The sequence below is a fragment of the Thamnophis elegans genome, chromosome 1, assembly GCF_009769535.1.
Source record: "Thamnophis elegans isolate rThaEle1 chromosome 1, rThaEle1.pri, whole genome shotgun sequence".
In the NCBI taxonomy this organism is placed as follows: Eukaryota; Metazoa; Chordata; class Lepidosauria; order Squamata; family Colubridae; genus Thamnophis; species Thamnophis elegans.
This window is the reverse complement of record NC_045541.1, coordinates 146,325,755-146,469,933: the sequence shown is the minus strand read 5'-3', so window position 1 is coordinate 146,469,933 and position 144,179 is coordinate 146,325,755. Positions and strand designations below refer to the sequence as shown.

Sequence of the window (144,179 nt, the reverse complement as noted above, 5' to 3'; positions counted from 1 at the left end):
AAAATTAAATAGCATAGATCATTCCACATATTCAAATAATACTTTCAACAAGAATCAGTTTACCTTCCGTTTTAAAATTATGTCATCCAGCTTTCCCTTCTAACAGAATTTAAACAACATAAATCATTCTGCATTCATTTTACATATATACATTCAGTATCACCCCACCAATATACGTAAATCATTCCGCATGCATTTTACCCTCATCCCTTACTTCTCTAATATTTGCCACTATCAAATTTATACAAACATTAGTTTAAAATCTAGCTCAAAATAATTTCACCAAGCTTTCCCTTCTAATAAAAATTAAATAGCATAGATCATTCCACATATTCAAATAATAGTTTCAACAAGAATCAGTTTACCTTCTATTTTAAAATAATCTCTTCAAACTTTCCCTTCTAACAAAATTTAAACAACGTAAATCATTCTGCATGCCTTTTGCATATATACATTCAGTATCACCCCACCAATACATTCCGCTTTTTCTGCCGGAGAGAGGTCGCAAACCCCCATTCAATCCACAACTTTGGTGAATATTTTAGAATGTCTAAATCCTCAAACTCCGCTTTTCTGCTTCTCCGAGGGAGGGGGAGCTACCCCCTCCATCTTGCAGCCATGTGGTCTGTTGCTTGCCTTCTCCTTCGGCTTGTCTCTCCTCTTTTCCAAGTGAATCAGGAAGTCCCGCCTTCAAAGTCTTGTAATAGAAATCTCGAGCCTCCGAAACAGAATTGAGACGAAGTCTTTGATTCTCAAATGTGACCGTAATGCCGGCTGGGGCCTCCCATTTATATTGAATCTGATGATTTCTAAGCTTTTTAGTTAAAAAGGTATAGTCCCTTCTTGCCTTTAACATCTGGAAAGGTATTTCTTTGAAGACAGTCAAGTCCTGGCCATCAACTCTCAATCTATTATTGTAAAATTTTTGCATGATCGCGTTTCTGGATTCTTTTGTGGAGAAATATATGATTATGTCCCTCGGGAGCTGTCGCTGTTCCGCTACCAACGAATTCTGGCGATAGATTTTCCGAATCTGCCAATCAAAGTTAAGTCCCGGGCTTCCCACCGCATGGCTGAGGGCTTCAACAAAGGTCTGTTTCAGATTCTCTCGCTCCTTTTCGCGGAATCCTCTGACTCTTATTGCAAATGCCTTCTTATTAAAGTTTATCATAACAAGCTGTTCTTGGGTGTCTCTAATTTTTTGTTGTAATATTTGAATATTAGTAGTCAAATTAGAATTAGCCTCCTCCAAACTTTCCAATTTATTCTCTATTTCAGCGGTATAATCTGACAGGGCAGACACGGCTGCAAACGTATTCGCCTTCATTTGGTCAATTTTAGACTTTAAATCACCATATAGCTCCAATACAAATTCCTTAATTTCTTGTTTAAAATCATTAAACATTTGAAAAAAAAATTCCTGTGTTAAGAATTCTCCAGTAGAGGGCGTAGGAGACAAGGGCTGCGATTCCAGTGTAAATTCTTTAAGCTCATTCACAGATTCTTTAGGCACATTTGTAGAGAGACGCTTCGATTTTGACCTGGGTGCCATTATAAATAAACAAATAAACAGCGCTTTCGCTCCCCTCTGTTTCCAAAAAAAACAAAAAAAGTTATTTTGTTAAGGAGCGGTCTGCAGGAAGGTAAAACCGGCTACGTACATCCCCTATCAGTCACCAACGGAGAGAAATCGCCATTTTGAAGTCCGTTTAAACAAAGAAGCCTCTAAGACAAATGGTGCTGGTATTTAAGATAGTAATAAAAGCATAAATCTCACAGGAGTGGGACCCGCCCGTATTAATCCTAGCTTCAAACAACTTTGCTTTGTCCTGGGGGGGGGGATCGCCTGTCTAGGGCTGCAAAAAAAGGCAGCTGAGAAGAACTGGCTGGAGATAAAAGCTCCGCTCACGCTGGATCTAATCTCTATCCACAGCCAAAAAAAAAAGAGAAAGGCTGTGAATTACGAATAGACCCTAACCACAGAGCTACTCCCTGCCCCTTTATAGCCAAAAAGGGGTAATATCTATGATCTTATTTAGATATACAGACCAGATCTCTGAGAGAGCTCGGTTGAGCCCTCCTCGGCGACAGCCTCCGCCCCCACGGAAGTCCCGCCGGCTGCATGCATTTTTGCTGACAGAGGGTTGCAGGAGGCCTTCCCAGCCAAAAATGGAGCTTGGGATCTCGCTTTCACTGGCAGAGCACTCAGGCCACCACAGATGCTCCTGACATGAGTGAAATCAAGCTGGCCACACCCATCCCAGCCCTCCCCCGAGGTTAAACACAACCCTGATGCGACCTTCAGTGAAATTGAGTTTGACACCCCTGAGCTAGCTATATGCATAAATACAAAACATCTAATCTTGACGCCAAACCATTCTTTGATATACAAAGTTATTTTCCTACTTACATTATATAGTATACCCAAACTGTTTATTTCATGCAGCTTTTACATATACCATCCAAAGTAAGTTACATTGAAGTATCTTGGCTACTTTCTGATTCACGTTACCCCATATTTTGCTTCATCCTGACAAAGCTGTTTTAATTACATTATATAATATTATATAACGGTCCCGAGGAAGGAATGAGAAATATGCCAATTCCTACTTGGATTATCTCTCTTTCAGGTTCTAATTCAGCTAACTTTCAGGTCAATAGGGAGTTGATATGTCATTTTAAAAAGGTTAATAATATAAAGCTAAATTCATCCTATATAACTCTGTGAGCCACTTGGCAAGATGACAATGAGGATGTTTAATATCCTCAAAATAGGCTGAACAAAGCAGATGAGCCATTCTGGTTAGAACATTGTTGATCTAGTAGAGCATTGACTTCCTCTAGCATTCAGCTAGTTACAATTGCAGCCTTTTACTTGTGTTTCCTTGCAAATTGTATTCAAGCAAGATCTACCCCCCGTGTCTTATTCTGGCATTCAGATGAGCTGCAAAGGAAAAACAGAGACTTGAGTGTTACCAGAGGCATATTCATTCCTCTGCTCGTCATAAATGCTTTACTGCATTTTGCTTGGAATTTCATAAGGCTATGGTAAGGGTGTTTTGTATCTTGCCTCACATATAACCATGACTGAGAATCATCCAATAGATGTGTTTGAAGTTTTGCACAGTCTAGTAAATCCATAATCTCTTATTTGCCAAGCAGAGCCATCTGTACAATGCTGTGTAAAGTGTGATGTGTTTTTTCCTTCTAAAATCAGTCAGCTTAAAGCCCTTCAACTTGGTTTACAGATTTATTCTTGGTTGAGTGCCTCCTTTGGATTGGGTCAAGCATGTTTCATTGGCAAAACTGGAAGGGTTCTGCCTTTCTGAAGTTAATCCCTTGTGTGTTAACCGATCTTGGCTACTTTAACCTGCTGGGAGATGATTATTTCACACTTTAAAGCAAACAGGGCCTCACTGATTTTAAAGTTGCTAGTGGGTAGCTCCCGCTCAAATATCTTTATTCCTCTGTTCCTTCTAATTACTAGACAAATTGTAATTTCCTATTTTTAGGGAAGTTAATTGAGAAAGAAGTGCTTGAGCAGATCTGGGAATCAGTATCAAGCTGAGTTTATGCCTGAGTACAATATGGAGAATGCACTCACCACTGTTTGTGATTATCTCCTTTTGGTTGTTCAACAGTGGGCCTTTCCATCCATCCTGCTTCTGTTGTTATATCTACCAGTGGGTCCCAAAGGTGCTTTGTCCAGAAGCAATTGGGCTTTATTTTTTTTCTTGAAGATTTTTCACTTTTGATCCAAGAAGCTTCTTCAGTTCGGATCCAGGAAGATTCAGATCTTCATCCAGGAAGCTTCTTGGATGAGAAGTGAAATGTATTCAAGGAAAAATAAAGTCCAATTGTTTCTTGACAAAGCACCTTAGGGATAATCATGACCTGGATGACAGAATCTCCATAGACATCTATCAGTGGGGTTCAATTCTGTTCATTGATAGTGTTGATGCAGAGGCTCTTGTCTTTGGCATGATCCCAGTTCAGTTTGAATCTTCAGACCACTTAATAGCAATGGATAATGTTTCCCTAGTTCTGGAATCCTGTATTTCCAAAAAGAGCTCACCTCCAGTTTCATGTTCAAGTGTACCTGCACCTATTATGAGAAATGTTTAAATGCAGTGGGTTACAGTAGCATATACATGCAGTTAGTGCCAAGGTATATATCTTACTTGGTTTAAATTGGGTAAAGCTTGGACTAGGTCTGGTTAATATTGAGTTGTCTAAAAATTGATTCTGATAAGATTAAAACGTTGTAATATTAGACAAAGGGATGCAGTGGCTCAGTGGCTAAGATGCTGAGCTTGTCGATCAGAAAGGTCAGCAGTTCGGCGGTTTGAATCCCTAGTGCCACATAACGGAATGAGCTCCTGTTACTTGTCCCAGCTTCTGCCAGCCTAGAAGTTCGAAAGCATGTAAAAATGCAAGTAGAAAAATAGGGACCACCTTTGGTGGGAAGGTAACAGTGTTCCGTGTGCCTTCGGCATTTAGTCATGCCAGCCACATGACCATGGAGATGTCTTCGGACAGTGCTGGCTTTTTGGCTTTGAAAGCACTCCCCCCCTCCTAGAGTTGGGAATGACTAGCACATATGTGCGAGGGGAACCTTTACCTTAATATTAGACAAGGGAAAGGATCTGGGAGAATAGACTAAGAGATTCTCAAGAATCCAGCCGAAAATCATTTCAAAGGGCAAGACCTGAGTGCCATTGTAGGCCTCTTATTCTGTCATCTCAAATAAGTGCTACAGTTTGGAACTGCTTTTCACAGCTGAAGAGGTTTTGTCAGATCTGCTTTTCTGCCCCTCAGTTGCTCATCTTACTATGGCAGTGCATGCTCTCTCTTGTAGTTTCCATGTTGGACTATTGTGATCTGCTCTGTTGGGGCATCCTTGATGCAAATTCAAGCACTGGAAAACCAAGCAGTGCAGTGCTTTAGGAAATAGCACATCTCTGTTCTCGCTACATTATGTTTCAGGAGCTTTATTGACTATCACTGGCCTGAAAAGTTTACTTCAAAGTGTCTATGGAGATTCTCAGTCATCCAGGTCATGGTTGTCCCAAAGGTGCTTTTTCAAGAGGCAACTGGACTTCATGGCTGAAGAAGCTTCTTGGGTGAGAAGCGAAATGTCTTGAAAGAAAAACCAGAAAGTCCAGTTGCTTCTTTAAAAAGTACCTTTGGATATACTTCAAGGCTTTACTTTCATTTTTTTTTTCATTTTCCCTTTATTTGTATGCCGCCCTTTTCCCTGGGGGACTCAGGGCGGCTCACAGTTCAAAAAGGAGGACAAAACAATTTCCAACATAAGGACAATACAACATATTAAAAGAAACACAACAGTCACACAATTCGAGTGGGGTCAGAATCTTAACCCCAGGCCAGCCGGGACAGCCAGATCTTTAGGGCGGCGCGGAAGGACTGGAGGGTGGTGAGGGTCCGAATCTCCATGGGGAGTTCATTCCAGAGGGTTGGAGCAGCCACCGAGAAGGCTCTCCTCCGGGTAGTTGCCAGTCTACACTGGCTGGATGATGGAATTCGGAGGAGGCCTAATCTATGCGATCGTATCGGTCTAGTGGAGGTAATTGGCAGTAGGCGGTCTCTCAAGTACCCAGGTCCAGTACCATGAAGGGCTTTATAGGTGATAAGTAGCACCTTGAATCGCACCCGGAGATTAACAGGCAGCCAGTGCAGCTCGCGGAGGATAGGTGTTACGTGGGTGAAACGAGGTGCACCCACAATCGCTCGCGCGGCTGCATTCTGGACTAGCTGAAGTCGCCGAATGCTCTTCAAGGGCAGCCCCATGTAGAGCACATTGCAGTATTCCAGCCTAGAGGTCACAAGGGCACGAGTGACTGTTGTGAGGGCCTCCCGGTTCAGGTAGGGACGCAACTGGTGCACCAGGCGAACCTGGGCAAATGCCCCCCTGGTCACAGCTGACAAATGATGTTCGAGAGTCAGCTGTGGATCCAGGAGGACTCCCAAGTTGCGAACCCTGTCTGAGGGGGGTAGAATTTGACCCCCCAGCCTGAGAGATGGAACACTTGGCCAATTCACGGGAGGGAAACACAGCAGCCACTCGGTCTTTTCTGGATTGAGTACAAGCTTGTTGACCCCCATCCAGTCTTTAACAGCCTCAAGACCCTGGCTCATCACATCCATCGCTTCGTTGAGTTGGCACGGGGCGGACAGATACAACTGGGTATCGTCTGCATACTGGTGGTATTTTATCCCGTGCCGTCGAATGATCTCACCCAGCGGTTTCATGTAGATGTTGAAAAGAAGGGGGGACAGGACCGAATCCTGCGGCACCCCATACGTTAGGGGCCTAGGGGTCGATCTCTGCCCCCCGACTAACACCGACTTCGACCTGTCCGAGAGGTAGGAGGAGAACCACTGTAAAACAGCGCCTCCCACCCCCACCTCCCGCAGTCGTCGCAGAAGGATACCATGGTCGATGGTATCGAAAGCCGCCGAGAGGTCAAGGAGCACCAGGATGGAGGCATGGCCTCCATCCCTGGCTCTCCAGAGATCATCGGTCAATGCGACCAAAGCGGTTTCTGTGCTGCAGCCAGGTCTGAAGCCTGACTGGAATGGATCGAGATAACTGGCTTCCTCCAAGGACCGCTGGAGCTGAAAGGCCACCACCTTCTCAACAACCTTCCCCACAAAGGGGAGGTTGGAGACCGGACGATAGTTATTTAAAACGGCTGGATCCAAGGATGGTTTCTTCAGGAGGGGTCTCACCACCGCCACCTTTAAAGCGGGGGGAAAGACCCCCTCCCGTAGAGAGGCGGTAACAACTGCCTGGATCCAGCCTCGTGTCACCTCTCTGCTGTTTACAACCAGCCAGGAGGGGCACGGGTCCAGCACACATGTGGAGGCACCTACAGCTCTCATCGCCTTGTCCACATCCTCAGGGGTAACAGCCTGAAACTCAATCCAGCGATGGCTTACCAGATTATCCCTTAGTGCCTCGGCTGGTTCTGCAGAATTGGAGTCCAGGTCCGCCCGGAACCGAGCAACCTTGTCTGCGAGGAATTGGACGTAATCCTCAGCCCTGCCCTGCAGCGGATCGCCCATATCCCTCCTATTTAGGAGGGAACGGGTTATCCTAAACAGGGCGGCTGGGCGCGACTCAGCAGACGCAACCAGAGAGGCAATATGTGTTCTCTTAGCCGTCCTAATTGCTCAAATGTACTCTCTGGTGCAGGTTGTTAACAGTGCTCGGCTCGATTCGGATTTACTGGACCTCCATAAGTGCTCTAGGCGTCTCCTTTGGCGCTTCCTCTCCCGGAGTTCTTCAGTAAACCAAGGAGCCTTCCGGGATCCACTGCCTCGGAGCGGCCATAGAGGCGCAATCCGGTTAAGAGACTTCGTCGCTGCCAAGTTCCAGGCAGCAACCAGAGTCTCCGCCGAACTGCGGGCGAGAGTATCAGGAATAACCCCAAGCTCTGTCTGGAACCCCAAAGGGTCCATAAGTCGCCTGGGGCGGAACCACCTGGTCGGCTCCTCCTCCCTACAGTGGGGGTTTGGTCTCCGAAAGTCAAGCCTCAATAGGTAGTGGTCTGACCATGACAGGGGCAAGATCTCGCTACCCCTCAGACCAAGATCACAATTCCACTGCTCCGAGAGGAATACGAGGTCAAGCGTGTGACCCGCTGAGTGGGTTGGTCCTTGGATTACTTGGGTCAAGCCCATGGTTGTCACGGAAGCCATGAACTCCTGCGCTCCATCAGAGTGTTCACCGAGCGAAGGCAAATTGAAGTCCCCCAGAACCATAAGTCTGGGGAACTCAACTGCCAGCTCGGCTATCGACTCGAGGAGCGAGGGGAGGGCTGCTGCAACGCAGTTAGGAGGCAGGTACGTTAGCAGCAGACCCACTTGACCCTTGAGGTCCAACTTCACCAGCAGGGACTCACACCCGACAAGCTCCGGAGCAGGGATCCTACGAGGTGCTAGGGACTCTCGGATAACAATGGCCACACCCCCACCCCTTCCCTGAGCTCTAGGCTGATGGAGCACCTGAAAACCCTCTGGGCACATCTCTACAAGGGGGACTCCTCCCTCCGGGCCCAGCCAGGTCTCAGTAATACATGCCAGGTCTGCCCTCTCGTCTAAAATTAAGTCCCGAACGAGAGGAGCTTTATGAACTACAGACCTGGCATTTAGCGCCAGCAGCCTGAGGCCAGGGTCCTGATTACTCACACCACCTGGCCTTGGAGTGGGACTCATAGGGCCGGAAGGAGGGATCTCTGTGACGTAGTGAGCCCTCCTTCCCCGGTAATGGCCTGCCCTAAAGTCCCCGCCATATCTGCCCCTCCCTGTTAAGACCGTAATGCTCCGGCCCACTCCCGTGTCCGTGGTCCCCCTATCCACCCCCATAACCCCTGCGTGCTCCGGCAGGCCCTTCGAAACAAGCATTCTGCGGCTGGGATTGACCCAGGCCCCTCTAATACTTCTGCAGAGCACTCAGTATAGAGGGTGCCTGGGTAAGGCCCCAGCCTATTCAGACATACACAATCACAGCACCATTCACTCCCCACTAACAATTTAAAAAACACAGAAAGAATACAACAATGATAGGAGTTAAAAGTGGGCACATACACCAACAGTCACATCATTCACACCTCACTCACAAAATACTCATTAAAAATTACGGAGCACTGCGATAGTGCACCATCAAACAATGGTGTAAAAATGAAGAGAGAGCTGCTCCGCTCTTCTCCCTCTTCTGTGTCCCAGAGAAAAGTCCACGGCTGGAAGACCAGAAGTCAATGGTGTACAAAGCAGTCGCACGTGGAGAAGGGCAAGGCAAAAATGCCTGATGTTTATAGCTAGAAAACGTTCAGTCTTACTCCCCTTAAAGTCCCAGAGGAGATCAGCTTACCACGTGGAAGGAAGTCTCTTTCCTGGAATTATATAAGGTCCATAATCCGGTGGGCCAGAGTCTGAAGCTGGCCCCAGCTGCTCAAGAAGGAGGGGGAGAGAGCACCGATTTTCCTGATACCAAGTCCTCGTCCCTACAGCTGCCATCATCTATTGTTCCTTTACCAATTGTATGTATAATGCTCTAAGTGGCTTGGGTGACTAGCATATTTTATTGTTTACTTAAACCCCATTTTTTTCCTGTGCAGCCTTAGTTATCATAGTCATCTTCATTTTGTCTTATGGTAACAAACACCACAACTCAATTATGTGTTTTGTGAAGTGTTCCAAAATTGGCCCATATATAGCTATTTGGAATATTCCAAAGTTCCTTCTTATCTATTTTCTATATACATAATTTAATATATTTCTAGTAATTTATAAACCATGTTTTATTGTTTACAAGTTTTACATAACCAGTCATTATGTTTTTTGTAGTAAACCATGTTTTAAAGACCCATAACATGAGATGTGCTGATAGAGTATGATTATCTTAAATCGCCTTGTACCTTAACATCACATGCTGGATGCTGAGCATCTGTATACAAATTCTTATAAAATTGTATCAGTGATTTTGATTATCCAAGTATGGGATCCATGAATATACCTTCAATTTGGAGATGCATGGTATCACCTTTAGATCTTTTGCCTGATTGCCATATTCTATCATTGTGCTTTTCTATCCTTAAGGAAGCTCAAAGCAGGCTTCACCTTTTAAAAAAATAAAAATTATAAAAAGAAGAATGAATGAATGTATGAATGAAATTTTGGATAAATAAAAAAGAGCAATGGCTTTTCTGCCTGTTCATCCTGTTCATGGACCTTTGATCTTACTGCACTTAAAGGTGTGAAGCAAATTGCTTGCTTGTATTGTGGCAATTCTAAGCAGGATACAGAATAATACAGCCCTGAATGTCTTAGAACTATTAAATAGCAACTCTTTAGCAAGAAAATGGTAACCTTAATATTAATCAAGTGAAATACAATAGCTTTTGGGAGTAGAATTACATTGTCTCAATGCCTGTCCTACTTTGGGACCAAATGACAAGTCTTTTCTTCTCTTCATTAACTTCTGAATGATAAGAGGCCAAAGCAGAATGGAAAGAAAGAACAATTTAGGTATTCAGTAGACTTTGTTTATGTATTAGCACAATGGAGAGAATAGTATTTGTCTAAAGATTGGAAAAAACTAGACAACTAATTGCTCCGAACTAGCCGAGTACATTAAGACTGTGAAGAAGTCGTTGCACTCCAAACTCTATGTAGCATAATAGTGAGTGAGATAATGGGAAATATAAGGATTGGAGAAATGGCATGTATTCCTAGAGGCAGACAGTTGCCATGTCTAAAATATTCTTGATGATATCTCCCATTAAACTGGAAATGGATATGGAGCAAGTAGATCCTAATTACTGTTGTCTCAGGTCATCACTTTTATAAAGAATACAAACCAAACACTGTTGATAAACAATCAGTAACTTCTTGAGATGGTTTAATTGATGGTGTGTTATTTAATTTCCAGAAACTGATCATACTGTTTTGAAATGCTGAATTGCAATCTAAAATTATTTTGAGAGCATTGGACAGATTAAGTGTTTGATTTTTCCCATGATCAAAAATTAGCTTAGAATCTGAGAACTATATATTAAAAATGAGAATGCAGAAGAACAACATTCAGGCCATTTTATATACACTCCATATACAGATCACAACTGAATCATCACTTTCTGAGTTGAGCAAATCTTTTGGATGTTTATTAGGGAAAATGCACACAAATGCTGATGTTTTAGCAAATGTGTTCCTCAAAACATTTCCATATATATGGAAATATGGAACACACACGCAAACACACACACACACACACACACAGATACACAGTTGGTAGGGATATAACTGAACAAATGCAGACTATCATTGTCCAGGAAAAGAATAATTTGTATATCTCTATGTATCTTTTTAAAAAGAATTGAATCGATTGACTTCATATCCTGGAAATATAATTAGATAAGTTTTTATATTGCTACTAGAAACAATTGGATTAGATTAGATTTCTGATATACGTACCATCTCAATCTTCACAGTCTCTAAGTGGTTTACACATGTTAAAATGGCAATAAAATTTTATTATAAAACTTCAATAACAAAATAATAATTATTCTCAAACAGCTTTTGTGTATGTGCGTATGTCAGAGTGTATATAGAAGGGGAGCTGCTTCTGACAATACTAGGCATTGGAGTGTCTCCTAACACACCTCCTAGAGATGGAGTCCCTTAAAAGTACTTTCTGACTATCTGATTGGATGGACATACACTGTTCAGCTTCTCAGATACTCAGACCCCAAGCCATATAGGTTTTAAATGTAATGACCAGCACCTTATCTTGTAGTCAGAAATATCCTGGTAGTCAAAATACAGTTCCTGTGGCAGAGGTGTAACATGGTAGTACCAGGATTGGCCAGTGAGTACTTACTAAGGGTCCCCTGTATTCTGGACCAGCTGAAGTTTCTAGGTGGTCTTGAAGGACAGCCACATGTAGAGCAAACTATAATAATCAAGTTGATAAATAACACAGGCATGAGTGTCTGTCATCAGAATATCAACATATATCAGAAGAACAGTGTCATGGCAATCATAATAGAAATGTTACCACAAGAAATGGAAGTGACCTGGGAAATTTCTTGTAGCCTATGATTCTGCCACCAACTCACCTAGCAGTTGCAGAATTAGTCTCAAAGAAAAAAGGACCATCCCTTCACATATGAAAGGATCTGAATGAGCTTCCATCACAACCGTCAAATGTGTTCTAAGAACAAAGCATATTTGGTCATCAAATCAGGTGGCTAGCTGGCCAAAGAACAAATTGGACCTTATTATTAGAAATAAATACAATAATATGACACAATTTGGGGAGTGTGGGTAGGAGTGGCAGCCCTATGTCAAGAGTTGTTTTGTGTGCTGACTGTTGAATCTGAATTTACATGAAGACAGATGGAAGCTCTGCTTATAGTTTCACCACTTTAATGATTCATTTCTTACAATGACAAATAATTGTTTCAAGTATAAGGAGTATGGATTGTTCTTTTGGGTGAGCAACAATATTTTCAACACTCTGGTCAAAAGATTTCAATATTGTAGAAATGGAAAATTTCACTGCACAAAGCATTTGTTTGGATTCCAGAAAAATGTTCAGACTTTGAATCTATTCACATCTAGCCAGAAACTATTTTTGCAATTATAACTGCATGCTTTCTAGCCTTTGCAATTATACAAATACCGGTAGTTATAGCTACCTCCAACATTTCTGAATGTCAGCAAAGGTATAAGCTTGCCTTAAATTTGCTGGCAACTAAAAATATAATTTATGTGAATTAGATCCAAAGAATATTAAGAGTATTGGAAGAAAAGAGTTCTAAAATCACTCAGATCTCCCATTACATATTCATTGAATGTTCTAAATTGAAATAAGGTTGCTCTCATAACTAAAATTGGAGTATACAACACAATTTTATAGTCTTCGTCCTCATCATAACACATATAAAGAGTCCTTTCTAAATGTAATTACTTGGAGGAAGGCATGCCTATTTTTGTATATCTAGCAAACATAAATCCAAGAGCAGATTTGTTTTTAAGGCAAACCTTCTGTAGAGGAATGCAGAGCTAAACTTAATCAAGGAATGCAAGAATTGTTAGCAGGATCATTAAGAGAAAGTAGAAGAGAAAGTGATATGATAGCATAATCCTAAAAAGAGTGTACCCTGAGAAATAAATTCAACATAAGCCACCTTGATTCCATATAGTGTAAGAAGAAGCAGAGAGAAACTCTGGTAGGTTTTCAAGATTCTGTGATTGATTGATTGATTGATTATGTGTCATCCAGTCAGTGTCAACTCTTAGCAATCACAGTGCTAGATTTTCTTCATGAGGATATGCCCCTATCCTGATCCTTTGGGTCTTCCAACAGTGTACCCATCTCTACTGTAACTGAGTCTCTCTTGTTGGTGAACTCCTTACTTCTATCTTTCCCAGCAACAAGCTCCTCATCAGAGAAATAGGTCTTTGCATAATATGTCCAACATAGGATAATTTGAGCCTGCTCATTTAAGATAATTCTGAGTTGATTTGATCCATTGGTTTGTTCTCTTGGCTGTCCATGGTATTCTCTGAAGTTTTTCACACCACCAAAATCTCAAAGCATCATTCAGTCCTGCTTTCATTCCCATAGAGCAGTGTTTCTCAACTTGGCAACTTTAAGAAGTATGGGCTTCAACTTCAATTCTGGGAGCTGAAATCCACATCTTTTAAAGTTGGCAAGATTGAGAAATAGTGCCACAGTGCATCATATGGAAATTCCATGGCTTGCATAATTCAGAACTTTGTAGGCATAGATAAATCACAGCATCTGAATATCTTATCCAAAGCCATTATGCCTACTCTATCAAGCACTAGCCTGCAGTTTATTTCTTGACTGCTTTTTCCTTGTCAATCATTTATCCTAAAAGGCAAAAGCTGTCTACCATTTCAGTATCTTGACAGGCAGCAAGAACAGGGAATTGGCAAAGTTGTCCTTTTGTTTATATCCCACCTTTATTATTTTTACAAATAATTAGGAAGAAAACATGTTCAATACTTCCTTCCTCATAACAATGACCCGTAAGATAGGTTGAGCTGAGAGAGAGTGACCGGTACACACACACACACACATACACACACACACACACACAAAATACATACATACAAACACATACACACACAATGCATACATACAAACACACACACATAATGCATACATACAAACACACACACATAATACATACATACAAGCACACACACACACACACACACACACACACACACAAACACACACACTGTATAGACACTCATTTCAAACTTATGGCTAGTTCTGTTGAGTTTGTTTTAAAATGATGCATTTTTATTAGTCTGTTGATCATCCAGTTTATTCACCTTATCAATCCAATCATTTTGGATCCTCACTTTTACTTAACCTCAAAGGGATAGTCTTGCTATTACCTACCTCCAATTAGGGGAGGTAATCAGCCATAGCTTCAGGTGTCTTCCTGAGATGCCATGATGGAGCAATAATGATAATCCTGGATTGCATTTTGTTCTGTTATTATTTATGAGGAAAGATGTCAGTGTAACTTGTAGTGCATTGTTTTTTCATGCCACAAGAGCACACCTTGAATAACTGTGAATAACTTTTTACTACCCTTCATTGTCCTGGTGAACTTTCTGCTCAGACAAGCACCCTTGCAAATCAGACATATCCGGAAATCGGGAAGTTTGCCAAGTGGCATATCAGCCCAACAAGTATTCTTCTTCCTCAGAAGGCAGCAATTGCAGTATGTTTAGGCACTTCTTTAAAATATTTGCCTACTTTTCACATTTTGTCTTTAAATATGTCAATATTTTAATTGTGTAATTGTTTGATTTTGTTTCACATTTTAAAGTTTGCCATATTTTGGGGGGGGAATTCTTGGGCTTCTGATCTTAGACACAGCTGATGATCCCTCCCCCTTTTTTAAAAAATTCAGCAAGCACAGCAACATAGTTTCCATTCCAGGAAGCATTTCTATACAGTTTGCTTCTTCATCCTAAAACAGATAAGAGCAGCGATAAAAAGCAATCAGTAGCAGCTTGAGTTACAGTAGAAGCAACTACTCAGACATTTTAAAGTGAACTCTTCCTCCACTGGCAAAGTAATGATTTCTGTTCCCGGTAAACTCTACCTGTTTTATGTGTTACCTAAATTCAAATATTGCTATTCCTATGTTCTGACCAGGGGTGGGTTTGAAAAATTGCAGCAATAGGTTCGCTGCCCTGTCGCTGGGTGGGCGTAGCCTAGTCGGCCTCCTGCACCACGGAGGGGGGAAAGCATTTTTCACCTCCCCAGGCTCTGGAGGCTTTCCTCGAGCCTGTGGGAGGGCGAAAACTGCTTCCCCTGGGCTCCAGAGGCCTTCCAGAGGCTGAAAACTTGCTCATTTCCGGACTTCCAGAACCTGCAGTAAGTCTGTATCCCCCCTCCTCCTTCAGCCTCCTAGCGAGTCCTGCACTTAGCTGGCATGATGAATGGGCCACATTGACACTTCTGGAAGGGGTGGGGTGGGAGAGGAAGGGTGGGGTGGGTGTGGCCAGCCAGGGGTGTCATTTGAGGGTTTGCCGAACTGGGCAGAATCCTAGCTAGAGGATTGCCCAAAACCGTTTGAACCCCCCAGCAGCCCATATAGAGATAAGTAGGGAGTAATTATAGGAGCTGGCATTCTCTCTCTGGTGCTTTTTTCTGGTTAGCAGGATGTAGTTTGTCTTCAGTTTCCCATGAAAGCTCTTTGCATGGAGTAGATTCGTCCCATTGCAGTCCTCTTCCTTCGGAGGGTCTTCAGACTTCTCCCAATCACAAATCTTTGAATTCTTGTCCTGGAGTTTTCGAAACAACAACTCTTTAACAGCCAATTCTTCCTAAACCCTCTTCAGAGGTGGTTTCAGAGGTGGGTTCCTACCAGTTCGCACCTATTTGGTAGAACCGGTTCGTCAAATCTACCGAACCGGTTAGAAGAGGTTCCACCAGTGGACCCGGAAAGCAGGCCACACCTACAGAAGAGGTTCCAAAATTTTTTGAAACCCACCACTGGTCCTTGGATATGATTATTCTGCACTATCATGCTCATATTTATAAAACTCAGTGCCTCTGTGAAAGGTAAGGTTGACTACTGCGTTTGTGGTGCAATCAGAACATTGCATGTGTTGAAGTTGTTTTAACGCAAACTGAAGATGCCTTTTAAAAAACAAGTTTACATCATATTTTTATGCATGCCAGTGCTGTGTGTGAGGTAATTTAAGGTGGTTCTGACAAGTGTCTTCGGCATCTTCATATCCGGTCACATGGGCGGCAAGCCACTCCCATCCGGTCACATGGATGGCAAGCTACTCCACAAAGGAGGCCACACCCACAGAGTAGGTTTGAACAATTTTTGAAACCCCCCACTGGGTGGTTTCCTACCTGTTCGCACCGGTTCAGTGGAACCGGTAGTGGAAATGCGACTGGGTCTTTGAACCGGTAGGGACGGCATGCTTGCCACGCCCCTGAACCAGCAGTAATGCCAGCACTTCTGACCCTCTTAGTGTGCTAATCCACCTCCATCTCCTTTTCCTTCTTGTTCCAGGACTTCTCCTTAAGTCTTCACCTTCTTCCTTCTTCTTGCCTAACCCTATGGGAAAGTTATGAGAACCTGTTAGATTGGACTCTAATCAGCTTCTTCTTATCAACTAAAGAAACGTCTATGGAATTTGAAACGAGGAAGCCTAGTTAGATAGACAGATCACTGGGTAGCAGGAACAGCACGGTGGTCTAACATAAATCAGAGTCAGAGACTTTTTGATTTGAAGATACAATGGAAGCTGACTGCCTGAAATATTATTTTGCTGCCTAACTGTGCAGATTCTTCTATCAACAATAGTAATAGCAAGATATATTTTTTCTAGTTTAGTTCTAGTTTAGTTCCAATTACCCAGGGTTTTCCAATATAATCCACAGTTCATTCATATCCTTCCATCCTCTACCTTGCAAATACATGCCCATAAATTCATTGCAATAAGGGGGACCATGATCTGTGCAATATTTTCAAATCTCCATTTGCTGGATCCTATGAGCAATAAAGTATCACTGCCCACATAACTTGTGGACCATTATCACATGATTCTTATCATGCTAACTAACATCTACCATTATCATACGATCAGCTCTTTGTAAGTCTCAATGAATCAATTCAACAAAGCAGCCTTATGTTTCTAACAATTTTCATGCTTTTTCATTTTCTCCTTTTTGTTATTTTTGTCATGCGATTGGTGGAATTCCCATAGCACACCAAACAGTATGGAAGCTTGCTTATTTATCTTTAAATAGTGATTGTAGTTTATAAAGCCAGATTTATGACACAAATGCTATTTAATGCCAGTGAATTCTATTCAATAAGCCCTAGCTATTGTCTGGCACAGTTAACACTGTGTTTGTGTCCAGAGTATACCCACCAAACTGTAATAGAAATTTTTTTTAAAAAAAACCACTGTGAGACTGGTGTTCTGGGGCTTATATTTTGTCTTCTCCTAATACGTCACATTCTTAGCAAGTGCACAGAGAGGCAGCAGGCATTGCCCTTGCCCATGCATTGCTCTGCTCATGTAATTTGCTGCTGCATTGCAGCAATTGTTTGGACAGTAAACAGCATGATGATCTGGGGACTATATGATTAGCCCATTCTTACCATTTATTCTTATTGGTTTGTCATTAGTGCAACTTTGCAATGCAGCACTGTGAACAAAGGCAGCCAAAGGTCAGCACACTGTAATCCCATTGATTCCAATGTACTAAGAGCTAAGTGCATGATTTAACTGGTCACTTTAAAAACAGCAGGTGTAAGTGTTCATTATTATCATTTGGCTGAAGCATGCATATGATACCAGAAGCAGTCTGAAGTAATAATCTTGGCAGTAGTTATGGATTAAGTGTTTCTTTTGTAAGGAATCCAGCTTTGCAGCAAGGAAATACAAAGCGTGGTATGGCTTGTAATAAAGGCAAACTTATTCTCAACCCTTATTGAGCCCAAACACCAAGAGGAAGGTAGCAACAGGTTTGATAAATCTGATAGTATACAGAACTAGAAACAGAAGTAGAAGGGGCTACTGGGATGAGACCATTTGTTAAGAACTCAATGGAGTTCAGTGAACATAATACGATGGTTAGAACTGATTAACACTGAAATCTGGTATGTGATGAGGAATGAAATGGTGACATTTTGACAAGCTGATCAAGTTGGAATATTAGACAGGAACACTCCACAATATTTTCATCCATTTTATTTGTTAAAGTATTCCAGCATTATAGGAACTTAAAATCTAAATGTGGACCTTGGAAGCCTTTTATTTAATTCCCCTGCCTCTGTCCAGCTCCTTCAGCTGCTCAGATTATGTTGCAGTGATTGGGTTTTAGGAAGGAGAGAAGAATAATGTGAGCATTTAAGGAAAATGGTTCTCACTCAATGTTGTATTTACCATGTGCTTCAGCCATGCATACATTTTTCCTTGCCCTGCAAATTCCATATGATTAATATGTAATATTTAGGGCAAGGCAAGATGGGCAAACAAGGCCAATCAATCCACCAATCAATATGGACTTTGCCCCTACCCATAAAGATTGTAGTCAGGATTTAAGCATGAAGGTGAATATAACAGCCATAAACCAAAGGCCCCTTTTGTTGAGTATCGTGTTTCTAATATGGGATGGCTGATTATTTTCAAGACATATATAATCAGAAGATGATGGAGGAGAATTAGCAAGAGGGGGGAGAAAGAGACAGGAATACTGTAGTCTTCCATGGAGAGATGAGACAGAAATTCTGATTAAGCCCTGAAAAGATGTCATTTGTTCCTCATTCTTCAAATTATAACCATTTTCTTGCAAATTCAGTTAGTTCAGCTTGGTGTTCTCTTCAATGTCTCTGTATGAAATCGACACTGTTCTAAAACACTTATCTAAGCTTCTCCCTGCTGGTTTCTTTAGTGCAGCTCCATCTATCTTTAATACACACAGCCCATTTAAGAAAGCTCCATGTATAGAGACAAGAACATAAATAAAGATCAGGTAATGAGCATTAGAGTTAAATGCAGTGGTGGGATTCAAATAATTTAACAACTGTTTCTCTGCCATAATGATTTCTTCCAACAACCAGTTCAGCAAACTGCTCAGAAAGTTAACAATCGGTTCTCCCGAAGTGGTGCGAACCGGCTGAATCCCACCACTGATTAAATGACTTTACTAATTATTCCAGTGTAAGAAGCTAACACTATTGTTTTAAAACTAAATACAGCTTTCCAATGTCCCATTGGAAGGGTTACGAAGTCAGAATTTTGGAATTGATTGCATTTCATGGAAATTTATCCAGTTAATCTACTCACTTTCCCTTTCCTTTTTTCCAAAAAACTTTTATAAGTTCATATGTTGCTGCATAATTGTTGGGGAGAGGAGGGTGTTGAGATATATGGTTTGTGTCTGTTTATTGTTTTATAAAGTAACTGGTTTTTTTTTTTGGATAGAGATCAACTTTGTGATTACTTAAAATGTTACAGTGAGTCATTACTTTTTGCTTTTTTATTGCAACCATCCATTTTCATTCACAAAACCATATATCTACATCTACATCTCTTCTTTTTGATTCTAATAAAGTTAAAGCCCCTGTTGTCAGATTAAATTGCTTTTCATTGATTTGGACCATTGATCTGTCAGGTCAAGTATTGTGTATGGCAACTGACAAGTGACATTTGCCAGAGAGAGTGAGAGATCTTAGGCTAAACCTTGTCCTGAGTTGCTGGAGGAAAGGCAGAATATAAATGGATGAGTGGTATGATTTTGAAAGGTTCTGAGCAACACAAACATTGAGCTGGAGGGTTAATGTAATTCATAGTCCATAGATTGTTTACCATTGTTTTAACAGTTGTTTGACGGTGATGTTCCATGGCACTGGATTATAGCATAAATTTCCAGTCTCTTTCATGAACTCAGCAATCCAGGTATACTTGGAAATTTTAAATTCAGTGTCTTATTAGTATGCATGGATTGATCTGTGAATGTTGACTTTGAATTGAAAACTGCACAATTGCATGGACTACAGAAAATGTGCCACTCTATGTGTGTATAAAAAGAGATTGTAGTCAAATTCAACTTCCAGAGGAACATATCTGTACCGAAGTACATTACATTAATTACTTAATTTTCAAGACTTAGAGAAATAATTAGTTGCACACCTGAGGTATTGTATATAAAGCTTTGCAAAGTATGTTGAACAATTGTTTGTCACTTACTCACAGCAACATTCAAAAAAAGCAGGTGAGAAGCAAGAAATTCTTGTTGTATGAAATGTTGTTAAATTAAACTTGTTCTGTTGAGCAACAGCTATCATTCTGCAGAAGGAGCCCTAGTCAAGTCTTTGAAAAGGAATTTCTGAAAAGCACTGTCAAGCCAAGTAATGATTTGAATAGAAAACCACTTGAGCATGGAAAACTGGTTTAGAAGGGATGTTTTTTTTATCTTTGTTTGGTTTTTTATACAAGAAAAGTTCTAGGGGAGAAAAAAAGAGGAATACATTTAAAAGTCTTCATGCCTATAAATGCTGGAAATGGGACCTTAAGTAATCTGCATGGTAGCAAATATGATATTCTAATTCTTGTAGAAATTGCCTATGCACCACTGAAAAAAAACCTCCCTAAATATTTCATCTTAAATTCTGACAGCCTGATAAAGAATATTATTGTAATATACTAAGTTTCTACTGTTTAGTTGATTTTCAGCAATAAAACATTAACATGATAAGGGAAGAACAATTAAAATATCATTTTCCAATATTCATCAAATAATACAATCAGATATTTCATTAAAATATATAACTAATCTAAAATTCAATGATTTAAAAGTTTATAGGCCTAATAGAACATAATGTATATTCCCAGTTTTTAATTTATCAAAGAAAATTTACTTGAGCAACATAAAATATTTTGCACCCATCATCTGAAGGAGAAAATGGAGAGTGATTCTCATTGTTATATGTTATACGAGGTTGTGCAGTGATTAGAGTGCAGTACTGCAGGCTACTTCAGCTGACTGCTAGCTGCAGTTCGGCAGTTCAAATCTCACCGGCTCAAGGTTGACTCAGCCTTCCATCCTTCTGAGGTGGGTAAAATGAGGATCCAGATTGTTGGGGGCAATATGCTGACTCTGTAAACCACTTAGAGAAGGCTGTAAAACAGAGGTGGTATTCAGCAGGTTCTGACCAGTTCTGGAGAACCGGTAGCAGAAATTTTGAGTAGTTCGGAGAACCGGTAAACACCACTTCTGACTGGCTCCACCCCTATCTATTCTCTGTCTCCCAAGTCCCAGCTATCGGTAGGGAATGGGAATTTAGCAGTAACATTCCCTTGGAGTGGAGAGGGAATAGGGATTTTACAGTATCCTTCCCTTGCCGTGCCCACCAAGCCACGCCCACAGAATCGGTAGTAAAAAAAATTGAATCCCACCTCCTGCTGTAAAAGCATTATGAAATGGTATATAATGTATTTTTTGGAGTATAAGATGCACCAGAGTATAAGATGCACCAAGAGTTTGAAGAGGCAAATTTTTTTAAAAAGTTTTTGCACTCTGCAGACTTCCCAAAATGGCCCATTTTTCACGAAAACAGGCCCATTTTTTGTCAAAAAAAGGGCATTAATAGCCTTTGGGAGGCTTATAGAGTGTTCCTTGAGGGGGAGGCAAAATTGAGCAAAAATGGCCTGTTTTTCATTCATTTCTGCCCTCCCCAGCCCCTATATTCAGTATATAAGGTGCACCCAGATTTTCAGCCTCTTTTTTGAGGGAAAAATGTGCATCTTATACTCCGAAACATACGGTAAGTCTAAGTTGCTATTGCTATTGTCTAAGAATTGAACTGCCAATGTTCGTTTTATAATTGCCATGAGCTATGTGCAATGTCAAGAATATTTTCCCCATGCCAATGAAAGTCCAAGTTCAATCTACTCAGTGAGTCTAAGGGTCAATTAACTGAACTGTGTATGACAAATAAGAACCTGATTCAATAGTAATGAGAAAGAAGGAACAGACTCTGCCGGCTTAAATGCCACAAAAACACTCTCATTTAAGAGTCAGAAGTGGGAGCTGTGGTATAAACAATCTCTGGGTGGTGCTGAGTAATGTTATGAATTGGAATGACCGTCTTTAACCCCGCTCATGTGGAAATTGCCAAGTTTATTTCATGCCCAGGAGAAGATGCTATCCTAAATATTGGTGCAGAGAAGAAGGCATATAGTTGCATAAAACAGCTCTGACCTGATTTAAAAGCCATTATTATTTGAAGTTGGTCACTAAAGAGTTTGTTTCCTAGAGTCTGAATTAGAAGAGGGACAGAAGATGAGAAAACTTTGGGTGGGGAAGAGGATATATTTGTCAGGCACCATAATCAAGGTTTCATCTCCAACATCTACCTGTAGAGATGGACAGATCCTTCTCTGAAATCCAGGAGTGCTGCATCCAATCACCATAGACAGACCTTTCTCAACAGGGCAATTCCAATTGTACCCAAGCTGTGAATTCTGAGAGTTTCAAGACAGCTGGAGAACACCAGGATGGAGAAGCTGGTGTCAATACTAATCTAGAAGGTCCATTAGGTCCAATATTGTGCGAGATATAACACAACATTTTACATTTTCCCAGGCAATATTTTAGAAAGGTACCAGAAGAGTTTTACTAGAAAAACAGATACTGATCCCCTATTTGTACTCAGGTAAACAATGTTACTCAGCACCACCCAGAGATTGTTTATACCACAGTTCCCACTTCTGACTCTTAAATGAGAGTGGTGTTTTTGTGGCATTTAAGCCGGCAGAGTCCACTCACCCCCATCTTCCAAAATTACCCAGAGCTGGTCATTGAATTTCAGGAAACTACCAGATTTTAACAGAATGATTTTTCTGCTTTAAAAAAGAGTGAGAGAGATACCTCATTCTTAAAAGAGGGGCAGAAGATCACTACAATTATTTTGGCTTATGGCAAATGGAAAAATACTTTCTGGCCGCGAAAAGAGTTAACTACACTATATTGCCAAAAGTATTCCCTCACCCATCCAAATAATCAGAATCAGGTGTTCCAATCACTTCCATGGCCACAGGTGTATAAAATCAAGTACCTAGGCATGCAGACTGTTTTTACAAACATTTGTGAAAGAATGGGTCACCCTCAGAAGCTCAGTGAATTCCAGCGTGGAACTGTGATAGGATGCCACCTGTGCAACAAATCCAGTCGTGAAATTTCCTCGCTCCTAAATATTCCACAGTCAACTGACAGCTGTATTATAAGAACGTGGAAGTGTTTGGGAATGACAGCAACTCAGCCACGAAGTGGTAGGCCACGTAAACTGACAGACTGGGGTCAGCGGATGCTGAGGCGCATAGTGCGAAGAGGTCGCCAACTTTCTGCAGAGTCAATCACTACAGACCTCCAAACGTCATGTGGCTTTCAGATTAGCTAAAGAACAGTGCGCAAAGAGCTTCATGGAATGGGTTTCCATGGCTGAGCAGCTGCATTGAAGCCATACATCACCAAGTGCAATGCAAAGCATTGGATGCAGTGGTGTAAAGCACGCTGCCACTGGACTCTAGAGCAGTGGAGTGCTCGTTCTCTGGAGTGACGAATCACGCTTCTCCATCTGGCAATCTGATGGAAGAGCCTGGGTTTGGTGGGTGCCAGGAGAACAGTACTTGTCTGACTGCATTGTGCCAAGTGTAAAGTTTGGTGGAGGGGGGATTATGGTGTGGGGTTGTTCTTCAGGAGCTGGGCTTGGCCCTTAGTTCCAGTGAAAGGAACTCTGAATGCCTCAGCATACGAAGACATTTTGGACAATTCCATGCTCCCAACTTTGTGGGAACAGTTTGGAGCTGACCCCTTCCTCTTCCAACATGACTGTGCACCAGTGCACAAAGGAAGGTCCATAAAGACATGGATGACAGAGTCTGGTGTGGATGATCTTGACTGGCCTGCACAGAGTCCTGACCTCAACCCGATAGACCACCTTTGGGATAAATTAGAGCGGAGTCTGAGAGCCAGGCCTTCTTGTCCAACATCAGTATGTGATCTCACAAATGCACTTCTGGAAGAATGGTCCAAAATTTCCTTAAACACACTCCTAAACCTTGTGGACAGTCTTCCCAGAAGAGTTGAAGCTGTTATAGCTGCAAAGGGTGGACGTCATATTGAACCTTTTGGATTAGGAATGGGATGTTACTTACAGTAAATTCATATGCGAGCAAAGGCAGGTGACCAAATACTTTTGGCAATATAGTGTACCTCTGGTCTTCAGGAATGATTGTGATGTAGAATTTAAGAGGACCTGCATTCAAATCCTGCATGAAAGGTAAAAGGTTCCCTCGGACATATGTGTTAGTCGTTCCTGACTCTAGGGGGTGGTGCTGATCTCTGTTTCAAAGCTGAAGAGCCAGCGCTGTCCGGAGATATCTCCGTGGTCATGTGTCTAGTATGACTAAATGCCGAAGATACACAGAACACTGTTACCTTCTCACCAAAGGTGGTCCCTATTTTTCTACTTGCATTTTTACCTGCTTTCGAACTGCTAAGTTGGAAGAAGCTGGGACAAGTAACGGGAGCTCTCTCTGTTATGCAGCACTAGGGATTCAAACTGCCGACCTTTCTGATCGACAAACATCTTAGCCACTGAGCCACCATGTCCCTCTTCATTAGCCAGACTTAATCAAAAGAGATTGAGGTTCAGAGATAACCTCAACATACTTTGCTGCAGACAGTGAGGCAGCAAGAAAATGTACTGGTTGAAATGTGAAGTCTGTATTTCTGACCATTTTTCTTTCTGTGCAAAACAGAATGTGAGTTCTGTTTGCAAGAGGAAGAGGGAGACGATGGGAGAAATCTCTTTTTTTTATGACCGTTCCAGCAGGTGGTCTCAAATGCCATTGAGAGAACCCTTGAAAAGATTAATAGAAGGACAATTCATTATTTAAAGAATTGTAAAGACATTGGTATTAGTTCTATGCAGTCTTGTTAACAGAAACCAACATTTTTGTAATTTCGGCATTGTGTTAAATCAGCCTTGTCCTGTGGCAAATGATATAGTTTCTGTTATTCATCTGCATTCATAGCCTATTCTCTGGAATAGGTATTTGAGCTTAGATCATTTAGTTTCTTTAGCCTTTACATGTTTCTAATACACTTAAGGGGCACGTTAGATAAGCGTAGATATTATATCTGTCTTGTCAGAAGCAGAGGACAATTTCCCTCAAGTGCTATGTATGTCTGCCAGCTATTAGGAAACAATGAAAAAGCTAAGAGCTATCTGCCGAACACCATGCAACCTTGGATTAGCCTCAGCATGTAGTTTAATCATGGTCTGCTAACAAAAGATGATTGATGATGTTTTGTAATGATCTTACATAGGGTGTGGATGCTCTTGGAGCTACATTTAATAAAAGCCTATGTATTTGTTCCTTTCTCTTTTTCCTTCTCCCTGATAAACTTTTTAGTATAATTCTTACTCATTGAAGAACCGCTAACTTTTCCACAGTATATTCATACAACCTGTATTAATTTGCCAAGGGAAAGATGGGTGGATTTTGGGCCATCAAGTGATGTCTGCTCACTCAGATAAATCTTCCCCAGAATGCTCTATCTACAGCCTGGCCCTTCAGACCTTCTAACACTGCCATTGTAATTAAATCAATCCACCTTGATGCTGATTCTTTTGTTCTTCTCCTTTGTTCCATCTTCCCAGCATTATAGACTTATTGAGAGAGCCAGAATACATTCAAAAGTATGATAATTTGAGCCTGGTGAAATTTCAGCACTAAATTCAACATAGTCTATGCAGTGGAGACATTGGACAAAGAGAACCACCTTTGGCCTTTTGTGCACCGAGTTGCTTTCTGCTCATAAAAACCAGAAACTGCTGGTCACTTTACTAAAGCACAGAAGGAAATGTCTCTTCTGTTATCCTATATTTTATTGATGTTTTAATTTTATTTGATGGATGCACTCTTCTTAATGATTCTTCCCATTTAAAAGATAGAACGAATTAGCAGAATAACAAAGTTGGAAGACACCTTGGTGTTCTTCTAGTCCAACCCCTCCAATTATAACTGTTTACATTAATTTCATGCTTCTGCCCCATACAACAAGGTATTTTCTGCTTCTGTTTTCAGAAATTTTAAATGTGTGTGTGTGTGTGTGTGTGTGTGTGTGTGTGTAAAATCTTAATGGATTGACCTGTGTGTATCTACTGAGTATTAGCCATATTGACTGGAACTAATTCTCTTAAGATTCCCATTGGTGCTTTCCCAGGCCTATTTATAGATAGCAGGATAGTTTTTCTGCATTTCCAGCATGTGTCTATTTGGACAACCAAAAGTGGCTGAGGAAGGGGCAATAGAATGAGAGTGTCAATGGCATGGCATGGCTGGAAGAATGACAATTCCACATTGAAACCTTTTGTTTCAGGTCAACCTTGTTCTACATCTATCAGCATCACTCTGCAATGCTTTGTATATTTAGGAATTTAATGTTCATCCATTTAATTTGTCAGATCTGAATGAACAGGGGATAGGCAATTTCACTGCATAATTTTTCACCAAAGAAGTAAAGTCATCTGCTCATTGTTTACACTATCGGAACAATGCATCAGTCTGTTCTGAATCCTATGGGTTTACATCTTTCATTCCCACCAAGCTCTCTGAGAGGAAAAACATATGCTAAACTACAGAAAGCAACCTGATACCACCCGAGGAAGAATTTTGCAACACATTGGCTGCCTTTTTAAAAATATGTGTAAGAAAGAACCATAAACCAATATTAAGAGATAAAGGAAATACTTTTTGTTACCATTTTTTATTTTGTCCTCTATTTTGTTTGTCAAGATGATTTGGGCAGTGATTGAAGATGGTCATATCTTCCTACTTTAGAGGATAGTTCTCTCTTTGAAAGTCTGTTTTCTATAAAAATTGTAAGAATGGAGAAGAGAAACCTCAGGGTTGCCAGATGGCAGCTAGCAGTTATAAAACAGCAGCCATGTGACCACCCAAGTCCCAATTTTCCCCACTCCAGTGAGCTGCATGGAATTTCTATTATGGCAATTATTTCCAAATTGGAATTCTTTCATAACGTGCAAATACTGTGCAGATTAGTAATTTCTTTTGTCTTTTTTGTGGATGTAAAGTAAGTGATCAATCTAATAGAAATAGACATTAGGCAAACATCCTTTTCATTCATCGCATACTCTAACCCCAACCCCAAATTTAAGCACTGTACCGAAGTCCATTCTAAAGGGTCAGAGGAGTATCCTGAAGAAGGTGTATTATATTGGTGGGTTGTGATATTAGGTGTGGAAGCCATCTGAAAACAAAGAAATTTACAAGGGCAAATTTATTTCATGCAAGGAATAGACCAATTTTGCCTATATATCTTTGCCCTTAGCAAATTACCCATTATAATAAAGCTCTAATTGTGCATGCAATAAATGAATGTGCATGGAGAAAGTAGATTTACTCCCCTCCTCCCACTTATTTTTTCTTCTTCTGTTCAATGTTGTCCAATTCCCAGAGACTACCTAAACAAGTCCTTGCAGTTTTCTTGGAAAGATTTTTCAGAAGTGGTTTGCCATTCCTTCCTTTTTAGGGCTGAGGGGAAATAATTGGCTATTGTTATCCTGCTGACTTCTAGGCTGAGAAAAACTCATAATCTCCTGTTTTCTAGCTTGATGTCTGACCAATATGTTACAACAATAATAGCTTTTTTCTCTTATGAATAGGTCTAATATTTATAAGCTTCTATATCTATTTGTAACCAGTTGATCTGTGAAACATCTAATATACATACACAACACACAAACATGTATACAAGCCCCTCAGTGGTGCAGTGATTAGACTGCAGTACTGCAGACTACTTCTGCTGACTGCTGGCTGCCTGCAATTTGGCAGTTCAAATCCCACCAGGTTCAAGGTTGACTCAGCCTTCCATCCTTCCGAGGTGGGTAAAAAGAGGACCCAAATTGTTGAGAACAATATGCTGAATCTGTAAACCACTTAGAGAGGGCTGTAAAAGCATTATGAAGCAATATATAAGTCTAAGTGCTAGTGCTATATGTGTATGTATACACTTAACAGGTTAATCAATGAAGTTGAAATTCAGAGTTTGTGTGTGTGTGTGTGTGTGTGTGTGTACACTACAGCTCATTTCATCAGATTACTCAAAAAAGGTGCTACCATACTCCTGATATTTGTCTACTATAAACAGGGCTGTCCCTTGACAATGTTTGTTATTTTTAAGGAAGTATAATTTTATTCAGAACAGGGAAATCTATCACTCTCTGGAATCATAACCTGAACATGAGGCATATCTACCTCATCTCAATTCAGTTTTAATTTATTCATTACCAACTGCAAGCAGGCACACCATTTCCTGCAGATATTATAGATTTGGAAGTCATCAGTCTATTGCTAGCATATATAGCTTTAAATTTCCCAGCAATCCCCCGACATTTCATTTAGATACTGAAAACTAGGAGATAGAATGGTGCCTAAGGGATGCTATATAACACTGTGTAATAGCTCCCAATTCCAGGAGCAGCTGTCTCCAGCTGGCACCTTCAGATATCAATCTGACATAGGAATAACTGCATCATTCACACAGTCCAGAAGAAGAGCACACTTGATATAGAAAGTTGCTGAAGGGCCAAAAAGAAACAATACATTCAAAAATACAATTTCTTGTATTGAACCCTATGCAAAGATAATCCATCGTGCTAAGTAAGGTGATCTCAGCTTCATAATAGCCCATGCGGAAGCCAGTTTGAAATATCTTTTCTTTAATAAATGGATAAGCCATTGTTTCCTTTTCATGCAATCCTAAACTTCAGAACTGTCAACTTTTCTTCAGATTGCAGTGAACCAGCTCTTAATTGTTCCCATCTTTCAAAGAGGCTTCCTAGCACATGAGAAAAGATGGCCCATCCTTGTGTGACAGTTACATACAGTTAGATGTGAGTTTCACATTAAGGCAGTCATTTTAAAGTTTTTTTTTTTAAAAAAGATACAGACTAAAGCTTCTCTGCCCTCCAAATTTTAAATGCATTGAGACTTTCCCTCGTACTGCAGAGCTTTCTATAAGCTTGAAAAGAAAGAATCAATGAATGCATGATGAGAGCCACCCAGGTGGCATTAAGTCTCATCTGGGTATACAGATTTTTTTTTTAAAAAAAATGTGAAACTGAGACATGTTTGATAATAGTTTAAAGAAAGAGAGCAAAGGTAATTCAGGCATATTGGAATGGAGTAATTATACAGTGATTGCTCACACCTGGTACTTTTTAAACATTTATATTTTTAGTAATTAAAACAATAACTCTGAACACTGGTTAGTAATATTTAAATTCTAAAGCTTTCACCAGATTTATCTGCAAAATGTATTTTGATGTACTGATATATTCCATTTAATTTCGTCATAAGCCATTATTGCTATCAAGAATAAGACAATGTTACGTTCTGACCCAGGAATGTCAAACTCGCAGCCCATGGGCTGGCCACGCCCACACCCGCTTTAGCAAAGGGAAAAAGTCAGGATACATCATGTGATGATGCCATGATGATGTGAGTTTGACACCCCTGTTCTGACCAAATAATCTTTCCATTTGGGATCATTGTATTAATTTATTTGCTTGGGTCTTCAATTGTTGGGTACAATCAATCAGAATGTCCTTGACATAATCAGTTCAATTGTTTTTCTCTTGCAATATATTATCTAGAGGAGAGTAAGCAGTCCATGCCCATATTACAGTTATTCCCCAGGAATGATTTGGCAGCTCCTAAATATTGGATCTGAACCATCAACTTTGTATTGTTACCTACCTGCATTCCAGAAAATGTTGCAGGTACAGTAATTGCAAAAGGAATAATTAGTAATCACTGCACATAATTTCAACTCATGTTTTTGGGGGAGGATATTGTGGAACAAGTTATCTATTAACATTTAAAATTAAGCATCCGACATAGAAAAGAGAGTGTTGAATGCCTTTAAAGTATTACTGACGTCTGTTGAAATGTGAATTTATATGATACGCCTGTAGAAGAGCAATATATTTGGAATATCTCAAGTTATTTAGGCTGAGCTATAATTGCACTGCTTTATTATAAAATCCATCAAGTTTATTCATGTGATGTCAGCAATAATCCCCCCCACACCTTTTGATTGTTGTCTAATGGTTAAGTCAGTTCACAGCTGATTGGCGTATAACCACACTTTTTGCTAGTTGGGGTACTTAAAGAGACATTGGTGTAGGAAGCAGGTGAAGTATCTTATGTTTACAGAAGATGACAATGGGATCAGGGAGGGAATGTTTTCTAGAAATTTAGTCTGCCTTAGGAAGACAAAGGGATCTTATGTTAGCTATTTATTAGGCTAGTTAATTTGAGCGAAAAAATTTGAAATGTTTACTGTAAATTATTATTTTTATATCTCTGTGCAGACACCTGTGGTTCCTCTGTATCACCAAATTAAGTATCATCATCAACCCTGAGATATTAATACTCTTTTCTATTTCGAGCCCTAAATTATTTTAGAGATTTTTTTGCAACTAGTGTATATCAAAAACTCTTAACAGCAGAGATGTTAATTGCTTGAAAATTTTGTAACCCTGACTCTCTAACAGGCAAATGCTGATTTTCCTATGTTTGGTACGTAGGATCAAATTAGCTGCAAGTGGTTTGTAACATAGAGTAATGATAAATAAACCTCGGTGGTGGGAGAAGCAGTTAGGAAAAGGCGATTGTGATGTTTGGAGATACTAAAAGTACAGTCATAAAGAATTCCAGCGAGTAAAGTAAAGAAAGGTACAAGAGTCCAATGTGATTGTACAAATTGCACACTAAAAGTAATAAAGGCTGCAAATAGAAAACATAAGGTAACCCATAATTGCAAAGATGATGTCAGAAAACATAAAATTTAGAATAAGTTGGGATTAGTGAATGAAAATATATTTTTCAGATATGTTCAAAATAAAAGGCAGTAAAGAAATAGATGTGCCAGTTTCTCAAAGAATACATCAAAATCAGTGGTGGGTTCCGGATTCTGTTCCAACTGGTACAGTTGGAATGGCCCCGGCGTCAACCACATGGACACACACATGCTTCATACTTGCCTGCGATGCTTCCGCAACCTCCACGACACTCCAGCTCTTCAGCGGAGCATCGCACAGGTGCCATATGCACCGTGCGTGGAAGCGCCAAAGGATTAAAACACAGGTAAGGAGCTCGGATGGACGGTGGGCCCTCTGGAGCACCGTACCAGAACGATATCCAGTGCTCTGGGCAGTCTCCGGTACACTCGTACCGGGGAGTACTGCCTGTAGCCCACCACTGGTTAAAATGCTAAAAGGTAATAAAGGAACATCATATTTACTCAATACCTAATTGACTGAGTCTTCATTAAAACTTCTGAGCAATTGTAAGGATCAGGTGGGACTAGGACACTATCTTGAGCTATTGCTATTTCCAGGTCAGAAGCACTGAGGTTAACAAAATTCAAAATATCTACTGTATGTTATTTTCATGCTGCATTTCATTTGCATTTTTCCAGTCCATATCTGAGGTGCTTCCGTAATGAAAGGATTAGCTGGTGACATCTCCATTGCCCATAGTACACCCAGTTGGGGACTCCCTTCATGACCCAGTTAATTAGGCCACCAAAATGGTACCTATTTATCTACTCACGTTTGTATATTTTTGAACTGCTAGGTGAGCAGGAGCTGAAGCGAATGATGGGAGCTCACCCCGACAAGGTGGAAATGTGGGATTTGAATTCTTGCTAATCCAGCCTCCTAACTAGCTTAATATTCAATATATTGTTAATGAATATTTACTGAATTTAAATAAGTTTAAATCTCCAGGGCCAATTAATGCCTCATAGGGCACTGAAAGATCTTATTGATAGCTTGGCCAAATGTCAATCTTTCATCTTCAAGAAACCCTGGAGAATGAATGAAAGTCAGGTGACTGGAGATTAGACATTTTTATTTTTGGAGATGAGACATTTGCCCTATGTCTCATCTCCAAAAATAAAACAAAATAAAGAAGGATTCAGGGAGCTACAAATCTGATTAATCTCTCATTAATACCCAGGAAGATTCTAGAATAGATTGAAAAACAATCTGTTTGTTAGCACCTTGAAAACAGTATGTTCATCTGTCAGGGATCAGGATAGCTTGCCACCTAAATTTATCTCATTTTTTAATTGAATTAGCTACCTTATTAAATTATGGGAAAATTATAGATCTAATGTATCTTGATCTTAACAACCCTTTTGACAAAGTATGCCATGCATTCTCATTAGCAAGCTGCTATATCTCAGTGTCTGTCCCACCACCTATTGCCAGCTTCATTAAGGGATAAAGGATTACTGATTTTCTTACAAGATTATGCATGTGAAAGCTTTTGAACACTGAAAGCAAGATTCAAATATTAATTAATTGTTTATGTGCTCACTGTTATAATTCTTATTAGTGTAAGTGATAAAACTTGGTTGTCATAATTAGAAGCTTTTTTTTTCTGCTGATGAATATTTTCATCTCTCTCTTTGGATTTGTGAAAATAATATTTTAAACTAATAAAACATTAGATGAATTAGCATTTTTGAGTGAGATTAAAGCATGTTTAATGATGCCTTAGATTGCTTCAATTTCTTCTCATCTTCCAGAACTGCAGGAAGTTTGTGTTTAATTTGTTTTTATTATTTTGTGTGTGTCTGCCTTCAAGTCAGTGTTGACTTTTGGTGACGGCCGGGATAAGACCCTGTTATTTTCTTTGCAAGATTTCAGAAGTGGTTTGTCATTGCCTACTTGTTAGGGCTGAGAGCAAGTGACTGGCTCAAGGTCACCATCTAGTTAGAGGCCTAAAGTGGCACTAAAACAGAGAGTCTCCTTGTTTCTAGTTTGTTGCCCTAATTACTACACTTTGTTGTTGTTGAAGTGATTTAGGCAATGGAAGCAACTTGATTTCCTTTGCTGAAGTGAAGAGACCATCTGTCAGAATATTCATGAACTGGAATAGGACATAATAACAGTCTGGAATAGGACATTGGAAACAAGGTCAGCCAATATATAGACATGGCAACTGGGTCAGCCAATGGGAACTATTTGGTGACTGAGAGCCATGCTAGACACTCGGAGCCTGGGTGTGGCTTACCTCTGTAGCTCTCAGTCTGTGCAAAAGGAAACAGAAACTAGTCTGGACTTGTTTGCTCTGCTGAATTGAAACTTTTACACATTTACATTTACAAAGCAATCAAGGTGAACCAGAAGCACTTTGGGATTGAAGTGTGGGGAATGCTCCTCTCTCCCCAGTCTGTAAGGGGTTCAGTGCAAGACAGAAGCACCAGAATGGAAGGTTTTATAATGCACATGCTACAGACTGTCCCATTGTACCTACCAATGCTAACCAACCTGGAAACCTTTAGATGTATACTAAAGATATTCCTTCTTGGATTACTTCAATGAACACTGTAGGATTGTTTGATAGCAATCAAGCTACCCATAGTTACCAGGTCCTGGTTGTCCAAAGGTGCTTTTTCAAAAGGCAACTAGACTTTCTTGTTTTTCCTTGAAGATGTTTTGCTTTCTCATCCAAGAAGCTTCTTCAGTTTTGACTGAATGGTAGAGAATGGAAGGATTTAAATTCCGTGTAGTCATCTAATTGTTAGCACTCGTTGAGGCCACTTCTGTGCCCACAGGGTCACCTGAACTCAGTTATTTCAGTAATTCCAAAAAAGTTCCACACCCATTTGCACTCTGATTTGGATGACCTTGATGGCACAGATAAACCCTCAAGTGACCTCAATGACTCTCAAGAGAGAATGCTAACAACCAGATGACTGGAAGGAATATAAATCCTTCTGTTCTCCACCTTTCAGTCAGAACTGAAGAAGCTTCTTGGATGAGAAGCAAAATGTCTTCAAGGAAAAACAAAACAAAAAGTCCAGTTGCCTTTTGAAAAAGCACCTTTGGGACAACCAGGACCTGGATGACTGAGAATCCTCATAGACAAATAGAATTTCATCTATTCCTGCAGCCAAAGCATTTGGTCACTGGAAGATGAGCTGGTAACATTAGGTGACAAAAACAGTAAATCCTCTCCAGAAGTTCAACCCAATCTGAAACCATCCTACCTCCCCATATTTCCCCCCACTCCACATTCTTGGACTTTCACATCCTGGCTCCAATTTGTTATTATTAGATTCCAACTTCTTCCCAGGCCTGTTCAGGTAGTAAACGTTTGATTTTGTAAGGTATAGAGATCGGTAACTGAAATCCTTTCAGCCCAGGTAGAAGGACTCTTATGGCCTAAGGCAGTGAAGGTGAACCTTTTCGGCACCAGGTGCCAAACTGGAATATGGGTGCATGTGCATGCCTGTTCATGTGCCGGAGTGTCGGAAACCCAAAGGCCAGCTGGCCGGTGCATGCATGTCTATTTTTGGCTGTTTTGGGGGCCATTTTAGGCTGTTTTTTCAGGCTGCTTCAGACCGCTTTTGGGCCGTTTTCAGGCCATTGCTCAACCTGAAAACAGCCCCAAATGGCCCAAAAAATGGTCTGTTTTTTAAACCAGAACAGCAGTTGGTGACAGCGCACGTGCCCACAGAGAGGGCTCTGTGTGCCACCTCTAGCACACATGCCATAGGTTCGCCATCATGGGCCTAAGGCCTGATCTGTACCTTTAGCAGAACTGAGGGGTTGACAAGGGTTCATGCAGCTCTCAAACCTCCTTTGCTTTTACCAAGCACTGAGAAAATTCTAATCTGCACCACAGTATATATTTAAAAAGTCAGTAATGAAATATGAAAATAAAAAGCAAAATCAATTACATTATCAACCACAACACAATAAAAAGCTTCCTTATTTCTTTTCTTTAATATAGAATATTCAGCATTTGGCAGAGCTATCTATAGAAATAAACCATTTTTTGTTGTTCCTGGCAGGAAAGCTCACCAGACAAAGTAATAAAAATAATATTTTTTAAAAGAATAGATGCATATATTTAATCATTGTCTACATTTACAAAGGCACAGAAATGGGCTCATCAAAGTATAGCTACATTTCCTGTTGGTTTTTCAATGAAAACACTTTAATCAGATAAGAATTAATACAGGGATGTGTCAGAAACTTTCCTCCTTTTATCAAAGATAAAAAGGTTTCCACTATCATTTTGGAATGTCACTAGCTTCATTTTCATATTTCTAATATATGAGGCAAATAAATAAGTCATATAATTGCTCATTATCTCTCAACCTTACATTTCTGAATTGGATTAATGTAGGCACAGTGAACACTGATTATCTCTGACAGGAAGTTATTAAATCCCTTTGGGGATATTTTTATACATTTTTTTTCTACGCTGAGTTTTGCCACATTTATTACATCTCAATGCATTTCTCAACATTTCTTCAGTTGGGCCTTAGGAGAAATGTATGTCATAAAGCATATGAAGAGGAAACACAGGAAAAATATTAGTTATCAATCAAAACCAGGGCTTAAAATTATGCTAAACATTTAATTGGAGATTTTGAAGACTTAAAAAAAATTCATTGAGTCTGACAGCAGGATATGATTCATATTTTTAATTTATTATGTCAAAAGTAAGCAAGTATGTCACAGGAAAATCCTCAACAGTGGTATCACATGTGGGTATGTACCAAAATTGACAAGTTGGTAGTCAGCATGTTATGAAGCAAACCCTAACCCCAGGATCCCCAATCCCCGGACCCTGGCTCACTACCGGGCTGTGGGGCCCATTTGGAAGTAGATGGTGCATGCTCAACTCCACTTGCACAAGCAGTGGGCACTTGTGCTTGCCCATGAAGGTCAATTAATGTGAGCGGTAGGCGTGCGCACCCACTGCTTATGTAAATGGAGCTGCGTATACAAATGCCTGCCACTCAAATAAAACCATTCCTTCCCCCCCACCCCAAGCCAGAACGGCTGGGAACACTGTCTTAACCTTTTTGTCTATGTGTTGATGTCACCCGCATATAGAAAAGGGGCAAGGTTTAATCATAATGGTCCATTAGCCCTCTTGCTTATTTTGATTCCCCTCACCTTTATGGCACAGCTAGCATTTTTTCAATGATTTGTATAACTTTTATCTTTGTATTAGGAGATGTGGGTTAAGCATAAGGGCCAATTTAGGTGTCTTTAAGTCTGCAGGAGTTATAGACTTCTATTGCAAAATTAAAAATTCCTGTGCCCTCAAAGAATCAAGTCAATTTTTCTCATTGAAGTCAGTGGGCGAAACTTGGGTTATCTTAATTGTCTGCAATACTTCAGGCAACAATTTTGAAACCTTTCAATATACCCAAATGCAAAAAAAAAAATGGCAAAATGTGAATGCATGACATGCAGTTAAGAAGCAGGGATTAATTCTGGACTAGCAGATTTTTATTCTATAGTATACTGATAGTGTGGCATAGAAATAAAAGAATCAACTTAAAAGAGAATCAAGTTTTATGTAAAGAATAGTATTATTTCATTATGTCTTGTGCTGGTCTGTTAGCATAGCAAAGACTATTTGATATATTACAGATGGTAGGGAAATAATAGGGTTAGGTATGAAATAAAAATTAGACCAGCTGTTCAAACATGGTCTCTTCAGCCTACTTTTCTCTATCTGGGTCTCCATGTTCAGAAATAGAAACCCCCAAAATACCCTGTTTCCCTGAAAATAAGACTTCCCTGGACAATAAATTCAATCAGGCTTTTGAGCGTATGCACTAAAATAACCCCCCCCCCCTGAAAATAAACACTCCCAAAAAATATTGCAACACAGCAGCAGTCCTGAGGTGACCACGCTCACCACTTCTTGCACCTCAAAAATAATAAGACCTCCCTGAAAATAAGGCCGAGCACTTATTTCAGGGATCAAAAGACAATAAGATCCTGTCTTATTTTCAGGGAAACAAGGTAGAAGTTGTTAATTTGATTGCACATAGCACAATTCTCTGTTTAGTGGCTATTAGATGTTATCTGATGATGTCCATTATTTGAAGGTGCAGAAACATGAAAAATAGAATGACTGAGTGGGCATGTACTTACAGAATAATCCTTTATAACAGTGGTACCCAACCTTTATGACTTGGTGGGCTGGGAGGGGGGAGTGCAAGTGGTGGGTTGGTGCGTCCATGCGCCTGCTTGTGTAAGTCAAGCTGCATGTGCATGCCAGCCCACAGCTCATGCGAATAGAGCTATGTATGTTCCAGCCCACCACTCGCACAGTAGAGCTGCAGGAATATGCACATTGGCCTATTGCTCGCACGGCCCACTTCTGGAATGACCTGATAGTGGGCTGCAGCCTGGGGGTCGGAGACCCTGCTTTGAAATGTTCATCACGGACAGCACCTGTGTAACCTGTTTAAAAAGGCACTCAAGTCATCATAAAGAAACATACAAGTGCTGGGATTCATCTCCGGGGCAAGGGGGGGTGGTGAGTCTGCCTATTGAGATGAGGTGGACCAGTTGCTTTCGTTATGTTGAGAGAATAACTTGGTCCTTAACACCAATAAGACCAAGGCATTTATAGTGGACTACAGAAAGAATAGACCTCCAGCCCTTGGTTATCAACAAAGACCATGTGGAGCAAGTGGCCAGTTTTAAGTTTTTGGGTGTTACCATAAAAGAGGACCCGATCTGGGGCACTCACATTGCAGCACTGGTCAAAAGGACCCAGCAGAGATTATACTACCTGAGACTTCTCAGGAAACCACAACTGAATGAAAAATTGCTGGTGATCTTCTACCAACTATTTTAACTTACTTCACCTGTGGATGGTTTGCTAATTGCACAGTGGCAGATAGGACAGCACTCCAGAGGGTCAACGTAATTGCCCAGAGGATCATTGGTTGCCCTCTCCCCTCTTTGGAAGAGCTTTATTGCTCCTCCTGCCTTAAGAAAGTTCAAAACATTCTTAAAGATCCTTCTCATCCTAAGCACCCTTTTTTTGAACTATTACCATTTGGCAGATGGTACAGGATAATAAAAACAAGGAGAAATAGGCTGAAAGACAGGTTCTATCCCCGAGCAGTAACTATATTGAATTCTATGGTATAGTGTAATATTAATGCAGTATCAGGAGTTTTCAATTCAATTGTATAGAACAGTGATTGCTAAACTTTTTGTCAAAGTGTGCCAAAAGCAGGGGAATGGGGGGTGTTGTGCATGTGGCCACACCCATAATGCCCTCCACCGCACGCATGCACGCACAACCCCCCCTGCATGCAGGCAGGCCTCACTGAAGCCTCTTCCGTTGGGCCCCGTTGGGCCATTTTTCACCCTTCCCAGGCTTCAGGGAAGCCCCCTGAAGCCTGGAGAAGGCAAAAAACCACCCAATGTGCAAACCGCAAGTTCGGGAATGACTAAAAATCAAGGGCGAAAATCAGCGTGCGCATACACGCTGGAGCTGACAGGGCAACGTCTCACATGCCCTCAGAAATGACTCCGCATGCCACCTGTGGCACGCATGCCATAGGTTCACCATCACGGGTATAGAATGTGAAGGATATGTGTTTTTGTTTTATTTTTATAGTTTTCTTATGTATGATGTACACTGAAGATGGCATTTAATTTCGTTGTACAAGGTACAATGACAATAAAGTAAACTAACTAACTAACTAATATTCTGTTTAAAAACATTTTTTCAGTTCTGCTTACCTGTGTATTAATTAAAGCATGCCCATTCTTATTCACATTGTAATGCATTTCCTCTCCCTGTATGCAATATCCTTCTATTTTGGTCTCAAAGTAGAATCCTTTACTTGTCAGTAGAGCCGGAAGTAAGGTTGATTGACCCCCAAAGGCAGGAGCCAGTTCTAACCCTACCATTTCACAACATGAATCTTGGGCAGCAGATGCTACAAGATGGCAGCAGCAGTGAGTTTAAGGACCTATCCAAAATCACCTAATCTGTTTCTTCCATTGCTGGAGCTAAACTCACAATCTTACGGAGGTTTAACTTTCAGTTTAACATGTAAATGGCATTAAGGGAAGATACCATCTTGATTTTCACTTCCGGCAATAAAATGTCTTAAGCCAACCCAGTACCCTATTATAGGCCATTATAGCAAAGTCTTACTTAGATATGAACATGAGGAAATATCACTTTATTTCAGTAAACATTGGTAGTGTGGTTTGTAATTATACAGACCCTATTGTGCCTGGGAAATATACCAGTGGTTTTTACCTCTGTTGTAAGATAGTGCTGACAGGTTTATTCTGGCATGTGGTAATAGAAAGGTATTTGTTTTATGCATCATGCACAATATTGGGGGTGTGGGAAGGGCTGCAGAACCATGAAGAAAGATATAAAAGTCAAACAAAAAGAAATAGTATATATTAATCACTAAAAAAAATATTGGGCTCTATTACCTCCCAAAGACCCATTAGATCACACAGAGCAGGCCTCCTCCGGGTTCCGTCTACCAGCCAATGTCATCTGGCTACTACCTGGGGAAGGGCCTTCTCTGTGGCGGCTCCGGCCCTTTGGAACGAACTCCCTGCAAAGATTCGGACCCTCACCTCTCTCCAGGCCTTCCGAAAAGCCGTTAAAACCTGGCTGTGTCGGCAGGCCTGGGGTCAATGAGTTCCCTTCCCCTCTCGAATCGTGTGGCTGTTGGTTGTTTTTAAATGCCCTGTACTTTGTAGTTTTTGTGTTTTTCCCATCCCCTCCTTGGGTTTGTGCGCCGCCCTGAGTCCCGCCGGGAATAGGGCGGCATATAAATAAAATGAAACTCGAAACTCGAAACTATTTTCCTATTGCTGTGCAGATATTCTTTTGAGGGGTCCTTGATGCTCTCTGAGCTTGGTTGTTTTCTCGCAGGCATTTCATTCCTCAAACCAAGGAACATCATGAGTGCTACATATTCTTTGTTTTTTTTTTTAAAAAAAAGCCATCTGCTTATTTTAGCAGAAATACAAGAAATTGCACAAAATAGGTAGTTAAAATTTAAATTACTGCAAACTAGTGCTGCACAGCTGTGCCTTATTCTGTGGCAGTTCCTGTTGCTTAGCCTGCTTACCTGTCGTTCTTTTGTCAGGCACTCAATCTGCTTTAGCTGTGTGTTAATCATGGTCTGTATATCTGTATATTTGCTTCTTCAAGTTTAGTTCCAGTTGTGTTCACGCCAATAAATTTCCAATACCCAATTTATAAGAGCCAGATCCAGTTTAAACTAAGATGTCCTCATCCTTTCTTTGGAGCAGTGGTCTTGATCCACTCATGTCTCTATTTTGAAGCTCTCCTTACAAATTATTACAATTAGGAAGGGAGAAAAAAGGAATCCAAATATCATTTCCTTTCCCATATTAACCTATTGATGCACAGAATCCAATTAAGTTGCTTGATCTCTTGGGGAAAAAAACATAAACACTTGGTGTAAAAATGATAATACCTTTAGAATGTCCAACTTGCAATTTTAAGACAACCCTCTCCTTCTTAAGACCTCCCTTAATGACAAACTATTTATACAAATTGATATATTTTAATTTCACATGCAATATGTCTTAAGAGGGGATTCAAACTATTATGTTTCTTATCTGCTTAGTCATCATCTCTCCACTGATATTTAAAAACCCATATCAGGTGTTCAGTACTGTATGATATACACCACTCTTCTTCAATCTGATGCTTTCCATCTGCAGTGGAAAAGATGATCGATTATGGGCATTTTAATCAAACGTTTTCTGAAAGTGCAAAGCAGGGGGAAGGCAGATGTAGATAAATGGAGTGAACTGTCACATAGAAGAGGACAAATACTTGGTTGGCCTAGTGAGCAGACATAGACGTGCAGTTCAGTTAATGTTAGCCATGAGCATCTGCAGAAGGCCAAATGATACAAAGGTATAAAAGGAATAAAGCTTGCATCATGACATCAAAGCATATATTGAATTTCATTTTAATTCATTCAGTTTGCAAGGTCACTCAAATCAGAATGACTGTGAGTGGCCTTAAAAGTTGATAAAATAGCAACAAAGAACAAATAAGCAACACAGAAAATAGGGCTCACTCTATGCAGCAAGAGGACATTTCATGAACTCTTGACTTGTAGCATAATGCTCCTAGTTTCAGATGAACAATAAGAGAAAACATTCGAGGCATTGTTTGACAACAGAATTAACTAGCTAGATTGATGGTAGAATCCACTTTTGTGAGAAAGTCTTCAGTTAAAAGGTGGTAATTCATTAGTTCGCAGTTTTGTGCTTAGTTGAATTTCTTTCCACTTGTCTGCTTCTTGATCTATGAAGCGGTAGTTGTTTGGAGAGATTTGTTGAAGTGTCCATCATACACTGAATATTTTTCAGGGACCTAATTTTAACTAGCTCAAGACATATATTTATATACATTAGCTGCTTGTTTGCAGGATTTTTTGTTAGGTTATCACAGAGATGTTGTTTTGACGAATTCCTAGCCATGGTTTATCCTTTATTCATGCTGCAGGGTACGAAATTCCTGGGTGCCTACCTGCCTATGGCAGCCTAGAATACTCCAGGGCAGGCTCGCAAAATCTTCACCTAGCCTCTGGGACAGGTAATTAAAGAGTGATATTTTATCAAGTTAATGCTTATTTTATAACTTTCTGCTATTGCTTTTTTTTTCATTCCCTATCTCCCTTGCCAGTCATTTTCTTGATGCTTTGATAAAGGAGAAAATTTGAAAATAAGCCCAATTTGTTTACCTGCACCATCAGTTTCATGGCCATATAGTCGAACTATTGTTACAACTAAAGGATGGCAATCAAAATAGTTTTTTTAATAAAGGTTCTGTAATGACTTCTGAATTGGGTTGGCAACTTTTTGCTGGCCCCAAATCCTGTGTCTGAACCCTGCAGATAATGTTTCACTTCACATAAGATTTTTGAGTGCACAGAAGCAAGTTGGACAGAACATTTGTAACACTGAACAAGAATCTCTTAATATAATGGTTACTGGAATTTAGCCATTCTACTGTGAAGCTAGTTGATGGCTTTTTTTTGAAACTTGAATTATACTTACTGTGAAGCTCTAATTTCAATAGTTACGCTTTTGTGAAAAGAAATAAGAATTATGGTTGATTCTAAAATGACCAATTCTAGAATGCCTTTCCCTTTTGTGAACTGAACCTTTTTCAGGTGATTTCTCCATTTATCTTCATAATAGTCATTAGTATTCTTGAAAGCTGTAAATTTACCTCTTATTTTTATTGTGAAGCTTCTACAGCTCTTTGGAGGCATACTTTAGAATAGAAGAAGGCTTAGCATGGAGTAATTCAGTAATATACAGCCAGGAACACCAAAACTGGCTCAGGCAATAGGACTGCATAGAGATGGAGCCAGCTCTTCAAGCCCCAAAGATTACTAGGGAGTGAAAGGAGTATAGCGTTCCATAGGGCAGGTGTCTTTGCATCTTCTTGAGGTCTCATTAGATGGAGTTGTGTAATAAAGAGGCCAAGTATATCTCTCGTGGGAAGAGCAGAAATGTTTAGAGAAAGGTGATCCCATAAATAAACCTCTACCATGCTGGCCTTTATAGGCAATCACCTTGAATTGAATCGGGAAGGAAATTGAGCTGTGGTGGCACAGTAGTTAGGGTGCAGTACTGCAGGCTAGTTCTGCTGATCACCGGCTGCCAGCAGTTTGGCAGATCGAATCTCACCAGGCTCAAGGTTGACTCAGCCTTCCATCTTTCCAAGGTGGGTAAAATGAGGGCCCAGATTGCTGGGGGAAATAGGCAGACTATGTAAACCGCTTAGAGTGTTGTAAAGCACTGTGAAGCGGTTTATAAGTCTAAGTGCTATTTCTATTGCTAAAATGCAAGCCAGTGCAGCTATTGAAGGAGAGGTTTTACTTAGGTGTACAGAGCCACACCTTTAACTATCTCATTACTACATTCTGGACCAGCTACAGCTTTCCAAGTAATCTTTTAATTATTAATTATTTTATTGTATTATAAAATGTAAAGAATACACTATAGAATACCGATGATAACTAGATACAGTTGCATTTATACAACTAGAAATTGTTAACACTGTGATAAATTAGATAAATTAAATCTTTAAAGAAGAGGGTGGATAGTATACATCAGTATTAAATGTGATTTCTAAAATGTAATGAATGCAGGGTTGCTTAATTTGTACAGTTAATGCTAAATATGGCAGTGATAAATTAGAAAAAGCACTGAGTTATTTTATGAGAAAGGTTCCAGTCTTTGAAACTAATACATAATATTACATTCGTCTCTTCATTGTTATTTATAAATATAAGAAAAAAAGTGAAAAGAAAAAAAAGGAGTTGCTTGGAAAATGTAAATAGATATTTAACTTTTAACTTCACCCATCAATTTACAGTGTTTATAAATATTTAGACTCTCTTAAAACTATATTGTGCTTATATTTAGCTTGCTACATGATATACTGTGTATATGGAAACATCCTTGCTTGAATTTGGTTCAAACTTGAAGGTCATCTTGTATCCCACCTTTCTCTTCTAGCTCAGACAAGGTCGGAAATTGGCTCAGCTCTGCATGGGACAGCCCAAACCGAGGAAAATAGTTTAGGAAAAAAAGAAAAACTTTTTCCCCTCCTCCTGGCTGCTCTGTTGCCCCCCTCCCCTGTCCTGAATTTTAAACTGAATGCTAGGCTCAGCTCTGCAAGGGAGTGTCCAGACAGAGGGAAATAGCTTGGGAAAAGAATAGATACCTTGGCTGGGGCGTGGGAGGAGGTAGGTAGAATAGAAGCAAAGAAAGAGTCACCAGGCAGAGATCTGCTGGGCTGTGTGGTTGAGATAAGTGAGGAAACCAAGGAGGAGCAGCAGCATCTGTGCCTCTAGGTACGAAAAGGAGTGAATGGGAGGGGCGGGAGGTAAGGGCGAAGCCTGTCAGTGGTGCATTTTACTGGTTCTCTGAACTGCCCATAATTTGTCCTACCATTCAGGAGAACCGGTCAGAACCGGCTGAATTTCACTACTGCTGGAAGTGCACCACTGACTGGCGGCCAACAGAGCCCCAGGCAGAATTGCACTCTTCGAGGGGGCCACCTCCAGCACTCCTCTGCCACCTCTCTTGCCTCTTAGCACCCGCCTGCCACCATCCCCTTGCCTCTTAGTGCCCCCATGCCACCCCCCTTGCCTCTTAGCGCCCCCCTAAGTCATATTTGGGAACCACTGCCCTACATCTTCCAGACATTGCAAAACCAGCTTGGCGACATCCCTTCATCAGCATAGAGATCAGTGGTGGGTTGCAAATCCCATTCTAATCGGTATGGTTGGAACGGAGCCAATGGTGTCCTCATGGACGTGCGCAGCGCACACACTCAGCATGCGCATGCTTCTCAGCACCTCCGCAATACTCCAGCTGCTCCGCAGAGCATCGCACAAGGACTGTACATGCTATGCGCCTGCGCAGAAGCGCAGAAGCCTTTAAAGCACGGGTAAGGAGTGTGGGCGGGTGGGTTGGCTCTTCGGAACACCGTACCGGAACTGTATCCAATGCTCTTGGCTGGCTCCGGTACGCCCATACTGGGCGTATCGCCTGCAACCCACCACTGATAGAGATATCTAATTGGGTATCATCAATAAACCAGAGTCAACTTGCTTCGCAGAGTCAAGGTAGAAGACTTCTTCTCTTTCTAAGTGTTGTCCATTAAACCAGTTATCCAAGCCACCGCCCCCTGCTGTCTTCCAAGATCTTGTACCATGTCAAACTAAATTTGAATTGAAACACATGTTACAGAAGCTCACGAGGCTAAAATATGACAATTCAAGTCTTCCCTAAGTGTTCAGTCTACTTTAGATTCCCTTAGTTATCATTTAAATTGGCAGCAATCCTACTGTATTTTATAATCAAAACAATCATTTATTGTCCTCTGGCCTACTCTTTTACCTCTCTTAAATATATAACCAGAAAGTCTCTTTAGCAAAATCAGGTATCTTGTTAATAAAAATTAGCACAGTGTTTGAAAGATTCCAAATCAACTTAACAAGGAAATTTTCTCTGATTAAAGGAGTATCTTGGTATTTCAAGCTCTTTTTCCTGCTTCATTCACTTGCCTTGGGATTTATAAGTGATACATATATACACCACTAAAAGGTCATTGGAAATCTCAAACCAGGTGAGCGAAGTCAACCTTGTGGATCATTTTTCAGCACAATCTCAGGAGAGTGGCTAAAGTGGAATGGCTGGACATACACTTTACATGCAGAATGTCTAAATTGCAATATCCAGTATGTGCAAGGACAGATGAAAAAAAGTCTTCATGGCATCCTGAAGAAATTACACTAGTCAGAATCCATGTTTCCTGTGACGTAAGGTTGAAAATGGGCATGTAGACCAATGAAACCAACTCCCATCACAAGCAGGAATTCAAATTAAAGCAGCATCAATAGATAACCGCCCAACATTTGAACGCATTCAATAAAGATAAGTTCACCATCTGCCTTGGAATTAATTTCACCATCAAATTATTCTTATTCCTTGAAACTTTTTTTCTAATATTATATTGAAATCAGCCTTCCTCTCAATTAAAACCATAATTGTACCTCTTCATTCTGGTACCATAGAGAACGAGTCTTAATTTCTTTTGGGGACATCCCTTCACTCACTTTAAATGTCCATTGTATTCTCATTTTGTCATATTTTCTGAAAACTAATCATGCCAGTTTTCTAAATAAAACCTGGTTTCTAATCCCCTGCTTATTATGTTTGATCTTCTTAGCCTATGTTCTAATTTCTGTGAATCTTTCTGAATGTTGATAGCCCATTACTAGAGGCAGTATTCAAGCATGTATTGAACAATATAGAATGAAGTGAAATTCACCCCTTAAAATGGAAAGTATTCTTTTATTCATTTTCCTATCGTAACTAAGCTGTAAAAATCTAGATAACTATTAATTGACAGCAAAGAAATATAGAACTCTTCAACAGTTTCCTAGCACATAGGTCATCTGGCTTTCTGCAGCCTAAGTTAGATAATTTATTCAATCTAAAATTACATTTGCCTTTTCAGCAACAATGTCTTGCTAGTGATACATATTCACTTCAATTACAATATATTTTTCTCATATACTTAGTCTGGCATCCCCTGCTGTATCTCTCAAATTGATTTTCCCCCTAAGTGATTAACTTTGAATTTGTCTCTATTAATTTCATTGTGTTATTTTTCAAACCACGTCCTAAACTCTCAAGATTAGTTTAAACTTTATTTCTGCCTTTTAGAATATTAACTCTTTGCCCAGTTCTGCACCATCTGTAGATTTGATAAGCATTTCTTCCATTTCTTCATCAAAGTCATTAATTATGAAAATGTTGAAGAATACTTGGCCAGTAAATATGGCAAACATTTATTGCCATATATAATTAGGGAGTAGGGAGGTGTATAGTCATCCCAAATTTGATGAGGCAAGTAGATATGGTGTGAAATAAAAATGGCTGGTGAAAAACATGGAAGCGTTTGAAGATCAGCCATTTATATAGAACAGGGGTAGTCAACCTTTTTATACCTACCTCCCACTTTTGTATCTCTGTTAGTAGTAAAATTTTCTAACGGCCCACCAGTTCCACAGTAATGGTGATTTATAAAGTAGGGAAGTCAATTAAATTTTAAAAAGGAAAGTGCCTCAATATCGGACAAAACCCCGTACCGCCCATCATGAAAGCTGGAACGCCCACAAGTGGGTGGTAGGGACCAGGTTGACTACCACTGATATAGAGGGACTGCTTTGATGGCTGAATGTTAACCCTTTTTGAAAACCTAATCAGGACTTACCGTATCTTTCTTTATTCTTTTCCTGCTAAATTAGCCCATTTCTGCATCTTCATCCAGTTTCTCTTTGCACCTTTTTCTTTCCCTCATTCCCATCTTATGTATTTTTCCTCCTTTTCCATAGTTTCTGCTGGACTACAGGCTGTGTGCAAACTTATATATTTCTATATGGCAAACTGATTTCTATGGAAGAGAAATATTACTTTATTTATGTAAAAAGAGATTCATATGTGGGGTCATTTATTTTATAAGCAATTAATTTTAATCAGTATTTATTCAACCTATATCAATTTTTTTATCCTGCCCTTGCCCTTGTTTTTGAACTGGGCTTCAGACAGACAGACAGACATAAACACCTGCATGTATACAAATATACACATTTATGGTCAGGGAGATCTCCAAGATTGATTCCTCTGGAGTTGCTAAACCCAATTTGACAAAAGGAGGAAGCTAGGCATCATGCAAGATTTTCATCCATGTATTCATATTTATATTCCAATGTATATGTATCTGAAATATATATACAGGAATATAGGAATGCAGAAATGTCTATTCCTGTTTACTTTTTCTATACTGGGCGATTTCAGGGTCATATTCTGAGATGTTTGCTGAATTCTGGCCACTGGTATTGCTCCTGCCACAACCTTTTCCACCTCTCAACCAGAAATTTAAGCCTAGGGTCAAAAAGAGGAAAATGTCACTTCAATTAATTAAAAGATGAAAAGTCAAAGGCAGTTTAAGCCCAGCAGCTAGTAAACAATTTACATTGGCTGTCTGCAGAAAGCTACAAGATTAAAACAATCCCAAATGCTAATAAGAAGAGAAATATTTGTTTCAAAAAACATACCACAGCAAAATAAAAAATGGAGGACTGTAAATTTTAGAGAAAAGTAGTTGGATTCAGTGTATTAAAAAAGTATAGCCAGAGGAACAATCAGTAAACTCATCTAATCTGGTGGTTTAGCCTTATAGAAAACCCTGGTTGTTTAGTTACCCTGCATCCTTTCTTGATCCTGGAACATTCTGAAATGGGTCTCGTCTTCTTCTTTCCCTTTCTTGAGACTCTTAAGACAATAATCTTGTTTTTTTATGCTTCATAAAGGGAGGAGAGTTGTGTATAATTGAGAATTTACCAAAATGTCTTCCCTGGGTTTCATTAATAGAAATAAAGCTATTAGTTTAGGACAGTATAGTCAAAATGGGGCACGGGAGTGCTGCACGAGGCCCCAAAATGCAATGCGAGAGCCCCCTGCATGCGCACACACATCCCCACATGTGCCCTGCCCCCTCTGTGCATGCGCAGCAGAGACCCAAAGACCAGCTGGCTGGCAGGAGGCGCACACACAGTGGAGATGTGCTGGGGCAACCGCTGGCGTGCCTGTAGAGAGAGCTCTGCGTACCACTTGTGGCACACGTGCCATAGATTCGCCATCTCGGATTTAGGATCATTCATGTGTGTTTTCTTATTCAATGTGGTTTTAAAAATATTTTCTGCCTAAAGTCGCCTGTGAAAAGGTCTGTGCACTGTTGTTCAGGCCAAGATATGAAAACATCTTAGTACTCTTGTTACCTTCAAAATAATTTCCATGCATTCTTCTCTTTTCTCTCCCTCCTTTTATCTCACCGATCAAGGGTCTGGGCATTCCGTTGCCACTGGAAGCAATGGAAATTGACACATTCTGCCTAGAAGCAGAAGGTGACCTAATTATTATTTTTTCATAATATAAGCTCCAGGGATATCTGATGGTGAACTATTGCAAGAGGAGGAGAGCATGGCCAAGATATAAACACTCTTCATTTCCTTCCATTGAAAAGCGCTGTAAATCGGATTAATGTAATTTGAACAGAAGGCTGGCAAATATCTCTAACTATTTTCCATTTTTGCAGGTAAGATAAAGAATAAGGCCAGGCAATTACCCAGAATGAAACAGGAGCTATTAATGGGAGGGATATGTCAGCCTTCCCAGGTAGACCAGACAGGAAACATGACCAAATGAGATGCTTCTATTTTATTGTAAGGCTATATAAATAGAATCTTACAAATCTGAACATACACATCTCCTGCTATCTCATTTACAGCCTGAGAAACTAGGAAAGTCCCTTCTAAGCTTCTTTTCCTGTCCACTATCCTGCAGCAGACTGTCTCTCTCTTATCTAACCATTCCCTAAACAGTATCTCTTTGCCCCAAGTTTCTTCTCACATACCATTTCAGATCAGAGCTGGGTATGAATTACATGGGGCAATTCCCTTAAGCTGGTGTCAGGCCCAAAACCAGGTATGGCATATAGCAATTCTTCCATGCTGAGTTTTTTATTACTTTAAACCTATAGACAAAATCTTGCCAGGCAGAATTCTATTATCTGCATTTGCATTATACTCTATGAACTGTTAGGAAGGGGCTGTCTTTAACCTCTTTCTCTCACACTTAAATGGCCCCTTACTCCTCTGGAATGCACCCCCTCCCTTCTGGGACACCCCCCCCCTCACTGTATTCCATCCCAGCTGGCTTGCCATGTTTATTTGAACTGCCACAGGCTGATCCATATTGGGATTCCTCTAATGTAGGAAAATGGCCAAGGCATTCAGGCAACAAATGTCTTGGAACAGTCCTATTTATTGCTGATTTCCTCTGGGCAACAAGATGTATTATTTATGAATTGCTTTTTCTTCATTCCCTATCTATGTACTGTACGTGATAATCAACTAACAAAGATCAAGTGCAGCAGATATCACGATGAATATCTAATGCTCATTAATACCTACAGCATTTTTCTAAATTATCAACCTTTTGTTTTTTGATACCATCTAATGCTGCAGTAGCCATATTTATACATGAAAGATTTGCATCTACCATGACAGCAATTATTTTCAGGCATTTCCCCAAATTGAAAATGTCTTCTGCCAAGTGGCTCACTTAGTCTTTAACACATCACTGGAAATTCCTTTAGCTCTCCCTGGCCTTTTAACAAAGATTTTATGCTTTAAAAGCTTTAAATATTTAGGCTACTGCTGCTGCTATTGCTATAGATTAATCATATTTCCTGCTTCATAAAACGCAGTTCTCTTCCTGAAGAAGTCTTTGAAGATTTCAAGGCTAGTCTGGTCTAAATGTGGTTTAGAGATGGGGAAAAAAACCCCATACAAGAAAGGAAAGTAGGGACATTGTTCATCATCAGCAGGAATTTCATAGAATTGTGGACAGGCACAGTGAACATCTGATCATTTTCTCACTGGGGTATAATGCAACACCAGGTAGGAGGGCAGGGTCACCTACACATTTCAAACGATCCTTACTCTTTGGCTGGTGTGTTCTATCTTTTCCATCAGTTCAGAATTACTTTGATGTCTTATTGTGTTAGGATTGTTTTTATCTACTGTTCCTTTTATAAAAGCTAAAGACCCTGCAATAATGCTTATTTGAAGCAGAAGCAGAAGTTGGCAGTTTCCAGACAACACCCAAGTCTGAAATTTGGCCAAGGGTTTTTATTGCTTGTTTTAATACCTTAAAAAAATTAACATTCCCACCACATTCAAGGTTACTTTTTATGTGTCTTTATATAGTAGTGATAAAAAAATACATAAAGGTAAAGATTCCCTCGCACATACATTCTAATCGTTCCCTACTCTAGGGGGCAGTGCTCATCTCTGTTTCAAAGCCGAAGAGCCAGGGCTGTCCAAAGTCATCTCTGTGGTCATGTGGCTGGCATGACTAAACACCGAAGGCTCATGGAATGTTGTTACCTTCCCACCAAAGGTTCATATTTTTCTACTTGCATTTTTACATGCTTTCTAACTGCTAGGTTGGCAGAAGCTGGGACAAGCAACTGGAGCTCACTCCATTGTGTGGTGCTGGGGATTCGAACAGCTGAACTGCCAACCTTTCTGATTGACAAGCTCAGAGTCTTAGCCACTGCCACTTGCTGTGCCTCAAATTTTAAATATTTTTTTTAAAAAAATTATGATCCTGTTTTGGCATCCACAAATTTAAAGGTAGAGTGAGATCAGAATGGAATTGTGGTCATGCAAAAATCTTGGGGGTACCTCCAGGCAAGAACTTGCTTCACTGTTGTTGTAAAACAATTAAGAGGTATCTATTAGCACATCTAGATCTATCAGCCTATTGTCTTCCCAGGTGGTCAGTGGAAATCAGAAGATTAGAGTCTCTTGGAAACAATTATACCTTCTCATTTAGGGCAGAGGAGATGGCAGGGGAGGGAGAGTAGAAACTACTGTTTCCATTGCATTTCTACCTGGCCCTAAGAGAAAGCACACAATGTAATATGATATTGGTTTGCATCAATAACCTCATTTTCTTGGACAGTGAGGTCATTGTTAGCTCACCTTTCAGAGTTTTGACATCTGTGCTCTGTCACAGCATTGGTATTGCATGAAATTCAGGGGATGATAAATAGCCAGTGAAATACTTTGTTGTCTCTGTATGCCAGCTCCATATGTAGGGTGTATTCCTTCTATAAAATATTTATGTAGCATAAGTGCCCTTGGAATTATAGCACAGGGTTATTTCATTAAAAAATGACCAATCCTGCAAAAATCCCAAGACTGATGACTTGGGAATAAACGTAGAATCATACAATGGAATTGGGTCATTTGGGCCATCAAGTTCATACCTCTTATCAGTGAAAGAATCCAGCAGCCTCAACCTTTGTTTGAACACCACCAAACAAGGGGTGTTACCACCCAATCCCACAAGTAGTTTTTCTGTTGAATTGTTTTTTTGTGACATTCAGTCCAAATCCATTTTCCTTTAATTTAAGATTGTTACGGTATATCGTATTCTGAACTCTGATATGAGAGAGGTCATGTCTTGACTTTCTGTGAAACTTCAGATACATGCAAAGTATTTTCATATCTATCCCCACCCAATTGTTTTTTCCTCCGCTGTATAAATCCTTTTCTTTACTTCCAGAATGAGAAAGAAGGTAATAATTGGTGGTGTAGGGTTTCCTGCCTAAGCAGGGGGTTGGACTAGAAGACCTCCAAGGTCCCTTCCAACTGTTATTCTATGGTGAATTAAATTATGTCAGCAGTGAGATTCACTTACCTTCTCTACCGGTTCGCAAATGTGAGTGTGTGCGCATGCACTGCATCTGCACATGTGCACTGCCTTCTGTGCATGCACAATACTCATGCATTATGTTGGGGCAGTTGGGTGGATCCTCCCGCAGCCGCCATTATCGGTTCGTCCAAAACAGAAAGAACCAGCTGAATACCACATCTGATTTACATATGAACATTCCTCTCGTTGTGCTGCTCTCAAGAATAATCTGACCCTTAGCCTTCATGAATGAAAGTGGATCTAGTGAGTGAAATAGCCTGCTGAATGTAATGTAGCAAATTATTTTACAATAAATTCCATTCATGATGATTTTATTCATTTCAAATCCATGAATCTGGAACGCAATTTAATGACAGCAGTTTGTTCTTTGTACTTGGCAGCATTTAATAAGTGGTAAGTGAATCATGATATCCAAACATAATACAAATGTTCTGATTTTTTTCTTTATAAAGGTCATCAAAATAGCAACTTATTTCCAGAATAAGGACAACCCATTAGTGATTTCTTGTTAAATCTCTTTAGGAGATAGATGGTAGTATAATTTCAAAGAACTGACCAACGGGTTGCTTCAGCTGATTGGGCATTGAGATATTCCTGAAAGTTAAATGTAGGTTGGATCCATAAATTTGCAAACTGAATACTGTACTGAAAATAATTGTTTCCAATACAATTCCATTTGTTCATTTCTAATATTTCCTTATGAACGTTGGGTATTGAGTTCAAACATTATGTACTAAGATAGTTATTTGGTGTGGGTTATTCTGCATGGAGCTGTCCCTAGTCCTGAAAAAGAATGCATGTACATGACAAATTCCAGACATTTGAGAGCTTAAAAGTAACTGTTCAGAATGAGGGGTGGTTTTTTTTTTTGGGGGGGGGGGTGTTATAACAATTCTGCTTTTGATGCTAAACAGTGAAGGCCATTCTAGACTCTAATTTAATGTACATTAAAATGTAGGTCGTTTCTAGCTTCCACAAAAGATCTATTGAATCAAAATTTCTACCTTTCTTTTTGTTGCAAACTATTATTAATGTAAGTCAGAATGTAACTGTTTTTCTTTGCTTTTTCTTTCTTTTAATATATTCAGATCAAAATACCAAAAAGTCATTTTTAAATGAAAGTATCAATGAATAAATAAGAAAATATAGTGATGAGCAGTTCTGCAAATGAGTATAAGATGCAAATAAGTATGCATTGAAACATTTAGAGTCTCCTATAAATTTATTGGGTTGTTAGATCAGAATATGGGCCAAAAGTTCATTTAACCCATCTAAATTAGATGTGGTGTTGCTCAACTAATTATATGTCTCTAAAAGAGAACTAGGAGCTATTATGGCCAATACTCCTTTTTTATATATCATTGTCATGAAAGTTTTATCAGTAATATTAAGAATTAATACTAACTAAAATAAATGAAAGGAAAGAGGGAAATAAAAGAAAAAGTGCAATAAGAAAAAAGATTAGGAAAAAATGAGAAAGTTAGAAAGAAAGATACAAAGGTCTAAAGCAGTGGCTCCCAAACTTTTTCAGTCCACTGCCCCCTTGGTGCTACAAACTGATCCTCAGTGCCTCCCCCAGTGGTGGAATTCAATTTTTTTACTACCGTTTCTGTGGCTTGGTGGGCATGGCTGGGGGGGTCATGTGACTGGGCGATTTGCACGACAGAAGGAAGATAGTAACAGTAAAATTCAAAATTAACTATTAATTGCACATTTATTCAAAATCCAATTTAAAAACCTTTTTAGTTAATGTTAATTCAACAAAATTGTTGAACATGATCCAGTGATACCAGGTTTTCAAAGTCTGATAGTCATTTATCAAGAACCTTAGTAACTAGTAACTTAGTAAACTCAGTAAAATTTAGTAACTATTTCACTGTTCTTAGTAGATGATAATTCCTGTGTAGATATTGAAAGAAGTAATCTCAGTAAGGTATTATCACAAAGCACAAAACTGCAACAGATATCATTAAGATAACACAAACTTACATAAAAAGATGTTCCTGTAAGAAACCAAAAATGGATAATAAACAGTTTTGTCTTTTATCTAAAGTTTTTCATCTTTAGATCAAGGACCTTAATTATTTTTTCTCTCCCTCACAAACATACACATATACCAGTGGTGGGTTTCAAAAATTTTTAGAACCTATTCTGTACGTGTGGCCTATTTTGTGGGCATGGCTTAGCAGTCGTAACCGGGTAGGAGTGGCCAACTTGTAAAATGTGGTAAAACTCATTTAACAATACTCTTGCTTAGCAACCAAAATTTCAGGCTCAATTGTGATCATAAGTTCTCTTTCCTTCTTTATTTCTTTCCTTTCTTTTTCTTCCTTCCGTCCATTCTTTCTTTCTTGTGTGTCTCTCCCTATTTTTTCTTTTCTTCCTTTCTCTTCCTTCCTTCCTTCCTTCTTTCTTTCTTTCTTTCTTTCTTTCTTTCTTTCTTTCTTTCTTTCTTGTCTCTGTCTCCCTCACTTACTTTCTCTTTCCTTCTTTCTCTTTCTTTTTCTTTCTCTCTTTCTCTCTTTTCTCTCTCTCTCCCTCTTTCTTCCTTTTATTCTCTCTTACTCTTACTCTTTCTTTCTTTCCCTCTCACCCTCACCCTCACTCTCTCTCTCACACACACATATCTTCCAGTTATGTTTTGCCAGCTGGGAAGCTGGCAAAAAAGCCTCATTTTCCCTGCCACCTGCAGTTCTTGGAGGAAGGATGAAGGGAAGCGAGCCCCGGGCCTCATTTCTGCCTCCTTCCTCAAGAGCTGGCTTCGGGGACGGCCAGCCTCTCCCTTCAATGCACCCTTCACTCACCTTTCACCCAGAGGATCTGCCAGTGGGGTGCCTGACATTTCATCAGGTCTGAGAGAAGCTTGGGAGAGACATGCAAATGGCCACAACTCGAGGCTCCTGAGGAGGATGCTGGACACCAGGAGTGGCAGTGGTACCCGCTGCTGCTCTTCTGCTGCTCTCGTTAATGCAGGCTTCTTGGAGAGCATTAAGTTGCAGGTGCACCAATTCCAACAGCTGTGTTTTTCCTTGAAATTTGCTGTCCCAGCAACCCGAAGGGGACAATCTCCCAGCAGCATCTCAGGTGCTCCCACCCTTAGCCGCGAGGGAGTGAGGACGGCTGGGTGCAGTTTGGCACCTCCCGGCTCCCCTCAGATCTTCCAGGGTCTTCGCGCGCCTGCTCACTCACATGGCCTGCATGCCTCCAGCAGAAATGGGAAGCGCAGGGATCTTAATGTAGTAGGGCGGGGGAGGCTGGAGCGGGAGATTAAATAAACAAATTTGGCTTCAGTTCCTTGTGCAGCAAGAGAGAAAGGTGCCTGAGATGCTCCTGGGAGAGTGTCCCCTTCAGATTGCTAGAACAGCAAGTTTCAAGGCAAAGCCCAGCTTCCTTGCACGGAAAGTTGCCTGAGACGCCACTGGGAGAATGTCCCCTTACCATCCCCCCTGTTGCCCCCCTTGCCTCTTAGCGCCCCCTTGCCTCTTAGCGCCCCCTAAGTCACCCCACCGCCCCCCAAGGGTTGGTACTGCCCACTTTGGGAACCACTGGTCTAAAGTATAGATACAAATGTCCAATAATTCTTCACAGTAATTAAATACAATTATATTTTAACCTCATTCTCTAAAGTCGCACCATAACTCTCTCCTTTCTATAATTGCCCTGTGTAATTATCAAAACCATAAATCACAAGTTCATTTTTTCCATTTTTATGCAAAAAGTTTATAAGTAGTTTCCAGTCACAAGTAAATGTGAGATATTGTCCTTTCTCTAATCAAAGAAGTCAGTTGTCCATCTCAGCAAATTCTGTCAGTTTTACCAACTATTCCTTCATAGTAGGTAATGATGATTTCACCCCATCTCAATGAAGCATAATTCTATTGGGCAGGTTCAACTGTGATTTTGAAAAGACCTCAGCTGCTAGAGTTTAAATTAAGACTACAAGCAATCTCACAAATTGTGTTACTGTTGAAACTGCTAACATGAAATAATAATTCCATCCAAAAAAGGAGGGGAAAAAGAAAACCTTGACTAAGTTTCATAATTATTCTCATTCTTTGGCTCTCTTAATGCTCATCTGCCATGCACAGCAATATCATCTCATCTACTTGCCAAAGCAAAAAAGGATCTCCCAATAGGGAGGATGACTTCATTTCTGCTGCTCTGAATTATGTTCCCTGGTGTTCCCCGTCCACTGCACCACAAGTCAAATATTCTTTGGCTTGTTCCAATTACTGCAGAGATTTTGGAAAAAAAAGAAAACAACAATTGCTAGCAACTTCAGCTATTTCCATCCAGGGATCAAAGCTAATGAGATGCCAATATTTTTAGAAGTAGAGATGGGCTGACTATCCCTCCCTTAGCCACATAAACTAATATTTTATTTGAGTGAGAGAACTTATTTCTTAACTAGCTGTCACCCAATATCCAAAGTCAGATATCAGATACAACTTTGAGGCAACAAATAAATCCCAGGAGATAAACAGGGGATAATGGATGTTGCTATGAGCCTAATATTTAATCATTGGGCATTTCCCTCAAAAAGGGCTATTCCAGTGTTCAGAAATAGAATTGATTTTGAACAGACTATTTTGATCTTGAAGTTAACTATTCAAAAAAAATTTTTAAGTACAATCCAATCATTAATACAGCCCATTCGAGGGTCACAATTTTCCATAATGGAACATTTCCACGTCCCCAAACAAGTGTACCAGAAGTCTCTCTGTGAAGCTACTTATGAGTACAGATAAACCTAGCAATAGCAATAGCAATAGCAGTTAGATTTATATACCGCTTCATAGGACTTTCAGCCCTCTCTAAGCGGTTTACAGAGTCAGCATATTGCCCCCAACAATCCAGGTCCTCATTTTACCCATCTCGGAAGGATGGAAGGCTGAGTCAACCCTGAGCCGGTGAGATTTGAACAGCCGAACTGCAGAACTGCAGTCAGCTGAAGTAGCCTGCAGTGCTGCATTTAACCACTGCGCCACCTCGGCTCTCGGAACCTCCTTCCTAGTCCAGTCATATAAACCAGTGAGAAATTCTAGGAATATATGAAAGGTACTCCAGAAGTTGTAATCATTACCTCTGGTTAATTGAACACCAGTTTACTCAATATGATTAACTGAGTTCACATTATGCATATGTACCAGGGGCTGGGTCTGGAAAATATATTTGACTAAAATGGATTACTCGGTGGGAGAACAGGACATCTAGTACTGCCTTTGGCACAAAGCCACCCCGGTGGCCTTGGGCTGGTCACTTTCTCTCAGCCCTAGAAAGGAGGCAATGGCAAATATCCTCTAAAAACTCTAACCTGTCCATGTAGTCTCCAAGAATCAGTCATGAATGAGTAGAAGAAGAAAAAAATGTCTTTTGTTCAGTCTGTCTTACAAATACAATCAGGGAGAAATGGGTGTTTGAAGAGGTAAATATATTGCATTTCCTTCTTTTGACCTTCTCCAAACCATCAGCTGACTTTTTTTTAAAAAAGCAGTGGCTACATTCTATCATAACAATGTTTATAAAGATGCAATTCTTTGAAAACGTTACAGGCAAAAGCTCTAACCTTCTCTTCCTTCCCCAAAACATACGCCATTGAGCACTAATTATACTTCGTTGTTATCAAATGTTGCTTGACTCAAGGAAAGAAAGAAAAAACACAGCCATTGAACAGAGTGAGTAGAAATCTAACTTGGAGCCAATCCACAATGAAGTATTTTGTTTTAAATCCCATTTGTATGTATGAAGCAATCAACTGCCGTATTGTAATTTAGCTTTTGTGCAGTAAAATCCCATACCCGTTTACGCAGAAGGAAATCTTAAATTCATTGGCATGTGCTACAATGTCTATTTTAACTAGCAATTATTTTCTAAGGCCATAGTGTTGGATTTCGTTTTATTCGGTGAATCAATCCAACGAAAGCATGGTTAATAGCATATAGAGCAGAGGTTCCCAAAGTGGGCAGTATTGCCCCTGGGGAGAGGTGGTGGGATGACTTGGGCTGGGCGCTAAGAGGCAAGGGGGCCAGGGAGCATTAAGAGGCAAGGGAGGTGGCAGAGGAGTGCTGGAGGTGGCCCCCTCGCAGGGCGCAATTCTGCCTGGGGCTCTGTTGGCTGCCAGTCAGTTGAGCACTTCCAGCAGGGGTGAAATTCAGCCGGTTCTGACTGGTTCTCCTGAATGGTAGGACAAATTATGGGCAGTTCGGAGAACTGGTAAAATGCACCACTGACTGGCTCTGCCCTCACCTCTTTCCCCTCCCACTCAGTCCTTTTCGTACCTCGCCTGCCTAGAGGCACAGATGCTGCTGCTGCTGCTCCTTGGTTCCCTCGCTTATCTCAACCACACAGCCCAGCAGATCTCTGCCTGGTGAATCTTCCTTTGCTTCTATTCCACCTACCTCCCCCATGCTCCAGCCAAGATATCTATTCTTTTCCCAAGCTATTTCCCTTTGTCTGGGCTCTCCCTTGCAGAGCTGAGCCTAGCATTCAGTTTAAAATTCAAGGTAGTGGAGGGGGGCAACAGAGCATCCAGGAGGAGGGGGGGAAAGTTTTTCTTTTTTTCTAAACTATTTCCCTCTGTCTGGGCTCTCCCTTGCAGAGCTGATCCGAGCATTCAGTTTAAAATCTAGGGGGGGCAACCGAGCAGCCAGGAGGAGGGAAAACTGTTTTTCTTTTTTGCCAAGCTATTTCTTTTTTCACAAGGAGAGGAGGAGAGAGGGAGGGAGGCAGAGAGGGAGGGGGAGAAAGTGAAGGAGAGAGGGAGGGTGGAAGTCAGAGAGAGAGGAAGAGGGGAAAGGAGAAAGAGGGAGAGAGAAGGAGAAGAGAGGTGAGAGAGAGACAACTGAACTTTACTTATGAAAAGTTGTTAATTATGTCAACGGAAGAGAGAGGAAACTGCATTAGTGCTATATATGTCAATGCGTTGATTTGTACTAAAATGTTTAGCTTAAAGAAGTTATAAGGAATCACAAATATGTAAATTAAAAGTGTGGAAAATGTAATGTACGTGTGGATGACCCTTTGCATGAGTTGTATTGGGAAACTTTATTTAACTGGTCATCTCATCATGCTTCAGAATCCCAACGGTGCTTTTTCAAGAGGCAACTGGACTTTCTGGGTTTTTTTTGAAGACACTTCTTGGATGAGAAGCAAAACATCTTCAAAGAAAAACCAGAAAGATCCTGATTCTTGATAAATGACTTTGAAAATCTGGTATTACTGGATCATGTTCAACCATTTTGTTGAATTAACATTAACTAAAAAGGTTTTTAAATTGGATTTTGAATAAATGTGCAATTAATCATTACAGTTTTGAATTTTACTGTTACTATCTTCCTTCCATCATTCAAACTACCCAGTCACATGACCCCCCAGGCCACGCCCACCAAGCCAAGCCCACAGAACCAGTAGTAAAAAAAATGAATTCCACCACTGGGTGGGGGGCACTGAGGATCAGTTTGTAGTACCAAGGCGCAGTGGACTGAAAAAGTTTGGGAACCACTGATATAGAGTATTGTGTGAATGAATCCAATTGTGGTTTAGTCAACCAATTATGGTTAAGTAAAGCATGACATAATAGCAATAGATTTATATAGCACTTCACAGTGCTTTATAGCCATCTCTAAGGGTTTACAGAGTCGGCATATTGCTCCCCAAAATCTGAGTTGGTGAGACTCAAAGTGCTGAATTGCTGGCAGCTGGTAGTCAGCAGAAGTAGCCTACAGTATTGCATGCTAACCACTGAGCCACCATGGCTCCTAATGCAATGTATAAATTTAATTATAGGCTTTGGGAAGCAATTATTCCCAATCTTGCTTCTTCCAACTGTGGAACATATTCAATGTTATCGGTTGGATTCTAATTTCCAAGAAATGATGTGATTTTGGCTGTGAAACTATTTCATTTAACATTTCTGGCAATAATAAGCTTGGGCTGAAAACTGGATTTATAATGAAATGTGAAACACTATTTCTCAGGGATGGTGCTGTTTACAGCTTTGAACGTCTCTCTATTGGAAGAAGGGAATCTGGGGTTGTTGTTTTTTTATTAAATTCAGTTTCCCTCTCCAAATGTTAAAATAGCTAAGGTTGACATTGGACAAGGTCTGCAGTGTTCAGTGAATAGTGCTTTTTTAATGCTATTTATATCATAAAAGACCCAGCTTTAGTACAGAACGTTTCTCAGATATACAGAAATCTGTGTAATTAAAAAAGCTGCTTCTTACAAAAATAATGTTGTGTACAGGTAGTCCTTGACTTACAATAGTTCATTTACAACGGCACTGGAAGTTGTGACTTATGTCTGTTTTTGACAGCTACAACTTTTGTAGCATCTCCATGATCATGTGATCAAAATTCAGGTGCTTGGCATCTGGTTCATACTTACAACCATTGCTGTTATGTGATCATTTTTTGTAACTTTCTGACAAGCAGAGTCAATGGGGAAGCCAGATTCACTTAACAACCGGGTTAACAACTTATCAATTGCAGTGACTCACTTAAGAACTGTGGCAAGAAAGATCATAAAATGGGGCAAAACTCGCTTAACAAATGTCTCACTTAACAACAGAAATTTTGGGCTCAATTGTGGTCCTAAGTCGAGGACTACCTGGAGTTGTTTGGCATGTAAAATAATAGGGGAGTTATACAGTTACAACCTTGCTGCTTTGTAATTCAAATGGAGTTTTCATTTTGCTCATTATCTGATTTCATTGTAGATGCTTTTATTCAAATTGCATTGTTTAATGTATTTTATTGTAAATTACACAGACCTTCAGCTATTGGGTGGTTTTAAGAATCTAATGAGAATAGAATGAATGAAACTGAATGACAGGAGTTTAAAGTCCGGCAAAACTAAAGCATTTCTACACCCAGTGGACATATTTAAGATTGTAGAAAAGAAAGTAATGTCCACTAACTTAGAAAGTTCAAAAGAGGATTAGACATATTAATTGAAGTTTCAATAGCTATTAATTTTTCTTTGCATTCCTGTCACTGATGAAAGACAGTGAGAAGTAACTATTGTCCTAGTTACTGGACTTCTTTTAGGCTTCTGGTTTGCCACTGTTGAAAAGACAGGTCTCATCTGAACACTAAACTAACCCCCAGTGCTCTTGTATTTGGGAACTTTTGATACAAAGAAGCCTAATAATAAACTTTATAGGCATAATACTATTTCTATTCATGGGATGGGGTATGAGCAAGTACCTAGTATATGTAAAGCCACTGTTGTCAAAGACATATAATTTGTCATCCAACATTTCTAAGTTGTTCATGTACTTTCTCAAACAAAATTGTATTATGCATTCATAGATTCAGCCTGCAGGCTTCACCCAGAAATGACATAACATACTTCAGTGCACACAGTTCAATTTGCAAAAGGGATATATAGAAAAGATTCTGTTTCTACATACTGTTTTTTGGTTCAGAGTGATTTCCCCCACAAAAAAAATCATCTTTTGTAATTATAAATTGTTTTTATTAAAATAATAAGTTCTAGTTTGAACACATTATGAACTACATTATTTTAATAACTGTAACTGAGCTAATTCATTCAGTGTTTATAAGACATTTTACCAAAAAAATGTACTAAGCGTTACCACATTCTCTTAGAAATATGTCCTTAAATCCTTTCCTTCCCTCCCTTCCCTTCCCTAACCTATCCTATTATTGAATTCCATTAACAGAAAGGTTTGTAGTATCCTGGTATAGGTAATTCTTAACTTACAACAGTTTGTTTAGTGGCCGTTCAAAGTTACAACGACACTGAAAAAAAGTGTCTTGTGTCCATTTTTCACACTTACGACCGTTGTAGCATCTCCATGGCCACGTGATCAAAATTCAGATGCTTGCAACTGAATCATATTTATGATGGATCACCTTTTGCAACCCTTTGACAAGCAAAGTCAATGGGAAAGCCAGATTCATCTAGCAACCCTGTTAGTAACTTAACAACTGCAGTGATTCACTTAACAACTATGGTAAGAAAGTCATAAAATGACTTAAGAACTGTCTCGCTTAGCAGCAGAAATTTTGGGCTCAATTACAGCTGTAAGTCAAGGACTACCTGTACCATATATAAAAGTGAGGCAATTTTTTTGTTTCCTTTTCCCTTACCTAAAAAAAAAAGTGGAGAGGTTAAAAAGAGGGATTGGATGATTCTTTATAGCAGCATAGAAAGTAAAGAATGTTCCAAAACGAGATTGTCGCTCCTACTTTCTGCTATTCCTCGCAATCCTAGGTAGCATGGAGCTACTATGTGTTTGTGTATAAGATTTATAAGGCTGCCAAACTCAGCATGACTCTAGATGACATATAAAATAAAGGGAAACAGGAAAGCAACAAGTTTCCAAACGTGTACAACATTAAACATCTACAATATATAAATACAGAATACGAAACATCAAAGAGTGACCAAGCAACAAAACAGAACAACCAGGACTAACAACCAATGGACTATAGGTATCTAATTGGTGGGTTTGCCTTTGAAATCTTGAACTCTGAACCCGTAGCAGGAACTTCTACTTGGCCCCATAATTTTTGTTTGATTTGTGCAAAAGATCTTAGTTCCATGTACTTGTATCTCCAATTAATAGTTCTCAGTTAAAAGGCTAATTCACTAGAAGTCCAACTCTCACCCACTGGAGAATTATACCATAGGTAGTCAGAGTAAACCAAAATATTGGTAATGTTTTTCACTTTCTGAAATTTTGCTCCAGAGGATGACAGCTATAATTGAAAACCAAGGAATAATCATACACTTCTAATATTTGTTACATTATGTAAATTGTATAATTCATGTGACCATATCTGTCACTAGGCTGAAGGTAAGGGGTGTTAATCTGTTGCACTCTCTGTCTTTCTAGCACGCTACAGGAACAGAAGGGGGAACTCTGTAAGCGTCTTTCTTACACAACTCACAAACTGGAAATGCTTGAAACTGAATTTGATTCTACACGTCAATATCTTGAAGTAGAACTGAGACGCGCTCAGGAAGAACTAGAAAAAGTGACTGAAAAGCTGAGACGGTTTGTGTCTGAATTCATTGACATTACAGAAAATAAATTGCAAGTATTATTTTAGTGAAATATCAGAAATGTGAAGAATGTTGATACTCATTAAAAATTAGAAAGGAATTCAATGTTGGCATTAATTAAATCTTAGCACTGAACTAATAAAATGACCAAAGGATTGGAGCACCTTCCTTATGAAAAAAAAGTTACAAAATTTAAAGTTGTGGGGAGCTGGAACAAGTAAAGTGAGAGAGGATATGAAAACCTATTCATGAAATAGAGCAATTAAATATGGATTCTTTTTCTCTCTAATAATGTTGGATCTCAGAGTCATTTCACAAAGCTAATTGATAAGGGATTCTACATAGACAAAGGGAATTTATTTTCCTTTCTAGGCTGTGGGTTACTGCTTGACCACTAATAGAACTAAATGCAGGAGTAAAAAAATCATCTGATCCTGTTCTTCTTATTCCTTCAATAGACAATTAAAGATGGTCATTTTTTCACCATTTGCTAAAAAGAATGAATGATTGAATATCAGAAGTAATGTTTCAATTATTTGTTTCAGATTAACAACACGGTTATATATACTTTATGTGTGTAAAGGAATGAGACTGTCAGATGCTAAAGAACAGGACCACACATGAAGTTCCAATTAAGCTGATTTATTACTAAACATGCCTGTCTAAATGAATCTATTCAATTAATGGTTAGCAGTGTTTTGACTTTAGATAAGGGTCAAAGAAATTCAAGAAGGGTTGGACTTACTCCATTTATGGCTACATAGAGATTCTAGGCTGATCCCTCTTTTGACTCTGCCACCAAGTTCTGCCTCTCCTTCTCCTGCGAAGTCTCATTGGATTCAATAGAATTTACTTCCAATTCTAGTTGCAACTTTGCTACTTTTATTTAATTCATAAATTTGTTAATTTATTTATACTTGTAGCTGACCATCTCACCCGAGGCAACTCTAGTTGGCTTACAGACATTCAATTAAAATGTACAATAAAACATTCAAACAATAAATAGATACCATACATTGAAGATTCAGCTAAAATAAAACTAACCAGAAGGGAGCAAAGTGTGCACTGGGAGCAGGTGGGGTTTTATCTATTCCATTAGCCACTTCCAAACTCACTCCCGTTGGGTCCCAGGCTAGTTGGCAGAGCCATGTCTTCATGGTTTTTCAGAAGGGCAAAAGTGTGGATGAGGTTCTCATCTCCAGGGGATGCTGTTCCAGAGGGTAGGAACCAAAATTCCATGGCTTATGGAATCCACAACATTCCCTTTCTACCCGCATCAGCAGAGCAGGTTAACTTCAGCAGGATGAACTGGTTCCTCAATAGCCTGCATCCATGCCATGAAGAGCTTTAAAGGTCATAACCAACACCTTGAATTGGACCCAGAAGCAACCTGACAGCCAGTGCAGCCTGCAGAACATTGACATGGACCAGCCTAAGGCCTCCCAAGAACTGCCTGGCAGCTGCTTTTTGCACTAACTGAAGCTTTCAGATTCTGTTTAAAGGTAGCTCCATGTAGAGTACTAAATGTCTTTTACAAGACAGTCTGGATTACCTTAATAAACATTTATATATAGATAGAACCGTGGTGCTACAGTGGTTAGAATGCAGTACTGCAGGCTACTTCTGCTGACTGCTAGCTGACTGCAATTTGGCAGATTGAACCTCATCAGGCTCAAGATTGACTCAGCCTTCCAGCCTTCCCAGATGGGTAAAATGAAAACTCAGAGTGTTGGGGGCAATTTGCTGACTTTGTAAACAACTTAGAGAGGGCTGTAAAAGCAAAGTGGTATATGTCTGCTATTTCTAAGTGCCATTACTATATACTATATTTCTCTATCTTTTACCTGTAAATGCCAAGAGTGAATGGAAGAAAATGTCCCTATGACAAATTACCCATATTGTATACATAGGAATCTTTGCAGCATATTATGAGGATAGGTTCTATTATATATTGATTCTCAAAATCATGGTATGCAGAGAGATTCATGTGAGAGAATGTGCAAAATGAAGGAGGGACTGTTAAAATGTTTACTTCGGAAAATGAAACTAAGCCCAGCTACTGAAAAAGATGAGGAAAGTGTTTCAAAGAAACTCCATCAAAATTAAATCTGTATAACCATTCCTATTAGGGTTTTTAAGAGTTTGTATTAACCCCTGCCAAATATTAAATAGATCTTATTAAAATCCATGTCCTTCTTGCTTCCTTGTGAGCAGAGGCCATACTTAAAATCCAATGAGGGATGAAAGGGGTGAAATATCTAATGTTTTCAGCCCATTTGTCAAGGGATTTGTGGAAGGAGAGCCTCATAGCAATTCTTCCCAGTTTCTTTTATATTAATCTGAGTCTTTATTAACTGCATTTATCCATAGTAGGTTCCTTTTGACCTTCTTATGTAGACCATTTTTTATTCTTATAGGAAATCAAAAGGGTTATATAAGAAAATGGGTTCTTTAAACCTCTGCAAGAGTTCAGTCTTTCAACTATACTTAACTCAAAATTTTAAAAAAATCAGTCCAAAAATCAGTTCCTTCCCACCCAGCATGGATGCCTCAAAAAAGATATATTGCAAATTTTATATATGATTCTCATAATAAAATCATTAACATTTTATATTATTTTTCACCCATACTTGCAAGATGGGTAGTGACAAATCCAAACAAAATCCAGGGTTTCACGTCAAAGTTCTCCATCCCTATTTAAGAGTCAAGGTTTAAACATTTACATTCAAAATGAAATTGCTTCTGATCTTTTCTATCTTTCTACCTTGTATATGCTTGTGGTTGAAATGCTGAAAGCTGGTGGTCACAGTTTACACAAGATACTAGCAAAACTATACTCAAGATCCTTCTGAGAAGTAAAAATAACTGATTCATGGAAAAATGCTGAAGTGATTCTTATACACGAGAAAGGGGCCAAGATTATTTAAAGAACTATAAGCCCAATAAGCCTTCTTCCAGTCATCTACAGCAAAAAGAAGATTGAGAACATTAAATAATAACAGCCAAAGGAGCAGGCAAGGTTCAGAAGGTGTTACAGCACAATGGATCACATCCAGGTTGTTCAGTAAGAATGGCAAAAGGAGTACACTATGTCTCTGTGCAATGGTTGCATGACTTTCATTGACTACAAAAAGGTGTTTGACTCAGTATTACAGCAAGCAATAATTAAGGCATTGCTCAACCAAAGCGTAGACACTGTTTAGATAAACTTACTACAATCAATATACGAAAAAACAATGGCAGTAATTTGTCTTAATGATCTTAAAGTGGAAATCAAAATAGAACAAGGTGTACAATAAGGCAATACAAAATCACCTATCCTTTTCTCAGCCTGCCTTGAAGAAGTACTTTGCAAACTAGACTGGGCAAAAGATGGAATAAAAATCAATGGCACCTATTTAAATCAGTTAAGAGTTGCAGATGATGTTGTTCTCTTCTCACAAGACCCAGAAGAGCTATAAAGACACATACAAGAGCTGCATAAAGCAGGAGAACCATTTGGCTTAAAAATAAACCTGAAAAAGAGCCAGGTTAGCATCTGATAAGATCTCACAGGATGGGCCTTCTCCGGGTGCCGTCGACTACACAATGTCGTCTGGCGGCTCCTCGGGGGAGAGCCTTCTCTGTAGCTGCCCCGGCCCTATGGAATGATCTACCCCCTGAGATCCAGACCCTCCCCACTGTCTCGGCCTTCCGAAAGTCTATTAAGACCTGGCTATTCCTGCAGGCCTGAGTCTGCTGATCCTTGATTGAGCTCCAGCCCCACTAATATTGAGTGCATGCTATGTTCTTTTAACTTGTTGTCTTTGTATTTTAAATTATTTTAATATTTTTAAATTGTTTTTATGTAAGCCGCCCGGAGTCCTTCAGGATTGGGCGGCATACAAATTCATTAAATCTTGAATCTTAATAAATTCACCAAAGAAAGGGGGAAAATATATCTCTGGAGAAGAACTAGACGTAGTAGACAGCAACATATACCTTGGCCAATGCATCTCAATGGAAGGAGATACAACAAAGGAAATTGAATGATGTGTTAAATGTGTTTTGGCAGGCATTTGGCAAGATAAGCATAATTTTCCACGACAGCCTCCCCCCTCTGCCTGAAGACAAAGGTTTTCAATCAGTATGTGCGACCTGCTCTAACATATGTCAGTGAAACATGGTGTCAGGCCTACAGCCATATTTTCTTTTGGGTGTTTGGCCTGCCATACTTTCTATTATTCTGCTATGCATTTTTTATTGTGGAAAAATGGGAGGGGGGATTGTAAGGAGTCACATACTATGTAGTCACAACAAAATTCTTTCTAGAAAGCCAAGGTCATACTTTGTCTCTGAACCTCTGCACCTGACCAGAATTGGATGGGTGGAACTGCCATCATGGCAGTGGGAGATTGGACTGTGTGATGGACTTGTGGGCGTGGGGACAAGAGATTGAACTTTCAACTGGGTGAGGAAAACCAGGAAGTTTTCAGATTCAGGGTTTCCCAGATGTGCCAACATGGCTCTCTTAATAAATTGGAACTTTGAGCAATACTTTGCCTTGGACTCTGATTTACTTTTGGATGTTATTTTGAACCCTGACACATGGACACTAACCTCACAACCAATATAAAATTTTGATTGATTTGATTTGATTTTATTTCATTTATATGCCGCCCTTTTCCCCAAAGGGGACTCAGGGCGGCTCACAATTCAAATCATGGAAGGGGGGTACAGACAGAAAATAAAAAGACAAAACATAACAATACATAATTTAAAAACACACAACAGTCATACCATTCGAGACGGGGGGCAACAGCTCTTTAGCCCCAGGCCTGTCGGAACAGCCAGGTTTTAAGGGCTTTGTGGAAGGCCTGGAGGGTGGTGAGGGTTCGAATCTCCACGGGGAGCTCATTCCAGAGGGTCGGAGCAGCCACAGAGAAGGCTCTCCTTTGGGTAGTCGCCAGTCGGCATTGGCCGGCGGATGGAATTCGGAGGAGGCCTAATCTGTGGGATCTAATCGGTCTATTGGAGGTAATTGGCAGCAAGCTAAGAATGACGCAAAGAATCATGGAAAGATACATACTCAGCATTACATAATAAGATAGAAATACCTGCACATGGATTAGAGAACAAATGAAAATGTACAATATCATCAAGAGAGTAAAAAATTTGAAATGGAAATGGGCTGGTCATATAATGAGAAGAAGTGATGGCAGGTGGATCAAGTCATAGAATGGATCCCACTTGATAAAAAGCATCCACAAACGAGACCTAAAACAAGATGGATTGACAATATCAGAAAGTATTGTGGGCCCAATTGGCAAAAGAAAACTCAGGACCGAATTGATTGGAAACGCATGGAGAAGGCCTTCATCCTGCAGTGATTAGACAATGGCTAAATTGATATGTTCTATTATTAACAATGACTATGGCTTCTCTTTGCTTTAGAGTAGGGAGGGAAATTTTAGTAACCCTCCAGCTTCTGCCAAAAACTCTCTAGTGGACAGGCCTAGAACTTGTCTCTCCTGCTGGTTTTTGATGACCTCAGATGACAGTGAACTCAGAATAGAAAGAGAAAATGTCATCATCTGGACACTTGATCAGTATCATAGAGGAGCCATTCTCAAAGTGCTTGTCCCTCTTATATTTAGGGAATCAAAAGTAATGCTAGGCATGGTCTCCCTCTTTAATTTCCATGGAGGTAAAGAATGTGAAAAGTGCAATACACCAGGGCATGATTCTTTTTCTAGGTCAACTTATTTTAGACTGACTGTCCAATATTTCACAACAATCTTTGAACCACAGTGAGGACTAGGGAACAATAATTTCCACAGTTGTTTGGTCAGGGTCTTATTGTTTCCAGATTTATTCTTAACTTTGCTCTCAGGAACTAAATAATATACATGTTTCTCTCTTCCTTTTCTCCTTAGCTCTTACAGCTCTCCTGTGAGGTAGGCCTAAACTCAAAAATAGTGTTCAGCCCAAGATTGGCCAATGAAAGCTCTGTATTTGAGTGGTGATTTGATTTGGTGTTTTTCGTGTTTTAGCTGGGCCATTTCATCATCTTGATTTTCAGATTTATCACAGATAAAAGTACCTATTTCACATATAAAGAAATAGGAACTGGGTTGCAACTGCTCATGCAAAATAAAGTTTAAAAGTACAAAGTGAAAGTGCAACGATTATGTTAATTACATGATTTCTTCTTTATTTTAGGATACAAAACAACTACCTAGCCTTACAAAGAATTAATCAAGACCTAGAAGATAAATTATACAGAATGGTAAGTACAGAAGGCTATTGTATGCTTATTAAGTAGACCCGTATGATTCTTTGGTTGCCAGAATAAATTGAAAATGAAGAATCTTATATTTTCATTATGCCTAAGTAACTCAGAAGTAAGCCTTACAATACTCGATTATGACATCTTCTCTAATAAGTGCGCTTATAGTTGCAACTTACAACTTGGTAAGATTTTTCTGCTATTCTGCATGAATAAATTTTTCTTGCCTAATGAAAGGGAACCCTCATTGTTAGAAGATGAATTTAGTTCTAATGTCCTTTGATTGTTCTAATTATTTTGTCCTGTAAAAATGAACTCATCTGGCATCATTTTACAAGGCAACTGCTGCAGCTGCTTGGAACTGTTTTGCAGGGGGAAATCTGAACAGGAGAAAATTAGGTGTCCCCAAAGAGTCCAATGATAACCTAGCATGCAGCAATCAAAGAATATGGTGACTGAGGTTGGGTGAGAGAGAGAAAGAGAGAAAAGAAAATCAAAAGTCAAGTTTGAAATGTAATGGGATTTTTCTGGGAATAGGCTTGTCCAGCTGGCCTCTCCAAATGCCTACTATTTACTGTAGTGTTTTGTTGCAGACCATATTTACTTGTTCCAGTTACAGAATCAATGTTTCAGTAGTGATGGATAGAAAAGAATCCCTGTATAATACTAAACATTTGCAGCTTCAAGACAGGGAAGCTGTAGATTAAAGCACGTGAAGATGTCTCTTAGCTACATTGCATAGAATTTTGTTTTCTCAAACTGTATCTTGTTTTTACAAGTTGATAATCCCAGCTTTATTCTGTACAAGTCTCTTATGAAACAATTTTGATCAACAGGATTCAGGAAATACTTATTTTTAATAATTTTGAAGGATTGTTGCCTCTCATAGCATAGAGTAGTAGACAATACAATTTTTCATTTTCTGATGATTTATGTAATACAAGAGAATAAATACTTTACCCATACCAAACCATCTCATTGTCTAAACTCTTACAGAAAGTGAAAAGATGAAAGTAAACAAAGCAAAAACTAAATAGGGATATCATATGTGATTATTCCTGTTGCAGGTATAAATATAGTAAGGCTTTATAGAGTTGCCTTCTCGAGGTTGCTACCTTAGTAGTATATTAATAACAACTGCTGAGATTCCCAGCTACCGTAAATAGGCAGTTCCATGAGTTGCAGCTCAAACTATCCACAAAGCGACAGGTTGGCAAAAGCTGAATATAAAATGCATCACTTGGAAGTCAAGCACCAAAAGCCTACGTTTGCCATAAGGTTCTGTTATACTGTATCCTTAAGTGATTTACCAGCTATTTTTTCTCATAGTGGCCTATTTATGAAATGGGCATGGCAGTGATTTTCTCTATTGCTTTGTTGCAATAAAAGCATATACTGTAAATATTACAAATTACATACCATACGCTTTTCAAATAGTTCATAGAGCGGGTTTTTTCTGCTTCTCCTGAAATCTTTTAGTTAGCATAAGGTGTCAATAAAAACTTAATGTAAAATGCAGTACCTCAAAAAAAAAACCAGATCATTTAAAGTAGGAGATTCTTCTTCACAGTTTTCAGTTGGGGAGAGGAGAAATTGCCATTCTTGATGCAGTGCATTTAATGAATTTCCCCTGAGGTTCCTATTATGCAATTTTTAGATATTAAGTTAGGTGTATCCTATCTGCCCTGCGAAAGTCTAGATGACTACCAGATGACTATTAGAATTTTCTTTAAAGATCCTTTGGATTTGGGCAATCTAAATATGGTAGGACTAATTAACTGGAAGCGGTGCAGAGACTCATTCACTGCACGTGTTATCAGCCAGAAGGTGAATGTCTCTGTCTGTATCATCTGTCTACATTTATATCTTTTGTATTTATCTGTAAATCTATGTATACCATCTATATTGTTACCTTCTTTGGGAGATTATAATACTTGACAACTACATCCCCAACTTGGGGGAGTAATAATCCTCTCCAACATGTCATCCTGTTAGAGTGTAGCTCCAAAATACTTAGACAGCCTCAAGTAAGGGTATATTTAAAATTCTGAAATAGATACATTTTAGAAAAGAGGTCTGTAGCAGTAATGGTATCCTATGTACATAAGGTCTTTGATGATGTCTGGGTGGGTGGGAGGAGCCTCGCACCGCCATCACTACCAGTTCGCACAAACCGGGGTGAACTGGCAGCATACCACCTCTGATTTGTAGATGTTTGTGTGCCTGCATTTTCTGAATAGTAGGAAAATATTTATACTGTAATGGAAGAGCTGAGGTGGTGCAGTGGTTAGAGTGCAGTACTGCAACCACTTCAGCTGACTGCTATCTGCAGTTCAGCGGTTCAAATCTCACCGGCTCAAGGTTGACTCAGCCTTCCATTCTTCTGAGGTGGTTAAAATGAGGACCTAGACTGTGGGGGCAATATGCTGACTCTGTAAACCGCTTAGAGAGGGCTGAAAGCCCTATGAAGCGGTATATAAGTCTAACTGCTATTGCTATTGCTAATGGATATTAAATGTAACTAAGAAGGGTTCACACTTTTTTCACTGTATAAAGTTGTTTTACATTTTTCAAAATTAATGGAGTAGCTCTATGATGGTTTAGAGCAGGGGTGTCAAACTTGGGCATCACATTGTCGTCACATGATATATCATTATTTCTTCCCCCTTTGCTAAACCGGGGATGGGCGTAGATTTTAGTAATGCAGCTTTATGGAATCATCCAAGGAAAAAATTAAATTCTTGTCCCCCAACACTTTAACACAAAACAATCACTATATTTAATAGCTACTTTGGCACAAATTAGAAAATGTATGAAATTTAATAATTGTATTATGCAACGTTGGGATAATTTATATATATTTTAGGTGTTTTTACATTGGGATTGAGGAAGTCAGTTGTTTCTAGAGTTATTGGTAAATGACTCAGATTTTTTTCTGACATGGAATGCTCCTATAAACTTACAGCAATGATGTGTCCCTTGCCAGAGAAATCATCTATAGGTTGCTAAACACAGCAAACAGTAATTCAAGGTCTGTTTTAGACATTATGTGAATTGTGAATGAAACCAGGAAGGTAATTTCTATCACTCTAGTAAGAGAATATCTATTAAATAGTTTTAAGAATTGTAAAGAGACCTACATTACAACTAATAAGCATGAAAGACTTCCTTTCAATACTCTTGATTTAAAAGTGAATGAATGCTCCAGGTGCAGCTTTTATGAAAATGTGTATTTTTAGACATTTGACATGTATTATGTATACAGTGATTATTATGATTGGAAAAGGTATTTCTAAGCCAGTTTTATTACAGTTTTAAATACTATAAAGTTGCTCGGGTATAATGAGGAAATTACATTTTTAATGTATTCATTAATTGCATTCTTGGTTTATGTTTTCATTTCTTACTGGATTGTTCTCTCCCATAAATTAATGCTGAACATGCCACCTGCCATTAGCAATTCTATATAATTTATAGTGTCCATATTTGACATATAATCACAGCTTTTTGAATTACCTTGTCAGGGGGTGTGACAGATTTATTGCCATGACAAATTCTTGAAATATTCATTATATATCGTTTTATGTCAGGATGTCACCTTCCTAGACTAGATGTAAATTATCCTTATGAGCTCATACCTAAAGCATTTTCCTCAATAAAGAAAGATTTCAACTCATAGGGGACAATTAAATGCCATTTCTTAGAATGGCAAATGTGTGTTGTCTATATTTAATATAACTTAGGATTGTTTTTCAGAGTTACAACCTCTGCAGCATCCCCATGGTCATGCGATCAAAATTCAGATGCTTGGCAAAGACAATGGGGAATCCAGGTTCACTTAATAATTGGGTTACTAACGTATCAATTGTAGTGATTCACTTAACAACTGAATCAAGAAATGTCATAAAATGGGGCAAAAATCACATAATAAATGACTCACTTGACAACAGAAATATTGGGCTCAATTGTGGTCGAGGACTTCCTGTATAGAGAACATTCAGTTTCCAAGTGAACATTCACCTGGAATATATTTCAGAATTCTGAAGCTAGTATATTTCAGCTCAGAATCCACAATTAGGATTCATGAAGCTCTAAATTGCTAAGAGTCATGTCAGGCCTGCAAGCCATCTTTTCTTTTTGGACTTCAGGCCTGCCACACTTTCTACTATTCATTTTCTATTGTGGGAAAATGGGAAGGGGGATTATATGGAGTTGGGTGATATGTAGCCATAATAACATTCTTTGTCTCTGCACCTGGCCAAAACTGGATGGGTGGATGCTGCCAGTGTGGCAATGGAAGATTGGACCATGTGATGGGCTTTGTGGGTGTGGTAGGATCTTGAACTTTCAACTGAATGGAAAAACCTGGAAGCTCTCAGATTTAGTTTTGCCCAGATGTGCCAACATGGCTCTCTTAATAAATTGGAATTTTGAGGAATCCTTTGCCTCTGACTCTGATTTACTGACTCTGGATGCTATTTGGAATCCTGACAAGTCACTTTATCCAAAAAGATTGTTTTTCCATTTATAAGTTGAGATTTTTCAGAAAAACACTTCACCCTCATCCCAGTCAGGCATTAGGAAACATAGCATCCTCTCCTCTCAGGTCTTTCCCACCTGTGATAGGAATTTTGCTAAGAGATAATAATTAAAGCCTTCAGTGAGATCCTTACTTAAAATGTGTAACATGAATTTGGTCAATCCTGAGGAAGACGTTACTCCCAAGTTTACCTCTTCCTTAATTGTCTGCTAGATTTCTTGATCAGCCTTTGTTTTCCCTGGGCTTTCAAAGCACTTGAGCCTTCCTCATTTCCCATGTCAGATGTTTTGTGTTTCACTATTACTTGAGCTATATTGTATGTATATGATATACACCCCTCCACTTAAGAAGTGACACTGATTGAGCCAAGTTTGCCTTGTCATACAGGAATGAAGCTGCCTGTACATTCATATTCATTCATTCATTCATTCATTCATTCATGTGGAGTACTTTTTGTGGCTTCTGAGTAGAGTGCAAGAAATCCATGTTTTTTGCCATGGGTGATAACAGTTAGGTGTGCCTGTGATGGTGGTAGACGAACAGAACTGGCCCATATGATCCCCACAACTCCCACTAAGCATCATTTCAGTATGGGAATCTTTGGGAGAAACTCCCTGTTTCTTTAGGGCCTCCAGTTATACTAATTGGAATTTGATTAATTTGTATGAAACAAGTACAGTGAGCACAACATACCATTAAGTGCTCTATACCATTCAAAAGAGGCAATCAAAAAGCCAAAAAGGAAACAAAAAGACCAAAACACCTCCTCACCAGCAATCAACACCAGATGAGCAGAAATTGACACTGAAATTAACACTAGACCAACGATCAAGTAGTAAATAATATCCCAATCAAGGAATTACCAACTCAGACAAACAAGCTAACAGTAAACAACAGCCTAATCAAAGAACTACCAAGACCACGCCCACCAACATTGACACCGCAAGCTAGTAGTATATAAAATGAGAGCAAAGTCCCCACTGCCTTCTAGCACTGAAGATGTTAACTTACTCTGGTAATGAAACATCTACAAAAAAAAAATAGCAAAATCCAAGTTCAGAGAGCACCAAGGCCCCCATTGTGCTTACTCCTGTAAGCAACTTCTACAATTTTGGAATTTGGTTCTTCCTTCTTTTCCCCATGAATGGCATGTGTTTCTACCATAATTTCCACTTCCTATCCGAAGAATAACTTAAAAGTTATGCATGAGTCCAGTCAATTTTGTGTTTTTCTTCTCAAACTGTGGACAAATGATGAGTTAGCTTTATTCTGATTCTTTTATTAATTTTTGTGGGGCAACTTGACTTAATTTATTTCATTCCATTGCTTTCTTGGTTTCTCTTTGATCCATAATTCTGGTCTTCCATTCGCAAACGAAGTACAGGATCTCCTCGTCTGCTTTAAAGCAGCTACAATGTGCTGACTAATTAGGATCATTAAAGGTACCTAAATATTCTATTACATTTTGAAATATATCCACGCTGTTTCTGTTCATTTGCATAGTTATATGTGTTTAAAAGCCAATCAACCTTTGTCAGCAAATATCAAGTGCTCCTAATTCTCATGATTCTGAACAGCGGTAGGTTTTCAAAATTAAAATAATGTCTAGTTCTTTCTTACATGTTTTTCATTTTCATTGTGTAAAGCTTTAGAGCTACACAAAAACATTTTGCTCTCCTAGACATTTTAATTTGTTACTATGCTTAATGCTGCTTAAGGGTTTTAACAAGAGGAGATAGTATTTGTGAGATTTTTTTTATTTGCTTGTTAATTCAACTTCCTTGTACTTGGTGCAAGATCATTCTCTCGTAAATTCACTTTTAAACATTTTATTATTCTTTTCAGTCCTCTCAGCTTAATTTTTTTAATAAAGGAAAATGACCTTATTGTATTATGAGAAAAACTCTCTCTGGATTATATTTTCAAAGTCTTGGTGTATCTTGTTCAACTTGTCTACACACCTAAATTGCTTTCCAAAAAAGAAAAAAGCTTCTACAATGTTGCCATAAACTACTGAACCATAAACCATTGATGAAGATCAAAAATTGGGGAAAGGAATGATATAAAAAAGAAAAGAAGAGAATTGCTGTAGAGTTTTATTAGAAGGGGAACTGGAATGGGAGGTAGATGTGCCAGCTGTTTCCGCTAGTGACATTTATCCTCATAGACATTTTCTATAATTAACTCTGTTTAGTGCTGATTTAGTACCATTATAACAGAAACAAAGAGCATTTGATCCATTGCCAACCTCTTCTGTGAAGTGTCTCAAGCTAGATTACTCATGGCTTTAATGCCTCCCCCAAAAAATCACGATCTTTAAACATCTCTATCAATAAGGTTGTACAAACTCATGTTCCTGCCTATTCAGAACTCTGAAACCAATAGCTCTGGTTCTTCCAGTTAAGTCCCATTGACAACTGTGAGTCTCTGTAAGGGTAGCTGGATACCAGCCAGACCCAATATTATAATGAATTAAATATTGTTCCCAGGTGTTCTCCCTAAAGGAAGTTCTGAATAGGCAATTCACGTGCAAGGACTGTGCACGTGTAGGCAAACCGTTAAACATCCCTGGTCAAATTGTTCATTTCAATTAAGCTGCAAAGGAATAGAAGCTGATATGATCTATACATAGTACAAACTTAGACATGACATGACATCTGTATCACAGGACCACAAGTTTGTATATTGTTTCATTCTGCACATTGGCAGAAATAATAGCCTATACCTAAAGCATGTGACTGTATCCTTAATCTATCAGGCATTTTGTTGGGGGCAGGGGAGGAGACTTAATCCTGACCTCATTGTGTTGTGTTTATTTGCCAGACATTTACATTACTGCAAGTTGCTGCTCAGACAAGCAGTACACAACCCCACAAGGGAGAAATGACCTTTGTTCCATATACAGAGAGTAAAATACCCAAGTCTCTCCCTCTATTGAAAGTACAGAATTGTGCAGCAGCCGTCTAAAAAGCTAATACAATCCTTAGTTGTATAAACAGAAGCATAGAATCAAAAACCCGTGAAGTATTAGTACCATTTTAGACATCCTTAGTAAGACCACACCTAGAATTCTGCTTCCAGTTTTGGTCATCACATTAACAAAAAAGATGTTGAGAGTTTGGGGAGGGGAGCGCAGAGAAGAGGAATTAAGATGATTAAAGGCCTGGAGATAAAAACATTTGAAGAACGCTTACAGGAATTGGGTATGACTAGTCTAGAGAAAAGAAGGACTAGGGCTGGCACGATAGTAATATTCCAGTATTTGAAGGGCTGCCATAAAGAACCATGGGTCAACTTATTTTCCAACCACCACTTAATACAAAAGGCAGAAGTTTGAAGTCCAAAAAAAGAATGGACTCCATGAAGACTTTTTTAAAAGTTAGAATACCCCTCCCCCCCACAAAAAAAGTAAAAACCCTGAGCATTAAAGCTGAAGGAATATCTGGTTCAAGGAGTCTTCTATTTTCTATATAAATAAATAAAAATATTGTAACCATGATTCTGCACTATATTGGTTGATTTTTGTCTTTGGGTGCTACATCTTCATTGTCTCCCAAGAATGGAAGAAAGGGTTGAATCATCAAATCACTTATCTGATACCACACAGCCATAAGGCTGCAATGTTGAAAATATTTGCTTGTTGCATTTTTATCTTTTAATCACACTGCTTGTGTAAGTCCTGCTTCTCACACACACACACACAAACAAACACACACACGGATCAGTGTATTGGGGTAGCTAGGAGAAAAATGGTGACACAGCAAAATATCAACTCACTGTCAGAAAATAGGACTGGGTCTTCTTCCTTTCTGAAGAAGAAAATGTTGCGTTTCCAAGATACTTTGCAAAGTGTCTTCTCTATTGATAAGATTTGGCAGAGGGAAAGAAAGCTATGGAAAGCTTTCTTTTTCAGCTTTTTTTTCTCTTGCTCTTCTTTTTGGAAAACTAATTAAAGTAATTAAACAAAACAGATTATCCCAATATTTCTCAACCTTAGCAACTTTAAGATATTTAAGAATAAATATCAGTTCTCAGAATTTCTCAGCCAGCCATGTTGAAATCCACCCATCTTGAAGTTGCCATAGTTGAGAAACACTGAATTAATCAATCGGGCTTCAGTATTCCCATAAAATAACTGACTAAATTTAATTTAAGACTGAGTTGGTTTGGAGCTAAATATAATATTCACATCAATTCAATTACCATGTCAACATATTAGGTTGTGAGAATAGTCCAGAGTGTCACCACCAGCTTCTGATTTACTCTGTTCCTAACTTATCTTTGTTTGCTGAAAACGTGGTTATTCAATAATGGCCTGAGAAATATTTAGAGTCTGTCACGCTGCTGATAGACTCCAGGTTGGTTTTGCCTATTTCCAAGTCACAGGAAATAACCATTTCTTCTTTATTTGGTCTTGAGTGGACCTAATTATCAACTAATAGCCCCCACACAAGAATTCAAAGAAATTAAATCAGATTCAAAGAAGAGCAACAAAAGTAATCTGGGCTAGACTTTATATCCTATGAAAAGAGACCGAAGGAATGAAAAGAGAAGACCTGGGAAAATAAAAACACTCCTTTTCAAATTTGTAACAGGATGTCACACTGGAATAAAATCAAGATCTGATTCCGATCAAATGATAAGAAATGCTTATCTTAAAAGTAAGATGACTTTGACAATGGGACTTGGTGCCTAGAGATACAATAATTATGAAGTCTCCATCACTGGATCTGTTCAATTGTAAATTGAACAGCAATCTGCCAGAGATGCTAGTTGCTTAAATATCCCCCAATTTATATGATGTTATGATCTTACTATCTGAAAAAAAAGCCCATGGGAAGGATTCCTGCATGATGTTTTCCTGTGGGATTTAATTGAAATCTGAGCAAGCATGCTGGCTGCAGATGGCTAGGGAAATTATTGTATAGTGAAGGATGGAACACCTACACAAAACATAGGTCAATTTGTAACTAATATAAGTTCAAGTATGAGTGTTCCTTGAAAATGTAAATTGTTTTCTGTCAGACTGGATATAAAATACTTTTGACATTGCAGTAATGAAAAGCTCTGATTAATACTGCTAAACAGAATGCTAAAGGAAAAATCTGTTCTTGGTTATGTAATTGTTAAAGGAGTTATTGACAATCTATTCCCCACTAATAATGAATGCCAATATTTCATTTTAATCCCATTTACTGGTAGAATTTATACTGACTTTATATACAGAGGTAGAGAGAGAGAGAACACTTGAATCAGTTCTTGCTGAAATAGTTTTATAATAAAATCTTTCTCAACCTGGAAGCTTCTAAAGTTATTGGAACTATTATTCTTCAACAATCATGAGAATTAGTGTGCATGACTCAGTGGTGGGTTTCAAAATTTTTTAGAATCTCTTCTGTAAGTGTGGCCTGCTTTGTGGGAGTGGCTTGCCAGCCATGTGTGACCAGGTGGGTGTGGCTTGCCAGCCATGTGACTGGGTGGGTGTGGCCAACTTGTAAAATGTGGTGAAACTCACTTAACAACACTCTTGCTTAGCAACCAAAATGTTGGCTCAGAAACTCTGCCATTTGAAACATGCAAGTCTTAAAGCTGTCAAGTTATAAGACCCTTGCACCCCTAACCCTTTAGAAAAAAATCCCAGGGGTATTGAAACTTGACAGCTTTAAGACTTGTGGACTCCAACTCTCAGAATTCCTCCTCTTGCTCTTCATCTTCATCATGTGTGGATGGGCGGGGGGAGGGAGCTGTAACCGGTTCTAAACGGCACTGTAGATTTGTGGAACCTCTTCTATAGAAGAGGTTAGAACTGGCAGGAACCCACCCCTGGCATGACTGCTTAAGTATCCAAAGGAACTTCAGAAATAATGAAACTGGACAAAGGGCAAGTGCACGTTCAACTGTTGATATCTTAGCAATGTTTAAAAGGAGGTTAACATTTGCCTCCTATCCAGAGCTCAGTTGTACTAAACATAAGTACCAAGTTGTGAGGAAGCTATAACCATAAAATGCCTAAATACACTGAAAAAATATTTTGTCAGGATATTCTTGATGTGCAATGGAAGGTAATTCTTAGAAACCCATCGAGATAGCAGTGCTGTTACGAACTCAACTTTTTCAAGAAGATCAAGAGAAATGGGGGAATGGATTTATCAGACCCAATCAGAAAACAAATGTTAAGGGATGTTATGTTACAATTTACAGGAAATTTTGTGGTATAACAAATGCTGTGGAGATATATATAGCAGAGATTTATGACTATCGAGCTGCTAGGAAAGAAAAGCCTTATTATTAAGAACCAATCGAAGATATTTGACCCTGGACAGGCCAGAGAAAATGATTGTGGTGGCTTATGGTACAACAGAGCCATTGTGTACTTTCTGCAAGTGAAATACAATAACACTGTTACAGAGGCTTTTGAAGTTTAATTTAGTTGTTGGTTATACCTATTACCTGTTAACTATGTCAGGATAAGTGGGTTGGATAAACAGTGTTGTAGAAATTTCTAAATTGTGTACCTGCCTCTCAAGAGGAAAGGAGTTATTCCTCTTTGAAATATTTTTATCAGTATTCAACTGGGGGGACAATTTATGTCTATGTCTGTTTTGTTTTTTAATGCACCTTTTGTGTAGTCTTGATTTGTTTTATATCTGTGGATTGCCACAGATATCAAAAAGGAATTCAGCAAAGAGTCTCAATCAGTGGTGGGATTAAAAAAAAATTATTACTGGTTCTGTGGGTGTGGCATTGATTGGTTTGCATGGCAGGGAAAGGGTACTGCAAAATCCCTATTTCCTCCCGATCAGTTGGGAGACAGAGAATAGATGGAGGTGGGGCCAGTCAGAGGTGGTATTTACCGGTTCTCCGAACTACTCAAAATTTCCGCTACCAGTTCTCTTGAACTGGTCAGAGCTGCTGAATACCACCTCTACTCTCAATTCTCTGTCCCCAAAAGCAAGGCAATGTTATTTATTTCATAATCATAATTCACTGTTCCTATAAACTGGCATCCTCCAGATGTTTTGGGAATATTCCATGTGAGCTGGGAATTCTGGGAACTTCAGTTCAAAAACAACTGGATGGAGCCAATTTAAAGAAGGCTTTCGGTTTATACATGCAGTATCCAAATATGGATTGATCATAGATAGAAATGCCAGACATTTTTAATAGTTGTTTAATATGCACATCACTCTTTCACATTATGCTATTATTATGCTGTCACACAAGGGATTGTCAATTGTCTATGCAATTCAATGCACTATCTCTGACCATAATGAGCACATTTAAAGAGACATAATTAGAAATTGTATTGAAACTTGATTTCATAGCTGAGGTGAGAACTATGACTAATCTATCTGATTATATCTACCTCATTAATTAACATTTTCAACACTGATTTATATGTAAGGACTCCTATAGCCAAGGTCATGGGAAATTTTGTGACAGCCTTTCAGAAGTTGATAGATCCTTTAGATGTTCTGGAGGGAACGAGTTTGAAGAAGGAATTCTAAGGAATACCAAATGTGACAAGACAGAAATAAGCAACACTAAGATGTATTTCATCTTTGCTATTATCAAATTTACAGTCCAGATTTCTTCAGCAGTATCAAGAGGATATTCTCTGCTGAGTCATGAGCGCTAGAATACTGTTTAGCTTCTTCTAGACCAGATGGAGAAAGGAGAGAGGGAATCAAATTTTGAATGGCATCACTAGAAAATTAGCAGAGAATAGCAAGATGAAAATTTAATAAGCATTAAACCCTTGTGCTTGCTAGCTTTGCTGTTGCTTGCTTATAGAGATTTCTTGATTGTTTATTAATGATACCATTTTTCACATGTTTGTACTGAGCTGTTTATTATCGTTGTTGACCTCATTGGACCATTCTCATAGTTTGCCAGGATTAGGACAGACTATAAATCTTGCAATTTTAAAACATACTCTTATTTTATAAAATAAATATTTTTCTACATGTGACCATTCAAAAATGGTGCCCCAAACCTATAATTAGAAGTACTATAATACCCTCACATAAATCTCATGAAACCTCATTTTCTTGCTTTTATACGTAGGACTAGATCTAGGAAAAAGGGGGATAGAAAGGAGAAAGGGTAGAACTCTTGTCTTCAAGACCATATGGGCCCTTATACAGACACCATATTTTAAAGACTGCATGTTGAGTTATTCACTCATTCACTCACTCACTCATTCACTCACTCATTCACACCAGCAAAGCACATGCCATACTTGTACTGGATAACAACTTTCCTGACTTTTATCACATGGTTTATGGGCCTTCTAGAGTTTAGATAGATATAACAGCCAAACAGATTGGAAATAGTGATAGATGTATGGTTGATTTTCTGTAGAAAAGTCCTGATTTCCAAATATTTGATAATAAGAATAAATTAATACAGAAATGAACAAACCTTGTGATATTCAAAATTGGAGCTCAGTGTATTTGTAATAGTTTTTTTAACTAAGAAATGTTACTTGAATAAAAGAAATATAATAAATATATTATTTAGAGTATAGAACACCAAAGACACAACAAGGGAAAAGGAAAAGAGGGGGAGATAATCAAAGAAGTGAGTTCTCTTCATTACAGCAGTTACAATCAAAATTATTGTCTCTCCTTCCTCTTAAACATAAACATAATCCAGTTTGTTCCTTATTCAATACTTTACAATCATCTAGCCTAAAAAGCATCCTTTTGGCTCTTTCTACTTTCAACAAAAAGTTAATCAAAGTGTCAGTATTCTGCAAAAGTACTTACTGTTTTATGATCCATTGGGTTTACTTCAATATATCTCAATTTTATACACATATTAATCTTACTGGACAACAAAATATTATCCCCTTCTGTAAACGTCAGTTGTAAAGAAATACATACTTCTGGAGTTATCAATAATCTTTTTCCTTCTGTAACTTTTACTCCCTTTAGTAATAACCATTGATCTTTATTCCATAAAAGGGAAGTAACAAAATAAAAGAAGCCTCCCCCCGCCAATCCATAACATTTTACTCCCTTTTAGTACTGATACTTAGCTTAATGTTTCTCTTCTCTTTCTATTTATCACTGTCCTATTATTTTTTCCCTTCTCCAATAACAAATTGTTGTGTTAAACTGTTTTTTCTTCTTTACAGTATTCCTTTTATTGAAAAGGCTGGTTAAAGACTATAATAAAAAATATTTGATTTGATATCTATTTATCTCTTTGTTTAACACGGTTACCATCAGCTTCCTTAAAAATTTAAACTAAAAATTGCAGCTAGCATCTTTTAATTCTGAAGTATAGTTAGGTTTATCCATTGTACTAGTCCACAAGAGGAGCGTGACTGTGAATTCAGCCATTGTGATTTATAAACCATGATTATTCCTTCAAAAAACTCAGCACTGATTATTTTATTTATTCGGAGGATGAAATGTTTGCAAGCAAACAACCAAGCTCAGAGAGGATCAAGGACTCCACATTTCAACCCTGAGCTGCATATGCTCTCTTTATTGGTATCAAGATAATTGTGATTTATTCAACAAACCATAAGTAAAGTCTTAGTAAGACCACATTTAGAATACTACATCCAGTTTTGTTCACTATATAAAAAGATGTAGAGAATTGAAAGAGTGCAGAAATAGCAACTAAGATGATTAAGGGGCTGGGGACTAAAACATATGAAGAACAGTTGCAGGAATTGGGTTCGCCTTGTCTGGAGAAAAGAAGGACTAGGGGTGTCATGATAGCAGTGTTCTACTATTTGATGGGCTGTCCCAAAGTAGAGGGGGTCAACCTATTTCCCAAAGCACCAGAAGGCAAGACAAGAAACTGCATGGAAACTAATCAAGGAGAGAAGCAACATTGAACTAAGGAGAAATTTCCTAACAGTTAGAACAGTTAATCAGTGGAACAGCTTGCCTCTAGAAATTGTGGGTGATCTTATCACTGGGACCTTTTGAGAAGAGACTGAACAGCCACTTGCCTGGAATAGTATAGAGTCTCCTGCTTGAGTAGGGGGTTGGACTAGAAGACCTTCAAGGTCCCTTCCAATTCTTCTTATTCTGTTAAATAAACTATGAGTTAATGTGATGGGTGAATCTACCCAGTTTATATTATCAGCAAATCTCAGAGTTCTATTGAAAATAAATCAATTTGCAAGCCTCATGTCTGCTTATTTTCTATTAAACTCTGACACTGTGAGACAAAATTGTAAAAAATGGAGTAATTAGTGCAATGCTTCCAAGTCTGGGTAAATTATTCAAAATTGCTAAAAGTGACAAGTGAATCCATTACCCAATCACAACAGGGACATTTAAATTGATTTAAAGCATTTTATCTCTATTGGGTAGAAAAGACTTTCTGATCAGTGGTTTTGGGTAATGAGGAAAAAAGTTTAGGAAGCACTGAATTAATGTGACACATTTGAACTGATTTGCTAACCCGTCGATCCACATTATGCTGAGCAGATGCTAACTTTTTTCTATTGGTCAATCAGCATCCCTGTTCATTAGTCAACTTCATCCTGCATTATTTTTCAATAAAGCAGTGGTGCTAATTAAACGTATTTCAATTAATTTGAATATGATCATTTTCAGATTATGTTCTGGAATGGTGTTCCAAAAAGAAATTTTATGTACCGTAGATGACTAAAGGATTAATAGGAAGAATTCATTGCAATATAGCAAACTTAAGTGTATCAGTGTATTAAGTGTACTGACACTTTTAACGGGCAGAAGGGGAGAACATGAAACTTGCATAATAGTACAGAGACATTCCCCTGTGATTTACTTACGTAGGTCAAACACCTGCTTATTTCAGAGTACACTGGGAGCATATTTAGTTTTATTTCATTCTTTGCATTTATATAAGAGGATTTTTCTACATGCGTTAAGAAACGTAACTATATAACCCAAGATTTACGCTTTATATTTTGTATTTATAGTGGACTGATATTTTATGTCTTTAATTTTGTACTGAGGAAGGGATATCCACTAGCAAAGTAAGCACTGCATTCATTTTGCTCTACCCAGGATGATAGAACTGGAAAAATGACTTTCCTCTTGAACCAGGAAAACATTCCATGTGTAGGTAGTAGAACCTATCCAACCTTGGTTGACTTTTGGGTTTGATTTATTCAGTATTTAGATGGGAATCACTAGCAAACCCCAGACTTTAGGGTGGATTGATTTTTCTTGTGTTGAATTGCATTGTCCTATCTTGATGCTGGAAAAGACTCTTGCGAGTCCCTTGGACTGCAGAGTGACTGCTCTTTAGAAGGCCAAATCCTGAAGATAAAATTCAAATACTTTAGCCACCTAATGAGAAGGAAGCACTCACTGAAGAAGAGCCTAATGCTGGGAAAAATTAGGGCAAAAGAAGAAGGGGACAACAGAGAATGAAGTGGCTGGATGGAGTCACTGAAGCAGTAGGCGTGAGCTTGAATGGACTCCAGAGGATGGTAGAGGACAGGAAGGCCTGGAACATTGTCCATGGGATTGTGATGGGTCAGAAACGACTTTGCAACTAACAACAACAATCTTGATTTCACATGGCCTTGAATGATCTTAACCTAGAATTGTCCCAAGAGGAAAGGGAAGTTTTTTCCTTTATTGTCCACACACATTGGTCACATATTGTCCATACATTGCCCACACACCTAACAAAGATTGGGACAAAGTATATATTTTGAAATGATATGAAAGAACTTCCTTCTTAAGTACAGTGTTACAAGCCTTGTTCTTGAGTAATAAGAACCTTACTGATCAGGTCAAAGTCCTATCTAACCCAGCCTTCCTCAAATGGCTTTATGACTATGGATGGTGAGAACTGCATTTAACACTCTTCTCCATAAGAACTGCTAGAAAGCTGCCCATTAAACTTTTTTGAGGGGAGAACAGGAGCTAGACTCTAAAAGGAGTCTTGGAGAAAGTTATTTGTCCTGGATACAATGAAGATAAATATAATTTGGCTATTCTTTTAAAATTCTTTTTTTGATTTTCATTCTTATTCCTCAACAGACTATTTCACCTTATTTTCTGGAAATTCCACCAAAACTCCTCTCACTATTTTTACTTCCCAAAGTAAATTTATATTCCAAAGGGACGTGGCTAAGACCCTGAGCTTGTCGATCAGGCAGGTCGGCAGGTCGGCGGTTCGAATCCCTAGTACCCAGTAACAGAGTGAGCTCCTGTTACTTGTCCCAGCTTCTACCAACCTAGCAGTTCAAAAGCGCATAAAAATGCAAGTAGAAAAATAGGGACCACTTTGGTGGGAAGGTAACAGTGTTCCGTGCGCCTTCAGTGTTTAGTCATGCTGGCCACATGACCACAGAAACGTCTTTGGACAGCGCTGGCTCTTCGGCTTTGAAACGGAGATGAGCACCGCTCCCTAGAGTTGGGAACGACTAGCACATATGTGCAAGGGGAACCTTTGCCATTACCTTTTTTTAATTTATATTCCAAGACATACTTGCTTTAAAAGCAAGAAAACTGAAGAAAAGCTGTACTGAATCAAACCAAGAATGCTGTTGTTCTGTACCTTCTTCCCACTGTGCCTTAACAAGTACTTCTTGGACACCCAAATGCAGGACATGAATGTAATAGCATTCTCCAAATTATGTTCCCATCTGATTCCCAACATATAGCTAGGCGCCCTTAATAAACATTCTTGACTCTTGGAAATCAAATTTGACAGACAAATGGTGAATGAATGAATGAATGAATGAATGAATGAATGAATGAATGAATGAGAAACAAAGAAACAAACAAACAAACAAAACTCCTTTTTGGCTGTCTCTATCTTTAGCTTCGTTGAATATCTCTGGATTCTAGATTTGAGCGATAGAGAAGAATATTTATTGGTATCCACATTCTCCATGATGTGCATATGTAATATGGGAATGTAAATGTTGTATGAGCCACAGTGGCACAGTGGTTAGAGTGCATTACTGCAGGATACTTCTGCTGACTGCCAGCTGACTGCAATTTGGCAATTCAAATCTCCCCAGATTCAAGGTTGACTGAGCCTTTCATCCTTCCAAGGTGGGTAAAATGAGGGCACAGATTGTTGGGGGAAATATGCTGACTCTGTAAAACCGCTTAGAGGGAGCTGTAAAGCATTGTAAAGTAGTATATAAGTCTAACTGTGATTGCTATTCTATGGAGATTAAGAATTGCTATTAACAGCTTTTCTTTCATGATTTATTATTTTCTCCTGATCTACTTATTCCTAACATGGAATGACATTTAGATTCCTTTTGCTTTAGGAAAGGTAAGCAAGCAGATATCTTTGGAGAGACACAATAACACTATACCTAATGTGGAAAACTCTGCATCATTAAATTATTCTGAGTGAGTTTCAGGAGAGATCAAAATAAATGCCATTTCATACAGCATACTTCTTTAATGGGAATTAATGTCTAATGCTATTCCAGAAAAAAATATTTCGTACATTTTCTTTCAAGTCCACTTTGATTTGAATGATGGGTGGCGCATGGTGTTGATTCATTGCTGTATGGGCCCAAGGGATGTGTTTCATCATGCAATCATCTCTCCTGAAGTCTGCAACATTCTATACTTACATTCCAGTTAAATCCCAATGACTATTAAGGGAGAATTTCCCTTTGAGCTTTTTCAAGTGGGGAAATGCAAGCAAACAGGGAAATTTTCACATGATGGAAAGGTGCATAATAAAAACAGCAGCATCCTCAGTTGCATTCCAGTCATTAAGGGCACTCAAAACACCATCAAGAGGAATTCAGAGTACATTCTCAAGCACATAGAAAGGTAGAAAAACAGGAATCTCTTCCTTAGAAGAAGAAAAAATACTCAGCAATGTGATGCAGATTCTGGTCCAGCATTAGGCCAAGTCATGAAAAACTTTCATGCATGTATATTTGTATATTTGTCCTCGACTTACAACCATTCATTTGGTGACCGTTCAAAGTTATAATGATGCTGAAAAAAGCGACTTATGACTGTTTTTCATGATTATGACAACTTGCAGCATCCCCATAATCATGTGATCAAAATTCAGTTCCTTGGCAATTGACTCATATTTATGATGGTTGAAGTGTCTCGGGGATCATGAGAACACCTTCCATGACCTTCTGACAAGCAAAATCAATGGAGAAACCAGTTTAGCAATAGCAATAGCAATAGGAATAGCAGTTAGACTTATATACCGTTTCATAGGGCTTTCAGTCCTCTCTAAGCGGTTTACAGAGTCAGCATATTGCCCCCAACAACAATCCGGCTCCTCATTTTACCCACCTCGGAAGGATGGAAGGCTGAGTCAACCCTGAGCCGGTGAGATTTGAACAGCCGAACTGCAGAACTGCAGTCAGCTGAAGTAGCCTGCAGTCCTGCATTTAACCACTGCGCCACCTCGGCTCCATAAGATTCACTTAACAGCTATGTTGTTAACTTAACAACTGCAGTGATTCACTTCACAACTGTGTCAAGAAAGGTCATAAAATGGAGAAAAACTCACTTAACAAATGTCTCACAGCAACAGAAATTTTGGGCTCAATTGTCATAAATAAAGGACTAGCTCTCTATATATAAACTCCAGTATCGGAGATCTCTCATGCTGAGTTCCTGTGGAAAAGAACTAGAACAGTCTGCCTTCCTTCTGGACTTCCTATAAAGCATGCCCAATAGCCATTGGCGGTCTACCATAAGAGCAGAATGCTGTTCTTAAGGCTCCATCTTAAATTATAAGACTATTTCTTGATTTTTCACTTGGTGGAACTCAGCAGTCTGTGTTAATTTGTTGGTTTACTTACTCAATGAGCTGTCTCCAGTATGAGTTATGAAGATGATCAGCCTTAAATAATGCAAGCACTACATGTCATGAAGGGGATAAATCAAAGACAAGAGTTTATTTTCTTTAGAAGTTATTAGAAAAATAGCTAAAATGTTTTTCATTAACAGTATCGAGGATTATCTAGCAAGCAATAAAAAGTGTGTCTTTGTTTATGAGACAAACCGTAAAGGTATTAGGATGATGAATGAACTTGCTCACATTATTAATTCACTGTAACCTACCATTATTCCCACAAGCCACTTTAAAAAGAGAGAGAAATGATGCATAGTCTACCATTGCTCCATAGAGGAGAATCAAGCCTTTACAGAACACTTATGCTTTGATACTCATGGAATTATGGATGTATCCAAGATGATCGCCTAATTTGGCAAGTTACATTGTGACTCAGATGTTAGCTTGAGAAATGTTGCATAGATGTTATTTCATGATGGCAATGTTTTCTTCGTGCCTCCACTGTGTCATAGTTGAAATGCATGCTGTCCTATCATTATTTAGTGCTTTCTACCCTTCCACGTCTGGTCACTGATCTTACGGAATACAATGGAGGAACAGAAAATTGTGCAAGCAGTTCTTGGCTTATGACCGTAATTGATACAGTTGTGGGAGTTGTAATGGTGGGTCATCACATGACTAATCCAATTTTTTGGCAGCAGTCATAAAGTGAACACTGTAGTCTTTAATCAAATGCTGCAGATGTTAAGCAAACCCATTGTTCACTACAGGCTGTTTTTAGCAGGAAACCAAAAGTAAACACTAGTTTCCACAAAAAAGTTGCAGATCATGGTCATGTGATTGCAGCATACAGAAAATGGTCATAAATGTGGGACACTAGCTTAGCAGCCACAATACAGTCACATGACAGCAGGGGGGCAGCCATGGGAATGTCAAAACTGGGTAGAAACTACAGTACTAACACAAGCAAAGCAAAACACTGCCTCTGTTGCTTGGATCCCATAAGCAGCTGCCATTTTCTAAGCCAGCCCTTCCTTGATCATGCTAGACAGCCACAAACTCTTTTGTTGCTGGGTTTCATGGATCAAAGCGATTTGCAGCTGCGCTCAGAAAAAGACTTATGCTTGTGGATTATGCTATGCGGTCCAGCAATGGAGCCACCCTGTCTTCCTTACCTACCCTGACTTCCTGAGGTCTTTGAAAGGTAAATTAGCAAACTACTGATCAAGATATTGAAGAGAAAGTGGAATCCAGTGGGGTGGCAAAACAGGCTCGGTGGCTTTTGGGATCTGGTAGGGCACGATGGGGGGGGGGAATAGGCAAGGGCGTGCGCTGCAGCATCTCTGCAGTTGATCACAAGAGTGAATGACCACAGGGGTGCTGTAACAGCTGTAACTTTGAAAAGGGTTGTAAGTAGCTTTGGGGTGGGGTCCTATTATAACTTCAAATGGTCACTAAATGAACGTTTTATAAGTCAAGGATTACCTGGGTAATATTTTGGTAACACTGCAACTACTGTATTCAGAATTATAGCTCCACCCTGAAAACATACAGATCTAATAGAAAAGAGAAACAGAATAACAGAGTTGGGAGGGATCTTGGAGGTCTTCTAGTCCAACCCCCTGTTTAGGCAGGAAACCCTACACCACTTCAGACAAATGGTTATCCAACATCTTCTTAAAAACTTCCAGTGTTGGAGCATTCACAACTTCTGGAGGCAAGTTGTTCCACTGGTTAATTGTTCTAACTTAGTTCTAGGTTGCTTCTCTCCTTGATTAGTTTCCGTCCGTTGCTTCTTGTTCTGCCCTCAGGTGCCTTGGAAAATAGTTTGACTCCCTCTTCTTTGTGGCAACCCCTGAGATATTAGAACACCGCTATCATGTCTCCCTTAGTCCTTCTTTTCATTAAACTAGACATACCCAGTTCCCGCAACCGTTCTTCATATGTTTTAGTCTCCAGTCTGCTAATCATCTTTGTTGCTCTTCTCTGCACTCTTTCTAGAGTCTCCACATCTTTTTTACATTGTGGCGACCAAAACTGAATGCAGTATTTCAAGTGTGGCTTTACCAAGGCATTATAAAGTGGTATTAACACTTCACGTAATCTTGATTCTATCCCTCTGTTTATGCAGATCTAATATGTGTATTGGATCTGCATTACATGATTTGACCTAGTTGTAAGACACCGCCTCTGAGGATATTTTCCAGATAAATCTTTGTCTTTAAAAGATTATCTTCCTTTATGAGCCTCAGAGTAAACATAGCTGGATTTATATAGATTTAATATTATCCCAACGAATCCCCCATAGATTCCAATAAGAAAATATGATGTTCAAATCAAATGCTTTCTAATTGAACAGCCTAATTAAGAGATGTGTAAAATCACCATAGTAGAAACATGTTCTTCTTGCCAATAGGACAAAAGAAAACTTTATTTAACCAAAATATGGATAAAAATCTACTTCTGGTGGTACATCCCAGAAGTATTTTAAATTAAATAATCCCTATAAAGCAACTTGGCTTCTATAATTGGTTTTTCATATAGTAAGCATAATACTGTAAGTTAAGAAAAAAGCAAATTTAAAAAGCAGCAAACCTAAATATGCATGTTATAGGAATATAGATTTTACACTGGGGAGAGAACCGGTGCTGCAAGTAGCCGGAATTGACCTAGAATATGCAAAGATTAATAATAAAATGCCTTTTAGTAGTGATTAGGCATATATTATATATTAATTTCTGGACCCCATTGTACATCGGGCATATTCTTTCTCATGCCCGTTTTTACTAATATAAGATCATGCAAAGACCTGATCTTACTTCTGAAACCTGCCACCTGAATTAAAAATCCTAGCTAAAATACTCAAGCTAAAATACTGAGAATTGTGGGGTGGGGTGAGGGGATAAAAACATATTTTTATTATTAATGTATAGTTTCATCAATCTCCCTTCTGTCGTTTCCCATATTGGCTGTAAGAGTAAAAATTTAGACATATCATAAAATGGAAGGGATGGTGTGATTCATAAATCATAAATAATCATAAAACATAATCATAAAACAAAATAAATGGGGAAAGTAGTAATTGTTTCATAGCAAATACTTCTTTGTTACAAGAAGAAGTCCTAGGGTAGTAGTCAAACACCAGTTCTGAACAAAGAAAGCATTTTTAGAGGGATTTTTTTTCTGATGAGATTGAAACTTTGAGTGCAGAGGCAGAATTGTTTAGAAATTGTTCTAGAGGTAGGACAGAAAATAATGGCTTTCAGTTAAAAAGAACTAGATCTTGGTTGGAGATCAGGAAAAAAAGGTCAAATGGTTTTCAAGAGCTGTTCAACAGTGGAATAGATTACCACAGGAAATGGTGAGCATCCTTTTAGTGGAAGTGTTTAATAGACACTGGATAATGTATTCATGCATTGCATATGGGCTTGAGAACATGGCCCTTTCTAATCTGTCGAATTGTATGGTTTTGTAGTATCCCAACCAAAAAACATATTTCATGGGGGGAAACTCAGAGAAAAGGTTCAGAACTGGAATTAATTTGTCATTTTGGAATTCAGTGGTCGGTTCACTTCAAAGATTGAGAGGCATCTTAACTTTGTAATTGATTCAATTTATGCTCCATTTTTTCATCCCAAGGATGTGCAAAGCAAAAGGAGCCCGCCTCTCTCACCTTAGAGTAATGTAGCTAAATGTAAATAATACTTAACTGAAAACAGCAAGTAAAATAATTACTGGTTCATTTCCAAACGTTTGGCTGAAAAGGAAGGTCTTAACTCCTTTCCTAATGAAAGATCTGTGGATGTGTGCACCGTGGCTGAAAACATCCCACTCAGTTTATATGACTGTTTTTGTCTGGTTTGCTTCTTTATCAATCTTCAAACTTTTGTCTTTAGCTTTGTGCTCTGGACAATGCAGAATCTGGCCCAGTGCTGCAATAACATTGCTAGTTCCAGGAGAACATTATTGTTGGTCCTATAGTGGAAGGAGGTGTACCTTTGGCCTGTCTTGGCAGATTAAAAATGTGCATTGTTGCAAGCTGTCACATTTCAAGCATTACAAGTTGTTTATCCTCATTTATCCTTTTTCACTTTAGTGTATGTTTATATCTTGTTTACCTACTGAGAGTCCAGTAATTACAGTAGCGCACACGTTTATCTAAATCAATAAATCTTTCAGGATTCTCAGCTTTTATGATCTTCCAGATGTGCAGGCAAATATGCATCCTAATATTGCTCACTGAGTCAGCACGTTTCTTTGATCTGAGAACAGAGTGCTCTCTGAAATGTTTTGCAATTGCAAAGATTCTTCATTCAAATTCTTAACAATTTCAGCTTGTAGAATTGTGAAAGGGGCAGAGGGATCTGCTTATGAAAGGGGGGGGAAAACAAACAAGAAACAAACAATTTGAGACAAATCCCAAGGCCTGTATAAACAGATGTAGTTTGTTTGGTTAAATGAAACATATTAGCTTGTTATCCAAAGTAAAAATAAATGATGCTTTATATAGAAGGCATGTTGAATAAATTATATTCGAGTCTATGCACAACTATAATGATGTTGAAGGATAACAGCCTGATTCTTTTCGCATTTTTTTTCCAAACTGTGGCGCATTGTTATGCAGACTTTTTGCTTAACAACAACAAAAAAATCTTATTGGGCTTGGAAAATGCAAACTCTGGATTTTCCCTTTCCTCGGTCATCAATTTTCCATTATCCCGTATCAGCAGGTCAGCATACAACAGGATGGAGAATAATCTTTGACTCTGTATTAACTATTTATAATGATAATATAGGACAGGGGTATCAAACTGAATTTCATTGAGGGCCACTTCAGGGTTGTGTTTGACCTTGGAGGACAAGACTGGACGTAGCCAGCTCAACATCACTCATGTCGGGGACACCTGTGGTGGTCTGAGCACTCTGCCAGCACTCTCCCAAGTTCTGTTTTCGCCTGTGCAGCCTCCTGCAACCCTCTGCCAACGAAAACACGACCCTCCGAAGCTCTGTTTTCACTGGCAGAGGCACTGCAGGTTGGTCCTTCGCTGTTTCCAGGGAGGCCCCGTGGGCCAGATCCAAGCACCCTGTGGGCCTGATCCAGCCTCCGGGCCTTGAGTTTGACACCCCTGATATAGGAAGTCTAAGATCTGCAATGAAAATGACCAAGATTTTCCAGCCCCTGGTACATGAAGGTAGACCTATCAAGGACTATGAAATGTGAGCACTAATTCAAATAGCCATAAGCAGAAGTGCTATTCTTTTCCAAACCCCAAAATTAAATGCTAGATTTTATTGAACAGAGTTTCCCATCTTTCCTAATCACTAGCCACATTGGCAGGAATGATCCGCCATCCTCATATTTGTTATATTAACTGTAGCCCAAATGTCATTGTCTAGGGATAGTAACTGATTTTTCTCCATTTAGTTTGGAATGGGTTTAACAAAATATGTTTTCTACCTCTTTCCCAAGAAACATAGACAATCCAGACCTCTACTTCAAACTTAATCTGCCATTTTACTGGATTGAAAAAATATTAATTCAGTTTGTTCCTGTTTCACATGCATTGCACTTAAATCAGTGGTGGGTTACGAGCATACCAGAGCCAGCCTGGACCACCAGATATCATTCCAGTATGGTGCTCCGGAGGGCCCACTTGCCCGCCTGAGCTCCTTACCGGTCTTAAGTCTTCTGCGCTTACACGCATGGCGCATACAGCACATAAGCAGCACTCCACTTAGCATCTGGAGCGTCACAGAGGCTCGTGGAGGTGCTAAGACACATATGTGCACTGCGCAAATCCATGTGGATGCCACCGTACCAGTTGGAACGGAATCCAGAACCCACCACTGACTTAAATCCATACCTTTCTATTTCTCTGCAAATTTTTAAGATAGGTTTTTTTAAATCTATGCCATTTCTTTTTAAATAAATGTTCCTTCAAGACAATTCAAGGGATGGCTCAATTCATTAATACTGGATTCACTTTTGAAACAGCAGCAAGAAAATAGTATTGTTTCTACTTGAATAGAAACTGGAAGTATTCAAAATCAGCTAGAAGCAAAGAGATGAGATTTCCAGTAACGCTCAGAAGCATTGTACGTTTGGCCTTGCATCTGTATAATAATGAACAGATTTTTGAGTCCTTTTGGGGAGGAATATACACATTGGTGTGGAAAATACAAATCTGATCCTTTGGAAGTCGATTCTAGTTTCTCCTTGGAAATCTATTTTAATTTCTCTTTCATCCACGATAGTTGGTGAGCTGATTGAAACTGTTACGATTAATGATGACAAAATACAATACTGGTTTTGTTGGAAATGAAACAGGCTATCAATGGGAGCACACCAAGGTCTAAATACATGCTGCCTTTCATAATATTTGACTTCTTTGGTTGGAGGGATCAATTGTTTTCTACTATTCTCATTTCAGTTCACATTTTTATGGACAAGAATATATCCTTCTAAAGTATTTAGTAGCTGCTGCTCTTACTAGATTTTCTAAGATTGTTTGGTTTAGAAATATTTTTTTTGCTTCAAAGCATCGGCAGAGCTTTGCAGTTTTTGTTCTGATGCATGCCACATTTACATTTGAATTTTTGACTCAATACAAAGACTCTTTAAAGAATAATAAAGTCAAGACAAACACTTGGAGCTTGGTGAGGATCAGTTATTTTTTTTCTTGAAGCAATGTACTAAAGGACCCATGTAACATCCTTGACCTCACTACATAAAAGAACCCATCAGAAAGTGATAGGAGATACTTCTCTGTCTCTGTGAATTTGACCAGCCACTACCAAGCCAAATATGAGGTGGATGAAACAATCGTTTGAACATATATACATATATGCATACATACCAGTGGTGGGTTTCAAAAATTGTTCGAACCTACTCTGTGGGTGTGGCCTCCTTTGTGGGAGTGGCTTGTCACCCATGTGACCGGATGGGAGTGGCTTGCTGCCCATGTGACCGGATATGGAGATGCCGATGACAATTGTCAGAACCACCTTAAATTACCTCACACACAGCACTGGCATGCATAAGAATATGATGTAAACTTGTTTTTTAAAAGGCATATTTGGTTTGCGTTAAAACAACTTCAACACACGCAATGTTCTGATTGCACCACAAACGCAGTAGTCATCCTTACCTTTCACAGAGGTACTGAGTTTTATAAATATGAGCATGATAGTGTAGAATAATCATATCCAAGGACCAGTGGTGGGTTTCAAAAAATTTTGGAACCTCTGCTGTAGGTGTGGCCTGCTTTCCGGGCCCACTGGTAGAACCTCTTCTAACCGGTTCGGTAGATTTGACGAACCAGTTCTACCGAATAGGTGCGAACTGGTAGGAACCCACCTCTGATACATACATGTGTGTTAGTTTTCTTTTTTTTAACAGTTTATTTATACATTTTCATTTAATATACGTGTTTCGTGAACAATGTATTGTCTGGGTCAATTTGCTTACATAATAATATTTACCCATTCCTAATTTCTATCTCTATTATCCAACTATTTATAAAATAAATCCCATGTTCAAAAATACTCTGTATCTTCTTTTTATTTAATCCATTTCTGCACAATCTAATATTTTTTTAATTGCATCTTCTTCTCTCAGAGTTTCCTCATTTTTTCAATACTGTGCAAATACAATCCTTGCTGCTGTCAAAACATGTAATATTAAATACAAATTCCCCTATCATACTTTTCTGGTATTACACCTAAAAATATATTTCTAGCTTATAATATATATGTAGCTTTAACATTTTTTATAACCATGTATGTATTTTTCTCCAATATTTCTTTGCTTTCATACACGCCCACCACATATGACAGTACATGCGTGTTATGTTTCTGTGAGAAAATTATATCAAAGAGTGGTGGGATTCAGCCAGTTCGCACCACTTCCAGGAAACCAGTTGTTAATTTTCTGTTAACAATTTGGTGAACTGGTAGTTGGAAGAAATCATTAGGGCAGAGAACCGGTTGTTAAATTATTTGAATCCCACCACTGATATCAAGCAGAAACAGGAAGCATGGCACAAAATAATTTGTCTTGGTAATCTTCACTAATGTAAATATTTTTTATCAACTTGATCCCCACAGGTTATCACTTTAACTTAGCAGTCCACAAGTGAGATGATGATCTTACACAAACAAATACAATAAATGAAAAAGACATGCAGAAGTTCACCAAGAAGCAGAAAGAAATAATCTCATTAGGAAGGATTAAATATGCATATTTGTTCTGAGATTGAGTAGATGTTTATCAATGAGCCACCTGCTATAAACATAACTTATCCTCCCTGGGTGAGTGCCAGGAAGCTTTGATTTAAAAACAATCTTGCATTTGTATTTGCACAAAGTACAAAAAGCAAATAGGAATTTGAAGCAGAACTGGTAGCTTGAATTATGCATCATATTCTGAATGATACCAGTGTTGATGATTAATTACACAGCTGTATTTAGTCCTTCTTTTTCACTCTAAAGGGAAAAAGAACAACTATATTTTAAATTTATGGATTGAGCTTATCTGATCAAGATTCCTTGGAGAAGGAGGCCTGGACTATCATCAGGGATGTGCAGTCAGGGGAGGCAGGGGAGGCGGAGCCTCACCAGAGTCATGAGGAAAAGAAAAGAAAAATTAAAAGGAAAAAGGCTAAGGTAGTTGCTGCCAGAGTCACAGTGGATGACTCTGCTTAGTGCTAAGTGCAGGGGGAGGCGAGAGAACTACAGACCTCCTTGGCATAAAGAATTTTTTGCCTTTTAACCCTGAGCAAGGGTTAAAAGGCAAAAAGTTGCCTTTTTATTTTTACATTTACATTTTCATCATGGTGGGCGGACAAGAGGAGAGTTGAAATCCTCTGTGACACGGCTGGAAAAGGTATGTAGGTCGGACAGAGGGAGGGGGGAAATTCAAAATTATTGTAATTTAATTTGTAATTTTTTATTGTGAGTAGTGTGTGTGTGTGCGTGCGTGTGTTTCATTCTTCACTTCACTCAAACAAATTCTCTCTCAATTTGAGAGAGAGTTTGTTTGAGAAGAGAAGGGCAGCCCTCCTCCCCCACTGGTAGCCCCGTCCTGCTCCCCTCTCCCTTTCCTCCTCCTCTTCCTCTCCCCTTTCTTTGCCGGCTGCCACCTCGCCCCCACACCTCCTCCATTCCGCCGCTGTGTCCAACAGGCCTGTTGAACACAGCAGCGGGATGGAAAAGGCAGGGGGCGAGGCGGCAGGCGGTGGCCGTGATGGCATCCGGCGGAGAGACATGCACTGGGCTGCGCTTCGTCAGCTTCTCCCTGCCGGAGTACACACATCTTCGGCGGGCCACTGGGTCAGCCTGGCGCGGCCCAAGAAGAAGCAGAGGGCAGCAGGAGAAGGCGGCGGCGATGGCGAACAGGCCCCCGGGAAGCGCAGGAGCCCCCCAAGGTCAGGGGGCCCCCCAAGAAGGCCCGGCTGATCGTCCGCAACCTCAGCTTCAAGTGCACGGAAGAGGAGCTGAAGAGTGCCTTCGCTGCCTTCAGGACAGTCCTGGAAGCCTCCCTGCCCAGGAAGTCCAATGGGAAGCTCCGTGGCTTTGTCTTCGTGCAGTTCAGGAATATCCTGGAAGCGGGAAAAGCCCCTGAACTGCACAAAGGCAAAGCCCCGGAGCTTCCCCACCTCCTCTATCCCCGCTGCTGTGTTCGACAGGTGTCTCGTGTTTATGGCAGACACAGCGGCAGGGACATTGCTTCTCGCTGCTGCCACGCTCTTGCCTCACCAACCGTAATCCTCCCCGCAAGTCACTGACTATCATATATGGGTGGCCATCTTTACTGCTATCTACTAGTCTTCTGAATGTCCCAAAGCAGTGTTGGGATTCAAAAAAAACTTACTATCTGTTCTGTGGGTATGGTTTTGTGGGTGTGGTGTGCCTTTTGAGCATGGCAGGGGAAGGATATTGCAAAATCCCCACCCCACTAACCTGCTTTCCAGCTCCGTTCTCCTGTTCAGGGCAACAAAATAAGATCAGCTGGGAGGATGGGAGGCAGCGGGGGGGGGGGGGGGCAGCCTATTTGTCAGTTCTCTGAACTATTCAAAATTTCCGCTACTGGTTCTCCAGAACCTGTCAGAACTGGCTGAATCCCACCTCTGTCCCAAAGGTGCTTTTTTAAAAAGGCAACCAAGCTTTTTATATTTTCCTTGAAGAAGTTTCACTTCTCCAAGACGTTTCTTCAGCTCTGATTGAATGGTGGAGAATGGAAGGATTTATATTCCTCGCCGTCATCTGGTTGTTAGCACTCTTTCTGAGAGTCATTGAGGCCATTTGGAGGTTTATCTGTGCCCTCAGGGTCACCTGAATAGTGCACATGGGTGTGGAACCTTCTTGGAACTGCTGAAAGGATGTGTTGTAAACAGGAGATCAATGGTGCTGTATTCCTCCCCCTCGGGTAAGAAAGAACTGTTCAATTTTAACATAGATGGCCTCTTTGATCCCTCTTTCAAACCAGCAGTCCTTTCTGTCTGGAATGTAGATATAAATTTTGGAAGTCTCTTCCAAAATTTTTCTTTCATCAAGTCACTGGAAAAGCTCTTGTCCACTTTAACCTGCATTTTCAAGCTGTATTATGTTACATGGTTATTCCTAATTTTAGAGCAGAGCCTGTTATAGTTGTTGTCAACAATGTGGCCTTCTTTGTTAACATAACATGACAGTTGGGGGAAATGATTATCTAAATTATTGTGATTATTTTTCATTTTTGGTGGTATTGGAAATCCCTGATATATGTCATTGTGTACCTGCTGAAGTGTTGTTGTTGTTGTTAATAATAATAATAATAATAATTTGGAATGAAGGGTTAGAGAAGAGGACAAATTTTCAGCAAATGCACATAAGAGACAGATACTTTCATGCTTACCACTTCCCTCTGTTGTGACAAATTCTAGGGTATTTTAGTAATATTTTAGTAATATTTAAATGCATATTTATTTGAAAATAAGAGATAGGCAAAAAGTGAGTGAAGCACTTTATTCCTGTATTCAATCTAAAATGCAGATATTATTCAAATGCACATTTTTTTCCAATATTGTTGTGTGTTCTACTGTTAAAATACATTTGGAAAAAGTTTCTGTAAATAATGTGAATAAAAATTACCTATTTTAATCAACTAAATGCAATATATTATACTTACAAACATACATGTAATATATATATTAGATTTGTGTATTATATAATGAACAAAATGCATATATTAGAATAAATGCAGATAGTGGCACACAATCATTTATTCTTTTAAAAAAGAATTCAAACTGATTTAGAAATTTAGCAAGATTCTTAACTAAAAACTGGTTATGAGAATTCAACATTTCCCCCCATTCTACTTGAGATTAGGTTGCTGATCACAAATGGGCTGAGCAGACATTTACAGCATTGCTAAGGTATATGCATTAGCACATTTGAGAGCTATATTGTGCTCAGTAAATTATAGGACTGTGTCATTATTATTTTATGATAGTGGTGAATATCTGTAATTCGGGTGAAGGATGGGGGTGGAGATTCTTTCTCCAAGTTTGTCGGTTGGTTTCCGAATGTTTCATTACTAGGCTAGGTAACATCTTCAGTGGAGTTTAGAGGATGTCAATGTGTCATTGTTCCTCTGTTTATAAGGGCTTTGTGTGGTCAGTAAGTCTTGTGATGGTGAGGTGAGATCAGGGTTACATCAATTCAGGGTTTTGTGGTGGGTCCTGTGATGGGTCAGGTGTGGGTGTGTCAAGTATTTTTTTATTTGGTCTATCAATATGCACACAGTAGTGCAATTTAGATTGCAGGAGAGCTGCTCCATGTCCTGACATGTTTATAACTTCATTTAAAAGAAAGAGAAGAGAAGCAATGTGCATTACTTTCAAGTATACCCACTAAGTTGCTGTACTCTTAGAATAAATTCAAAACATAAGTGAAAGCAAAGTGGCTTTTCTGCAAAGCAGAAGGTTCCCCAAGAATGCTATTAACATAATACAGCTTAAAACCGTTTTACATACGGATTTAATTCTGGATGGCACAGTTTCAATTTGTAAATTTCTTGTCTAATATTTCTCTCATCCATTTCTCCCATATCTATAATATCGAAAAGCCCTGCTCCACCCCTAAAACAGAATTAATGCTATTACATAGGCTTCCTGTAGCACCTTACCTTTCTCTTCTTTTTTCCCAAAATTGGGACATTGAAATGCAGCAGCAAAACACCAGAATTGGGTAACATAATTGCCTGATTAAAATGAAAAAAGGAAAATTGGATATGTATATACACATATCTCTCTCTCTCTCACACACACACACACAGACACACACACACACACAGACACACACACATACATACATACATATTTATATATATATATATATATCTTGTATAGTAGAATGGGCAAATACTTACACTCCATCTGTTCCAGGGCAATTTCATATCAACAGTGTTTCCATGCCTCTGACCTTCACAGAGCAGCTGATCCACAATTGCAGAGAAAACTGCTAGCCAGTCAGTTCTCAGTCTGGCTTTCTCAGCTAAAGGATGTGAAGATTGCGATCCAATCAGTAAAGTAAATTGCTAGTGCCTTTCTCACAGCCATCTTTTTCATGAGTACCGTATTTATCGGCGTATAACACGCAGTTTTAAAACTAAAATTGCAAGCTTAAACCCTGCCTGCGTGTTATACGCCGATACGCCGGGTCCCAAACTGCCTGCTCCAGCTGATTCACCGGCGCCCATGAAAGGAAGTTTTCTTCCCTACTGAAACAGAAGCCGCAGCAGGAGAGCGAGGCTGCTGCCAGCCGTTTCACCTTGCGCAGCGAATTTGACTGGGTCCCGGGGCTTCTGCCGGGCGGCAGAAGCCCGGGAAGGCGAAAGGAAGTTTTCTTCCCTACTGAAACGGACGCTGGCCGCAGGAGAGCGAGGCTGCTGCCAGCCGTTTCACCTTGCGCAGCGAATTTGACTGGGTCCCGGGGCTTCTGCCGGGCGGCAGAAGCCCGGGAAGGCGAAAGGAAGTTTTCTTCCCTACTGAAACGGACGCTGGCCGCAGGAGAGCGAGGCTGCTGCCAGCCGTTTCACCTTGAAGGTGAAACGGCCGGCAGCAGCCTCGCTCTCCATGGATACTTTGACCTTCCCACAGTTGCTTTTCTGAGCAACTGGGAGACAGAAGGGACGCAATCTCCTTTCATTCTCCCTCTGCCTTATTCACTCGTTCGGGCAGCAGAGAACGAAAGAAAATTGCATAGCCAAGGACAAAGGAGCCTGCAGCCTCCTTCATTCAAATGTTCAGGCAGCGGGGATGGGGGGGGGGCTTTCTCGCATGCCTTCTTTCTCTGAAGCGCTGCAAACCTTGGGATTGTGTAGCAGCCAAAGATCGCCTGGTTAAAAAGGAGGAAGAGGAGGCTCCACTAGTCCGGAGCCCATCCGCGGTGGCAGGGATCCCCCACACACATACACACACACACAAGGAGGGAGGAGAGACAGAGAGAGAGACAGACACACACAGAGAATGACAAGAGAGACAGAGAGAGGGAGGGGGGGAGATAGAGGTAAAGAGCCACACAGAGAGTGAGAGACAAACAGATACAGGGAGAGGGAGGGGGAGAGGGAGGGAGTGTTTATGCACAGAAGGAAGATTTAAAACTTCGGAGTGAATCCGGGAAGAGGGAAGAGATGGAGGACTGACTTTTCACTCCGATTTCTGAGCCCCCAGCTGTTAGTGACGGAGAAGGACGAAGGAAGAGATTGCATTTTTGTTAGGCTGAAAGAGCTGTGGCGTTTTAAAGAAGTCCCGTTCTTTTTATTTAAGCACGAAAGGAAAAATCTCCAAAAAGCCCGGGGAAATGTTCCTTGCAAAGCATCACGGTCTCAGAGAATGCAAATGGAGGTGCTTATCTCCCTGCCCGGCTCGGAGTCATGCTGAGTCCTATTCAGAGGGCGGAGGGACGCTGTGCTTTTTTTGTTTGTTTGTTTATGTTCTCACAACCATGCAAAGGTGGGTTTTGTGCTACAAGGATCTTTCTTTCTTTCTTTCCCTGTCTGTGGTTCCTTGCAGTTGCTTCTGTTTAAAGCACCGTTTCTCATTCCTTGCAAAACTGGGGCAGGACTGCCTCTCCTTGCAGCAGGCTCGGTTGCAAAATGTTTCCCTGATTTGGTTTATAAGTTCGCAGCAAGGCAATCCAACAAATAGGAAAGTTTTAATAAGATTTTCTGACTTTATTTGGTCTCTGCTGCCACCCCCAACCCCAACCCCTCCCAAGGAGAGAGTGGGAAGGAGAGGAAGGAAGGAGGGAGGGGGAAGGAAAAGAAGGGAGGGGGGAGAAGATGGAAGGAGAAAAGATGGAAAGAAGGAGGAAGATGGAAGAAGAAAGGAAGAAAAAGAAGAAGGGAGGGAGAAAAGAGGGAAGGAAGTGGGAAGAAAGGGGGAAGAGAGGGAAAGAGCAGAAAGACGAGGAGGATGAAGTTGATAGGCAAGAGGAAGGAGGAAGGAAGGAAGAAAGAAAAAGGGAGGGAGAGAGGAAAGAAGAAAAGATGGAACTAGAAAGGAAAGAAGGGAGGGAGGAAAGAGGAAGACAGGGAAAGAGCAGAAAGACAAAGGTGAAGGTAGATAGGCAGAAGGAAGGAAGAAATAGGAAGGAGGGAAGGTGAAAGGATGGAAGGAGGAAGGAACAGAAGCGAAGAGGAAGAGAGAAATGGAAAGAGCAGAAAGACAGAAAAGATAGATAGGTAAAAGAAAGGAAGTTGAAAGAATGGAAGGAGGAAGGAAGAGAAAAGGAGGAAGGGAGTGAGTGAGGAAAGAAGAGAGGATGGAAGGAGAAAGGAAGGAAGAGAAGAAAGTTTGCCTTTTAAGAGGAGTTAATGTTATAATTCATGTTCTAATGTTATAAATTTTAATCCAACATTAAGTTCCGAGCTTCCAAGTCATTTATTTTTAATGAAAAAAAATTTTACTCAAATTTTTGTGTTAAAATGGGGGGTGCGTGTTATACGCCGGTGCGTGTTATACGCCGATAAATACGGTATATTTGTTTGCCTTTATTTGGTGGCTTTAAAAAGAGAGAGAAAGTTTGCTGTGATGGAAAGGAACATAAGGAAAAGTATTGTACAAAAATGTTAAATGTAGACAGAAGCATTGGAATCTCCCAAAGTTTTCCTGTAAAATGACCATTGTTTATCATCTACATTTAAAATATCTGTACATCTGAATGTAAATGTTAGTACATTGGCAATTTTGTAGAGACATGATTTTCTCAAGATCCGTGATTAAAACTCTCTGTGGGTGGAAGAAATGGCAGGCTCCATGTCTATGGAGATTCTCAGTCATCCAGGTCATGGTTGTCCCAAATAAGCTTTTTTAAGAGTCAACTGGACTGTCTGGTTTTTCTTTTAACCACTTCATAAACGCATGGCACAGCATAGGAGAACAAACCCATTAGGACTAGATTCAGCAGTCCATCTGCAATTAAAACACAAAAGGCCATTCTTTTGAAGACAGCAAAGTCCACATTTTGGACAGAGAGGACCGCTGATTTGAAAGAATGGTCAAAGAGGCCATTTATATCAAAATTGAACAGTCCTCTCTCAACAGAGGGAGAGGGATACAACATTATCTGTCTCTACAGTGTCTACAACACAGTCCTTTCAAGAATTCCAAGAAAGGTCCACATCCATTTGCACCACTCAGGTGACCCTGATGAACAGATAAACCTCCAGGTGGCCTTAATGACTCGCTAAAAGAATGCAAATGACCAGTTGTCAGCAAGGAGTATATATCCTTCCATTCCCCACCATCCAGTCAGAGCTGAAGAAGCTTCTTGGATAAAAAGTTAAATGTCTTGAAAGAAAAACCAGAAAGTCCAGTTGCCTCTTGAAAAAGTACCTTTGTGACAAAAGGCAGGCTCCAAGAACAGGATTCTGAATCTTGATAGGGATGAAGAAATTGAGAAATTAATGTGAGACACTGTGTGTGAGTTGGGCAGCTATATAAATTTATTGAATGAGTGAGTGAGTGAGTGAATGAAAAGAATTGAAATAGGGAAGAAAATGGTAAGTGAGCACCTGTCTACCCTAGACGAGTTCAAATCACCAGGACTGGGATGGATTACACCCCAAGGTTCTGAAGGAACTGGCAGACGAGATCTCAGAACCACTGAACTATATATTTCAGAGATCCTGGAGCACCTGGGAACTACCAGAGGACTGGAAAAGAGCTGATGTTCCCATCTTCAAAAAAGAGAAAAAAACAGATCCAGGAAACTACAGACCTATCAGCCTGACCTCAATACCAGGAAAGATTCTGGAAAAGATAATCAAGCAACAAATTAGCGAACATCTAGAAGCAAACAAAGTGATAGCCGAAAGCCAACATGGGTTTGTCAAAAACAGATCATGCCAGACGAATCTTATTACATTCTTTGATAATGTGACAAAATTAGTGGACCAGAGGAATGCTGTCGATATAGTTTACTTGGACTTCAGTAAGGCATTTGATAAGGTAGACCATAACCTACTACTAGATAAAGTAGAAGAATGTGGGTTAGACAGCATCACCATCAGATGGATTCGTAACTGGTTGACCAACCGCACTCAATGTGTAGTCCTCAATGGAAATGCATCTTCATGGAGGGAAGTATGCAGTGGAGTACCCCAAGGCTCTGTTCTGGGCCCAGTACTCTTCAACCATGAATTATTTGGATGAGGGAATAAATGGGGAACTCATCAAATTTGCAGATGACACCAACCTGGCAGGAATAGCCAACACTCCAGAAGATAGACTAAAAATACAGAAGGATCTTGACAAACTTGAACATTGGGCACTATCTAATAAAATGAAATTCAATGGTAAAAAGAGTAAGGTTCTACATTTAGGCAAGAAAACGAAATGCACAGGTACAGTATAGGTGGTATCTTGCTCAACAGTAGTAACTGTGAGAGGGATCTTGGAATCCTAGTGGACAACCATTTAAATATGAGCCAGCAGTGTGCAGCAGCTGCCAAAAAAGCCAACAGAGTTCTAGGCTGCATAAAGAGAGGGATAGAATCAAGATCACGTGAAGTGTTAATACCACTTTGTAATGTCATGGTAAGGCCAAACTTGGAATACTACATCCAGTTTTGGTTGCCACGATGTAGAAAAGATGTGGAGACTCTAGAAAGAGTGCAGAGAAGAACAACGAAGATGATTAGGGGACTGGAGATTAAAACATGAAGAACAGTTGCAGGAACTGGGTATGTCTAGTTTAATAGAAAGAAGGACTAGGGTAGATGTGATAGCAGTGTTCCAATATCTCAGGGGTTGCCACAAAGAATAGGGAGTCAAACTATTCTCCAAGGCAGCTTAGTGTAGAACAAGAAGCAATGGGTGGAAACTAATCAAGGAGAGAAACAACTTAGAACTGAGGAGAAATTTCCTGACAGTTAGAACAATTAATCAGTGGAACAGCTTGCCTCCAGAAGTTGTGAATGCCCCAACACTGGAAGTCTTTAAGAAGATGTTGGATAGCTATTTGTCTGAAACGGTATAGGGTTTGGATTAGAAGACATCCAAGGTCCCTTCCAACTCTGCTATTGTATTGTATTGTATTGAAATAATTGAAAGAAAGAATGAATGAATTGAAAGATTAAATGAATGATTTGTGGCCAGTGTCACCCATGTTGAAGAAAATACTTTCCAATAATTTAGAACGAAGTCAGAAATAAATCAGCAGTGAAAATGAAGTGGTTTCCAGAAACAGACAATGTCACGAGATATATCAGGTTTGAAGTAAATCTCGGAGTCATTCTCGAGAAGTGCCACCAAGGATGCCATTGCATGATTGCTTCTGTTTTGCAGCCCTCATAGGTTAAAAAAAGTAAAAACAAAACAAAAAACAAAATGCCAAGAAGGTTTGCCCACTTTGATAGCTTTTCTACTCTGTAATGCACAGAAAAATCTTACACTTTCTATAACTTATCCCTTGCTGGGATCACAACTCTCCTCCCAAATGCTGTTAATGGTTTCATTCTTCATCACTATATTCACCCACAATTGAGATATAAGCTCACAATTCGTGAGCTGTGTGTCCTCAATCTACCTTGGTCCCTGCAAAGTAGAAGTCTTTATGTTTATTTGCAATCTGGCATGAAGATAGTTGCTTGGATTTGTTCTGAAGAACAAAGGACCTTTTGCTCATAAGCTGAAAGAAATGCACTTCTTGCTTTTCATCTTTATTCCTGTGCTAGTTTAACAGCTGGTCATGTTTGTGACTCATTAGTGAAAATAATTCATAGTACCCATTTTATGGTTTCCATGTCCCTGTCACTTCACTGTGATGGAAAAGGAGGAGGATGCCAAGCATCCATGGGAGGGCAGCTTTTGAGAATAAGGAGCTAAAAGCAGAGATCAATACTGCCATATTAAGGAGCACTGCATTTCTGAATAAGAGCTGCTAGTAATAAGCAAGAAATGATAACTACTACACTGGTGTGTCTTGCTTATGAGCACGCAAAGAAATATAATTATTTACTGTATTATATTTCTAAAGAACAATAACTATAGTTCTCTGGCAGTATATCAACAAAATGATTAAAACTAACAGTAAACACAGCACAGTAATGGACAGAAAATCATAATCAGCAGTGAAATAGTGCACAGATATTGAAATGTTTGGAATGATAATAACATAGGTTCCAAGTAAGCGTTTTAAAGCAGGACATCCCACCAGCAGGCTAGTACTATTTTTATTATTGCCATCTATATCATCTAATCTGTTGGAGAAACTGTAGGATGAACATTTATGAAGGGTCCATATTTTAAGTCATGCCTAAGTTGGTCACATGATCTTCCAAAGGAGAAATTTAATTTATTAGCAATGCTCGTCTGTCAGGTAGATTATAACACTGAAAGTTCTATTCCGAGTTCAATTGGCTTTGCAAATCTAATTAAGCCCGTAAGCTAGAGCAGTGTTGGTGAACCTTGCTCTCTTCCTTCCCATCAGATACTCCAAGCTCCGCATTTTCTCTTTGCCTCTAGGAAGAAGCCCCTCCCTCCTGCAACTCCTGACTACTTTCCACTATAAATGCATGAGAATCAAACTAAATCATTCATCTGGTTCCTCTCTCCCGTTTATTAACTAACCTTCAGTATTAAAATGCAAAAGGAGATATAAATTATTGGTTGTTCTGGAGAATCAGTGCTAGAATAGAATTGAGAAACGTATTAAATGAATTTGGAAGTCAAATCTCCACACAGATACATGCTTTTAGCCATCAATTTACATAATGGCCTTTTCCTTTTTAACAAGCCTATTTGCTTTATAAGTTAACTAATATAGTTATTTGACTGTAGATTTTTAAGCTGACATCTTTAAAAAGCTATTTGAATTAAGGGAAAGCTGAAACAGAACAATTTATATTAATGAATCTCTTTCTCTCTAACTCGGTTGGAACAGAATGCTTGTAGAGAGCTTTTCCCCCCCCCTACACATTTCCTTAGGGAGCTTCAGATGATGGATAGTGGGGATTTTAGCCCTATTGAAGATCTTCAAAAAAAGAATAATGAAGATGCCTAGTTACTATCTTAAAAAGCTACCAAGGATAATTTACATATGAGGGGGATATAGAGGAACTCTGGCTACTGTTTAAAAGAAAAGGTATTTGATGGGAATAGGCATAGCAGTGTTTTTCAATCTTGGCAGCTTGAAACTGTGTGGACTTCCACTTCCAGAATTCCCTAGCTACCATGGGTGATTGAGATATCATGTGCTTTGGATCTGTGCTTTTCCCTACGTATGAACTTTTGAATTGCGAACTTTTGCCGATATGAACAGACCTATCCAAAACTTCAACCTAGAAGGTTCAGGAAGTCAGGAGGAGACAGAAATGCAATAGTTTACAACATGCTGCCTATGTATGCTTGACAGTGCTGTTGTGTGAATCATCTATGGCTATGCCCTGTGCTCAAGGGAGTCGGGCTAACAGACATACTTGGCCAAGCAAAGCAAAGGCAGGCATGGACCACTCCAAAGAGAGAAACATGGTGGTGCGAAAATAGCTATCAGGACTGGATTAGCCCTATGGATTAGCCTGGTTCCCACCATCACCTGAAGGATACTCCCTTGGCTTTCACCCAGGAAAGAGGTGCAAAAGGAAGCTAAGGCACTCCCTGTTGCTACTCAGAGGGCATGAGGGTAGGGTTAGTCCCTGATCAATTGGATAGAGAAGAAATATAACTTAACAGTATTGTGCTTTTTTTTTGTTGGGCTTAAAAAATGGATTTGTAAACATCTTCCAGGAATGTGACATGTGCATAAGGAAAGCCCTGTCTATGCCATCAAGGACATTCTTTTTTCTTAAATAATTTATTATAATAATAATGCATTTTAGATGAAATTGTATCAAAAATCTTACAAGAAAAATAAATTTGCATTCTGTTGCTGATCTTTTCTTAAAGAAAAGAGTTTTTAAAATGCCCACCAGAATACAACTCTGCAAAAAGGACTGCAGTTTGCATTTCTGGTTATAAGTAAAACAGCAACACACCAAAAGAAAAATTAGCCATATCTCACAATTAAGAAAAGCCAGAGTAAAACAGTTCACATTGCAAACCTCAAGGCCAAGAGGGACATCAAATGGAATCCAAGAAATCCTCAAGTTTCACCGTGAATCTCTTTATGACATAAATGTCCATATAATTTGTTTGGAAGTCAATTCATTCCAACTCAAACTTCTGACACATTTTTGATTCTCTATAAGATATAAATAGCCACAACAGCTGCTGTTAAAATCAATTGCTGCAGTTTTTCCCATCGCCCAACCTTGAATGTGTGCACAATTTGCTCTTTAGATCTTACTAGATTTTGTTTCCCCACCTATACAAACAGTTACCCTGACTATCAAGATAGATGTGATACAAAATTAATATGCTGGAAAAATGTGTTGAACAACTATGAATATGGATAATTCTGCAACACTGGTTATTCAATATATGTTTACATCGACTTTGTAAACATTAAAAAATGCTCAGACAACCACAAGATTTCAGATAAAGAAACACCGATTTTAATAGTTCAAATTCAAACCTATATTGTCAATGCACAACCTGTGTACAATGAGATTGGATGGGCCTCTCTTAGTGCAGGCTCCCCAGACACAAAATACATCTCAATAACTCACAAGTGAAGAAAGAAAATCCCAACTCATTAAATCAAACCTAACAGACACATGATCCAGAGGTGGTATTCAGCAAGTTCTGACCAGTTCTGGAGAACTGGTAGCGGAAAATTTGAGTAGTTCTGGGAACCGGTAAATACCACCTCTAACTGGCCCTGCCCTCATCTATTCTTTGCCTCCCGAGTCCCAGCTGATTGGGAGAAAATGGGGATTTTGCAGTAACCTTCTCCTGGAGTGGGGACCGAATGGAGTTTTACAGTATTCTTCCCCTGCCACACCACCAAGCCATACCAAGCCCACAACCCCAGAACTGGTAGTAAAAAAATTTGAATCCCAGCACTGATACAATACTATATACGTATCCCTATGAACATAGGGATGAAAATAATTATTATCTTATAGTTCAACTTTTCTATCTATAGGTATTAAACTACATAACATAACTGATATTTTCTTATTATCACAATTGTTATCACAAGAGAAGATTCCTTTTGGATTGGACCAAAGAACTAACAGTGTCCATACTTTGAGGTAACCAAGGTAAAGAAACAGACACTGCAGGGATTCCTGAAAATGCTATTTTATTCTTGTAGGATATATTAAGAGACTCTTGAGAATCTTTTTTAAAGACAGCAGGATCAAAATAGGACTGCTGTTGTATCTTTCTCCTGCTTTCTAATTTCTACAATCTGATTAATGTCCCTCAACTCCTGTTAAGGTAAGAGCTCAGTTCCTCTACAATCAAACTCAGATTCCTGTTTCTCTTTATTGAAGGCCAAGCAAATACTATTCCTTTTTCAGTTCTCCAAGAATCATTAAATCCAGTTATAAATGTATAATTGTTTTTGACACTTCACTTAATATATATTATTTTATTATAATTTCTTTAAATATTTTATAATTATACATAATTTTTATTAAAACATTTTAAAACAAGATAAAAACTAATACAAAGTAATTATCATTCTTATTATTTGTCATTGCTACGATCCCACTTTCAGTTATCCTGAAGAAAGCAAATCTTGGCTACCAAACAGCAAAACTCCTAAGAAAAATCTCACATTTGCTTTACAGCATATGGATGATCTGAAGCTTTATGAAAAATCAGAAATCAGAATGTAATAATTGTAAGAATTTTTAGCACAGATAAAATAGCAAGGCAACTTGGCATAGATAAATGTGCTTCAATAGCAATAAATTGGGGTAAAACAATGAACAATAAACTGAATTGAAATGTTGAATGGCCAAACCATCAAAAAACATCAAAATGAAGCTTAAATTACAAATATCTTGGCATTTTACAGTTGGATAACATCAAACATGGGCATGATAAAGATGTGATTGGTAAATAATACATCCAAAGAGTGAGAAAATTGCTAGACAAAAACTTTGTCTTCAGAGACAAAGACAATATTTTCAACATCTTCAAAGGCAACATCTTCAAAGTAATCAATTCCCATGATACACTACATCACTGGAATTATTAACTGGACACCAACTGAAGTGGACAGTTTGGACTCAAAAACAAGAAAACTGATGACTATTCTTACCATGTCTCTGCCGGTTCATGAATATTCTGACCTATTCACTACAATATCCCCATATTGATATTGATACCCTGCACAAATGGAGGCAGAGGTTTACTTCAAGTCAAACAAACTCTCAAAAAAGAGAAGCATGCATTGGCTAATTATGTGAAAGACAGCAAAGAACAAACATTGATGCAAATAAAAACAATTGAACTTACTGAATGTACAAAGGAAACAAAACATGGATATTGAAATAATACAGAATAATGGCAAAGAAAATCATTGCATGGTCAGTTTCTACAAATGTTTGAGGGGAAAGTGAGTAAAGATAAAACCTAGCAATGGCTTACAACTGGACCATTACAAAAATAATCTGAAGGCTTGATTTTGACCGCTCAAGAGCAATCTATTCAAACTAATACAATCACTGCAAGAACTAAAAAAAAAATTATTCAAAGTGTAGATTAAGGAAGGAGGGAAAGAAACAGTAGATCAAATTCTCAACTCATGCAAGACAATTGCACAAACTGCTGATAAACCACAGCATAACACAGTCACCAGAATGACTCACTGCAACTTCTGTAAAAACTTTCATATGCCTTTACTGAAAAATTGGTAGGAACATAGGTGGAAAGAGTAGTTGAAAATAAAATTACACAATTAAAATATGAGAATTCCAAATGCAAGCTGTTAAAGCCTTGGCACATCATACGTCATATTTGAAAGTGGTAGAAAAGAAGAAAGTGTAGATAATTATGTGATAATACCAGATGATTGTAGAATAAAAGACAAAGAATTGGAGAAGATCGCAAAGTATCAATATCCAAAAATCAAAGTTGAAAGATTATGCTATAAGCCCACCATGGCCCAAATAGTTATTTTACACTGGGTATGATAACAAAAAATAATCTTGCATGGTGTTTAAAAAATCTGTGCTTTTGTGAACTACAAATGGACAAACTACTTGCGTCCACATACTGCATATACTACACTGATACATTATGACATCCTAGGTTCTTGGAGGGAAATGCATATGAAGGCCAACACCTGCTAAAGAACTGGCAGCTGTAATTTCAGATCATTGTGTTAATAATAATAAATGCAAATATAGAAACTTCCATTTTGAGCATTTGAAAATGTTCAGGCTATATCAGAATCAAAAGATTTTCTTTGAGAAGATTTGAAACTGTTGTGGTAGTTAACAGTATGAAGTACAAAAAACCCTCTGCTGTAGTAATAGCATCTTTTAAATGCCCTGCCTGGTGTTACAAAATAATCAATTTGACTGATGAGCATTCTCTTTTAAACTATTCTGTGTATCCGTACTTAACAGTCTCCCGGGAGCCTGTAAATCAATAACACTTTCATTTGCCATGGCGATATATATCCTAGCTCAATGTACCATTCTGCTCCCTCAGTGGCAAAGGCTGTTTTAGCTCCAGGTATTAATGTGATACTTTGGGGATAGGGGAAAATTTGTTGCATGCTACACTGGTTATGACATATTACTGAAAACAAGCCCTCTATACAGTATCCCCTTTTTTTCAAAAAAAAATTCAGATGCAATACTTCTAATCCCCTATCACTTTTTGCTTATTTCCAAAGTTGGATTTTTCCTAATGTCTGAAACAGTCAAATTCAAAAGCTGACAGAATGCATGTAAGCTGGGATGAGTCCTAATTCACTTCCCTCTTTATAATCATTTTCAAAGCTGATACACTTGCAGCTATAAAATTTAGTAGACCATTATAATTCAACCCTAATTCCATATTATTACGTCTTACCTTTCTCCTATCACTGAATCCAAGAATTCTCAGATTCTCAGTAGCTATCATGTTCATTTGCTGACCATCTTAGCTGTGGTTTTGCAGCAGCTGCATGTTCTGTTTAAGTACCAACCAAAGGGATAGTTCTAGTTGAAAATAATTTTCAGGCTTCTGTTAATGTAACCTTACAATAAAATAAGATTAGTTCATCTGGTGTGCTTATCAGGCCATGTGTCTGCCTGATTTGCCTCACAAAGTTGACATCAATCTTGCAGTGTGAAGATACATTTATTCCCCTCATCCTAGCTAGGGTGGGTCCTTCCAAGCCTCTTGTCCCATCCAGATTTCTACTTCAGACTGTTACCTTTTATCAATTACTTTTATCTGCCCATTCCCATAGCTTCTTCTCTTTGCTCTGTCTCCCAAGGTCATGCCCCCCTACAAGTTCTTTAGATCCTTTGCTCATCTTCCTGGGAACAGTTCAGTATGACCTTGTTGAGTGGAAATCTACTGGGAGCAAAGCCTTTTTCAAAGTGATAGGAGTTTTGCAAAATCTCCATCTTAGAGAGACCTAGCTACCATGGAAACTGTATGTCTTGAGATCGTTTCAAAAGATAAGCCTTTATTGACATTAAATATTTACTTCTAACATTCTGGGGATTGCCTGTTTTATGTGTTTTTATTTTTTATTCTTTTAAGTTTATTTATTACTTCGCTCTATATGCTGTCATATAGTTCCTCTGTTTTTGGCTAGACATATTTTTCTTCTGAAATGATAAACACAGAACTATTTAAAGGGTTCAGTGTTACGCATATAATGAGTTCTCACTACAGAAATTCAGTTTTCCCTTACTCAGTGGCATCTAATTAAGACCAGAGAGATTGTTAATTGGATTTTCTGTGGGGAAAGTAATACACTGAAAATATCTAAAGGAATGTTGTGTATTTTATTTTTATTTTTCAATACCAACACCATGGCAAAACTAGTATTGTTGGATGAATAGATAATTATTATAATATATGAGAAACAAAGAGAAACTAAAACAGTGGCATAAAAAGCCTAGGAAGACAAATATAATATTAAACTATAATAGGAAAGTGCCTTGCTTTAGTTCTAATTGAAATCTGCTTCATTAAAAAATACATACCAGCCATATTCAATTTGAACCATTGTGTATGATGCACAATGAACCCTGGTGGCAGAGTGGTTAAAGTGCAATACTGCAGGCAACATTGCCCACAGTCTGGAGTTCAATCCTGATGGGGCTTGAAGTGGACTTAGCATTCCATCCTTCTGAGATTGGTCAAATGAGGACCCAGATTGTTGGGCACAATACGCAAATAATGCTTATGTTGTAAACTGCCTAGAGTGCTGTGAAGTGCTCTGGTATATAATAGTATATATGGACAGTATATAACCCTAAATGCTATTGCCATTGTATTATCTACTAACCCAGAAAAACATATACAGGTTGTGCATGCATCCACAGGGGGATGGGGTGCATTACATTGTGGGTGCAGTGTGGCACACGCACAATTTGGGCACTCAAGGACAAAAAGGTTAGCCATCACTGATGTAGACAAATTGGGGTGAGCAAAGAAAGAGAAAAGCAAAGCTGTGTAGGCATTCTGGTGACTCAAAAAAAAACTAGATATACTTAGCTTGGTGAGGAGAAAGCAGAGGGAGACTTAGTAATTCCTGAAAGAATTAGTGGCATTGGGAAAACTTTCTACTAGAAAAAAAACATTTCATCATGGAAGCAATTTGGAATGGTTGATTGGGGTCTTTCTTACTGAAGACCTTCAAGCAGAGACAAGATAACCATCAGCTGAAAACAGCCTTGTTCTGTATTTCCTGCACTTGAGTAGGGATTCTACCAGCAGACCTCCAAGCCCTTTCCAAATTGATGATTCTCTGGTTTCCATATATTGAATCCAAGAAGAAAATATCTGTGTATCAGACCAGTTTTTTGAATAGAACTATCAAAGGGCAGCCAACTGATAGTATTTAGTGTTATTCTTTTTTTTTAATCATTCTGGTTCCAGGAAAGTCCAAAATCTCTTAAACAGTCTCCTGGGAAAATCTGTGTCAAATTACCTTGAGAATTCTTATGATGGAATAATTCTCTGTGAGTTTTTTTAAAAAAAATATATTTTATTTTAATTAAACAAAAACACAAAAAAAGAATCATCCTTTATTACATCTTGCAGAAAGCGTATCGATTGGTTACAGATAATTTTCGTGCATTTCTTCCACAGTCATCACTTATAGTTCATATTAGATTATACACTTTAAGTCAAAAATCTTTGTATATCTTACTATCAATGTACCACAATTCTCATTTGACTACAATTATTTGAACATGCTTTTACCTCAAATCATTCATACTTAAAGACACAACCACATAATGGCATTCATTAGCTATTTCAAAAACTCCTCCAATAACATTACACCTTTATAGCATCTTTTAAGTAAAAGTCAATAGATAACATTTTTAAACCTCCCCCCCCCCGCTTTTTTTTCCCCACTCACTGACTAACATTTATATCTATGTTACTTTAGCCAATACCATAGCATATATATATATTGTTAAACAATGTCCATTAACATTTCCTTGTTGTTATTATAATTGGCTAAAAATCATTTACTATTTATGCCCCATCTCCTCTCATCAGCCCCACACCCAAAAAAACCTTACACCTTTATAACAAAATCTAAATGAAAAATTGTTAATAAAATTTATAGGTCTTTTTCCCAGGTCACAATTTACAATTTATATCCAAATTTCTTTTACTAAATTGTCAATACATGTATATATTGTTATGCTGTATCCATTATCATTTCATTATTATTATTTATGGTTAATTAATCGTTAGCGAGTAAACATTTAATAGCAGTCTAAAACAATCTAGAAGTTACAAAGTTCCTACTTATTAATCACCAATAATAAAAAACACTAATTTTTATTACCAACTTTCATTGTATCTTTCCAATAACAAAACAGTCTTATCTCTCTTGCCAATTGTGGACTCAGTCTTTTTTTTATCTCCTTTATAAGGTTTTTATAGGCTTCTCTCCGCCCTTTGTTGCTTGAAGGGTCTCTCAGATAATCTCCTTGCCCACCAGTTGCTACTAAAGTTAACTTGTCTTTGTCAATCTTGCTTCTGAAAAAAATTCTCTTCTTATGTCTATCATCGTTAGTAGTTTTTTCTCTTCTGTGTCCTGGAATCTAGGGTACAGCTCCAATTCATCGAATTCCCTTTTCCACATTCTCTTTCCATTTTCACCCACATTTTCTCCATTATTAAATTCATCTATTTTCTTATCTTTATCGCCTATATCTTCATTCTCCCCTTTAATTTGGGGGGCTCCAACCCGATCATCTTTTGTTGTGACTAGTCTTTCCAGCTTCTTCTCAATTCTCCCATATCCTTCCAATAGATTTTGAATTCCAGCCAAGATATTTTGGAATTTTAAGGTTTCCTCATTTAAGTATTGACCCATGTTTCCAAAACAGAAGAGAGAAAGAAAAAGAAGAAAAAACCAATAATGACTGCAAGTCTAGTCTTCCAGGCTTTTCTTAGCTTTTATTTTATTTAAGTTGACTTAAACACAAGTTCTTTTATGCTCTTCAAAGAGAAAGAGTTCTGTTTCCCCCCTTCCTTCCTTCCTTTCTCTGCCAAAATAGTTCTCAGAGGCACCTGTGAAAACAATTGGTGCCCTTGGTTTTTTATCAGTTTCTGTAAACAAGTTGCAAACCCTTCAGCTGCAGTGAAGTCAAATAAAGAAAGAGATACATTGTTTTTAAAAAACTCCGACCGCCAGTTAATTTTCACCTTCTGTAGGAAACAAAGTTCTTTAGATTGCTTTTAGTGTGATTTAATAACAAGTAGTAGGAAGAACTGTTAAAATAAAAAGGAAAGTTTTAATCCAGAAGTCAAAAAATAAGCAACAAGAAGCAGAAGATAAAAAATCAATCACTTTAAGAGGATAAATGGAGAACATGACGGACATTTCAATCCACAAAAAAATAGTTACAATGACAAAGGGAAAAAACTTTCCACAGCGATCCCATTAGGATTATTTTCGCAGCTCAATTCTTTTGTTTAAGGATCAATTTGGTTTTAAGGAAACATTTCTTTGGGCAGTCTTTAGCAAAATAGAAAAAATACCTCACCAGTTGGACTCACTTTCTCTTTTCACTTCCTTCCTTCGGAGCGTCCCGACTTCATCAGCCTAGAGGCTGCCTGTTCACCGCAGGCTTGAAGCACTTTCCTTGGGTCTAACAGGGATTTTGCGATATCCCTGAGGCCAACAAGGTTTTGTCTTCCTGATCACCATCTCTACAGGACAGTTTAGGTCTCAGTGGACCCCCCAGCGGCAAAAGTGTCAACGGCGGTCTCAGACTGTCAAGACCGCATGTTGTAACGTCGTGACGTGGCTCCTCCTTCTTCAACTCTCTATGAGTTTTTGATTTCCATATTAAAAATAATGTCAGACTTTTCCTTAGGCTTAGAAATATGAAAGTTATCAGAAGATAAAGCTGTTTTAAAAATCAGAAGAAATGCATATTATGATTTATTATAATATTATAATTATACATTGTATAATATTGTATAATTATACAATGCTATAATTATAATTATGATTTATTGTGGGATCTGTACACCATATTTTTAAAAAGTTGGCTTTCTTATGCTAAAAAAAACAAAGTATAGGGATGGTGATATCACCTAAGATCAGTATTTGCAAAGACAGACACTAATTAGCTGGAAACCTCACCTGACCTTCGCTCTTATTGCAAAAGCAAATCTGATCTGTTTTTTTTTTCCTTTCTCAAGAAATAATATTTGGCTTGAAAGATTGTCACTTTGGAGTTTCTGGCTGGTGATCATGTAGTGATTAACAGCATTGGAAACTGCTTGTTACTTAGCCATAACATTGGCCCATTGAATACTGTACAATGGGAAGTGCTTTGGAAGTCATCTGATCAAACACAATATCATACTGATAAATAAGTATCCAGTTTCTGCTTAACTGTCCTGGAAAGGAAAGCCCCATCACCTCCAAGGGTAATCTGTTCCAATTTGCCAAATAGCTCTTACTGCTAGGAACTTTCTCCTAAAGTGTAATCAAAATCTTTCCCACAATTTTAGCCATCAAGGAGAGCACATCACAGGTATAGATTGAGGAGTAATCTGACAGCTCAATCAGCATTTGAAAAAAGAAGGGTGGCATCTTGTCTCTGGCCAGCCCTGCATACATTCCTCTTCAGCAATTAGAACCAGTCAACCACATTATTAAGTCATGCTCAGATTGGCTGTGAAATATTGTTGTGCAATGAACAGGTTGCTGTAGCATCTGTATTGTCCAGTGTAAGTATCAGATGATGGACATTAGAGCAAGGGCAGAAACATGCAGCTCACCAGATCTTATTGAACATAATGTCTTTTATCCTTCACCTATTTGGGGTTGCTAGTACTTGTTGTTCTCTAATTTCTGGAAGGCCACTGCTCTATTTTCCCTGCTTCAGAGATGTGTACTCTTGAGAACGTTCATGTTGTCAGAGGATGCTAATTAGAGGCTAGGAATATATTTGATGGAGATGAAAGTAAAAACTAAATTAAAAGAGTTGTGGAATGCATGTAAAGCTCTGAAATCAAGGCTGATTTTTAAACTGGAAAATCAACACCCTTGCCTTTGTTTTTACTTTGCTGTTAATGGCATTCCTGTGAACTTTCAGATTTCTATAAATCTATTACCATTAAAGCTGCAATTGCCAAAAGCTACAAATGTTGTTGCAAAGACAAAACAGCCTTGAAGCATATATAGCATTCTCCATTTGATCTAACTGAAAATAGAGCTCTTTCTATAGAATTACAAATACAAAAATAGCCACCATTTACTGAAGAAGATATTTTAGTTGCTATAATCAAACAGACTACAAAAGATTGGAGAAGGAGCGCAAAGGATTCATATGTAAAAGCACTGCTGCTTTTGATGTCCATATAGGAGGATTAATTTGCAAGTTATATGATGCTTGATCTTGCATAGGGGGACTTTATAATTCTCCAGTTATGGTATAGAAATCCCATTTATTCCAGTAAGAATTCCTTTTAAGCAAACATGCATAAATTTGAACTGAAAATAATTTTAAGTGTCACAGAGAATTAATAATATTTTAAGAAACAATCACTACCATTCAAAATATAAATTTTCAATAAAATATTTTAGTTTCGTTTTTTAGTTTTATTTGTCATTTATAGGCCGCTCTTTTCCCTGAGGGGACTCAGGGCGGCTTACAATTCGTGGGAGGGAGTGCAAGACAAAACATAAAATATGTGAATAAAATAAAATAAAACAGTAAAACACAACATTCATTCAGCATTCGGGTGGGGCAGATTAGGATCTTATCCCCAGGCCTGACGGGATAGCCAGATCTTAAGGGCTGTGCGGAAGGTCTGGACGGTGGTGAGGGTACGAATCTCCACGGGGAGATCGTTCCAAAGGGTCGGAGCTGCTACTGAGAAGGCTCTCCTCCGCGTAGTCGCCAGTCGGCACTGACTGGCGGATGGGATTCGGAGGAGGCCCAATCTGTGCGATCTGATGGGACGGAGGGAGGTAATCGGCAGAAGGCGGTCTCTCAAGTACTCAGATCCACTACCATGGAGGGCTTTATGGGTGGTAAGTAGCACCTTGAAGCGCACCCGGAGATCAACAGGTAGCCACCGCAGCTCGCGGAGGATGGGTGTTATGTGGGCGAACCGCGGTGCGCCCACAATCACTCACGCGGCCGCATTCTGGACTAGCTGAAGTCGCCGGATGCTCTTCAAGGGCAGCCCCATGTAGAGCACATTGCAGTATTCCAGCCTAGAGATCACAAGGGCTCGAGTGACTGTTGTGAGGGCCTCCCGATTCAGGTAGGGCCGCAACTGGCGCACCAGGCGAACCTGGGCAAATGCCCCCCTGGTCACAGCTGACAAATGATGGTCGAAAGTCAGCTGTGGGTCCAGGAGGACTCCCAAGTTGCGAACCCTGTCTGAGGGGTGTAAAATTTGACCCCCCAGCCTGAGTGATGGAACATTGGCCAAATTATTGGGAGGGAAACACAACAGCCACTCGGTCTTGTCTGGGTTGAGTACCAGTTTGTTACTGTACCATTTCAGCATGCCAATAGGGAATAGTTCAATGTTCCCCAATTATCTAGCATTGTTTGCACAAAGAGAGAATTTTTAATGAAAAAAATGTTAAAGAAACAAGTAATTTCATACTTTTCCATTTTGGAAGGATACAGACTCACATTTGATTTGCTTTTTCCTGAAAATGCCAAAGAGCTTTAAGTATGGCACTCTGCTGATTCTAAGTTCTAATAATATTTATATTTCTCTTTATACAGTATGTCAATCGTTATGAAGGATGCCATAAATCCTGAATTACTGGTTGCTTCAGCTTTATCTTTCGGATTAGTTCCACCCTGAAATGTCCAAAAATTATTAGCCACATAGGTCTCAACAAATTGTAGCATCTACTTTTGACTGATCTCAGAAATTAAAGTTGGGCCTAGGTAATATTGGATAGGATAGGACCATCGTGAAATTCCAGAAGATAGCAGGGGTACATGGTGTTACCAAGCTAATGGTATCAATGTAGCACAGAAGATTTACTTAGCTTAATACTCTGTGAAAGTGAGGAAGAGGAGCTGACGTTGCGACGACACAACCTGCAATCTCAAAAGTCCCGAGATCGCAGTAGATACTTTTGCTGTTGTACGGTCCGTATGGACCTAAACCATCCCGCAGAGATGGTGATCAGGAAGAATATGTCTTGCTGATCTCAGGGACCCTGCAAAGTCCCTGATTGATCCAAGAGAAGTTCTTCTAGCCGGCTGTGAAGTTTCCAAGAGCTGATCTAATTAATTTACGAGCCTTGAGACAAAGTTCAAAAAAACCCATTCATTTATTAGGACTAACATTTTGGCACGGACTTCTGTAGAGCCAAAACTAAATCCCACTTAATGGCGTCTGAACTTTACCCCTGTGTTCCCTTCCCTCTGCCTGAAGTCATCAATCACATTCTCCAATAGGACATTACAGCAGGGTTCTGGACATGCGCATTCACATCCCAGTTACAGAAATATGAGACTTTTTACTCTGGCCAAAAGTATGTATGGAATTTCCCCCCCCCCTTCTCAAGTTGATAGTAGTCATGGAAATGCTTTAGACGTTGACACAGGTGGCAAAAGCGCAACCACAAGCTGATGAATTGGGACAGTTGCAGAATGAAGGGAAACAGAAAGAAAAAGTGTGTACAGCTGATGAGGAAATTTTACTGTTTTAAAAGAGACTGCCCCAAAAAAACTTAAAGCTAAATTAAATTTGAGAACAGAAGAAATAAGCGACGAAATTAACCTACATTGGATTGCATTGGACAGTGTGTTATCTTTCTTTTTAAATGCTATTTTATGGATGGAATTTGCGCAAAGCTTTTTAAAGTGAACGAATTAGTTTTTCTTCAATTTTTTTTATTTTTGTAACCTATGGATTGAAACTCTTTTTTTCATTTCTATATGAGTTTTTTCCTTTTTTCTATTTTGCCTCATTTAAGAATTTTACTTCTTTTAAACCTGGAATACAAAAAAGATACAAAGGGAATACAAAGAGGCTTGTAACATTAGGGGGAAAGGAAACAACACTGCCACTTGGAGGCTGGAGGTTTGAGCCTTGTACTTTCACTTCTCTCTTTGATCATTTCGATTTTGCGCTTTAAAACCTTGCAGCTTCTTTACAGAGAGTGATAAGAAGAGCACAGAGTGTTTATGCAGGTGCTCTTTTGAACCTTATTGCCAGCTAGAGAAAAGTGAAAACAAAGTCTTATTGTAAGAGATTTTAAATGAATGTGTGGTTAATCTAATAAGGAGCTTTGAAAGCCAGAGTGGCAGTGTTTACCAGTTGAAAGAATGGCACAATATCAACATCAAAAAGAAACTTTAATATTGCAAGAGAAAATGTTTGAAATTCAAAAATTATTAGAAATATCAGAGAGAATTGAGGAGAAACTGGAAAACATAGAGCATATAACAGCAAAATATGATGAATTTCAATTGGAAAAAGTGGAGGCTAGAGTCCTAAAAATGAAAGAGAAAAACGAGCACAAAGACAAGAAATTTCTTGACATCTATGGTGAATGGAGTGTAGTTGGAAATGGAATATGGAAAGGGGAGCTAGATGGCCAGGAACTCTACCCCAAGGTATAGAAGAAGAAAGAGAAGAATTGATGGATTTAAGGAGCAAAATCTTATCAGAAGCACTGTTGATGACCAAAGATATGATGATTAAAGAAACAGATGGAGGGTATTGGGATTATATAAGAGATGCAACAAGCAATGAGCTGCGAAGAGAAGTCCGCACAAATATTATCAAGAAAATAATCAGAAGATTAATTCCACAAATGGTAAAAGACTTAAGATTGCATTATTACTGGAAAGATACAGGTTGATATATGAAAGCTTATGACAAAAAATTAGTTAAATTTAGAGCATTATGCAAATATGAAGTGATAATGGATATGGTTAAATAAATAATGATAATGATAATAATGTATACATATGTAGTGGTTTGATAAGAATTAATTGGATATGAATGGTAAACGGTGACTATGAAAGGAAGATTAGAAATTTTGTTATGACATAAAAGCTAATAATAAAAAATCAAATTAAATCTAGTTAAACTTTGAGTATTAGGTGAAAAAATGATATGATAATGGACATAGTCAAATAAATGATTGATAATGATAATGATAATAACGTATATATGTGTATTGGCTTAATAAATGGAAATTGGATATAAATTGTAAACTGATTTGGAAAGGAGGACTAGAAACTTGTTTACTAATTATTATTAATTTTTATTTAGAATAGGTCATAAGGATTTAACGTTATTGGATGATATTGGAAATAGCTAACAAAATGCCATTATGTGGTTATGTTTTAAACTTTGGAATATTCTATGCAAAGGGACATTAAAACAATTATAGTCAAATGAAAATTGAGGTATGATGATAGTAATATCTATAAATATATTTGATTTAAAATATATGATTTGATATGAATTATAGGTGATGGTTGTGGAAGAGATGCACAAAAGCTTTTTGTAACCAATTGAAACACTTTCTATAGTATGTAAAGAAAGAGGATTCTTTGTGTTGTGTTTGTGTTTATGCAAAAATAAAAATAAAAATTTTCAAAAAAAAAGAAAGACTGTGAACGTTTGCTTCAAAGATTTGATCTGAAGATAATATGATCAAATCACTCCATCAAAACAAATTGGATACCCTTGAATGGATTTGGCAGTTTGACGTTTCCCATATTATTTATCAATTCAATCTGATTTCAGAAGTAATTCAGTTGACCTAAAATGTTAAAAAAATGATAAATTGAATCAGAACTTGAGTGATTCACTCACTACAGATAGTCCTTGACTTACAACAGTTCATTTAGTGACTGTTCAAAGTTACAAGGTCACTGAAAGAAGTGACTTATGGCCATTTTCACACTTACGAACTTTGAAGCATCCCCATGGTCATGTGGGCAAACAGTTCATACTTACCATCGTTGCTGTGTCCCAAGGTCACATGATCTTGTGTAAACTGACAAACAAATTCAACGGGGAAGCCAGATTCACTTAACAACCGGGTTACTAACTTATCAACTGCAGTAATTCACTTTAACAACTGTGGGAAGGAAGATTGTAAAATGGGGCAAAGGTCACTTAACAACAGAAATTTTGGGTTCAATTGTGGTCTGCATATATCGAGGACTACCAGTACTAATAGCTTCTATCCTCTCCTGGTTTAAGTGCAGTGGAGCATCTGTATTTTCATATTGTACATACTTTGGGTGCAAAGTTAGGAACATGACAATTCCTGATCATGTTCTTCCCTTTTCACGTAACAGAGATGTGCAACCTGGGGGTCCCGAGTCCATTTTTAAACCCTTAGATCTCCCTTGATCATGATTGCTTAGATGAATATTAATGACATCAGATAATGGAATGTAGTGCAAAATAAAACAGTTCAAAGCTCTTCAAAGTTTTAGGTCATAGTAGAGCTGTCTCCAAAAGAAAGTTGGATTAGAAACATATTTTCTTAAGTAGTTTGAAATATTTGCAATCATTCACACATTTTTCATGGGAATTTGCTAATAGATTTAACTTTATAGAAAGGCTTGCACCACATGACTTCTTTCATCTTAATAGCATGAAAAATATTTAGATGGTTTGAGAACTACAATTATACAAGCTTCATATGGCACATGATATGCCATTTCAGATCCACTTATTAAGACTTATTAGAAGTGAAAGTCTTGAGTACAGGAATTTTCCATAGCCAGTTCTTGGGTATATGCCTCTAAGCAAGCATTTTGTATTGATATATCAAATTGTGTGTGAACTTTTACAATCCCCTTTTGGTGACAACAGTGGTCCCGGTGTCGGAGATGACATTTTTCATTGCCCTGACTGAAATTGCTGAAAATTGATAGTAAATTGCTTGTCTTTTTGAAGGAAAAAATATACCCAAAAATGAGCATAATGTAAAAAAAGAAACTCCTAACCTTTCATGGGGAAAATGATTGGAAGCATATGCTTCCAACCATAGATTTTTTTTTAATGCAATTGTTGAAATGGTGCAAAATGTTGCAGAAATGGACAATCACTTAAGTAAGAGCCAGCAGTGTGCTATAGCTGCCAAAAAATCCAACACAGTTCTAGGCTGCATTAACAGAGGAATAGAATCAAAATCATATGAAGAGTTAATAACCAGGTTGAAATGCTACCATTTCGGGACGGTTTGTCCAAATTGGTAGTAAAAAGTTTAAAAGTTCTGATGATCAGCTGTGCAACAATCAACTGTGCCACTCAATCGTCAGAACTCTTTTTTTACTTTTTTTAAATAGCAGAACTGGTAGTTAAGAAATACTTTAAAAAGTTTTTTTAAAGTTCCGACAATCACGCGGCACAACTGATTGTCGCACAACTGATCATCGGAACTTTTTTTAAAAGCATTTTTTAACTACTGGTTCAAGAGAACCAGTAGTAAAAAAACGTTTTAAAATTGTTGGCATGCATGGATGCAAAGTGCACATGTGTGCACAAGCGAACTGGTAGCAGGCTTCAGATCATTACACCCCTGGTTAATACTACTTTATAATGCCTTGGTAAGGCCACACTTGGAATACTGCATCCAGTTTTGGTCACCACGATGTCAAAAAGATGTGGAGACTCTAGAAAGAATGTAGAGAAGAGCAACAAAGATGATTAGGGGACTGGAGGCTAAACAAATGAAGAACGGTTTCAGGAATTGGGTATCTCTAGTTTAATGAAAAGAAGGACTAGGAGACATGATAGCAGTGTTCCAATATCTCAGGGGTTGCCACAAAGAAGAGGGAGTCAAGCTATTTTCCAAAGCACCTGAGGACAGGATAAGAAGCAATGGGTGGAAACTAATCAAGGAGAGAAGCAACCTAGAACTAAGAAGAAAATTCCTGACAGTTAGAATAATTAATCAGTGGAACAACTTTCCTTCAGAACTTGTGAATTCTCCAACACTCGAAGTTTTTGAGAAGAGATTGGACTAGAAGACCTCCAAGGTTTCTTCCAACTCCGTTGGAACTTCTGTTCCATCTTCTGTTCTGTTCTGTTCTGTTCTATTCTAAATACATAATCCAAAAGTAAGCATTTTTTTGCAAATCAGTGTTAAATACAAATTACCTTGTTTTCTTAAAAAAGGGGGGTGGGAAATGAAATTATTATTCATCTTTAAATAGAGCATTTGGAGGGAAAAAGCAATATGAAGGTAGAAATCTACACAAATGAAAGTAGTTGGATAAGATGTTTTCTAATCCATTGTACATGCTCCAAGTGTAGGAATTGAATATATCATTTAAACCTTAAGTAAATTTTATAGAAATGTGTATATTTTAGAGTAGTATTCAAAAAAGTACACAAGAAACATTGCATGTAGACTGAGTAAGAAAAGTGTCTATTATTAAATTTACTCCCCAATTGCATTCCTGAACTCCATTCAAGCAAATCCTGTTTTTAAGGTGAAACCACAAAAACCAAGTTTCTGTTGTTATTGTTATGGTTATCTGGACATTGCTTTGCATTTATTAACATCATCATTTTCATTTTATGCCTGTTAAAGATATTCACCTGTGGTATCAGTTTCATCAAGCATTTCAAATTAATTTCCACAGGATATTAGAGACACTGTTAATTCATGCTGAACTATTATCCCGGGCTTGACCTGTAAGACATACCTATTTCTTTACAGACAAAAAAAACGTTCTCAGAGAGTTTGCACATGTAATAATTTATTAGTTTCCCTTCTTTTAATGTTTTCCACTGGAATTGCCTTACTTGAAATAAGTTAACCAGCTAAATGTGTTGCCTTTTCAACTTGCATGCTGAATAGTTCCTTTGAAACAGTGGAGACCTGCCCTGAGGTAGTAAAAACTGTTTGTTTGGTTTTTTTGCCACCAGTTAAATTTGGGAATGCATAATTTCCCACCCACCCAAAAATAAAGTCTTGAAGTCACTTACGTGTTGCTCTCTTGTAAGCAGTCTGTCACGTTTTGATTTCTATAATCACATTTTACCTTTGCCCTGCGTTCCATATGCACAAATAAACATTTCCTACTCAGCTAGTTACGATAAACATCAAAATAAGGAATAGCATACAAGTATTTTCTCAAAGCAAGAAGTTCTTCTAAAAAAAGACAGAATGGAAAAAAAAAAACTACAGCATTGCTGTGAGCATGTGGTTTTCTCCTCTCCTCCAAAAGCAGCACTTTTCTCTTACTTCAGGATACAATAAAGTGGGTGGCAAGGGACCATGAATATCTAAACCAATTAGAAGGAATAAAAGTAATGATGCTGGATGGATCCTGTCCCTCTGTCACCTCCCCATAACAGTTGTCTTTTAAAAGATTGTCTTTTACATGGTTTATTCTTCAAACTTTTCTTCTGATGTTTTCCTTGATTTTTGCCTGGTGGTTACGCTGAAATGATTTTGGGATTTTACAAAATGCTGTAAGAATTTTGCATTAAAAGATAATATAAAATATGATATTACTTTATCTCATCATAATAATATAAATAGGAAATTGGAATGCCATTATGTTGTTTCGCTTTAAATTGGAATATTTCATATAAAAGGATGTGAAAACAATTACAGTCAAATGAAGACTGAGGTATGATGAAAGCAATGTATATAAATACTGCATACTTGATTTAAAAAAATGTGATTCGATATGAATTATAGGTGATGACTATGGAAGGGACGCACAGAGGTTTTTGTAACCAACCGACACACTTTCTACAATTTGTAATGGAAGATGGTTTTGTGTTTTTTGTTTTTGTTGGTTTGTGTTCATTTAAAAAAAAAATCTTCCAGAGGAAAAAAAAGAAATTGGGGGCTAGAAACAGGACTTTGGAACTTCCTGTGCTATCGTTGTACTTAAGTACAATGACAATAAAGATTATACTTATAGTTATCTCATGTAATAGAGAGAGCAAATGTGGGACAGTGCTTAGCATATCAGAGAAAATCCAACTCCATGTTTCGTCATGTACCTTGATAAAACTGGACAGTCTTATTCCCAGGGATACAAAGCAGTGGAGAAGTGTGAGAAGTGTGTTGCAGTCTTGCAATAAAAAGGAAGTGAAGATTTTGCAGAGGAGGAAATTGTTAAAAGGAATATGCGTGGTGGTGTTTCTTCCTATCTTCTCTCCTTTCTTTTCAAGGAGAAATAAAAGGCTGCAGAAATGAGAGGAAATAATAATAACAGTAGTATTATTGCGGGCTGGGAGCTGATGACAATTAGGAGGAGAAGGAGGATTTTGGGGAAAAAATTTAAATGGTTGGTTGCTTTAGACCTTAATTTAATATGGAAACTTAATATGGAAATAGGGATACCTGTTCTTATGAATAAAGCATAATTTGAAACCATAATTTATTATTAATTGATTGCAAGTGACATCACATGATTTGCCAGTAGGCATGCCTAGTTTACTCCTGGCTTAGTTTACACCTTTAGGCACCTGTAAACCTAGAGGGAAAAGCAGGGGAAAGGTAAGATAAAACACCCTGGAGCAGAGCAAACCACCCAAACGCTCTAATTTGCAATGTTATGATAGCACATTTGCAATATTCAGGTTGCATTGAGTGATATTCCCAGGTACACTTTAAAAATTGTGAAATAAAAATCATTGTATGAGTATTTTGTCTTGATGCAATTTGTGGACATTTTTGTCAGAACCTTCAGGATGCATTTGGTGCTCCCATCTGTTTCTCCAGCTGCACTGAAAGAAAAATTGCCTTGAGCCACTACCCCAATTGATTGGCAGATAAAATAGTGCAGATGTCCCCATTGAAAAAGTTCTTCTGCCAGCAAATAATTGCATGAACTTAAAGAAAATAAGGCTAGCTATGGGTCCCTCCATCAACTGACTGGAATGAAGCACAAAATCTTTGTGCCTCAAGCTTACAGAAGTTATTTCAGTCAGTTTTGGTACATAATGGCTTGTAATGTTTTAATTTAATAGAGGCTTGGGGTGGTCTTTTAAGTATATTTGGAATGCTAAAGATGGATTATACGGCATCTCACATAATAGTTGTCATGGAAGTTTGTCTCTTCATGTGATGGGTGTCAACCACAAAAGAATTGTGTTTACAAGACAGTAAGCAAGTAAAGCTACTCTCCACTAGCCCTTCTAGTTCCCCAATATTCTTCTGTCTATCCTGCTTTGTTTTTGGGGAGCTATAATCACAAAGCAACTTGGCTGCATTTTGACTTTCTGAGAAGGTCTACCTAACTATAAGTTTCTCAATAAAGATGTTGTTTTGCCTGCTTGCTTCACATTTATTTTTTAGATTATTAGCCAAGTGACTCTGGCACTAAAGGAGGTATATCAAAATATCACGCTACTTACTGCTGCTTGAATTTTATAGGATTGTTTTAAAAGAAAGTTTTAAATCAGAGGTTCCCAAACTTTCTCAGTTCATGGCACCCCAAGTGCCTCAGTAATTGTTTCACAGCACCTGTAGGCTAAAACTGTGAACTACTGCTGTGTTTTTCTCACAAACTAAAAATATCCCATGGAGCCCTGGGGGCTGCAGTGCAAAGATCAAGAACTGTGGTCTTTAAATGATTGTTGAGAGAATATTTGGTATTCTTCAGATATAAACACTTCTGGCAAGGCACTGCCCTAAATGGCAAAACTGAAACCTTAGAAATAAGGAAACAGCTCAGGACACTGAGAAGAATTGGCCAAAACATGACATATCAGAGGTTTTGGAGGAAGGAAGGGAAAATCTACATTATGCTACAAACTTCCATTCCTCTGCTGGGATTTCTTCTAACTTTCTTCCACTCTGCAACTCCTTTATATTTTTTTCAAAATCTGCTCTAGAGGATTGGGAGACATTGAGGGCCAGATTTTGAGGTCAATTGTGGAAGGTATATTACATAATTGTGATGGATCTATAAAAGCAAACTTAAATAATTACCCTTAAATTGTATCTCGGTCTTGCAAACATTGACCATAAGAATATAAACATGCTGTCACATTAGAGGTTTACAACATGATATAAAAGCACAGTATATTTTTCTGAAGGTCCTATATAAATATTACAGTCCAGTTGTATATGCCTGATACTGGTACCCGAAAACAATGACTAGAATCAATTTATATGAAAGCTGAGTGTTTTGAAATGTCAGCTTTCAAGTCTCTATTATATGATTCTTGATAAGAAATGTAACAGGAAAAAAAGAGGAATATTAGAGAAAAGACCTTTCATACAATTATTCTTTGGCGAAACAGCAGCTCAGTAGCTCGTTTTAGAAGGGAAAAATGTTGATTGAACTGTTTTGTACCCAGGCTCAACACTATGAAGAAGAAAAAAGAGCATTAAGCCACGAAATAATAGCCCTCAATAACCATTTGATAGAAGCCAAGGTGACAATCGATAAATTATCAGAAGATAATGTAAGTATTCTCTCTACTACAATATATAGAAAGATAAAAGTAAAAATTATGACATAGGATAGAAATATAATGTTGCTAGTAATTTTATTATTATTATTGTTGTTGTCTTCAGCTATTAACGACAGGTACTCCTTGTTTAGGGACTACTTCATTTAGCAACAATTTGAAATTACCACATGATTTAAAAACAAGTAACCTTACAGAGCCAATTCTTGCATTTACAACCTTTTCAGTCTATAAAGCTGAAGTAAAAGTACGGTTAGAGTTTCACTGAGAAATTGCTTAGCCTAATGACCAATTTGTTGATCCCAATTGTGGTTGCTAAATAAGGACTACTTGTATGCCACTTATGTACAGAACACTTATTTTATTATTAAAGGTTTAGCAAAACATGTTTTTTTTCCTGAGAATGATCTCAGTATCAAATGGCGCCAGCAACTACTGACACCTTCATTAAATTCTAATTATATGATATATGCTGGTCTACTGTTCTAAATGTTACTTTTTTTGTCCAAGCTAAAACGTATGAGGAAAGGTTGCAGGAATTAGCTTTGTTTAGTCTAGTGAAAAGAAGGACTGAGGTAACATGATGGCAGTGTTCCAATATTTGAGGAGCTGCCACAAAGAAGAGGTCAGCCTATTTTCCAAAGCACCAGAACAAGAAGCAATGGATGGAAACTAATCAAGGAGAAAAGCAACCTAGAACTAAGGAGACAATAAGAACAATAAACCAGTGGAACAACTTGCCTTCAGACATTGTGGGTGCTTCATCACTTGAGGCTTTTAAAAAGAGACTGGAGAACCACTTGTCTAGAATATTATAGGGTTTCTGCTTCAGCAGGAGGTTGGATTAGAAGACTTCCAAGGACTCTTCCGACTCTGTTATTCTGTTACTCTGAAAGCATCCAGTCTCTGATTCACAACTATCATAGTCTCTGTTTGACAATATGCTGGTTTACTTTCCCTTAAATAATTTTATGGGATCAGTTAACTTTAACAATAGATTACCTTCTTTTATGCAGAATTTTAATTGGCAAACATTTAATTAAATGTTTTCCCCAGTGTTCTTATGACTTTTATTTCATCCATGAAGACTTCCTTGTTGGTTAGTATCAAGTCAATGATTTGTATCTTTCTCTACCCTCTGAAGAAGAAGGCCATTAGCAAAAGAAATCAATAATTTCCTGGGAAGACAATGCTTGACCTAGTTTGTTATCCAACAAATGCTAGGAAAATTAAAGTCCCCATCGCTACCATCCCATGTCTTTTTGAAAGAAGAGCAATTTGCTCCTGAAAAGCATCATCCCCATCTTCTCCTTGATTAGGCAGGTGATAGTCTACTGCTTTTATTCATGCCTCCATATATTTTAACCAAGATGCTTTTTAGAGCATCACCAAATAAATTCATTCACTTCAATTTCTATACAAGCATGGATACATTTATTTGCCATACCATTCTTTTTTACTGCTTTTATTTCTTTGAACTAATTACATCCTTCCATTGCTATATTCCAGTCATGGAGGTCATCCCATTAGCTTTCTGTTATATGTGTGTTAAATAATAGGTACTATAAAATGCATGAATATTATGAGCCAATCTTTCTGGCTTTTTATTTAATGGTTTACTAGGACACATTTCAATGTCCTTCCTTATTTTTAGTGTACAAGTCATTATCTGATATCGATACTATATATTTATTCTCTAATTCCCCACAGGATTCAGTTTATCAAGCTCATCAGTTTTAGGCAAACACATTTTTTTCCAGACATTCTAAGATATAATCCATCTTGTGCCAAGAAATATGATGCTGATGCTGATCATCAAGTTTATGATCTAAGAAATCAAATGTAACATAACTTGCACAGCCAGTCATTCCTTGGCAATATTCTTTTTTCTGTTTACAGTCCTTCCCCCCACCTTCCTTCCTAGATGTTTGATGTCCCTAATGATGTAAATTGTAGCACTTTTTAGCAACCTCCACACTGATTAGCAGGAAGTAATAATTGTTAGCAGATTTGTTAACCCATGGAAGTTATTCTGCTGCATTCTGATCCACACTCTTGCTCCAATGAAATTAAAGTCTAGGCAATGCACATTTATTTTAGTTTCTCAGAACTGTGAATTGTGTATGTTCTTCAGTGATCTTCCACCCTGCTTCCTGTTCAGTGATATTCTTTTTTCCCTTTGAAGATTCTGACTTATTTCTTTAGTTCCGATGACCCATCATATTTCAATGTAATATATAGTTCAGTTCCTACTTTGCATTGATCCCCACCAATTCATTATACTCACATTGAATACTGTAATCTTTTCTCCATCCTTTTTTTCTGAAAAGAAAACGGCATGTCAGAAGAAGCTTTTCATCACCCAGGAATATTTATAGAGATGCTTCAAAGTTCTTTTCTGCTTGAAGAAAGTCTACCAAGAGATTAATAGAAAAATCATGAAACTCTGATTAGCTGTTTGATCAACAATCAAACAGTAGATAGTAATAGCAATAACAGACTTATATACCACTTCATAGTGCTTTTACAGCCCTCTGTAAGTGGTTAGATGCATGCATGGTAGATACAGACATGCAGTCACTGTTCTGTATAGTAGGAATTTTGCATGGAGTCCTTCAGGGTCTCCGAGGAAGAAGCTCAACAACCAAGGACCGAGAGCACCAAAGTTCTTGATAGTTCAACCTTGTGCTACATATATTCTCTTCTATTGGAAGAATTTTATGTGAAATGACTCACTAGCCTGGCAACCCATAGATGAATGTGGATTGCATTTGTCAGGACTCCTTAGACTAAAATTCATCTAATTCTGTTTTCCAAGTTTACATGATTTCACTTGGTTGCCAACCTCAGATTTGCCTGAAATCTCTTTGATGTGTCAAAATTCTATTAATGAGAGGGAAAGAGTTCCAAGATTCAAATTTTGGACCTCCTCTTCCTATATCTTGGCCACTCTTTTCTCTGGCTTGACATTCTCTGCCATGTCATCTAGCCCTTCTGTGCCAATGGTTTTCCTGAGCATGAAAATCAGAAATTCTTATTTCATCAACTTCAACCATTTTGTTATTAAACAATTGTTCACCCTTAGTCAATGTAAAGGTATAGTTCCCTTCTTTACAACCATGGCAGGTTAAATCCATTGCTTTTTCTCTGTACCTTTCTCACATTTTGGTGAAGACTGAATTTAGAAACCAGCAATGGCTGATTCTTTGCATAAGGAGAGTTACTGACTTTTCAGAGAGAGAAAAATCAGGAGCCAGTAGTAACTATAGATGGAAGGATCTGTAAGTCTTAGAATTGGAAGGAGCCTTTTCAGCCATTCATTCCAACTCCCTGCAGAAATGTTTCTTTTGTGTATTTCTTTAATTTAATTTAGGTTCCTCCAAGTAATTGCATTCTTGGACCAAATATATCGTCGTAAATACTGACATTTTAGATTGTAACTAAAGAAAGAAAAAACATGTAAATGTCTTTAATGTGCATGGTTATTTTTCAGCCAAATCAGTTTACATATGAAAAACCACCATAGAAGTGGCATTTGAGTAGCTCAATCACTGGGCAGATTAAATTGAAAATACCTTGCAATTAAACTGCTAGGTTGCTATTATCACTACTTTCACCAAATTGCCAAAATAAAAATTCTCATTTTCTTCAGGGATACAACGAATGATAATTACTCTAATAAATATATCTGCCAAGTTTGAGAAACAATGGCTGAATCTATCATGGTTGAAGTAGTTCTCCTACACTTGATAACCTACCAGCCATTAACCTATGTAGCAATCAGTCTTGGTCAGTGTAAAATGATTTCTCCCTATAGTCTCAAAAAGTAAATGTAGACTCCAACTACTTTCACATGGCATATATTCACTTAAGTCCAGATTGGTCAAAATTGGAGTGTTTCAAAATGTTTTCATTCCTGTCTCTATAAATGAGCTGGATAGTTGCGTGCTCTTGAACAGACCTAACTAAGAACTTATGTGGGTGAATAGATCTTCGACCACAATCATCTTTATAAAAACAGTGCATAAAACATTTTTGAATGTTTGGATTCAATATTTGGAGTGTGCTACTAAATTAAATTAGTGCTTCAAATTTCTTTGGGGCAATTTTCTTAGTCTTAGGTGAAATTAGAGGTAGAAGGTTCAGTAGCTATAAAAGATAAATAGACATTAAATGCAAGACTGAAATGCTGAGAAGGCCAGAAATTATACTTCCTATATGCCTGGGAGTCAATATGTATTCCCATATCTTTCCAGATCATTGCCATTCAGTTTTATGAGCACCATAAGTAAATAGAAAAAAACCCTTTGAATTAAAGATTGCCCATATTTTCTGTGATGCAATCGTGTATCCAAGTGCCCTTTAATCAGTGTTTCTTTCATTATTTTTTTTCAAAATAAGCATTTATAGAGACAGCAAAAATCTTAATCTATAAAAAGAAAAAGAATGAAATTGGATTTGTAGAAATGTCTTTGTTATACTCATTTTGAAAATTGAAGTTGCTGGATAGAATAATAACAGGCTTCAGTTGACATTCAATTGTGTTTTTATTGCATTGCATAACTATACGTAATACAGCCATGATTGCCTTAGTCAATGAGTTACTTCTGACTTCTATTTATTATTGTTCTACTTGGGAAGATGACAATAAATTCATGGAGATTGCTTGTCCCTTTAAAATGAGACATTTGAGAGCATGGACATTGTCCAATACAACCTTCCAGACTGAAAGCACCTGGTGTATGGATTGTAATACAATAAACCTTTTGTTATCACATCATCATTGGGATGAAACTTTAAATTTGTTTGGTTCTTTCTCAGATCTCTGATGGCAGCTTTTTGGATGTTGTGGTAGAACTAATAATTTTACATGTCATTTTATGTTATCTTTCAGGAGCTCTATAGAAAGGATTGCAATTTAGCTGCTCAGCTGCTCCAGTGTAGCAAGAATTACGACAGGGCGCATAAGCTTTCTGAGGTAACATAAATAAATATATCAGTAAAACTCATCAATGTGCTTGCTATCAAGGCCTAATTCTTCTTCGCAAGAAGTGTGAGATGGAGACAGCAGGATGGATGCTCTGATGCAGTGCCTAGGCAAGAAATAGGCAGCAGAGGGAGAAGTAACCAAAGAACCCAAGGGCAAGTCCATGTTCACTAACTATCATAAGTAGGTCACTAAGATATAATGCCTTGACAGTAGCATTCACTTACTGGAATGGAGAAGAGAATCTGGGTGGGGTCCTAAATTGAAACAACTGGATGACAAAATACTAAGAATGGGCGGATATTAACGCAACCATGTTTGTGCCCAATAGCTGCAAGGCCAAGATGCAAGAATGAAGAATGCTCAAGAAGCTCCATGTCTTCTGTACATTATTTTGATTTGCTTATAAACAAACTTCCATGGACTCTAGGCTGCTTATCAATCACAAAAACAATCCAATCACTCAGCTGCACTTCTCTCTTAATAGTGTTATATGGTTAAATGGGATTTTTCTTACCACAAACTCTGCAGAAAAGTATTACTAGAGTAGAGGCTATCCCAGGCTCAACTGCCAAGCTGTAACAGTGAAAATGGTGGGAAATTCAGTATTTTGCCTGCCGCAACAGAATATTTAAGGACATTCTACCCAATAACATACATATCCATTTAGCTAATCTTCTGAATCTCCCAAAAGTATCTAATTCGCAACTTTGGGAGACATAAAGTACTTTCCTAGACTTATCTAAAAATCTAGCTTTGCCCAACTGTAATCCTCTAGATCAATGGTTCCCAAACTTGGCAACTTTAAGACTTGTGGACTTCAACTCCTAGAATTCTCCAGCCAGCAGAGCAGAGCTGGCTGGAGAATTCTGGGAGTTGAAGTCCACAAGTCTTTTTTTTTTAATTAAATTTTTTTTAAAATTTTTAATTTAAAACAAGTACAGCATCTTTCTTTACATGCTATAGAAAGTGTATCAGTCGGTCACAAATAAACTTTCGTACATCTCCACAGTCAACAAACATAACTCATGTTAACTCAAGCATTTTAACTCAAATATTCATACATCATCATATATCCATTTTCATTTGACTGTAATTATTATTTAAAAATATTTATAATAATAATAATCTTAAACAATACATGCCCACACCAGTGGGAAAAGAAAAAATAAAATAAAAAGCCAAGAAAAACAAAAGACAAGGCAGGGAATAAAAAAAAAAAGAACACAGGTATATATTATTAAAAAAAAAAGTATATCAGCTGGTTACAACATGTTTTGGTGCATCTCTTCCATTAATTCATATTAATTCAAATATCTTAACTCAAATGTTTACCATATTGACATCATTATACCTCCACTTTTAGTTAACTACAGTTGTTTAAACATCCTTCAACCTTAACTATGCCAAAGAATTAATCCATAACCACATGCTGACATTTCATTTACTTGTTTGTAAAATCGTCTATTAACATCAAATCCTCATATCCTATTTTAGCTGAACATCCATAATATTTAATACCAAAAATTCCATCTTCCATGCAGTATAGTTTATTATCATTCTCCCTTCTTTATGTAGTTATATCGTATATCATAACATTTTCCCCATATTAATTAACATTTAACTGTATATATTTTATTTTATTTTTTAATAGTGATAATTATTGTGATTAATAACCTTTGTATATAGTCCAAAAGTATTTCCAACCTTCCTTTCTCATATCCAATTATTATTTATTATATCAACTCCGCATTATATACATTACTATCAATATCAATTATTATTCAGCTATATCTATTACAAATAAGAGTAATTAGATTTAGCTAATTTTAAATTGTATTCTTCCATCTATCAGCCTATGTCTCTCCAATAACAAAACCTTCTCAGTCCTATTGCCATTCGTTGAATAGATTTACCAAATGTTTTTATAAGCAAATCCAAACAGGGATATCTTCGCACCTTTTTGCTCAGGATGTCTCTGATGAGATAATAATGTTGTCCCAGGCTTGTTAAACTTTTCAAATTGACTTTAATTCTCAAGGGTGGAATTAAGAAATCTGCCAATGATGTTTCATAAAGTGTAGATTCTTTAATACTTCTCATTCCTCCTGCGCTCTGTCTCTTAAAATGAATCTTCTGTATAGCTGCCCCCCTTTCCAGCATTGCATTTCTTTCTTCCTCCGAGATAGACCAGACGTCATTTCTCACATTCTTCATTTGTATTTCAGGAACATTCAAACATTCAACGTTCTTTTCTTCATATTTTAATGTCAAATAATCCAATTTTTTTTCAAATCTTTGATATGAATCAAACAACTTTTGAAATGCAGAAAAAAGTATTTGAAACGAACCCTTGGGAATATAAATCGACGCCATGTTGTGACGCAGTTAGAGGCTCTAAGATATTTGCAAGTAAAAACACGCTGGGAGCTGTGCGATCTTATCTCTTAGACCAACACAGCCAAGCAATAAAAGTGTCAGATCGTAAAAAGCCAATTTGTTAGTTTTACAACCCACTTAGAAAGAGTCAGGGGGGAATGTTGAAGAATTCCTTGAAGCGTTTAATAAATAGGGTAACCACCGGCCATAAATCCATTAAAAAAAAACAATTCGCCGCTAGATTCTTCTGTTCTTTGGTTTCAATTAGCTTAAATTTTAGTGCGGACCATCTCTCTTTGAGTAATAAAATCAGCTTACCAGTTGAATCCACTTCCACCATTCTTAGGGGCAACCTATAGTTTCGGTTAGCATACAGCTAATCCAGAAAGGAGTTGGCAGGAGGGGTTAATTCCAAGTCCCCCAGAGACTTTGCGAACGTCTCTGAGGTCACTGGATCTCCCCTCACCTTTCACTGTCTCTTCGGGACAGCTAGGGTCCGACGACCCGTCCAAAATTCCTTCGGAATAGGGGAATTTCAGGAATAGCCTGAAACTCCATCTTCTCACTGCTAAGCCCCGCCTTCTTCCAATCAAGTCCACAAGTCTTAAAGTTGCCAAGTTTGGGAACCACTGCTCTAGATGATTATGGCAATTTTGGATTCTGGAAGTTGGAGCCCTGCCATATGTAGAAAGCATCTGTTCAGTATAGTTCAGCAATTCCTAGAGATTAGCAGTTTTGTCTTTGAACTTGTCAAAGCATCATATGAAATGCCTGGGCACATGTGTATGTGTGTATCTGCAGAGGCACAGACATGTGCCTAGGCACAGACTTAGATATAATTCTGATTTTGGCATTCTTGTGCAAGATCTTGCAACCTCGTGGGATTTCAGTGCTTTGTTTTGTTTTCTTTTATTTTGCTATGGAGCAGCCAGGATGCCTTTTGAGGGTCCTGCAGACATCTCATTGCTGTGCTTGCCTAACCTACTTAATCAGGTCAGTTAAAGACCTAGCAATTACATTTGCACAGTATGCTCATTTGAAATCTAAATCGCCGTTTATAAAAAAAAAATCCTAATTAAACTTGAAAAGGGAAAGAAAGAAGTAATAAAGAATGAATAAAAACCTTTTAAGCTTTCGTGATATGATTATTTTTTTTTAAAAAACACTATGCATTCCTCTTATTGGACTCGGTCATGTTTATTTCATGTTTGGTTCAGAAGTCATAAAATTTATTTATTTATTCGTTCATTTGCATCCGTTTAAAGAATGCCCAACTGCAGATTATGCTGGGAATTATACATAATTAAAAGGGGGAAAACAATAAAAAAGAAAGGGATGATATGTATCTGGAAAGACTAAGTACAACAAAACCAACTAAATACCAAACAAAAACCCACAGGATTCACTCACCATCTTGTCCTAAAGTCAGAGAAGATAGCCAGATTTTCAGTATCTTACCAAAATTCATCAGTGTGTACAGACCTTGGCGGTGAATGCTGTTCCCAGAGTGCAACACTGCAACAGAGAAAACACACTGGATGACATTATTCAGTTGAGGAAATATGAAACACATCCATTCTGCCATATTGTACAGGACAGGCAGAAACAATTGTCAATCAGCAGTCTCTAAGACAGTGTTTCTCAACCTTGGCAACTTGAAGATGTCTGGACTTCAACTCCCAGAATTCCCCAGCCAGCGAATGCTGGCTGGGGAATTCTGGGAGTTGAAGTCCAGACATCTTCAAGTTGCCAAGGTTGAGAAAAACTGCTCTAAGATAACCAGGCCTTTAGCCCTGGAGGGCTTTACAGGTGGTAAACAGTAGCTTGAATTGTACTTGAAAATTGGCAACCAATGGAGCTCATTGAACAGTGGTATCCCATGGCATATTGAGGCATGGTCATTGCTGCCCACATTGTCCCATTTTCGAAGTTATAGCTTCTAAGTGATTTTCAAGGGCAATGGCATGTTGAATACGTAACACTGCAATCATAAGGTGAGTGATCATCTGAAAGGCCTTCAGAATGAGGAGCACTAGATCAGTAATGGCTAACCTTTTCAGCACCAATTGCCCAAAGCGTGCAAGCATGCACATCCCCAAAATGCAAAGCATGTGCGTGCCTTGCACATGCACCCCCATCCCTGTGCATGTGTGCACACACTCCTGCGCCCCCATGCTCAGAGAACACCAAGGACCCCATAGTTCATCACTATCCCAGGTTGTGTGTTAAAAGAAAAGAAACCATGTATGTGCATAGCTACCAATTTTTGTAGAGCTCCTAGAACACACATTAGATCACATCCAGCATATGATGACCATGTGCCCTCTTCTGGCATCCAAAAGACCTTCTAATTAGACAAGATAAATGTTTTCAACCTTTTTGGATAAGGAGGGGGGAATTCAAAATTGCTAAATAAGTACCATAAATTTAAGTATTGTGTCTTATTGCAACTCTTTCACTCTTTAATAATCCTAAAAGTCCTCAAAATCTACAATTTAAGTGCATTGTTTTGCACTGATACAAATAGCCCTCAACTTATGACTGGTCACTTAACAATCAATCAAACTTATAACAATCAATCAAACTTATAATGGACCCCTTCCCCCCCCAAAAAAAGGACTTACAACCCAGTTTCAAACTTCTGATATCCCCCTCCTGCATTGACATGATTGCATTTCTACATGACTACATCCATGTGGATTTACACTGTTTGCAGCCCCCTGAGATTCCATGACCATAGTTTATGACTTTCCCCCAAAAAACCTGGTGTTTAACTTCTGGTTTCTGGTGTAAAACTGCCCCATAGCGAACAATAGATTCACTTAACAATCACAACATTTGCTTAAATGATTGCGGCATTCAGTTTATGACTTCCATGTTCTCTTAACAACTGCCCTCCAAAGTCATAAAATTTAGACTAGTGGTGTGGTGATGTGCTGCATGACCATCACTGCTCACAACAGTAATTGTGGGATTCAATTGTGGCCTAACTCAAGGAGGACCCATATTTTCCACAAACATAAGAGAAGGGAGAGGTGCAAAAATGTCAATCTTGACTGATGGGGGGGGGGGGGGTAGGAGTTGATTAGTATCTGGATAGGACACCAAAGGAAATCTCAAAGCTACAGGCTAAATTGGGAATTGGAAATAGTATCCCAGGGCAGGGGGACCCACATCAATATTGTTGCCAAGGAAACCATATATACCTGTTGCTAGGAATTAAACATGTTCAAGGGAGATTTTACTTTTCCGCACTCTGCAGAAGCCAGGCATCACCAGTGAGAGGAATCTAATCAGAGGGAGGGATGGGAAAATTGCATCAATAAAATTGTGCATCCCTAGTCAATATTATTTGCTTTTTAACTGTTAACATAATCACCCGGATAGACCTCCTTCACAAATTAATTTTGAAAACAATCCCAAATCACTGGATTACAGCACCATTTTATGCCTGTTTGCTAGGCTGGGAGTCTCATTGGAATCTAAGGGTTTTTTTCCAAGCAAAACTATTAGTAGGATTGCAGACTTAGTTTTGTGGGCACACAAAAAATGAGAATGGGAGTCTTTGCATTTCTGGGCCCTAAATTAGCTTTCAGGTTGCATGTTTTATCACCATCTCTTTCTTCGTACAGCTGAGAAAATGGGAACAGCTGCTTTCATGGCTTCGCAGTCTGTGAAGGATATGGTTGCAGTGCATGTGAAGTGCATGCTACTGTGCTGCAGATGTTCATATATCATAAGATTTGGGTTTTAGGGGGTGCGGAGATCAGGGACATTGAGTTATCTTGTAAAAAAAAATGTGGCCATATCAAAATATTTTTAATTTGCTTTCTTGGCTGAGTGCTGTAACTTGCCTTTATTTTGACAGTGACTGATTATCAAGATGAATGCATTTTGTTAGAAGTCAATTCCATTAGCACATCATACTTGCAAAAAGCTTCTTTACAAGAAGAAGATCCAGCTACCATAGAACTCTGCCATATTGATTTATTGTGGTTCTGGAATGAAGGCTTTTCCCAGAAAGCTACATTTGGCCTTATTGTAGTACAGCTGTTTTGAAGTCTTATTCTTGCCATTTTGACTTTATGTTCAGAGCCATTACCGAGTCCAACATTTAGGGCATCCTGTTAGGCAAATTGAAAGGGACCCTTCAGGTTGCTGTATGTGGTTGCCTCCTTCCTGTTTCTTTTAAGTTTCAAATGGAGGACAGCACTGTCCATGCCACACAATCTTTCCTGTGCGCGCAGGACTTGTGTATTTAAAAAAAAACAGGTTCAATTGCAAGCCCCAGTTAGTGTCTGCCAGTGGAATAAGTAGGGCTGTTTCTCCCTTTCAGAGGCTACTTTAACCTAGCTCAACGTTCAGCAACCTGTGGCTCTGGAGCTGCATGTGGTTCTTTCATCCCTCTGCTGTGGCTCCCTGTCGCTCAAAATGTGTGTCACAACCGCCAATGTACGACACCTGTGGCATGCAATTTATTGAGCTTTTCGACTCCCGGTAGGCCAACCATGGATAAATCCAAGAAAAGAAAAGTTTCAGAAGAAAACAGAATGTTTAATTCAACTACATATGCTAGATTTGTGGCCGCTCAGGAAATAGTCAAGCACGGGAAGGGTTTTGTGGCTCCTGGTGTTTTCTTTTCTGTGGGAAACAGGTACAAATGGCTCTTCAAGTGTTTAAGGTTGATGACCCCTGACCTAACTTGACATTATTGCTCACAATCATGTCAATGAGGAATAACTTTATGTCATAGGAAACAGCTTATTTTGACAGTGGAAATAAGTGGAAATAAGTGGAAATAAGTGGAAATACAATCTTGCAATCCTCAAGATTAATATTGATCGTTAATTTGCAAACAGGCCTTATTTAACAGTACTTGGTGTGTATGGTATATTAGTGCATTGATATCAATCAAAAACTGGCAAAGGGGAAGATATTCATATATTTAAACATCTGAATGTTAAACATCTTCCCTCTATGAGACAGGACAGTATATAACATAAACACACAACAAATAGCTAACTCCTTTAGTCAACCAGGGCAATCTGCCATGTTTGAACATTTGCGTTAATAATTCATTCATGATAGGAGCCTTTTTATTTATTATTGTTTTCTTTCACTTGAAAAACCACATTTGTAGGCTTCAATACAGTAACTGGGATTTCTAGATCATAAGCTTTACTGTTGACGACCCTTTTATATATTTTTCTTCTCCTTCCCTACATTTATTTCAGCTGCCAGCTGAATTTCAGGAACGTGTCAGCCTCCACCTAGAAAAGCATGGATGCAGCCTCTCGGTACCTCTGTGTCATACATCATTTGCCGATAACATACCAACTTGTGTCATTGCAAAAGTCCTGGAAAAGCCTGATCCAAACAATCTTTCTCCCCACATGTCAAGCCCATCAAGCAGAGATCTTGCCTTCCAGGAGTCTCTTGGAAAACTTGGCCAAAGACCTCAGTACAAGTCCGAAATTTACTGCAGTGATACAGCTCTTTATTGCCCTGAGGAGAGAAGGCGGGAGAGAAGACAGAGTGTAGACATGCAAGTCAAGGGCGTTGGGTTCTTGAGGTCCCAGAATTCCACTGACAGCACAGTTGAAGAAGACGGCTTCCATTCCAGCTTCTCTCATGAAGCTTTCCCAGAATATGTTACCTCTCTACCTACTTCTAGTTCCTACTCCAGCTTTAGTGTAACGTCTGAGGAGAAGGAGAATGCCCAAGCTAGCACTTTGACAGCCTCCCAGCAAGCCATTTACCTGAGCAGCCGCGACGAGATGTTTGAAAGAAAGCCATCTTCAGGTTATGAGCAGGGGAGTCCAAGGTTCGCCAAGGCTAAATCTATTCAGCACATGGAGCTGGCAGATGACAATGAGAACTCCCCTACTTTCACTAGGACTATGTCCCCTTATGCAAGTGAGCCTTATCATTTCTCGGCCATAACAACTCAACAAGCTTTAGCATCACAGAAGATGCGCAGTGAAAGCAGGAACTCCCACTTGTCAGAAGAAGATCTACCTGGACAGTGGAGACAGCTTAGTGTGGAAGATATTGGTGCATATTCTTACAGGAACAGTGGCAGGCTTTCTCCCTGCAGCTTTTCAGAGCAGTATTACAGAAGTCCTATAAAGAAAGGAGACAGTCGATCAAGTCCCATTTATGCTAGTTACAAAGGTGATAGCTTCTCAGAGGGAGATGATATTTGTCAAAGTAGACTTGTGGACTCCTGCTTCCTGAGGACAGACAGCGGTCTGAATATTGACATAAGCACCAGTTGTAAGCAGGACAAATTGCCCTCTTATAAAACAAAAGAACTGAGGGACAAAAAAAGTGAAAGAATCACAGTCCAGGTGTGCAGTAGCAAAAGCATTGATGGGAGTCCTGTTTTGAAAAGAGAATATGTTGATGTTAGTCCAAACAGTTCAGCTGAGTCCCTCAACCATAGTTCTATGGAGGCTTCAGAGATCCATCAGTCTTCCATCGAGCAAGGAAGCCATTCAAGCCTCCATAGCAAGCAGCAGCAGCAGTTTCAACGGACTGGGAGTACAGGCTTAAGTCGAAAGGACAGCCTCACAAAAGCACAATTGTATGGAACCCTCCTTAATTGAAACATCTTCCAAAGCTGCAATAAAGAGATAGAGAGAATGAGACAGAACAGCAACTATGATGACATTTGACATGTCCAGTATCCTGTAGGTTTCTGAATATGAATATATATATGAATATATATATATATGAATATATATATATGAATATATATATGAGAGAGACAGAGAGAGAGAACATATGCATACAAACAGTCACAGTTTTAAGCAGGAAAAATGAGAAAACCTGATAAAGGAAAAGAAAAATATTACAAGACACTTTTCACATAGAGTAATGACTTTTCCATCTTGGATACTAACCCTTTGCCCACTTTTATAACCTAATATATTTTTATAAACAAAAGGGTATTTATTAGATTATCCTTAGTACTCTCAAGCACTTTGAGTGACATTTTTTTGTCCCCTTCAAGTAAGTTTCTTATTTACTTTTTGTGCATGAGGCCACATGTGCCTAAATTCTTGGAGGGAAAGGGTTAAACGAGAAAGAGAGAGCAAGAGAGAAAAAGAAGGGAAAAACTTTTGCAAGGACAAATCAGACCCTATAAGATTTTGAAGTGTAGATTGTGTGCAGTGCAAGATATACAAGAATGTGATGATATAAAGAAATCTATTTTTAAATGAAATGGAATCAAAATAAACCACAAAGTTATTTAATACATATGTATTTAGGAGAGGAAAAAACTGGGGGGAAATGAATGCACAAA

At 38.7% G+C, this 144,179-nt stretch overlaps 1 protein-coding gene across 1 annotated transcript; it reads left to right on the top strand.

Annotated features, from left to right (window-relative positions):
* Positions 1-40,717: 40,717 nt before the first annotated feature.
* Positions 40,718-143,478, top strand: BEGAIN (brain enriched guanylate kinase associated). Its single transcript, XM_032213883.1, has 7 exons — positions 40,718-40,761; positions 41,026-41,115; positions 62,263-62,424; positions 68,634-68,700; positions 129,391-129,498; positions 134,399-134,482; positions 142,105-143,478. Exons 1-7 carry the CDS (start codon positions 40,718-40,720, stop codon positions 143,476-143,478), a joined length of 1,929 nt encoding a protein of 642 aa, XP_032069774.1.
* The last annotated feature ends 701 nt before the right edge of the window (positions 143,479-144,179 follow it).

What these genes read in the sequence shown, in the direction of transcription:
- BEGAIN (XM_032213883.1), top strand. Translation starts at nt 40,718, where the DNA reads ATGGTAGAATCCACTTTTGTGAGAAAGTCTTCAGTTAAAAGGTG. An exon ending in ATAAATTATCAGAAGATAAT is followed by an intron (nt 129,499 to 134,398) that starts GTAAGTATTCTC and finishes GTTATCTTTCAG; the next exon opens with GAGCTCTATAGAAAGGATTG. An exon ending in GGGCGCATAAGCTTTCTGAG is followed by an intron (nt 134,483 to 142,104) that starts GTAACATAAATA and finishes CATTTATTTCAG; the next exon opens with CTGCCAGCTGAATTTCAGGA.